The sequence below is a fragment of the Ischnura elegans genome, chromosome 6, assembly GCF_921293095.1.
Source record: "Ischnura elegans chromosome 6, ioIscEleg1.1, whole genome shotgun sequence".
NCBI lineage: Eukaryota > Metazoa > Arthropoda > Insecta > Odonata > Coenagrionidae > Ischnura > Ischnura elegans.
This window is the reverse complement of record NC_060251.1, coordinates 87509662-87653840: the sequence shown is the minus strand read 5'-3', so window position 1 is coordinate 87653840 and position 144179 is coordinate 87509662. Positions and strand designations below refer to the sequence as shown.

Below are 144179 nucleotides of genomic sequence, written 5' to 3'. Positions count from 1 at the left end.
ATTTCAATCAAACTAGTGGTATTGAAAGTGTTTTAGCTAACACGAAGTAAAGAAATTGGATTAAACTGGAACACACAGTAATGAGCGTGAGGCAAATGTGTGGCAAGGAAACTGTTCTAATAACCAGAATCCCAAGACCTGTGACTGGTGAAGGTCTTGGCAATCGACATCGTTTTATAGGTGCGAGTCTACCTTGAAGAGTGTGAAAAGAGTAGGTACGTATAAGGGGTTTTAAGCAGCAGGACTAATTAGGTGAACAAAGGACAAGAGTTACACGAAGAATCTGAGAATTTCATTTTTCTTTGAGAATTAATATTGCTTATAAAACGACAATTTTCATTTCAGTAACATTGCTGAACACTCATCAAACTACTTTTATGTCATTACCAAGTACATAAAAGAACACCTGCCTCGGTGGCGGCGGGGTGAAGTCCTCGCCCGGCAAACCGAAGGCTCGAGTTCAGCGTAGGGAAGCTTCCCCTATTCAAGGAATGGTTGTTTACGATCATTAATTGTTATGCTTTCAAAACCGCGGTCGTAAGACTATGTATGTATGTGATAACGTGCTGTTTTCGGGGAGGTAAAAATAAATTAATAAATACACGAAACTAGATATTTCCATGTCCGATGAATTGAACTCAACTGGAATGAAATATAGTTACGAATTGATGTCTAATAGATATGTCTAATAACATTGTCTATATCACACTGTGGATTTAGGTAGAAGCACTTAGGTATAAGATTTTGATATGGAGAATAAACCACTTTTACTAATCCCGTTTTAGCAATAAACAGATATATATAGCGTTCAAGGTTTTATTGACGGAGTTTAAAGTTTATCTAAAGAATTTTATGATTTTACGATGAGTGAGAATGATCAGCAAATATTGAGACTGTGCAACCCGCGTGCCACCCAAATTGTCTGACTGGGGTGGCGCGCGCTCACTCTCGCTGCGATATCTCGGGAACCAAAGGGCATTAATGAAAGATATTTGAGGAGATGCTCTGAAAATTTCTAATGAGTCGTTGTACAAGACAATAAAGTGATAGAATAATCCGAGAGTGGCATCATCTTCAGTTATGTCGGAAAAACATGGTGTCGCTGTAACATGAACTGCTCGTTGGAGTTCATGTTACACTATGAACAGGGATAACACCCACTCGATGGAGGAGTGTGGTAGTCTGGTGGGTAGAGTACTTTAGGCTGCTGATCGAGGGGTCTCGTGATCAAATCCCTGATGAAGCCTCAGACACCCCAAATTACATTTCTCGAAGTTCGAGGCGGCCGGCCCAACCAATCTTGACGTTGAATCGCTGAGTGAGTGAAAATGAACTCGTAATATCCTTTCGTAGTCGTAAATACTATCCGATGTTGATAGAAAAAGTTTCTGTGTATTCTTCGATTAATAATTAATAAATTAATTAATTCAAAGAATGTGAATTAAATGTATTTTTAATGTTCATTCTGTTCATTTTAATGTTCTGAATCAAAATTCTGGAGAGATTACTTAAAAAATGTGAGCCTATTCAAACTAAAATCAAGTTGCATAAATAGGAAATGTATTTTTTCACAGGGTGGCAGAAAAAAAGTTATTTGTTCCCTCCCTGGGCTAATCGTATGTAATGTAGCGGATGTAACGTAGGCAGTCGCCATAACGGAAAAATTCGGGGCAAGGGGTCTACATCTATATAACACCCCGCAAGCCGCCTAAAGGCGTGTGGCAGGGGGTGTTAGGGCACCAGCCGTACTTACATAAAAAGGAAGTGCTCTAAGGAAATTACGACTCGCATTAATTAAACTCCTTTATGGTTTGAAGGAGAAACGAATTCCCATATCTATCCGTTCGACAAAACATCTCTCTTAATTTTTCGCTTCTGTCGGATATGGAAATAAAGTGCTTCTCTAATATTATGTTCTCCGTGTCGTCCTTAAAGATATCCATCCTCAATTGTTCAAGCAATCTAATCCTTCTGTGCTGAAGCCCTGCTGAAGCCCTGAAGCCTAAGAACACGCGCCTGCCTATATTGTCAACAAGCAATCATATTTGTTGCTCATCATGTAAAAAGGTTTGGAACACGGTGCTTTTCGAGAGAAGACGAGCTTAGGGGGTGTTGATTAATTACGTGAGTCGTGATGAGGGTGAGGGGGTCAAGCCGATTCTCACCCAATCTCCCGTGAGGGAGAGGTAGGGTCTTGGCAAGTATCACGTAATTTTTTTCCGCAAGAAAATGTATATAATTACGATCATAGTAATCTTAAATACTAGTCTTAACTAATCTTAAATAAAAATAATTAAAGAATCAATACTAAATTCAACGTAATGAAGCATAGATTAACGTATTTACAGTGAATATAAGCATCTTGAACACTCTCACATGATATTAGTGGGAGAGGGGCAGTTGTGTAATGGTGCCGGAACACGCCGGAACGCCGTTCCGACACTAGTTAACAAAAGACATAACAATGTCAAATAACACGTTCATCAATTTTGCTGTCTCAAAGCGTATAAGATATAAATTCGTATACAAAACAAAAAATTGCAATAAAATTGTCGACCTCCGTGGCAGCTGGAATAAGTCCTCGCCTACCATACCGAAGGTCGCGGGTTCGAGTCCCGCCTGGGTAGGTTGCCACTTCCAGGATATGATTATGTGACGTTGGTTTGATGATTATTTACGTTCGTCTGTTGTTGGTTGCTAAAACTCCCGATGTAAAGGCCTCATTTTGCTTTTTATGGGGGTAATTGAGAACAATAAAATAAAATTTAATTAATAACTTGTAATAAAAAACACACGTAAAAATATTTCACTTCTAATAAGAGTTAAGGAAAGTGCGTTCCGTCACTGCTAGTTTTGCTTCAGGACACTCCTCTGTTAAAAAATAAATTAAAAATAATTAGCTAGTTATAATAATGGATATGCTGCACAATTGATCCAATAAAATTATCCTAAGTGCTAAAACATTTTGTCATTAACCAAAGAGGACAATAAATTACTGTGATACGGAGTCAAAATAATCACGTCCTCATATTATTCACTCAACAAATGAGCCGCCACAAAATAATCGCCAGACAAATCAGCCACAAACTGAGTGGGCAATCAATGAGTAAAGTTTAGCGGATGACAGTTTTCGTATCAAACTTCCGATTACGGTTAAAAAAATCACCTGGCAAGATCAAGATAAAGAGAAAGAAATTTCATGGAGGCGCGATGGATTCGCAGAAGTTTGCATTCTGAATATTGGCGAAGAAATGATTTTTTGAAAGCTACAAATAATTTATATGGCTCTGGAAAAATATTTCTCCTGGTTGTCTTCAAAGAATCCCTTTGTTTTCCCGCCATGGAATTTCACATTCCTATCAATAAACAACACGCACTAGAACCTGTTTCTCGACTCAATGGGAAAATCAGGTCGCATGTAGAGGAAAATTAATCTTGCCGCTTAAACAAATCCGTCGAAAAAGGGTATCCAAGAAAAAACTCGAACGCTATTACATTACCTTGCATAACTTTAAGAGGCACACAAAATTCCAAGAAACGATATGGAGGCCGAAGCAATTTACGAAGAATTTTTATAACCATTTTTCTCTTCCCCCATTGAAATATAGCTTTGTTCAGCACCGTTCCAATGTATAAATGAATACTCACACGGTTCCATTGGAATAAAAGTCGCATTTATTCTCGGTATTGCCGTGAAACGAAATGCATTGATTCGAATTCAATTTATATTCTATACGCTGATTGATATGTTTATCTGCAAATACTGGGAAGGATCCTCCATTTAAAAGACGTAATAAAAAATCATTAATTGGATTACTATGTCATTGGACATCCTTCTCTATCAAATTCGCCCAATCTGGATGCATCCTCCGCATTTATTTGAAAATATTCACTCCGAATTCATAGTACAATCCGCCAATACAATTCACAGTACAATCTTGATATCAAAATCTATCATTAACCTATTTACAAATCTATTTACATATTAAGGCAGGGTACTAGTCTAGCACACCCACTTAGTCCAAGGATCTTTCTAGCTTCTACGAGAAAATTCTCTCTGGGTCGTATCCATGCCATGCCTTTACGACCGCTTTTACTAATTGTGAGTACATTATACATCTCAGCATCATACCCGTACCTTCTGCATTTATCTAGGCAGCTTGCAACCGCCATTGTCTCCAGTGGTTATTTTAATAGTACATACCTCCTCCAAAACATCATGGCTTTTCCAAACCAAAGGAAATTCTCTCCTTTAAAATCGTCTGCAATATTCCACTGTACCCCGGGTCTCATTGTCAGTCTGCATGATCTATTAACTACATCACAGACACACCTTAAAAATTCCTCTCACACAAAGTAGATGAAGATAAAAATAAATACGGGTAAATTTCATGTGTTTGCAAATGATTTTGGAAATCCAATCGCGTGATTAGGATCATCAATTCAAAACACCATTTCAAACGTAGAATTTGTCATACAAGAAAATCTTAAGATTTTCCCCTACAGCTTTCTACAGATCTAAAAGGAATACCTTAGCTTGATTTGGCGAAGAAAAGAATAAATGTTCCTATGCGGCTTTATCTCAGAAAATTACGGGATCAAAGACGTATTTGATCGATTCTTTCTTCTCTCACTGCCTTAATAAGGCAGTGAAAACGGGAGCAAAGTCCACAGCATGCGTGAGAAAAAAACCCTTCCAGTGGGAAAGCATTTTAGTTTTGTAGTAAGAACGTGGAATATTTTGAAAGAGAGAAAATTGTATAAAGGGAAAGCTAACCGATGCATTCTGTTCTGGATCTTCGAACATGAACTGCAATATCGAGCCTGGTTCAGTAAACGGAGAAGCTATTATAGACATATATCTAATACAGGTTTTAAGGCCACACACTGCATAGAATTAAAAAAAAAGAATTTTTGTAAAAGAAACGAAACTGATGAAGCAGTCTGGCAATTGTTTGGTCGGAAGATTTGAGGGATCGACCCTACTATCAATGCTAAATAAAATTGTTATATGAATTAACAAGGGTCATCCCGGACTGTCTCCCAGTCTTAATTGGCCCTCATAACTCTTACAGTTATCGTCTCTCTCTGTACTGTCTACTTGAACATAACAACAATTATCCCACGAAGTTTAATAACGCAATCGGTTTTGGTTTAGCTGACATCATAGTCAGATTGCTAGGAAATTTCGCCTGATTTAAAAATGAGTTAGACTTCCACCAAATATGCCTGAAAATACTCTACAGAATATAACTAAAGTTCGAACTAGAAACTCCCCTTGGGATGTTAAAAATAGATACTCTGTTTCAGGTTATGAAAATTTGTATTCCAAGACCAAACAAGACCAAAATTCGTATTACTAATTCCAACCAAGAAAGTGAAACGTAGTAAAATCATGAGGTGGTAAAAAATATATGTGCCCTAGGATCACAAACACTGATTGATGAATAAGTCCAAAGCAGGTTTCTGAACCAATATTGACCAGGGATCAAATGCAATCATTGCACTTTCCCAGAACTTATGTTTTTAACCTTACCAGAAGGAACTTCATCTCTAGGAAAACTATTTTTCTTTCTAGAATAGTTCGCATGATATGACATAAGATCTGCCCGACTACCCTTCTCCGAGTTCTAAGCGAACACGAAAATATGTGTACAAAGTTGTGAAAATTTTTCAGTACCTATAAAATAACATGTGAATGAAATGACTACCCATTTTGTCATTTTTAATTAAAAACAAAAGAGAATTTATTTCGAAAGTCATGCAAATAAATTACCATTTTAAAATTAGTGATATCTTATGACCCTAACCTAATTCTTCAACCAAGTCGTTCAATTCCCATTTTATTCGTATTTTTTAAATTCGACATAAAATAACTTTCCTTTGTTATCCTTTAATAAAACCAAAGTGTAGCAACTGAATGCGACTAGCAACTGTCAGATCTCGTTTAATGATGTTGAAATTCGCTTGGTAATGATGATCACAAATTACCTTGACTGACTGCCTTTATCTCTCGATTAATTTCATTGAAATTTTATACATTAATATGGGAAAATTAAATAATTTTAATAGCAGTCACTATTTCTTTTACTGAAAGATCAAAAGGGATGAACTTCACAGGCATTGAAGCGAAGAACTGGCGAGAACCCTTGGGTTCTTATACCAAGAAATGACAGAAAATTTTCTCCGTCGGAGATTTACATTATCCGACCTCTGGTAACGCAGTTGTGTTCGACCATTACGAAGAAGGCACGTTTTCTCCAAAGTCCTTGAATGCACGACGATGTGGGGAGGGGGAAAGATGGATAGAAAGAGAAGGAGGAGAATTGGTACGAGTGTCGCAAATAGGGTAGACACGCTTGGCAGCAGAGGACTAGTTAACAATACCACCGCCCCCACCACTGTTTCCAACGGATCGCCATATTGTTGGCGTGACTTCGGAGCATTCCTACCTTCCCCTGGCAATTTTCTATTCGCCTCCACTTTAACCTCCCCCCGTATGCAGCAATCTGAGATTTTTCCCTCTCATACCCTCTGGGGGGATACAATAGGGTGACTCGCCGCGCAATTCCAATCTCGACAGTGAGCAATCCATCTTCACCGCTCGATGTTGTCAAGTATTAGGAGCAATCCACCATCTTGTTCACTCGAATCTAAATATGGATCACCAGGCTCCAGTTTCCATCCCGGTAACGCATTCGTAACGAATGATATTGACTCATAGATGATCGTGTAGCGGTGGTGGTTGCAATGATGGCTTTCTGTCTCAACGGTCCAGGTTCAAATGCCGGCGACAGGAGGTACATTTTAGAGAAATTTATTCCCCTTCTCACGTTCTGCGTTGGAACTTATAGTAAAAAATCAAGCAAGAATTTTCACGCAGAGATTCATGGACTCGGGGAAGTGGCTGAAACTTTTAGGAGTCCCCGTAAAAATCTATATACAGTTAGTTAAAATATCCATACAATCATAAAGGAATATATTCAATGAGAGTTGCTTTAGCATGTAAAATAGAGAAAAATTAATTACAGTCTAAACCATTACACTCAACACCCCTGTCGGCTATAATAATAATTATGAAGTTGTATAGTGCAGTGGCATAGCGAGGGGGGGGGGGGGGTGTTTGGGGGATAAACCCCCCCGAGAGCTCAGAGAAATTTTTAAGTTTAATCCATTTTACTAAATTGAATTGATATTACTAATAGAATTGTGTAAGGATTAATAAAATATCCCTCAGAAATCCGTGAAACTCACCATTTTGAACAATTTATCTTAAAATTTCGCAATTTATTAATCTCGCACCTACCGCTTATCCTGGTGGGTATTCCAAACCCCCACAAACCCTGGTATTAGATGCACCTAAACCCCCTAGCCTTAATTCCTTGCTGCGCCCCTGACTGTGAATACGGTGAAGATAGCTTCGGCTGCTACCAACGTATAATAAAATACGAAATACAAGGTGTGATCAAAAATGACCAGACTGATTTTATAACTTGTTTATTTCGACGGATACAGCTTAATCGAACTTGTCACCCTCAAAGTACATGCCTTGGCTCACGACAGACCTCTGCCAACGTTTCTTTCACGTCACGAACCCTGTCTGGTAAGCCGCCTTAGGGATCCTTTTCAGGTCAGCCGTACAATGAGTTTTAATGTCCGCAATTGAGTTGAATCCATAGGCGGATCTAGGGGGGGGGGGGGGACGGTGGCACGTGCCCCCCCCCCCCCCCCCCCAGACCCTTAAAAATATGCATGAGTTTTAATACGGTGCCATTATGATTGCATTCATTTTGTATTATGAGGTATCCTTGTGCCCCCCCCCCCAGAAAGAAATCCTGGATCCGCCCCTGGTTAAATCGGTGCCCTTTCGAGGTTGATTTTTAACTATTGAAACAAAAAGAAATCTAATGGAGAGTAAGGTGGCCGCGGGATCATGGAAGTTCTGGTTATGGCGAAAAACTCTGTCACGATCAGCGTGTGAGCCGGCGCGTTATCGTGGTGGAAAAGCAATCATGAGGGACGAATTTGGATGCGATGCGCGTCATGCCCAAAACGCCTGTTAAAACTGCCGGACAGTATCCAAAACTAATGCTCACTTCTTCGGCTACCTCAATTAGATTTAGAAAAACGATTTTTCCGTGCCAAATCATTCACCAATTCGCCATGGTTGAGGTATGTCGATGAGGAAGGGCGCCCCTCGCGCCCCCTATGGTTCGCGAATCTTTATCTGTCAAGGTTCTGTCCAATTTAAAACAACTGTACCTCTCAAAACACTTGCTTTGACTCATAGATTGATTAACTAAGTCTTAATGAATCATTCCAAACGTCTCCGTAACATTTTTGCCAAGTTTGAAACAAAATTTCACGCACACAAGCTGTTCCTTCATTACTGCCGTTGCACGCGACAACGAATAGGCTATGGCACTTACCGCTGCTGCTAAGTAACGACTTGACGTAAACAAACGCAACACCTCTAGTTTTAGTCGTCAGATGTGTCGCAAGATGTCACTTTTTGTTTCGTTTCGATCCGTAGAACGGTTTGTGCAGAATACAGTCAGTCCGGTCTTTTTTTTATCACACCTTGAATATAGCCAAATGTTTGAATATAAAATATGTTAAAGAATACCGATGGGATTTTCTTGATTGCCACTCCTTCACCACATCAAATTTACTAAATTATCGTAATATAAACTCGGAATCAGAACTATTCCCTCAAAAAAAATATTTTGCCTGATTTTCCAATTTTCAGTCAGCTCTCCATTTTCATCTCCTATCCGCTAACCTTTTCATAGCGACGTATTTCTTTTCTTTTAAATCCTTTATAACCTGTCCTATGTAATTCATTCGGGGCCGTCCCTTGCCCTTTTTCCCTTCCATTTATCCTTCAACGATTGTCTCCATCATTCCATCATGCCTCAGAATTTGGCCAACTAAGTTGTCCTTCGGTAGCACCACATTTCGAATGCTTCCACTAACTGCTATAATACCTGCCATAACATACGCCTCTCCCATCTGGTCCGGGCTGGCATTTAAAGGCCCGATCAGACAACTGGACAAAACGGTACGCAGCTCTGCTCATCTCCAGGATACGGTACCACATTAATTTAAATTAAATGTGTACTTTACATTCCTCAAAGAATAAAGTACACGCTAAGCAGCATTACTTTTATATAAAATTAGTTTATGTGAGGGTAAATATAAATATCTAAGCCTAATTAGCTTTTGCGATTTATTCTCCAGAATATGACACGCTTATTTTTTAATTTAAGTGCATTTTGTACTTATTTGTAAAGAGCGTGTATTTTTATATTTTTTACTAGTTTATTTTACAGTTTTTAGCAGTAAATCATATAATAATTGTAGACAAATCTGTAAAAGTAATGTCTGAAAAAACTTTATAACTGACGCCATCTACTGAGAAAATTTTAAACTATTATCCATATGGAAATTAAAAATTTATAAATTGCTCATTAATTAGAGAGAAATTGAATATAATTTCATATATTTTATTCTAAAATATTATACTGTTGTCAAAAGCCAGGAATTTTGTTATCGGAAGCAAGAAATTTTCAACCTGATCCGACACTGGGAAGTCGATTAAAACTCAAATGCAAGATTCCATCGATGAAACAGACAAACGGATGAAGAAAGTGTCGAAAAAGCGTGTAAAAAAAACGTTAAAAGGGGGGTCACGAAAAGTAGAGTTTTACTACGTGATGGCGAGGATTGCCCGTGAGACTTCGGCTGGACTGGTATGAGGATAAACTGAGGAGAATTGAACGAAGAATGGAGCAAAAAACAGCACTAGAACGAGGGTTGGAGAAAGCTCCACGAGTCCCTGACTCTTCACGAGCTCCAGCGTCCAAAGGATGTTTGGATGGACGGTCATAAAATATCTTCGTTCTCTTAATTCGATAATTATTATAACCTGATCTTTAATCCTCTCCTATTTCAAAGGACCCGTCACAGTAAAAATATGCGTCGTAAGTCATTCATAATTTTTGCTCTATGAGTTTGCTGGACCATGCAAAATAAAAAAATCACAGACCAAACCTACAGAGAAAGAAATTATTGCTAAAGTATTCTACCGATTAAGATAGGTTTCCATGGAGTATTTATGAGGTACTCTGACATCTCCCATCCCTTCAAGGACTTCCCTCATCAATTCTCAAAGAGGCTTACTCCCTTTCATTCTACCTCAATATCCTCTTCTCTTCCTTCCTCTCCCTCGTTTACCAAACATTCTACCCACTAACACTGTTTTTAACATCCCCTCTCCTCTTTAAAGCATGTAATTAATCACATTACATCATAGTTTTGCCTATCATTCAACTACAGTCAAGTTCAGCATTTCGTCCGTTGGATCGGAAGTTAAGCCGTTGTTATATGTATAGGTGCCTTGCACTGTGAGAAGGAAAACCCCAACGATCAAAATCAATTTCCATCTATTGTCTCTTTCTATGTTCCTACGCCGCATATGAGCTAAGCTGTCGCTCGCCTCCTCCAAATACCATTCCATAACCATTACTGGGAGACAAATTTTACAAAAGAAGTTACCTCATAAACACAAAATTTTTCTCACAAGCATTAGATGCTTAGTAAAATTCGCACATAGGATTCTATTAGAACGCAAAATGGTCGGTGGAATTAGTTTAAATGATTGTGTACAAATTAGATAAAGAAGGAAGATATGAGAATATTTATAGACAGCATAGATGTGTAAATATTCAGAAATTCACTTCCCCAAAAATTCCTGCAAACGAAATTGTAATCAATTTGTTACAAAATGGCGTAGGTCATCAAACATTCTCAGTTTTTCTGGTAAATACAAATAAGATATCTGACTTGTCTTCATCATTAGTATGTTTTACATGAGTTTTGAAACTCTACGCTTGATAGAATTAACGGTAAAAACGTTTTCTCAAACTTGAGATAGGTGAGTAGTTGCAGAATTGTTAGATGGAGTAATAGTTGAATTGGGTTTTGAAAGACGGATACAGTAGGAGACGTTTAAGCAAAAACTGGCAGATTCACGAAGAATTTTTTATATTCTTACTGATTGAAAATCCTATGTAAAGAAGGAAACATTGGCCGACGATTTTACCGTTAGTAGGACAATTTGGGAACGCGTGAAGAACGAAAGCAGAGAGAAGATAATCGAATAAACTTAAAATGGAGGTTACAAAATGTAATTCGGCAAAATGGGGTGAAATGAGCAGAGATCTTAGTAAAATTTAACGCGTCAATGAAGATGGTAAAAACAAATAAGACAAAAACAGAAGGAAAAATTGTAAGAAAGTTAATAAGTATTAAGTTCTTGCCAGTATTCACAAAGATTCGTAAATGGTGTCGTGGTAAGAGAATGAGCACAGCTTAACCCTGCCACTTTTGATACATAGAAACTGTGCTCATTTCAAATCCGGTGGAATCTATTTTTTCAAGGGAACCTATTATTCAAGAGTGAGGAAAAGTTAGTTAGAATACCATTCACGTACTTGCAACAATGACGCCCACGGTATCGAATTAATCTCTACTTTTACCTTCAGCAACGACTCCATCCCAAGCTTTCTGGAGTCGATCGCAAGTATTCCCAGCAAGAAATCTTACGCAAAGATGACATACTAACCCCCAAAGTTCTACCAAATCTGAATACACGACTACGAGTTTCTTTTCTGGTTCTAAAATTCACATTGAGTACCTTCATTAATCACCTCTACCTGAATATTATTCTAGACTAAAACCAACAACGCTTAAACTTTTAACAATAAGCGCACCCAACGAAGCAGCCACAAAGACGATTTTGATATAGTTACTTCAATGAACACATATGCACATATATGGCCGACAATAATTATCCTCATTACGTTTAAAACTTCCCTAAAAATTCCTACACATGAAATTAAAATCAATTAGTTGCAAAATGGCGTAGGTCATCAAACATTCTCAGTTTTTCTGGTATATACAAATAAGATATCTGACTTGTCTTCATCATTAGTATGTTTACATGAGTTTTGAAACTCAACGGTTGATAGAATTAACGGTAAAAACATTTTCTCAAACTTGAGAAAGGTGAGTAATTGTAGAGCATTGAACGTGAAAGAGCTGACCGTTCATAAAATCCGCTAGTCACTTGTGTATAACGTCATCCACGGGCTGACATCGAGCATGAGAAAATTGAGGACCTTCGTGTCTTCTCCCTCCGCGATGCAACCTTCGAATCTCGAGATTTTACGGCCAACTAGGCGTTGCATAAGGATTTCGTCCTCCTCCATCTCTCATTTGCATAAAAACCTGACCCGTCCCTCCAAACGATCGCTGCCAGTCTTTGACGACCTCCGCGTTTGTTTTTTCCGAGAATGTGGACTCAAGAAGTCCATGCACTCGGAAATACAAAGGAAAGTTTTAGGATGAAGCCAACTATTCTACGGAAGACAACATACCAATCAATTTTCAATTGACTCGCTGGTTTCGAAGTTAGCAGAGGTTTGCGTTGTTTACAACAACTCCGTTAATTTTGGTGGTATAAACGATTTGTTTTCGGCAAACTGCTAATAATAGATGTCTCTTCTTTACATCAAAATTGCAAGTTATAGAAACAAAAACTACGGGAAATCCAAGCGCTCAAAGTTGGGCAATTTGATTTTACGCGCAAAAAACGGGTACTTTTTTGAGAAAAAATTAATTACAGGAAAAACTATTGAGCCAAAGATTTTTTTAACTACATGATACAACGTAGAAATAAATTTTCTTCCGCAGTATTTTGTTGCATCGAAATTGATTGCTTCGTTTAGATGCTAGAGCTCCTCAAACTTGGTTATCTTGCTTTCTTTTACAGACAGTAGGTATGAAAAATCTTCTCAACATATCGGTTAATATCAACCTCATTATAGTGTGAAATACTAATGCCATCTTTACCATATCACCATACTTTAGAATTTTGTAAATCCTACGTCGTGTATTCCCTTGAAACATATTATGCAAAAACTGCCGGCTCATCCTTCTCCGTAATGTTGAAAACTATTTGGAGAGAATTGAAATTCGTTCTCAAGTAGCCAAGGTAGTCACATAAGCTTCACACTCTTTATCTGAATCTGTTCCATAAAAGTCGAGCTCTTTGATGGATCAGCTTAACTGTTTAATATACTGTTATCTTGCGAATCATAAAAATTGAATAATCATTGCATAACCCCTTTAAAAATTACCAGGTCCAATAAATAATTTAACCCAATATAAACGCCTAAAGCTAGTTCCTATGTATCCCCAACTAAGTATTGGTATAAATCATCTTGCATGTATTCATTGCTAATATGCTTTAGAACAGAAACCATTTATAGGCGAAATACGCTGTACAATACGTCGATTAAGAACTCTCCTCTTCATCCGAAGATATCGTAATGACCGCCGCTGGAACGTCTTCCTCATTAGTATCCCTCTCGATCGGTAAAAGACTCGCCTCCGACCCCCAAAACGGTGTTTCAGCCTTGAAAAATAAGAGCTAGTTACGAAGTATCCTATCGCATACGCTATCAAAGTTAGATACAAAAAATTTATCCAGTAAACTTTATCAATCAACCAGATTTGCATTTCACAGGTGCAAAAAATAACTTTTTACCCTCTCCTTTTCAGCATACTGGGAAGATGATATTCATATTCAAACTCTTCAAAAAGAATTACTATTTGAGCTGATGGAAATAATCCTTGAAAAACGAATTTACCAACATCAGGAAAATATATACAATTCATATTTTGTCGGCCAATTAAACTTTCAATATAAGATGGCTTTCCAACAATTTATTCAGACCATAAATATATCTGTTTTTTTACGTTCAGTGCTATTAATACTGCTGTTAAACCACACGGCTCCCTCGAATCTCCCTCGTTTAACCAAAATAACTTTCATCAATATTAGTCAAAGTTTTCCCAAAAAAATGCTTATTTTTAAATTCTTCACAATAATTTTTCAAGTACCCATAAAAAATTATGTTCAACAACCTAGAGATCATGAACGAAAAATCACATGCAGTGGATGCCCATTTGTAAAGTCTACAGTTACAAATCAAAATACTTCTGTAAATGTTGTTTGATAGGTATGTACTCTTTAGATATGTATTTTAAACAACTCTTCTCAGAACGGCAATTTTGAACGTCGAGATTATCTCCAGTAAAAGCTAAGTGGGACACTTTCTCTGAAATATAGCCGATATTTGCTATGAACGCACATTTGAACTAAACGAGCATGCGAGTTAGCCCATGAAAAACCCTATCCCTGAATATGGGCAATACGCACGCCCTTGACGAAGCCAGGGGTTAACTTTGTCGCCACCTGCCCAAACCAATCATTGGATTGAGAAACTGAATGGACGATGATCTAAAAGAATATTCCAAAGGGTATTTCAAGGGGTGCTTAGTAAAATTCCAACATAGGATTCTATTAGAACGCAAAATGGTTGGTGAAATTAGTTTAAATGATTGTGTACAAATTAGATGAAGAAGCAAGATTTGTGAATATTTATAGACAGCATAGATGTGTAAATATTCACAAATTCACTTCCCTAAAAATTCCTGCTCATGAAATTGAAATCAATTAGTTACAAAATGGCGTAGGACATCAAACATTCTCAGTTTTTCTGGTAAATACAAATAAGATATCTGACTTGTCTTCATCATTAGTATGTTTTACATGAGTTTTGAAACTCTACGCTTGATAGAATTAACGGTAAAAACATTTCCTCAAACTTGAGATAGGTGAGTAATTGCAGAATTGTTAGATGGATTGTTAGATGGAGTAATAGTTGAAATGCGTTTTAAAAGACGGATACAGTGGGAGACATTTAAGCAAAAACTGGCAGATTCACGAAGAATTTTTTACATTGTTACTGATTGAAAATCCTATGTAAAGAAGAAAACATTGTTTCCAACCAACCAAAATTGTTTTTGCCACTCGATGGCAATTACTTCAGTGAGGCAGAGCAGTTGAAAGTGACATTGTGAATAACAAGCAGCAAACCCGAATAGAGCAGAGATCGCAGTTTTCAATGAATTCACTACTAAATTCAATTATTTTTTGATTAGCTTGTGATATCCACCAGATATGGCGATTATATTATTCATTGATTTGAGCTAATTTATTTCTAGATGTCATAGTTTTTAATTGAGTGTACACAGAATTACGATGCGCCGTGAAGCATACTCTCGTATACTTTGTCATCCAGAGTCCTCCAGTGATTTCACTCTTCATATTTTCTCCGTACCCACGATTGATATCGCGCTTATTTTATACTCGGAAATCGAAAGAATCAATCCACGGCCCACCCACCTCCCAGTCCACGCCAATGAAAATTCGTTTATGATTTCCACTCCATTTTTTTCATTGGTTCCCACGACCGACAAAGTGTCTTCTTCCGTTCTGTACTGGGATGACCGTTGGACATTGCTATGCACCCCGAACGTCGTCAAGGAAACCCTGAGTCAACGCAGCGGAATTCCCGGGGAAGCCCTACACAGCAGACAAGCCCATATTAACTTCCAAAGAAATACTTCGCGAGCTATGTTCCATTTTAATGAATGCTGAAACATGGTAATAAACTGGTAATACTTCGCACTTAATTCAATATAAACTGACCCGCTCCATTTTATTAAAATAAGAGGACTTTTCCTACACATTTAAGCTATATTCTCGTATCCATAGCCATAAATGAGGTCCACAGATAACAGAATGCAAACATTGAAGCCTGATACACGCGATCATTGCTTCCATCCCTTTAGAGGGACAGACATATTAGCCAGCACACAACTTTCCAATGATGGAGGAAATAAAACGGATGATAATGGCGACTGTAACTGGTGTAACGCCACGCTTGTATTTTAATTGAGAGACATTTGTTAAGCACGGAAAGCGACGCACAGTGGGCTGAAATCGAAAAAAGCTAGCCAAAAATGAAAATCTCGACTTTTTCATTTCGCTCCGGAAGTAGTATATCATAATTTTAGAATGTCCAAGGCATGTAAAACTGTAGTCCATAGTTTTTCAAATTAATTTGTTTAATTTTTATAGCTCGTCAAAATTCAATAAAAACCTACGCGAATCTTAAGTGCGCGATTTTTACGAAAAAGTACAATGTTTGTTCCCCAAGCAATTAAATACTATTAATAATTCGGAATTTTTTAGGATAATCATTGATAGTACAGTAATAATTAATTAAAAGCGAACTTTTGTTAGAGTCAATTGTGTTTATTGACTTAATGATTTTTTTTAAATATCACCGTTTTTCGTTAATTTATTACCTAATGCTAGGATGAAAGTGGTTACCGCCGCTTGCCGCTCCTGAGATATTTACACTAGGAGTTAGACTGAAGTCTATATTATTAGACTTCGGTTCAACTCCTAGTGTAGAGTTTCATTGTATCCTTGAAATACAAAATCAGCAAAAAGTTTCATTAATTCAGTAATATTTAAGCCAACAAAGATTTTTGGCCAGCTTTTTTCGATTTCAGCCCACTGTGCGACGGAATAAGCGATAAAAAAGGTACGGCAGGTATGACCGTGTGATTCAGAAAATGATGATCCGAACGATCACTCTTTTGGTCCCTGAAAACCTATCGCTGGAGCTATCATTCTGAATGACAGAAAAATGACCGTGTGACCCAGCCTTAAGTCCCCAAATACAGCCATGGTAAAATTATCGCAATAAATACCTAGAAAAAGGGTAGATCTTAGTTTTGAAACATAGATAAAGAATGATACCACGAAAATAAGAATAAGTAGCACACCAATTGTCAAGTCCGAATTTGATCAATACTCGGGATAAAACCTCAAGCGACGGCCTTATCTATAAATGCATCTATATACACTCCTTCCCTCTAGAGATTGCAATTCTTTGCTTGCAGTTATTTTAGTTGCCTCATCAAAATTCATTAAAATAAACATAACCTCAATCCTTTTCATGAGGCACTCGAACGCTCTCATTTCAAGCAGTATTTTGTTTGGGCATTGAGACCAAAACCTTGACTTATTTCTCATGTAGTTATCGGTAGTGTGTATGCATCATATCCAATGCTGGGATTCCACTAAAAAGTCAATATTCGCATTGGAAAAAGTCTCCGGTGGATGAAATATCAGGTGGATCACATGATTTTGTTAGCATGTCCAGATATGACTTAAACTGATATGATGGAGAGGAACGTGATATGAAGAAACTCTCTCGTACTTCATTCTATATTAATGGTATTTAATGAATTCTGTTCTGTTGTCCTCTATGCCTTCACATAAATAATTTAATTTAATTTTTTTTGTTATAACTAAAATTGGTTTCTAGAAAAAAAGTGAAATGGCGTGACACCAAATCTGGAGGTAAGAATTTCTTTCACCTAATCAGGAGTTTATTATTACGTGTCATCATGTCCTGCTAATTCGACGAAATTTTGATGTTGACGTGGCCTAAGTTTCCTCATTAAGCATTTTCAGCTTCAACTCCCGAGGAGCCTGAGGTTCAGTAACCATAGAAATGACTCTACTATTTTCATCCAAAATTATGTACAATGGACAAACTTACTCTTTAAATCGCTAATTTCAAACGCAGTTTAAGCATTTTTCAGGAATTATACATACTAAGGTAAGCCTTTATTGAACAATTTTATGGACACTTCAGCCTGTTCCCATCCCCAATAGGAACCTCCCCCTTCTATTCAAAGTAAGACCCATTCTCTACTACTCTCTACAAAAGCCATATTGTTTTCCTCACCATCCCATGCTTACCTAAAACTCTTCCGTCTAATATGGTATTCGATAATCCTCTTTACCATCAAAGGCATGAAATTTAATTGAGATAGGAATAATGATAATTAAAATAAGATACCTAAACTTTCACAACAAATACCTGAACAATTTTGGTTCAATACTAATCCAAAATCACGCGTTCCTGTATGATTATGTAAAAATTCAGTGTATTCTGTAATAAGAGGTAAAAATTAATTTTCATCACTTAGAAGTATTCAGAAAGGTTCTCCCATCAGAGATCATACAAGCTGAAGAGCGCGGAATACAAAGAAAACACCACCTAACCTAATAAAATGTCTAAATGTATGCCTGCTAAAAATATCGTGTAGCAGAAAATTAAGTTTCTCCCGCTGCTGTACAGTATATAATACACCTTGTTTAACCACAAAAGTCTAAAGAGTATGCAGTAAGGAATGGCATGTTCCGAAATATATTGTTAAGTTATTGTTATTGGAATACAAAAGTCTAAGGAGTATGCAGTAAGGAATGGCATGTTCCGAAATATATTGTTAAAGTCTGTGACATTTGGCATAACCGACTTCACCATACTAAACAGTATGGTGCCGTCTAATACGTATCAGTACATTTTTTGGCCGATATTAACATTAAGATCGCCATAACCATGAAAAAACAGCTTCTTTTAGCAGTGAACTTGCAAATCATTCAGTGAGCATTTACGAAAAAAAGTCGCGGTTCCCTCCCTCCAAAACCATGCGTGTCTCATCTGAGGAATTGAAATTGAAAGTTTTTTGAGGCACCAGACGGATGTAAAAAATGGAGAAGGATTCCTTCTCTTGAGTGATGGCATCTGTTATAGTCCATCAGAGTGACTCTGACTCAACTCTGCCACCATATGCGCACGTATGTCTTTTTTTGTCTTGCTCCAGTTATCCTCATTAACTTGAGGAGTCTGTACACACGTCATATCAAGCAGGGAGCGCTTTTCATGGACGATATGTAATTAGAAAATAACGGGAATTTTATTTTTCATAAAAATATTTACTCATTCGTCTGAATCAATGTAGTCGCCTTCAAAACAGTCCCAAATATGTATAATGTAATTGTGCCAGCGCTTCTTCCGATCCCCGAAACACTTTACAAACTCTATCTTAAGGATAGACTTTAGCTCTGTCAGCGATTTCTTTTAATGTCATCTAGGCTCCTAAAACAACGGCCCTATACGGTTCTCATAATTTTTGGGAATAGGAAAAAGTCACAGAGCCTGTCTAGCGAGTATGGAGGCTGGGGCATCGTTACAATACTGTTTCTTGTTGATAATTAACGAACTAGCTGTGAAGAATGAGGCGAAAACCACCGATCTGATGAAAACACCTATTACCTTAGCGGCTACCACAGCCCAAGTAATGGATGAATACAGTTAAAAATTTTGTTTCGCTGCAGGGGCAAAAATATCAATATAATGGAAAAAAAACTCTAACCATTGGCCTCTCCAAACTTGCAAGATATTTATAAATTTATCTGCCGTTATTTTTAGGACACATCTCGTACTTCTGCAGCAATTCGTCGCACATCATTTGTTAACAGTCCTAAGATTGGATTGACGCTTCTCTCAACTCTGTTCTCCTATCAACTGATTTTTCACACCTAACTATTTCTTCTTTTTCACATCCTTCTTTACCAGTTCCTTATATTTTATTCGAGGTCTCGCTGTTCCGTTTTTGTCGTCCACTTGTCCCTCGACGATTCGATACCTACACTGCATAAGCGATCAACAATCGCCCAACGAATCAAATCCGCTCATCTAGATAGCCCTTATAGTGATAGATGAGCGGATTGGATTCGGTGGGCGATTGTTGAGCGTTTATGCAGTGGAGGTATCGGGTTGTCTTCATCACACCATCGTGCATCGAGATATGAAGGATTCTTCGTATTCATATTTTCACGAAGATTATCTTCTCTCCTTCCCTTCTTAGGGCTTCCTCATTACTGATCAGATCGATCCATCTGATAGTTATCATTCTTCTGTAGCGCCACATTTCAAAAGCGTCCACTCTACATTTCTCCGCTGCTGCCATTGCACCTCCGTTGAGAAGTATACTCTCAATTTAAGTTCCAATAAATTGTTAACTTTCCCGCTGAAAATCATAAATTAGAATTATTATTTCAATCCGTCTATGGATTATGATATGGATCCGTCAAATGGAATCATCAAATATGGCATGGATAGGTTCACTGGGTATTTTAGTACATGATATTTCAATACATCTCTGCTTAAAAAATGTATGCAACTTTGTTAAAATTTTTCAAGAGATTCAAGTTTCGGTGGAGAAACATGTGGTATGGCGGCTGCTGCCAATGGAGAGAACTTTGAAAACCACATACGACAACAATTACGATCAGACTCTATGGGTTCTTTTTAAAGAGATCTACGACCGATATGGAAAAATTTTGGCTCTAAAGCAATTTAAATACCGAAAACATCATCATGGCAACGAGGCAGTAGATAATATGAGTAAAATTGAGAAAAAAAACACGCAATTGCGGATACGATGCATTTTACTGTAGCAAAAAAGACTTTTAAAATAGTAGATCACTTACTAAAATGAAACAAGCCGTTACAAAAAAAATCAGCTCCCTATGAGAGGAAACTTTAGTTAGGTATCTCGGCTATTTTATATTATCGTTTCTAAAGTTTAATATGCCTATAAATTTTTATTAGGAATTTTTACCTGACAATAGTTATTACGTCCTCAAACTTTAGATACAGGGAATTATATGTGAAATAACTGGATTTTTATCCATATTTTTATGTTAAATTAAAAAAATATTAAAGGGCAGGCTTCAGGCCGATGAAATGTATGGGATTGGCACGCCCCCTGCTGGCCACCAATAATTTAAGCTGAGTCACATCCGTGATTCCGCCATGAAAGAACCTTAAACGAGTGGGAAGCAAGTAGAATACAATGGAAATTTTCGAAAACGGGCGCAGGAAAGCTGTTTCAAACGAATTTGAAGATTCGAGGTTACAATTATTACATATGACTCAAGCTGGGCAGCTTTATTGGAAGACCCATCAAGCTAATAAAGAAAGACTGACGTAAATTAAGAATAACTGAGAGCGTAATGACTATGTAATCCGGAGAAAATCACTCTAGATCTAGAGCAAGAGTAAATAAATCTAATTGCCAATCCAGAAAAAATATTATTCTATGATGAGTTACAAACTAAGATCTACAAATAGGTGCTATAACATTCATTCGGTGAATAATGAGAAAGTAAAAACGAGACACCCCTAAATGTCTCCCCCACTCTCACGAATGCTGACGCTGTACCCAGCATCACAAAAAATCTGCTTCTGCAGAAGACAATTTGCCATCATAAAGATGATCATGATAGTGAATTTAGAAGAAGCACATTAGTGCCTCAGTATAGAATTCATTCTGTAGAGGGTATCGATCAAGCGCCATTTATGATTTATAAAACGATTTTTCAATACTTTAGAGGAAAACGGATACAATAGTAAGGACGTCAGGAAAATAATTGCGTTAGCAAAGGAGACGCTCATGAACAGGAAGGTGCTTATGAGAATATCATTATGTAAGAGTTTAATGAAAAGGTTAGTGAAGAGTCTGCTCTGGGGTGTAGCGCTTTACGTTGAGGAAATGTGGACACTTAGGAAGGAGGACAAGAGAAGACTGGAGGCGTTCGAGATGTGGGAGTGGCATCTTCTTACGAGATGAATCTCAGACTAGGTTCACCGAATTACCTCAACAACATCAACAACTTCTTCAATTAACCCAGTCTGAGATTTGATTTGAAAGATGATGGCTTGGAGGTGCAACTGGTAAAATACCTGACCAATAATCGGGAGATCCGGGCTCGATTTCCGGCTAAGACAAATGATTTTTTCATCGCTATTTTAATCCTTGGTGTGAAATCCATTCCCATGGACCATGTACATCTTAAATTATAATTAATGGTTTCAGGCATAAACTTATAAAGCCGATTAACTGATTAAATAAAAACTTAAAATTTGCAGGTATCGGATCACGAAGATGAAGCTGTACTCAGTAGCCTAAGGCAACAGAGTAAACTAATTTTGAAAGGAACTAATAGTAAAGCTTCCCAATTAAATATTAATTTAATATTCACTATAAATCCGCAAAATTTAATTAAATTGATGGTTTCACACAGAATTTATTATACCGATTCAATAATAAAATCAAAACTTAAAAATTTCACGTATCGGATCACGAAGATGAAGTAGAAATACGTACCTAAACTGAGGCAGTAACCTGAGTAAATTAATTTTAAGAGGAATTAAAACGCTAAGTTTCCCAAGTAAATATTAATTCAATATTCACTATCAATCGGGAAGGGCTTCAGCAAAATAAGCTCGAGTGTTTTAATTGGAGTAAGTCTGAGTGTGGGAGTCTCTCTGGCTGGCATTTTGGTTCGAATCGTAAACGAATTGCTGTCGGTGACTCAATCGTCCGTGATTAAGAGGTGTGAAGGATATCCGCGGCCATAAAATTGAATTAGTTGTCTTTATTTGCGATGCCGTCACTCGAGATGAAGCGTGGGGCGAGGAGAGAAGAAGATTAGGAGAGGCTCGAGTTTCCGTTACAAATGAGTAACGATGGCCCGAAAACTTGTAAGAACGACCTTCTCTTTTTTTCTTTTCAATTTTGTCCCCAAAAGAGGACTACCGATCGGACAGTCAATAACGATAATAACCCATTAATTGAGACATCAACTTTATATGAAACGTATTTAATGCGACCATATTGGTCATGCACGATTTACCAAAAACACTGAAATAGCCCTTTGCAATAATTTTGAACATTTTTTTAAGAGCCGGCGAAAATGTAAACGGATACAATGATTTTTCTACCGGATTATTTCATTGAATTTATAAACATTATTAAGGTCAAATTTCCCACTAATGAATGAAATAAACTTATTTTAACAACATAAACAGTTTCTTTCCTTTACAGGCACTCACTCACACTGGGAGACATAATGTCGTCAAAAAGAGATCTTCTCCATAGTAGAGAAAAAAAATCGAACAACGTGACCACCACAGTCTCTGAAACCAATTCTAAAGGATTCTCAAGAAGTGTATTAGCGCAGGGTTTTATCATAATTAGAACGTAATCCACCGAATATAAATTATGATGTTGAAGAATCATGCCAGCATTATTTTTCAAGTGCTGTAGCTCTCTACGGTGCGGAAACGTGGACACTGAGGAAAGAAGACGAGAGGAGATTGGAGGCATTCGAGATGTGGGTATGGAGAAGAGTGGAGAGGGTGAAATGGACAGAGAGGAATAGGAACGACGAAGTGCTGGATATGGTTGGCGAGGAGAGGCAGCTTTTAGATGAGATACGGAGGAGACAGGACGTATGGATGGGAGGAGTACTTAGCGGTGAGGGGATGTTGAAAATGGTGTTAAAGGGTAGAATGTTAGGGAAACGAGGGAGGGTAAGGAAGAGAATAGGATTTTTAGATAGATTGAAAGGGAGTAGGCCTTACAGTGAATTAAAGAAGGCAGTGCTGGCAGGAAAGGGAGGCTCCCAGATCACTTCTTGAATACTCCATGGAAACCTACCTTAATCGGTAGAATACTACATTAATAAAACATCCTGCGATTCAATTCATATTGTGTGAAACTACATTATTTGCACAAAGGTACTTTTACGTTAAGGAAAAAATGGTGAACCAAATAGCTGATGTACTTCACGGAATCGCTCAGAAACTTTCTCAAGAAAATAGTCTGGCTTCTTAATATTTTCCAACTCATTCCATGCATGTCATACCCGTGACAGAGGCGAGGGGAAATCTATTTCTCCCAGAGAGCCCACTGGAGAAATGTATCGCTGGAAATATAATCGATAACGATCCTATCCCACGCGTCTCGAATTTTACCGCGAAGGGAAGACCTTCCACGAATCCTTGATTTCCGACGAATGAAACGCAGGAAAGTGGGGAATATGAAAAAAAGGCGAGGAGGAGGAAGTGATAGGAAGAAGAAAAACGGGAGATTAACCATGTGCGTTGATTTGGTGTTCGGCGAGAGTGCCCTGCGCCTGTCGTCTGTTTGGATGATGTTATTTTGAATAAATACTTTCTGTATTTTTCTAAATCTGTACTTTCCCTACGTTTTTCATGCAATTTATTACAAATTTCCAAGTTCTGCGTAGATGAAAGCTAGGATTACGATTAAAATGTTTTAGATTGAGACGGGTCTCGATGACTTACTTGATTATGCGGCCCCAGTAACGTTTTGAGTGGAAATAATTTTTGCATCTCCCCATATAATGGCATGACCGTCATTGAAACTGTGTACCGCCACATGCGACTTCTGAGCCCGAAAGGAATGCCAGAATATCTTAGATGCTCGCACGAAATACTCGAGAAGGGCTGCTGCGACCGCGAATTCTCAACCGTCGACGATTCCACGTAATTCCGGGGGCGCGAGAGAGCAATCGCAATTGAGACGCAAATCGCCTGTCACGATCCTTGGCAAGAATGCAAGAATGGAGGACTGTGTATACTAGTATTTCCCTTGGGCTTTACACCATGTTATTGCTATCGTATTGGACAGCGTTTTGGAAGATGCCTTGTTTTCCATTCTCAAGGCGTGTTAATGTCTCAAAATACGATTTCACACCAGCGGCGCCGACTCCATGGGGCCTGAAGGGGCCCGAGCCCCCTCAATAATTCGTTATGGGTGTGAGAACAAAATGTGTCAGGCTTGTCGATTTTCCCCGGAGTGTCCAGATATAGACATTCGAGTTATCAGGGTTCTAAAGTTGATCATATGACTCTTCTAAAATGCTTAAAAAACTTAAAACTCACTACTTATAAAATTTCCTGGGGCAAGATCCCCGGTTTGGGCCCCCCCAATATTTTTGTAAGTCGGCACCCCTGTTTCACACTGAACTGAATTGACCGCTTGACGAGTATAACAACAAAGCTCAGGTGTCGTCTGATTGGCTGATGTTCTTTTGAAATACTTTCTGTATTATTCGTACGGATTTCATGCAATTGATTAGAGGTGTCCAGGTCCTCCGTAGATAAAAGCCAGGATCACGATTAAATTTATTTAGATTGAGACGGATCTCGATGGTTTCCTTGATTATACGGTCTCACGATAACGTTGTGAGCGGCAGAGAGTTTTTGCATCTGATGGCATGGCCGACATTGAAACTGTGTTCCGCCACATGCGACTTCTGAGCCCGATAGGAATACCAGAATATCTTATATGTGAGGGGCTAATTTCCATCTTGTTTTTTTCGGCAAAAACATGGATAAACAATGATTAAAGCACAAATGGTAATATCGTGCTTTAATCATGGATATAGCATTATTCCACAAAATTAAGCCTGAAACGATTTTATACGTATGGATTAACAAGGTTATAAAAACGCCCAATCGTGTAAACAATTTATGTAATCGTATACACTATGTATTCACCAGGAAAAAATAAAGTCCATTGAGATTATGTACAGTAATGGGCGGTTTTATAATTTTGTTTATACACGTTCTTTCCCGAAAAATCAAGATGGATATTAACCCCGCGCATCTAAGTTGATCCAGTCATCACGCGATTAAAAAAAATTCCTCCATAAGTTCTCCCTCTTTCAAAATAATCAATGAATATGATAGTCCTCTCTCCTAGAAAAATCATCTCTCTTTTTGACTGGTCCTTCTCCAGAAGTGTATTACTGCATGGTTTTACCATAATTAAAGGGTAATTCTGAGATAAGTTATCATGTTGGGAAATCTTGACAGCATCATTTCTTATGTACTAACAAACTTTGATTCAATTAATATTGTATGAAACTGCACTCTTTAAATGAAGCTACCTTTAATTCAAGAAAAAAGGTGAACCTACAGAAAATCTCTCGGCCATATTTTATATGAGTGGCTGAGAAGCCAAGGGATACAAGTGATTTTCTTTCTAAACCGAGCTAACCACAGAAATTGATAAAAGAAATATACAAAAGCTTGGTGACCAAGGGATACGAGTCTCTATGCTGTGCTGATATCGAGTGAAAAATCAAATACATTACAAAATATCCCGTTGATCTCGTTTTTTTTCTTTTTACCAAATTTCTTTCCCTAACTCTGTTTAGAAAAAAAAACACTTGTTCCCCTTTCCTTCTCAACCCTCATAACATAAGGTCTTCCCTTTCTTTATGAATAGTCAATATGGTGGTATCTAGCTTCGCCTCAATCACGGCACGAGATTCTTCCATCCCAAATCCTTGCCATTCCAACGTATCCGATGGGTGTAGTTGTGCTAATCGCGGCAACTCCACTTTCCATTGATAATCTCCAAACGCCAACCTCATCTGAGAGAGAAGGGCAGAAAAATCTCGTACGTTTAGATCTGGCCTCTGAAGAGTATCCCCGTGAGGTCGGAAGATTTCGACCCCTTCGCTCCAACACATGCGCATCCAAGTAAATATTCGATTGATAATATGATATTAATTGACGGAGAGGAACAGGAGCGACGAAGTGCTGGAGATGGTTGGCAAGGCGAGGCAGCTTTTAAGTAGATGAGATACGGAGGAGACAGAAGGTATGGATGGGAGGAGTACTTAGCGGGCAGGGGATGTTGAAAATGGTGTTAGAGGATAGAATGTTAGGCAAACGAGGGAGGGGAAAGAAAAGAATAGGATTTTTAGATAGATTGAAAGGGATTAGGCCTTACAGTGAATTGAAGAAGGTAGTGCTGGAAGGAAAGGGAGGCTCCCATATCAACTCTTTAGTGCTACATGGAAACCTACCTTAATCGGTAGAACACTTCAATAATAATAATAATACGATAGTAAAGAAGAAAAACAATTCATATCTTCCACAATATTTAAAACATCCATGTCCAATCCCTTATCGAAAAGTTGTAGGAAATGAAATAATTATGAAAATCCTGTATAGGCATCGTTAGAATAAAAAATGAATCGCTTTCACGAAGTTACGCCTAAAACCATCAATTCTAACTTTAAAATACTTGTATTGAATAGTCGTTCAATTCTCTTTGTAAAATTTCGATATCCAACACCAAGCCATTCACATGTGAATAGAAAGAAATATACCGTCTAGGATGAATAGCATGCAAGTACTTCGGGTCGGAAACCGAAGTTATAAATTTCGGTATGCATAGTTAAGGCATTAAAACACTTGGACAAGCAAAACAAGTCGAGAGAAAGTATGAGAGAAGAAAGCTCTGAAGTAATTTAGTTATTTTAGAGGAAGGAACGTTTATGCAGGTGATGAAAAGGTAAATACTTTATTTGGAAAGTCATACACAAAGTAAGATAGAATAAATATTTTATGAAACTATAGGCACGATAATTTTCCACAAGTTCCACCCAATTAATCGATAAATTGATGTTCAATTTGAGGTCACATTATCACTTAATGAGATTATGGACACTTCTCAAAGAATAACTAATCCAAAAATTGGATCGAGAAACCAAAGAAGTAGTTGATATTTTGCGTTTATGCTATGGCATTTATCTTTTGAATTTAATGCTCGGCAAATATGCGAACGGATTAATTCTTTATTTGAAGGGAAAAACATCAATTAACTGGTTCAATAACTGGTTATCTTGATACGTGGCTCACGGTTACTGATAAATTGATTATTGACCAAAATTTGTTAATAAATTGGTGAAACGAGTAATTGCTGATGTACAAACTTAATTTTTCCTAAATAGTTTTCAACAAAATTATATAAGAAAAGAAAAATGAAAATAATACATAATTTTCATCATTGCATATTTTTATATTGACGTAAGTTCACAGATTTTAACAAATAAAAATTCATTCGTTCATCCGCAGAGTTCTATATCTTCTAACTTCTTAAGACTTCCAAAAATTTCATTGGCAACAACTACGTTGGATCAATTTGAGGTCAAAATTATAGGCAAAATTAAAAAAGGGTAATTTACATTAAAAATCATTGTTGTTAAGTAATCACAGTAACTAGGGTAATTATTATAATTGTGCTAAAATTCCGCTAGGAATTGTACTACTCGTATAATTAGGCTTTCTATGACTTAAAACTTTTATTAAGTAATCATTCCACAATTTACAATGATCAAATATTAAGTTTGATTATATTAGGAACTGTGTAATAGTCAGTAGTTAGGAGTTGAATCCGTATGAATGATAATCACAAACAAATAAATTAGAGATGGCCAACTCAACCAATCTGGTTAAGTTGGTCCAGTCCTTTATTTAAGTGTACAAATAAGTCTTCGGCATCAATGTAAATCATCATTTTTCCTGTTTGTAGAAAACTGAAATATGGAACAATAACTTCAAGGGCATCAGGCCATTCCATGAGGTAGCTCGCGACTTCTCGTGCACTAACGAAATCAGATATAAACTCACCACCGATGAAAGCAGAAGAAGGACAAACATCGCTAATCTCATGGAAATGGAATAATGTCATTCAGAGTCAATTCATGACACACAGATTCGAATTAAAAATAGTGAAAACGTTATAAGAGTTCTGGCATTGCGCACGCATCGATATCGAATACAGGAATTCATGCTTCAATAATTTCCATACTTGAAATCCACTGAAAGTGTGATTCAATCATTACAAGGAGTTACTTCGTTAAAATACGTTTTCAACGGCATGTTTAGTTAAGAAATAAGCCGGCTAAGATAATACATTCCTTCCGTAATCTCAATTCCAGTTTATAAGAGCAAAAATGAAAACTCACGAATTATGGAGACTCACTGATCATTCGTATATTTCTGGGGCCTCATTACAGATCATTACTCAATGATAATTGACATTGAATTTCTCACGAAATTCCAACGAGATATAAGCAAGAAAGAACTACTTCCACAAATAATTGAAACAGAATCTAAACTGTATAGAAACTGCTGCGTTTGCTTTAATCTCGCGTTGCAATACTCCCGCATATCCAAAGGAGAGAGGTAAATGAATATGAAACGAAAAGATTAACTCACAGGATAATTAAGTAGTGATCTGCACTAAACTAAACTAAGGCAGGCGACTGATGTTGACTCATAGCTAAAGCTTCAACTGATGTTTGACATGGCAATAAAAACTTTGGGCCATATCGCCACCTCAAAGTCAGGTTGATCCTCCCTAGATAACCTCCTAGGCCACGTAATTGCTAGGTTGGCTCCTTAGGTGGGACATCCTATCATTGACGCGGCGACAAGGCCGAAAAAGTTATTTTATCACCATGATGGTGATAATATATAAGGTGTCATCTCGACGAACTATTAAACTATTATCACAATAATATTTTCAAATAGACTGTAAATAATACCCTTTCACACCATGGAGTGAAGACACAGGAAATGGTTAAGTTCATCGAAGGCGCACTTCGGCTAGAGCGTAACACAGATGTTCACAACAGCCACATGGTTTTAATGAACGAGTAAGGACAACGCGCTTTTTCGTCCGAATAGTGAGGATTTGGATTTTTCCCGCCATACTTAAGAAAAATTTGAACAGTCTCTCAAACCAATTTTATAGGCTTCTCGAAAGATTCGACGGTCATTTATCCCACAAATAATTTAAGAAATAAACAGATTTCCGCGAAAAAAACTGTTAATTTCCTTTGAATGCACTCACACTGGAAGAGAGTACATCATCAATGAAAGTATTTCTCCATACTTACGACAAAAATTGAAAAACGTGACCGTCACAGTCTCGAATCAATTCTAAAGGTTCCTCTAAGGGTGAGGATTTGTCGGTCAACTTTTCCCACTAATTTAAGTAAATCGGGACCAGCCACGGTGAAAACTTTAAGGAGTCACCGGCAATGCACAAATTGAACGAAAATTCCACATGGAAAAAAATTATCCCCCTGGGATTCGAACCCGAATCCCGGTCAAGTCGAATGATTTTTTTCTCTATGGAATTTTCGCACAATTCCCAAAATCTAAAAAATAACTTATTTTCGCATATAAAACGGTTTCTTCCCCTTCAATGCACTCACACTGGGAGACAGAATATCTTCAACGAGGGTATTCATCCATACTTTTGGAAAAAATTGAACAATTTAACCATTATAATCTCTTAAACCAATTCTAAAGGCTTCTCAAAGAGTGAGGATTTGCGATGGAGTGAGAGAAAAGTTCGTCTGAAGTACACTTGGCGGAGGGTATAGCACGTATGTTCACAGCAGCGAAGTGGTTTAAGTGAACAAGTAAGGACAACACGATTTTTCCACCGAATAATCAGGATTTCGATTTTCCAGCCGTACTTAATAAAATATCGAACAACTTGACCATCACAGTCTCTTCCACAATTTCTACAGGCTTCTCGAAGAGTGGAAATTTGCGATGAGGTAGGGAGAAAAAAGTTCTTCTGAAGTGCACTAAGCGGATAGCATACAGCGGCGTAAGGTTTAAAGAGAAACAAGAACACGTAGGAGTAGTCTATGTCGCACCTCGCCGTGCGCTACGGTACGAGTGGATGCGCTGACTTCGCCGCGAGTGAACACAGCCGTGATTACACATCTTCTGCCAGCACACTGTTGAATCCCACCCCACCTCGCCTCTTCTTTACGTCTCTTTCCCCCTCCCCTCTTCTCCCCCTCCCCTCTCCTTCCATTCAACCCTTCCCTCTCCCCGCTCCTTTCCTTACGCCCGCCCCGCCCCTTCGATCCGCGGAAGAGAGGGGAGGGATTAACGTGGGAGGCGGGGGTGGAGGGGAGGGAAAAGGTCTCGGACATATATATACTCAGGCGAAGTCGCTTCAGTTCCAAAGAGCGCGCGATAGAGCTTAGGTTAGGGCCAACGGGAGCCTGAGGCGTGGATACATATTCATTCGGTCCACTCCTCTCCAAAACACTCCACAATACTCATGGTATAATACTTTCAAAGCTATTTCACACAAAGGTGCAGCAGGGAAGGAGACTAGAGGAAGACGACTCCAAGTCCCACAGGTGTCCTCGTACGACGCCCAAAAGCGTCAATCCAGTTATATCTCGATACGAATGTAAAAGTGCGCTGTGATTTTAACGTAGGAGAGTGTCATAGGCGGCAGTGATTTTTCAACGGAGATTACTTCGAAGAAAATCAACGGACGTTAATCGGGATTTGTGCGTGAACAGTCCATGTTCGAGTTCCTCGACTCGCGAGATTAGATTCTCGTTTAAAAGTGCGACGGTGAAAGGACTTCTGATAAAGGAATCGGTGGACTTTTATTGAAGGACAATGGTGGAGAGAATGAAGAACCATCAGCTGGGATGGATAAGTCCTCGGCTGTGCTTTGCCGTCGTGTTGGTCGCAGCGACTTTAGTCCAGAGGACAACCACGGCCCCTGTCGTACAGTCCGACACCCAAGCAATGGTAAGTGATTTTATTTTTTGTCTTTAGTTTAAAATTAAATAAACTTAAATGAAGGTGGACATTAAAAAGAAAAGTATTGGCGGCGGTAAGTTGAGATTTGTTAATATCACTGGAGCTAATACAATACTAAAACGAGCAAAGACGTTATTAATGTTGTTAATTTAAACTTTAATGAAGGAGAACTAAAAACGTACATGTTAGAGTCTTATCTTTAGGTAGAGTTTTTTGTGTGTTTTATTATAACCATGCGTGTTGGATTAAAGATAAATTTGTAAAGCTGCATTAGCCCCTGTGATGTCAACAATTTTGGCGCAAAGTTGGCCGATTCCAAATAGTTGAATTTTATAAAATGAAAAATCTCTATCATTGGTTTGACCAGTATTGTAGAATAATCATGAAAAGGATAGTGTTTTCCCTCTATTTACGCAGTGAAAAATAATCTGAGTGAGAAGTATTTTTCTATCCCAGACCAATTGTTCTCCACGGGATCCGAATGGCGGTTGATCCGCGCCCGCAGTTCAATTCAAAATGAACCAGTCGGACGCAATGGCTCCGGGTTGTTAACTTCGCGAAACGTCTTTGTGCGTGGCCACCGACGCGGGAAGCTATGTCCATCCAATCGTGGAGGAGATGCCCCCCGATGATAAAATTGTCCACACGGGATTCGACCCCGGATACCCCAACCTTGGCCGTCAAGCATCGATGACATCCACGATTCGCTGGCTGAAGGGCGTGAACTTGCGAAAGATCACACTTAATTTTTCACGGGGCGATTTCTGTCATTAAGAGACGAAACTTAATGGACACTGTCATTATAAATTATAATGATTGTAACTGTCAGATCTTATTATTACTAATCCCATCGTTTTTAGTCACTCACATTTTAACAAGACTTTGTTATCCAGAAATTTCTTTCAAGAAAAACCTACTGACGTTGTTAGTGAAAATTTGCATGTAATATAATTCCTTTTTTAATTCAAGTCCCGCATATTAATGATATTTAATATTCCATTAGATTGAGTCGCAAACACTTTCAGCTAACCTACTTTCATTTAGGTTGTTTGAACTTAAGAACAGGTAGCAAGCAAAACGTCTAGGAAACGTTCAACAGGACAGTGGGTCTACAAGATAGGGGGCAGGGTGAGTGATGCTGGACGCAGAAACAGTTATTCGAGCGGGAATAAGGTCATCCGAATATTTTTGAGTCCACCGTAATGGGTTACGGAATAAAAGCTACTAAGATTAGTTTGAACCAAAACCTTCGTTGAAACAAAGACATTTTATTGATGACGCACGATTTTACTTGAAGTCAATCTGGAGGGAAAATTGACCACATCATTACTCATGCATGGAAAAATGCTCTTCTGTTTTCCTCAACGGCGTGTATTTCTTCCGATCCTTAGGTAATCAGGTGTTATCCGCTCTTTTCAAAGAATACTTGAATGCGATCGGAATGCATTGAACATAAATTTTCTTTAATTATGAAATATCTGTACTCTAAAATTAGGGAACAAAAAATATTCATCGTGCACGAGTATCAATCACTTTCAACGTGTTTGAAAAACAATTGCAGAAAGTGGAGAGTTCATGGGGGCGATGATAGCAATTTGCGTCTGTGAATGGCAAAATGCCCACTACTACTTTTATATACCGTCTACTTTTTTCCCCGTGAATTCCCATTAGCGTGCTGATATCGTTAAAATACATGTGCGTCATCATTTGAATCTTTCTAAATAGATGCTTCGTAAATACGCTATCAATAAGAGGTTTACCACGATTTAAACCTAAAAAGGTCCATTTAAACTCTCGTAGGCTACTTGAAACAGGTGTTTAAACGAATTTTAAGTTTAAGTTTTACGGATAGTCTCGTTCCCTCAGATTACCACCGTAATGACCAATTCATTCATTATCGTCATTCGTCACTTAGTCATATAGCTAACAGTAATGATTTTAATGGAAGTATTTTGTGTATACAGAATAACTGGTACATTATCCATATTATAGAGGAAAAATCAATTTACATTATTTTTAACAGATAGGTAAATTGCCCCCGTTGAATGAACTACTAAAAACAACCCTAATGAAAGGAAACTTATTTTCTACGAGCGAAAAAAAGTCAGAGCTATTCCATTATGAAGCAATTAGAATAGAGAAGAAAAATATTGGTAGTCGAGAGAGGATAGGGGAATCACCACGCATCTTGCATCATTGATATCTAATCTTATTCACCATTTACAAAAAAATAAGATCTCTTTCCCCATGAAGTATCAATCGTAACTTTTCTCTATAAAAAGGATTTACCTTTTACTTCGTGTGAAATAGGAGGATCTCAATCAACTATCACAACCACTCAAATCAGCTATGACAATCGTCAACAGATGCAAGACAAAATTACCTTAAAGAAACATTATGTCGGAAGCATGGAATTTTTCATCTCGATAGGAATATCAGAGGGTAATGTTTATGATTAAAAGTACGTTGATCATTCATCACAATGACAAGTAGAAACATACAGAAAACATTCCTTTGTTGAACATGATATGTTGATTCCGAGAGTATAAGATATTCCCCCAGAGGTCTTTTCGCGATGAATTATATTTTCATACCCTTCTCCAGCTGATCATTCCTTGGGAAAGGCATCGAAAATGAGTCTATCTACCGAGGAATTGTGGTAAAAAGACGATGAAAAAAGTAGTTTGGCTAGGTTTGCTCTCGGATAGCTCAGCTGTTTCATTTTATTTAGCACGACTTCCTGGAATATCCAGCGATCATGAGATAACGGTTGCGGGAAACCGCGTGTCGGGTTTTTCGTTTGTTGACAAAGAGTCGCAATGAGATGCAATCGCAGGTCTGGACTGGCCCGCCCTCCATCCAGTAAACACCCGACTTCCGTCCTTCCTACTTGGAATAACACTACCCAGCCCTCACGACGACTTCCCGTCAGTCAGGAAAACCCACAAGGCGCCGAAAAACAGAGGATGCGACAGGCCAGTACCTCGACAGCTTCCTAGAGGGGAAGGCACTTTAGGGTTATTCAGTACGCAATACGTTTGTTACAATATCGCATCAGCGTTAACCATTTCTTCACTGAGATAATCAAAGTTTAGGCAAAAGGTTTTTATCTTTCCATTAACACTAGAAATACCGGACTTGATATCCCTCCTAGAACTACCGAATGGAGTCATACTGACTTCTACCTCATCATTGTATGTTTTTGCTGATTATTTCGGCTTTTATTGATACATTACTTAAGGTAATCATTTTTGTTTGATATGCGAAATTCGAAAGTAGGTACATAAGGCGATCGCGTATATCGCGAGGAGTCAAAATGACTCCATCGGTAGTTCTACTGTTGATAAGACAATTATCATGTTCCCACCTTTTCTATGTGTGTATAATATAACATTTTGTGGATTCGTGCTTTACGAGGCCCTGCTTTAAAGAAAGCCAGCCATGAGAGACGTATGGTATCTCTGGAGAAAAGTTTTCCGGGGGATTTAAACAAGTTTGGTGCAACAATAATAAAATAAATGTTAACTATAAAATCTTCTTTTAGTATTTACACAAGATGTTGGTTGGAATGAATAACGCCAAACGGGTTTCGTATCTTCGGTCCAATAAAACGGTAATATTGGTTGACGTCGGTGATGGCGAATTTTTTCCCGATGATCAAAGACGACTTTCGAGGTCTCTCCGCTGACCTCACAGCTTCGAGAGAGACCCACCGTGTGTTTCGGAGAACCCAAGACCTGTTTTCTAGAAGTACGGTGACGACTGCTTTCTCGCTAACTCCGTCCGGGAGACCTTGATTACACGTCACCCAACTCAGCAGCGACCTCCTCGCCGGTGACCAGAGACACTCATGAGAGGGAAACGCCATTCGTGCTGAGCTCTTTCCATAGATTTAGCACAGAGCACGTGAGAATGAAAGGGCTAAACACACATACGTTATCTCCTACTTCCCTGGTCCAAACTGCTCGCACCTTACTCAAGTGATAAGCCTAAACACATTCCAATCGCGGTTCAGATAGTGCGTGAGATATCTCCGGTTTCCATGGAAACTTGATAGACGAGTGAGGAATGCTGAGTAAATTTGTGTTTCAATCTCTTCTAGCTCACATCACATTTAAGCACATACAGTGACATGTGTGACCCAATTTTTCGTTCAAAATTTTCACCAAGTCAGATAAAAACCTCATCTGTTCGGGGCATAAAAGAAACATCGAAAACAAAACATTCTATGCACTACCTTCCATTGAGCAAAGTATTAGGATATGACCCAGCTATGTACATCTGTTGAGTAGCTTTTCTATACGCTCTTACCTGAATAATGATGGACAATTATTCATTAAGGCATGATCATAGATGGCCTGACGATATCAACTCTAAGATTCAGAACAAGGTACGTAAAAGAATACCAATAAACAACGGTGAATAAAAGGTACATGGTAATTATTACGTGAACGGAATAGCCGCAGCAAGAATCGAATGGTATGTCCGCATCAATCAATGCCTCCTTCCCTCCATTTCCGTGTAAAGTAAAGTAAATACGAAAGAAGAATTACATTATTTCTGAAGGTGCCGTTTGAAGATTATTTACATTCTTTTTTTCCATTGGTTGCGATACATCGAATCAGTTAAACGTCGTTAAATGATGCTGGGAAATCATTGAGAATTTGACTCGCTTGAATGAAGTCAATTCCTAGAAGTGAAAATTCCACAATCATGGCTTTCAAGCGTGACGCATCCGTAACTCCCACGGACAAAAAAATGAAAATGTATCTCCGTAGTAACACCAACTGCCCATTCATAAAATTGAAAGCAGGAGAGAAAATGATTTTCATCATTTTCCTCAGAGATTGAGACGAGAATTTTCAGGCCTCTACGGAAACGATAAGAAAAACTTGTATTACATCCAAGAGCTACGTAAATTGATCTGGATACCCTATGGTTGATCATACGCAAGCCACAATTTCTCTGAAAAATCATAATTTATTAACATACAGTCCCGTTCATACATGTTTTAAGCATTCAATTCGTATACAAGGCATGCAACTCTGCGTCATTCCTGTATATGTCTCTATCAATAATTCCTAAATGAATCGATGTGCACATACTGCACATTGCACAAAGGAATAAACGTAATTCCTCGCAGGAATTTAAGATGATTATTAGTGACGGGTTCAAGGTATTTTCCACTAAAATCTTGGAATATAGCACCTTTTACTGTTTCTTCTCATCTTCAATCATTCATTGATAATCGTTTTTAAAAGTTTTTCGCCGGGGATATTTTTCATTTTCGGTGCAACGGCGGAAGATGAACAGGATGGACGTGGTCTGCTGAGATTTTACCGATCGACGCTTTGTAAACACCGCCACTCCGATTCATCATAACTTAAATTAATACATTAATATTATCATCTAATACTTCCATGACAATTGTAAACAGAGAGCCTACATATTTAATGGGTTGACACTGACTAATTTCTACAAAACTTCCGTTTTGATGGAGCCATCGTCGCTAGCGGTAGCTAGTAATCAATGAACTTCCTACGCTGCAGCGTGTCTTTCGCGCCCATGTCACCCTCTGCGGTGGGCGTAAGTGGTGGTGGGGGAGGGACGTGGGAGATTCCGGCGAAGGGGGCGGGTCCACTAGGCCAGGGATTCCTCGCAATTTGAGTCACAGTCGAGAGCGGAAGCGATGTGTCGCCCACATCCGACGGTGGGCGTCTTACCCCGGGCGAGGAGGGAAGGTCAGCGACGGAGGAGTTTAGCGTTGAAGACTTTCACTTGCACAAAATTTTATCCCCGTTCACCAATAAATTACCTGCTCACCACTTCATTCATTTGTTGGGTTGGAAGAAGGGCAAAGGACGTCTCCGAATGAGTTACATAGGGCAGGTTATAAAGGACGTAAAAGGGAAGAAATATGTTTACTTGAAAAGGCTTAGATAGGAGAGCGGAATGGAGAGCTGCGTCAAACCAATCTTAGGATTGATGACTTATGATGATGATGGGTTACTGGTGTGTATACCTATCTGGATTGTAGCGCTTTACGATGCGGAAGTAACAATTAGGAAGGAGAGCGATATAAAACTGGAAGCCTTCAAGATGTGTGTATGGAAAAGAATCGAGGAGATAAAGTGGACAGAGAGGAGGAGGAATGATAAAGTACTGGATATGGTGGGGGAGGAGAGGAATCTGCTAGATAAGATACGAAAGAGACAGAAGGTGTGGATGGAGCAAGTACTTAGTGGGGAGGGTATGTTGAAAATGGTGTTAGAGGGTAGAATGTTAGGGAAACGAGGGAGGGGAAGGAAAAGAATAGGATTTGTTAGACAGATTGAAAGGGAGTAGGCCTTACAGTGAATTGAAGAAGGGCGTCGCGTGCTGGAAGGAAAGGGAGGCTCCCAGATCACTTCTTTAATACTCCATGAAAACCTACCTTAATCGGTAGAATACTATAATAATAATTCGGATTCATTCATCAAGCGGGGATGACATTTTTTAAGCGTATTAGAGGTTAGAATGTTGGGTAAGGGAGGAGGAGGATTTTTAGATAGGATGAAAGAGTAAGCCTAAAAGTTAACTGTAGAGGGAATCCCAGTTTGTTGCGGGAGACGGGCCGGGGTGATTGGCAAAATGCTTCATGTACCGTGACCGGAAGAATACTTTAATATCAATTGGTGGGAATTAAATCGGGAAGGCAAATGGACGGAGAGAAAAAGGTACGAGGAAGTGCTGAAAATGGTGGATGAGGGAAGCGAAAACCATGTTTCAGGGAAGAAATTTGGATTTTCAGGGCAGAGAATAATGATATGGATAAAATGAAGGGCATATTGTGAATTGGAGAGGGCACTTGTAATGTGGAAAGAGGCAGACGCTGAAAAAAGCTCCATGGCAACTCACCTTCACCGTTGTAATACCATTAATAACAATCGCAATTTTCAAAAATTATTATATAAGAGTGTGTTTAAAATTGGACTGATTGCATTATTTTTATATGCCCTCTTTATATTGTGCGCAACTTTACTTCATTGTTACTTTTAAATCACAAATCGTATAGACCCCACTTCCTTTTCTTTATCGTCATTTCTAATGTATTACGTTATATTTTCAAACACCAGTTGATGGTAGAATGCTACCTCGATTCTGATAAAATAAGGAATGTTCGATAATGCCCAATATTGACGGATATTGTAAATGATAAAGTTCTTTTCCCTGCAACTCTGTGTATCCGATATATTTCCCATCCTCTATATCACATATCATCTTGCCTAATTTACTGGGGTCATTTTCCTTCGCTAAGCTTCGAGGGAGGGAAAAAAGGCGTCATCGTGGATAGAGGGCGCTTGCGTGGGTGAGGAGGCGCCGGGTGAGGAGATTTTTTCGCCGGGGGCGGTGGAGCAGGTGATGGCAGAAGTGACTCACTGTTGAGAGAGCGCTCCGCTCAGAATGATACGAGGTTTTCCGCGAACCGCCTCGCATCCAGAAAGAGGCGTCACCTCCCCGTTGCACGCCGTTGGCCGCTTGTAGTTCTGGAGCATTATCCCACTCCTGGAAGATCAGTGTGGGAGTATAGACAGACCTGGGTGATTACCAAAATGTTCCACGTAAATCTACCATACCCAGTAAAACACTGAAAGAAATAAATAAATTCCCTTCTCTGTTCATTGTCCGTCTCAATATGAACGCAAAACGAGTTTGAAACCTTCCTTAAACACAATTTAATGAGAAAATAGCTTATCGATGGCTAAGTTCTAACAACGCGTGTATCAAAATTTGGCCGATTTCAGACAGATATCTTAAACAAAGTGTAATGAAATTTAAAAAATAAAATTCAAGCAAAAAACAACTCTTTGATTGCAAAAGTATGACTGTTTTTCAGTTTTATGAATTTGGGTTTTTAATTTCAGTGTACAATTAAAAATATAAATCGTTTCCTTTGCTCTCCTAAAAAGTTGCTACTTTTGAGATACGTGTTGTTAGAACTTAGCCATCGATATGTATCTACTGATATTTTCTTCACTTTCTTCATTACGTAACTGAATACAATTCTTTTCGCATTAATTTTTCGCTTTCATAGAAAAAAGAGGAGAAATTTTCAAGAATATAACACAAAACTGCGCCGGTGACAGGAATTTATACTGATGTCAATATAGCAGTTATACTGATGCAATAGCAATGCTATACATAATCATGTATCCGTACTATTAAGCAACAAATGCAATTAGTTTAATACATAATCGATTCTGAGAAAATTGGTAATGTTCGAGAAAGTCTAACATCGACGCATATCTGAATTGATTTACTGCTTTTTACTCCAAAATTCCTTAAATCCATCATGTTTTTTTCTAAGAGCTACAGTCAGTTTCTGGTTTTTCCGCGAGTCATTACAAAACTGAAATCAATTTAATGAACGCATAATAAGGCATCAATCTAACGACGGAATGGCAATAACTTTTTAGTGATTGATTACTTCGTGTTCAGATCTGAATTCTCTGAGAATCTTCGCATGAAACGTCAATTGCTCTATCTACCATGTGATCTCGGTACCCTCTATGACGGTCATTGAGTATAGGCCAGGAAAGAATTTTTTAATGGTAAACTGCGCCAGCCGAGCGTTGAAGTCTCTTCTCGGTAACCCCTTTTTTTGCTTCTTGGAATATTGTCCTATTAACATCAGTAAATTACACACAATAATATCCTTTTTCAAGTCATTAATGCGTCAACTTCGATTATATTGAGTCAATTGATAGAATACTACATAAAAAACGACGGCTCTCTTCCCACCAGGCACGAAAATTATTCCATCTCTCGTTAAACAAGGGAAAAGCAAAGCTTTTTCTCACAAATCATCCTTATAAATTATACGGGACATTTTTTTTGTTTATGAAATATTCGAGAGCTTAAGTGATTTCGTGTACTCTTAGTTATTCCCTCTGCATATACTTATTTGGCATCTAATTAGTATTTGTGGCATTTTTATTCCTCTTAAATCACATCGCCTTGGAAGGTGGAATAATTGCGATTCCTTACTAGTCGCATTGAAAAACAATTTTGATCCATTCCCCGTCATGGGCTATCGCTAAAAATAATCAATACGCACTCGGGCAAATTTACATATTCCCATGGCCTTTGAAATATTCATCTTCGTTCGATGCAAAAATAATGGGAGGTACAATGCTGTGTAAGGGAAACGTGAAATCGTTGATTGGGTAGAAAATGGATGCGATTGACCTCGCACGGAATCAAACCGGATCCATTTTTCAATTTTCTGTTTTCAGCGAGACGTAATATATGCATCGGTGCGGCGTAAATTTAGCCCAAGCGCTTAAGCGAGTGCTTTTTTGGCAAATGGTACATCCTCGAAGCGGACGTTTCCTTTTTCAATTCACGGATCAAGATCGGTTTGAATAGAAGCAAGCAGTTTCTCTCGAGCTTATTTTCGTGTGCTCACCCGTGGGGCACTTCCCTCACACGTTCGAACGTTCTAGAAGTTCGTGTAATTGGCGGACCCGTGGCCACGAAGGACGACCAACACCGGAGATCTCAGGCGATCGAATCTCCATGGTAACAGAAAATACCCAATCCAGCTTCTTGCAAAAACTTTTTTTTTTAATCCTACTCTTCCCTAGCTCAAGTTTTGGAAATAAAGGAGCAAAACTTTGTCAGGTTCACTATTATATTGATGTAGGCACGACCCGGGTTTCGTAACGTAGTTACATCTTCAGGTGTAACCTCAGGTGTCGTAAGTAACCTCAGGTAACTACGTTACGAAACCCGGGTCGTGCCCATATCAATATAACAGTGAACCTGTCAAAGTGTTACTCCTTTATTTCAAATATGGAGAGGTTTCACAAAGTCAAGCCTGAATTTCTCAGTTATTTTCAAGTTTTGGAGACTCGATGTTACAATTCAACGACCACGTTCAGAAAAATAAGATGGGTCAGATACAACTGTGTAGAAGCTATTAAAGGGAAATTTGAACGATAGTGATGAGTTGCTTCCTAATGACTCGTGCCAAAATATTTAGTTTCCGTGGTTTCACAGATATTTCTACGCGTCAGAATTTCTGAGAGAATTCGTAAATTGAGCAAAAATTCGAATATTTACTTCAAATAAGAAAAAATGCCGTTAGCAGCCTTCGTTGAAGAAAACGAGAAGGACTAAAATTCGTATCAGTAGATTATACTCACTAGCTACACATGATAGACACTTAATTCACGAAAAGTTTGTCCTCAAGTTCGAAAAAAGCTTTGTTCTTCCTCACGAAGCATATTGGTGCACATGCAGAACGTTCATTGAAGAGGTTGCCAGGACGAGTTCGATATCAGCCCTACCTACCAGGTGATCTAAAATATAATCAGATAATACCAGAATGTCTGCAGACAGGGAAAGCGGCTCGAACATCTCCTCTGAACCGACATTTCATTCTCGCGCTCTCTAGTTTCAGCCCATTAATCATTCTTGTGGTCAGACAGCTTTGGCACCAAATAGCCAACACCTCTCAGAGTTCCATAAAATTTTTCCGCTGCAAATCCAACCATGGGTATATGCAAGAAAACCGTCGCCCTAAGCACCAACTTGAAGAAACCAGGGAACTGAATTATTCCACCGCTCATGAATAGCAAAGGTATGAAATAAGGCCGGAGGAAATTTGCCACAATTTGTGACACGTTAAAGGTCTTTCATTCTTAAAGAACTCGCCGTGCTGTTGGCCCACTTTCCAGTCCTTCTTGGACACGCAAGATATTACCGCAAAATACATAGCTATCGAGTTGCCGTACCGTTTAAATCGCATGTTCCTTAGCAATAAGGCGGAAGAACGCATAAATTTTGTGAATTGCAATACATCCGCAGGATACAGGTACAATATGCTTGGCGTAAGAACAGGTTGCACCCAGCCATTCAACAATTCATGAAATCAAAAAGCATATCGTGATCTGATTTAAATTCATTACCTGTGGTCTGCAAGCTAATCACACGCAATCTTGAATATCTCAAAATGATAAGGTCTTCATTATACATACTGTGCGGCTACATAAAGTCATAGTTACGTGCTGTTACTTAAACTGAGCATCAAATTCTTTACTTCTCTGCAACTAGTTCTTTGAAGCTAAACCACTCTTGTCGTTGACCACCGCATAGTCTCTGTGGAGAAATAACCATTTATAAAACACGACCAAAATAAAAGGAGTCCGAAGCAATAATAATCATACATTTATTTAGTGTGTAGTTCCTTGTAGTTTGAATAACTGTAAGTTTGAAGAGTAAATGTAACTAACAATAAGAATTTCTAAATTACAATGAAAAGGTGGTCTCAGGTACCATAGGGAAAGTGCGATTTCTTTTCTAGCAATCAAAGCCAAGAGTATCCTCTTGCTCATGATTCAAACTTACAACTTACTTCATTTTACTCGTTTTTCCTAGCAACAGTACTGTTTTTAAACAAAATAATTGATAATAAAAATTGTAATGATTTTGGACGACAGCGGGAAAAATAAATGGAATTCGATGAAAGATAAATTATTTCATTTAATGCATTAAAATTAAGCAACATAAAGTCATCGTCGACTTAGCAGGAATTTCTGCTAGCCTAGATGAAGATAGGCCGATACTTTATTGGATCAAGTACACCTTAGAAAAAAACAGGGAAACTAAAAATTTAATGCAGGTTCGTTACAAGGAATCGCTAAGAAATAAAGGTCATCTCGGTCTAAGGTCATCAAATTTTATTTTCCCCCATTCCAACAACGATACTATTCAGAACGAGCTACTATTAAACGAACTCAACAGAGATGTAAGTGAATCCATATCAATGGCATCACATGAACTCTATTGTACTGACAGAATATTTATGACCTTTATTTACTTTCGTGGACTGTCTCTGTGGCCAGATTATTATGAGGAAATGGAACGGGCCAAATGATACATGGTGGAGCGGTCGTGGATTCGGCTCAGTTTCCGGTCAAAAACAAAAGAGGAACGGACACGTGCTTTGAAATCCGCTCCGCAAAGCGTCCATTCCTCATGATATCCTCGCCATTGTTATGTCAGAGAGAGCGAAATGACGAGGAGTCAGAAATCCGTGAAATGATGATGACGGCTTGCTAACTCAAACAAAGGCATTCGGATGGATTCAAGAAAAATGAAAAAGAAGTTGCAATTTTTTTACAATACCATGGTGATATAATTCCAGTCCTCACGCCATTCCTACATCCTGCGAGTCAAGGACGAAACCATTTTTAGCCAATGAACCAAGTTTAATAACCGGAAAGACAAAGAGGAAGCAAATTTCTGGCAGAAATTATACATCGCTCTAGTTTAAAGTAGGTGTCCGCGTAGAATATCAAGTTATCTCCTTAAAAAAAAGACAAATGCCATAGCATGTAGCTCATCAAGCCTCACTTTCATCAATCTGTTGAGCATGGCTTTAATAATTAACTTGGCCAAAATTATAATAATAATTAATAAATATCAGATGAAAGGATTTTTTAAAAGACCACCTCCTTGTTTCGGTAATCACATAAAAAATAGAGCGGATTAGTTGATCTATCGCCACCCTTTTCGAAAACACCTCTCCGAAAGATAAACGGGCCCCGACGGAGATCGCCAGAGCGCATCACCTGCCACCTAGCGGTCTGCATTCATCCCTCGAAAGGGCAATCGGCCATCTGATGTAAATGTCAATTCAGGGAACAAAAAGGTGGGGACCATCGGTAGGGATAAAAAATCGACAGACAAAGGTCACTGCTCACGCCAACTTCACAAAGAGTACCGTCCCAATATAAAAAAAGGCTCTTACCTGCATCGCGGTCTCCATGCCGTATCCCTTAAACTAATCGGGGCAATAAAAAAGTGTTGTATATTTTTTGAAACTTCAGATTTATCATATGGAATTTAGCACGAATAATAAAAATAATAAAAAAATTGGCTTCCAAATGCGCCATCCTTCCACGCTTCCATGATGTTCGTCAACACACCTGAAAAATCATGATTTGGACTTACTATCTACATTGAATGAATGCAAAATAGGAATAACTCATATTCTTTGTCTAACGTTTCACAAATGATTTCACGCATCATTATCGGGGCTTGATGACATTATTAATAACCGAAAACATTCCACATTTTTAAACAAATATAAAGTATAGCGATAGATTGGAACACGAGCGCAGTTTGGTCAGTAAAATTGGAAATAATTCACTAGAGAAAATCGCTCATTGACATCTACTACTTCACTACAGGCGGTGGGTCCCACCAATTCTAATTTCACAGCGAATATCAAAGGAAAAGCCTTAGAAATAAATAACTTTTTTTATTATAATTGCCATTTGGTCAACAAACCGGAGGCCAACTGCCAAAGTATTCATCGATTTTCTGGCATTGGTGGTCTCCAGGTTAGCATGCAGTTTAATGACCAACAACTGTACCTAATTGTACCGTGGCACTTTTAATTAAACACCGATTGACATGGACAGAGATAATATTCTTCTATAGGTCAGGGGAAATCTCACGAGGGAAACTTTTCATTTTTTTACGCCGAAGGTTCGGATTTATCCGTGATCAGGAGGATTGACACAAAGGCTTATTTTATTTTCCCCGATCTTCGCTAATCCAGCCCTCAACGTCGCGTCGCCAAGGACTGCGCGACTGTAGGAAGACACACAGGTCTTCAAACAGGCAATCTTCCCAGTGGCGCAAGGTGTCTAGCGGCCGATAGAAGACGACAGGAGGGGGTGAGGGTGGCAAAGGTAGAGGGCCATGAGTGATTGGGGGTGGGGGTTCTCTCGTTGGAGAATTGCGGAGGGGTTGGGGGAGACTTGTCAGTGCAGCCAATCGCTTTGCGCGACGAGGCCGTCCCGGCCAAGGGCGCGGATGAGCCATAGGAGAAGAGAAGCGCCGCCGTAAAACACGCGTCACATGGGGACATGAAAACATTCACTCCATCTTCATCGTCCACGCTTCCCCACGATATGAAAATGCATCACACCCACTCGATAGGTCTCTTTCCCTAACATCGCGACACCATAAAAACAAACTTTCGACCACTGACTGATTCATACAAATGTTTTAGGTGAACGAGACGAGATACGACGATAAGTCCTAGAATTGTCCCGCTCTAAAGTCGTCGGAAGCCCTAAGAAAAATTGTGAAATCACTATATTTCCTTTCTATTATATTGCCTCCCTCAACTCCCGCTATGCCTCTACTTTTTGGGGGCATTTGGGGACAGGGATGCCGACTTACAAAAAATATTGGGGGGGCCCAAACCGGGGATCTTGCCCCGGGAAATTTTATAAGTAGTGAGTTTTAAGTATTTTAAGCATTTTAGAAGAGTCATATATGATCAACATTAGAACCCTGATAACTCGAATCTCGATATCTGGACACTCCGGGGAAAATCGAAAAGCCTGACACATTTTTTCCTCACACCCATAACGAATTTTTGAGGGGACTCGGGCCCCCTCAGGCCCCATGCAGTCGGTGCCACTGTTTGGGGGTCAAAAAATCGATGGTAATGACGAAATTGATCATCGTGTAGAAGCATGTTAATATCACTCGAGTCATTGTGGCAGCCGTTTGTTGGACCGACCATTAAACTACAAACTTTTGTTTGAAGTTCACGGTAACTACTACTAGTAAGGATATCAGAAATAGTTTACTTTCAAACCCCTCTTGCTATTCTTATGGTCTTAAGTGTGACATTGATCTATAAATTGATAATGCATGGTCATGCAAATGATAATGAGTGAGTCACGACAAGAGAAGTCCTCACAAAGGCAACTGAGGTACGCTTGCATATTAAATAAATATTACATCATCAATATTACGAGTATTACTAAATACGAACCCCTTCAGAATGTTACGAAATCTTTATCCTTATTTAATTTTACCTCCAATTAAGTATTGACATAATTTATTAACTGGGCTCCACACAATAGGACAAAGAAATTTTCTGAATAATATAGCGTAGGGTAGCTAGCTGAGAAGAATCAAGCCTTTGAAACGAGATATCGGCTCCCCGGCGGCCAATTAAAAACAAATTGCCTTCTACGGACAATGGAAAGGAATAATAGCTCAAAAATTTTCCACATTCCTTTGCTAACGTAAGAATTGGATATAGATTTCATGCTTTTAATGATGAGTGATAAAGATATTTTAATGATTTTATGCGTAGGAGGAATTTAAAATCGAAAATTGCGCGTATGCGGCACTATAACGCCATCAGACATTTGGGACTGCAAATATTAATCATCTGCCTTGGCACAATATTTTACAATTTTTTTTACATTTTTATAATCGCTACACTAAAACCAATTTTATTCCTGTTTCATTGGAATACGCGACAATTTCATTCTTTAGTTTACGTCTTTAGAATTAGGTGAACATAGAAACCTATTAGCCTAATTTTCGGAGACTTGAATGATCATTCTATCAAAATATGCAAGTACTTCATTAAATGTTTCCATTGAATTAGAATAACTTCGACAATTGATAGATAAAATAAACAAGGTCCGTATTTTAGGGTAAACACGTATACAGGCATAACGTTGGAGAACCGGAATAAATAAATATACGTTTTGTTTACAGCCCGATATTTTACAGATCTGCATACAGATCTGTACGCAGATCTGTAAAATATCGGGCACTACAGTATCATTTCTTACAAATCTGTAAGAAATGATACTATAGTGACGTTCAATAAATTACACCGAATAATAAAATCCGCAGGATATTATTTAAACAAATTAAAATCTACTTTGTTTCCAATACACCCTATTATAAATGGTGGTTTAGTTCACTCTGAATCTTGGCGGCATGACAGCGTACGGAAGACGAATAGCGACGTATCTAGGCAACCGCCGAATATACTTTAATCACACTTGCCTTTACGAATTTCGTAGCTCAGCTGGCTAAGGTGGGAAAGCGAGCACAGTTCACGCTCTTGCCATTCGTCCTTGCCTCCCTGCGAACCAGAAAGGGAGGAAACCTTCACTTGACGGGTGGAAGAGGAAAAGGCCTCCGCTAATTTCACTAATTATCGCCAGTAAGCGGATTCTCCATTTTTTTATCCAGACAAGAATGAGCTCAAGATCCAGTTAGTGCCAAGAAAGAAATCAATTGTCTTCTATACGTCAAGAAGAGACTCGAGAAAATAGAAACCTACTTCGTAAAGGATTATAATTGACGTAATTGCATATTTTTTCATTGTTGATAAAATTGTCTATTTCTCTATTTGATCTAGATAAAATTATAGTTTAACCGTACGCTTGCAAGTTGTAAATGAATTCAGGCATGCGCAAACAGTAAACTGCCAAGCTAATATTCATGCTAAGCTATTGTAAATAAATGAATGAAGCAAATGTTTTAGATTAATGCACTAAGTATTCCTGCGGTCATCGCGCTTTTCACGATTCTTTCCTCAGCCTGTGAAACTGCTCTCAAGCTATAGTAAATAGGAATGAGCTAATTATTTGATATGTGTATTATTCATACCTTTATTTACCATTCTCTACGAGCCACCAGACTAAATCTGAGTTTCAAAAGTATTGCAGGAATGCTTCAACAATGCTTTAAAATGGCTGCGTGCAAATAAATTTAGCACTAAATACTCAAAATATAGCCAGAGACTAAAAGAATATTGGATAAAAAATAGGTAAATTGTATAGCAAGTGATTCCTTTTTTTCAAAAGAGTAAGGTGAAGATAGTAGTTTTGAAAGGGTAGAGAATTTTAATGGTAAGCAAGTGAAGGAAACATTTTAGAAAAGTAGGGAGGAAAACAGGAATTATATGGACAACTGCCACTTGTCTATATTATATGGACAAGAGGAGACAACGTGTTCGCTGAACTGAAGACATAAATTGAAGTGGATGAAGTTAGTAGTTTTTCAGTATGAACTTCCCCTTCAATGAAAACCTACCTCAGCATTTTGAATTTTTAAGTTGGTCCGATGTCTCTTGAAAAGCACCATCTACTATGGTAGATGAAACCGGTTTTTGCTCCCGCTAAGATCAATGTCAATCAAAATTTATATTATCGCCAGTACTTTAGGACTAGCGCTCATAAATAGTCGCTCTAGTCAAGTTGGTGCAAAAGCATGAATTTAGTTCATTCCATTGCTACAAATAGGCATCCTGGCATTGCTATTGCGAAGCGTTTGCGGATCGATTGATTTGTTAACTCTCAAACTGAACGTGTGAAATTGGGAAGGAAAATATATATTAGTCCCGAATTATAACGAGAACCGAGAAACGGTTTAAAATATATTGGCCTTCTTAGACCTAGTTCCGAGCTGTATCTTTTCTCCCCTTGATGAGATAATGCGATAAGAAAGGCGCAACGTTGTATCCTTCCTGTTGATGTCTTTTAAACCGCAATCCTGCTGCGGCACTGTCGCTATCTCGGGTTTTTCTTCCTTCTTTGTTGAAAGATTTTTAAATTTTCCGAGCACATTCGCGCGTCACGATTTAGACAAAGGTGGTCTAGGTGACAGATATTGTGAAGTGGAAAAGGTTTACATTCCGCGGCAATTTCCATTCAGTCGAAATTCCAAGAAGCCCGTGTCCAGCCTTGTTCTTCGGGAGGGAGCGTTTATTGAATCTTAATAGGTTATTCCAGAGGATGAAATTTTTATAGGCAGCGGATACAATATTTTACTGGCGATTTCATGTTGGCGTATTCACCGGTGACCCTAGGATTTTGCGGGCAGTAAATCTTTGAACAAAAAATTTTACCATAGCTGATTTTTCACAGCAGTCGGATGAAAATCCATCGAGTAAACAAATGTTTCCCAGCGGTATTTGTGGCCAATGCCGTTAATTTTTTTAGCACGAGCAAGAATTGATTTTATCTACCACTATAAATGGATTACTGAGCATGAAATACATAGCACTACAAATAGTGTATCAAAGTTCCTGATGTTCTTAATTTAACATTTGTTATATGCATAAAATAGTATGGAATTTCCTTATTAAATATGTCCTTATTATTCTAAAGTTACATTAATCTTTCCAACCCCAAATTTACAATCAATTGGTACATTCTATTGATTTGGTAACTCTTGCTTACTATAGCAGGAAATAAAAGCCAAAATAATTAGAGTCGGAAGTGGAAATTGACCAAGTATTGCGTCCGATAATCCCGTAGGCTTTGCTCGCATTGTCCTCAAGGGGGATACGGGTCTTCCGGCCTCAGCTTTGGATTGTCCCTCGCAGTGACATCCTCAATCCCGCACGATCAGACACGGGGATACCCATGTGTGTCTGCAAGCGCGTGTAGGAGACGCGAAGAAGCGAGACGACGAAGAGGTCCCATCCCCTTGAAGCACAAATATATTCCCGCGGCAGACGGACTCGGTGGATGCGTATGGGTGACCAAGGGTCCTCCGTCGTTTCCCTACTTCCTGACCCTCTCACCCTCCCCTCCCCTCTTCAACAATTCCTCCCGTGTCGCCAACAATGGTGTCGGAAGGAAGAACTTCGAAGCGCACTGCTGACTAGGATATGAGCCACGAGAGGCAGCGACGAAGCGAAGATTACGACCCAAAAGGGTGCCAAATGTCAGTCCACCCTTAGACGAAAATATGATCGATAATTATTGAGGTTGCCGACACTAAAGTTACTCTTTCCGGATTAACTGCATTATTGTTTTCATTTATTACTTTTTATTTTATATATTTTATATTATTTTACGGAATTGTTATATTCTCCGCTGTCGGTACGATTGCCGCATTTGGTGAAGATTGCGGGTATTAATTATCTTCATTCGATATTTAATTATCGATGGACAATCTCTGGTCTTCGGCCGCTCAATTCCTTTGGTGCATATTCAATTTAATATATATGGTCATTGAATTGTCAATTGTCTATTGCTTACCGGTAGTAATTTGAAAATAAATGGCCGTTTTATCGTTGGCCGATTTCCAATTTCTGGGTAATTAGCGCATACAAATCAGATAATAGCATAACCGTGAAGGAAATAAAAATTTAAAAATAACGATAATTATCAACGATCATTCTTTCAGTCTTCGATATTTTATGACTATCATATACTGCTGAGTCAATCCATCCATTTGAGTCTTCAAAATTGATTTACAAGTACCGCCAAAAGAGCATCCTACTCCTTCATCGAGATCGAATCTCCATACTTCACTTTTTTCATCGTTGTATAATTAATCCGACTCCTTTAGCTCCCGAGAGGATTCCCTCAAAAGCGCCAGTGGAAAGTTCTGGTGACATTGAAAACAAAAGGCAGAGTGAATGCTGTTAAGTGGCATTTCCGCTGATTCAAACGATAGGCTTCTTGTTCCAGACGTTTCGGAACAGGAATTTCATGGGGTCTTTTTTTTCAATGGAGACCAACGGAACTAAATAGTTGCTTAGCTTTCAAGCGCAGTAATAGGCAATCAATAAACACAGCCAATTTACCTATGATCAATCTCAAATAGAAAAACGCTCAGCGAATATAGTCTGGATGTCGATGTAATTGGCCACAATGCTCAATGATATTGAACTAAAATTTTCAAACATTGAATCTCTATTAGTGAACCGGGTTGATTACTGAGTAATACTTTCCCCAATAATTACAATTACGTTAACAAGAACTGCAACGTTACTAGTTATCTCTAGACGATAACTACTCAGGAGTTTGTCAGATGAATCAGGAACAGCATTTCAATGTCAGCAAAATGAGGTAATTTCCACCTTACTCAACATCTGGCAACGGTAACATGAATATTCATATTCGGCACAACCTTTTCAAGACGAATAATTCAAATTACGACATCGATTCCGGCTTCACGTAAAATTCTGTGCACGTTTCAACATGAATAAATAAGCTCGGAGTCTCCATAGCATAGTAGTTGGTGCTTTAGACGTGAGTAATGGATCAAGGCGAAAGCTTCCTTGAGCGGTTGGATAAGGAAGCTATAAAAATGAACGAAAAAAAAATAAACGTAAATCATGACTTTGGCAGACGCAATTTGCGGATTTCTTTTGATCCTCAGTAGTTCCATCTGGGGGATATGTCGTCACTATTCGGATTCATAGCACTAAGCAAGTCATTCCTTCCTCTTCGAATATGACGTAAATATTTTCATTCGGAGTCATATCACTATAGTTTATGCACCATTTAAGCAAAGTAATTTTCCAGAGTGAACCTCTAAAATCTAACCTTCTTCACCTTTAAGTCTACCTCCTCTTGCCTCATCTTCTAATTGCACTCATCGGAACTAAAATAGCATTCTCGAGTCACCGATTAATCTTGGTGAAAATACCTCTTGCGCCAGGTTAAATGAAATAGTACACCACATCGAATTTGTACATACGAGACTTTTGTCTATTTTGAGAAGTTATAAAAATAAAATGTAAAAAACTCACAGTACCGTTTCATTCTCGTTACGAATGTTGTAAATCCGAAGTATTAACATAAAAAATACGAAAATAAGGGGAAAATAGTGTTTAATAAAAATACTGTTCGCGAATAAAATCATATAATTACATTCTAGTAGCCTTAATGACGACAGTAAAATAGTTATAATAGAAAAAAATAACATCTCTGGAAATTTAGATCTGAGTATTTCAAAATGCTCCTCGAAGTCTCTCAATCTTAAAATTTGAAAATGGTAAAGATGAACTAGGATGGTATCTTTCCAAGCCGGGGCTCCTTTTTTAAACTTGATACATATTATTAATATCATCAAAGATACACAGAATAATAGCAGAAGAAAGGACACTATGAATCACTGAACGCGGTGGATTGGCAACGGACTGAGAAACAGTAGTCACGTGGGAAAGATAATGAAAGGAAAAATTGATGGAAACAATTAAGGAAAGCCTAGAAGGATAGCGCGCAGCTTGGAATCAAGGCTAGGGGGGTTTTAGGAGCAACTGATGCGGGGGGGGGGGGGGGTATGGAATACGGGAGGTGCGGGTGTCCTCCCCCAGAACATTTTAAAGATAAATGGTTCAAAATGGGTGAGTTTCACGACTTTCTGATGGGTATTTTATTAATCCTTACACTATTCTATAGTAATATTTATCCAATTAAGGAAAATGAATTAACTTTTAAAAATTTTCTGAGTTCTGGGGGGGTTTATCGCCCAAAACCCCCCCTCGCTACGCCAGGGACCGGGAAGAAGAGCGTAAGGGACTTAAAAGAACTAGCTAGGGAATGGGGAAAAAAGGGGAGCAGTATACCAGTATTAAGATTCTATACTTTGAATGTTTTAGCAACATTAAGATGGCGTACGTTTTCTTCAACATAAGAAATAATATGCCAATAATATACAGCAAGGATGAAGTTCGTCATGAAAAATATATGGCTTAACCGGGTTTCGTGACTGCGTACAAAGTCACCTTTTTCATGCAGTGCTTTGATATGCCAATAATTCCAAGCTCTGGAAATGAAACCGCGTTAAATTCTTCGCAATCAGGTCAACTTGTTTCGAATGTCTCGCGTGATAGTTTGCACTTGAGAAAAGTCTTCTCTGCGCCTCCGAATCCTTATTCATGCAACTTCCCCGGCAATCGATCATGAGGAACGAGAAAGCTTTCCGACAGATACTTTGGAATTGACCACATCCGCGATTTCGTCCGTGGATTATTCTCTGCCCGTGACCTCGTCAGCGCGGTATGGCCTCCACGGATTACGTACCGCGAGCGAGGAAGAGTGAGGAAAAAAAAGCGACGATCGATGCGTTAATCGCCCGATTTCAGTCTTCATCATCATCGTACGTGGAAACCTAATGAACTTGCGCGAATTCGACGAACGCCTTGCGTGTGAGTCTGATCGAAGAGGCAAGCACGGGGAATCGACCTTTCCATGTAGGATCCCTTCGAGAATCCGCGTACAGCCGCAGCCTTGAAACATAACAATACTTTTCCTCCTTTCAATCTCATTCTCTTAAGGCGCACTCGGCATATTCATGAACAAGCAAATGAAGGCTCGATTATTCCTCATCTCCAAACCCGAATTTTTCCTTATTCCTCTCCCTTCACCTCGAATGACGCAAATATCTTCCATTGTGGGCAGTTCTTCGTTCCCAGATCGTAATCACATACTCGTCAATGCTTTAGAGGTTTAGACGACCCTCTCATGAATAATTTCCGATGCGAATATTTTGTTTGACATTCTCAATCATAAATTCTTGCTTAAACAATACGTTTGTCGCGTGGGTGGATGCGAGAGCGATTGGGAGAACGCTTACTTGCACGTAATTCGCACCGCATCTAAGATGTAAACGTGTTTTCACGAATCCGCGTGAGTTGATATTATAAACATAACTTTGCAAGTGATCTAGTTTTTTAAAAATGCTTTCACGGTAGCATACATGGTGAAAATATGACTAAACACTAATTTCATACAACTATCGCTTGTAATCATATTTCCTCGCGTTAAAACTGCGATGTAAATTCTGTCGTTTGATTTCCCTTATAAATTCGTTTAACTACGCTCGCGTTTCGCTAAATACTTTGCACATCGACATAACGCATCGACGATACCTCTTTTACCCATGCTCTCCTGGCAGTTTGGCTTATTTCTCACACTTTTAATACTAGTACATCATTAAACACAAGTTCCGACGGCAACACTTCTGTATCCTTTCGAACTAATATGATTAGTTAACGTAATACCCCAGGCAACTATAAAAATGATGCATAAAATTTTTCAATCCCTCATTTTTTCAATTCACAAGGCTGAACGTCGTGGAAGACTCGTACTCAGCGCCTGCGATGAAGTCCTCTCCTTGAGAACCGGAAGTCTTAAATTCACGGATGGAAATCATAGCACTTCATTCCCTCGCGACATGGGAGTGCAGTAAAGAAATAACTGGATCGACTTATTTTTTATTGCTCCCAAGATTTTTATGCAGGATCAGGTTAATCGGATAAAATGCCTCCAAGAACCAGTTTTATGACGTCTGGTCAGCATTAACCATAGGACGATACAGACTTTTACAGACAGGTAGAGGCTCACTTCACTTCAGATTCACGTTTATCTAACGGCGGCTGGACGTTCTGGTTAGCTGGAAGTCTGATCTTAAACAGAAGGGTTATTATTTAAGCATCCTAACGAATAAGGTAGGTTTCCATGGAATTCCTACTTAAGAAGCATTCTGGGAGCCTACCCTTCCTTCAAGCACTTCCCTCTTCAAGTCTCTATAAGGCCTACTCTCACTCATTCTAACAGGAAAATTTCAACCACCTCTAGGTAAAGTGAAATGCTGTAAAATCTTATGGTTTGGGTTGACCAGACGTTATAAAACCGACCCTAATAGTTTTTAAGCCGCACAATTTTATGACGCTCTTCGAAATTTTATTTAAAACATTAATCGGGATAAAAGAAGCATAAAAGTTGACGGGAAAGAAATAAATTTCACCTTATTCTGGAGACACGTTCCTACCACACACAAGGAGCACGGATATCCTAGCAAACACAAGGAACAAGGAGTTCCTTACGTTCTTCTTCCCTGTCAGTGGCTCAGCAAGGGGGGGTTGTTCTTGGGGATAAAAGCCCCCCAGAACTCAGAGAAATTTTGAAATTTAATCGATTTTACTTAATTGGATAAATATTACTTATAGAATAGTGTAAGGATTAACAAAATATCCATCAGAGAGCCAGAAAACTCACCATTTTGAACAATGTATCTTCAAATATTTCTGGGGAGGGAACCCGCAACCCTCCAGCAGAGGGGTATTCCAGACCCTCCAGCATTAGTTGCTCGTAAAAACCCCCTAGCCTTAATTCCAAGCACAGGTGCCAGGTAGTCCGGACAACAAGCAACGCCCTTTCCTTGGACGAAAGCATAGGTGCATACCTTTCCCCTCATCCCACAACTTCCGATGATCTCCGCAGACCATTTCCTCTCCCTTTCCTCCACCGCTCCTTATCCGAGCGTTATGAAGGCTGGCCGAAGCGCGACGCACTTTGAATCCGAAATCATCTCCGCCCGTCTCAAGGACCACCACAAACCTTCAGGGCGGGAGCATTCATTGTATGTGTGTACCTACCGACGCACCAACAACGCCTTGTTTTATTTCCTCCCCTGAAATTCTTTCTCTCACTCTCCAGCGAAATAATTCACTAGGGGCCCACAGTCATGGAAAATATAATTGCAAGCAGAGATGGGAAGAAGAGAAAACTTTGCGATGGGTAAAAATGATTTTCGATGTATTTTACATTTTGATTGGCACCGTAATTAATATTCTGGAAGTATTCTGACCTTAAATTAATAAAAAAGGCATACATTGATACGTAATTGTTAGAAAATAGGATACTCAATGTAGTCGGCAGAAATAATAATAAAATACTTCAATTTTTCTGCAACAAATCAATTTGCCAGTCAAATTTTCAATTAATATCGAACCACATTAAAATGTTTTAGAAAATGACCCTGGGACAGCAGCCACGAACGAACAAATCGAATTAAACACTAACTTTAGCCTATCAATGTAAAATAATAGCATTATAATGGACTTCAATTGCGAAGTAAAAATAACTTTTAATTTCGACTTATGTTGAACACATATAACTGATAATCCAAATGCCACTCTTCGTAGTTTTATTCCAAACATGAATAGGGATAGAGCTTTCTTAATTTTGCAAGTATTTTCACAGAAAAATATATTCCATATTTCGGCAAAAATAAACCAAGGATCAAGTTTAATTTACATGTTTTTATCGATTAAATTTACATTTTCAATTCACAATTTCGCCGAAATGAATAGCTATTATAAATATTATTATATCCCTTCATGAAGAATCACAATGTTCTGATTGTAATACATGTAATTCCGAAGCTAAGACGAAGTTCGGGGAATTTCGGTCTCATGCATTACCTGACCGCACACATATTAAATTACTCCTGATAAAATCGCTGAGTATATCCATTGAATGCATGGCGGCAGCATATATTGTTCAGTGTCCGGCTGGAGAATCCTTTACGGAAATATTCCAGAGTTTACCTCTAAAATGTATTTTTGCCAACTCCGATTACAGCACGTGCTTCAGAAATCCGACCGCCCGCCACCAACTCTTCTCCTCCAAGCGCGGGTGCTTTATCTCCGCTTTCTAGAGTGGCTGGCCACCGTCCGGCTATGGAGCACGCGCCCTCGAAATTCGAAGGACTCGTGAAAAGCAGCGGCCGAAAAGCTATTCACCCCCGAATTTATGATCGAGGCCCTTGCAGCATTATAATTATTGCTCCCTACCTGGAAAACTACACGGCCGAAAGCAGTTTTCGGAGCCAAATTGGAACACGACCAAATCATGATGTTTTCGAGACATAAAATTTCACTTTCGCGAGGAATAATATTTGTGCTCAAGCTTGGGCCAAAAATCGTAGAGGAAGTTGGAATACCAGCCAATAACCTTATTACACACTTACGGTACGCTCACGGTAACCTCTATATCAGTTATAATGTAGACACATGGGCGTACCTAGCGGGGGAAGGAGGGCCCCCCCCTAGAAGTAATTGTAAATTTACTTCAAAACGAAATTTTTCAGAAAATTTTCTCTAAATTCTATAAAAGTGATAGTAGTATTAAACGTGTTACTAAAATAAAAATATTTTTTCCGAGCAAAAATTTTGAAAAACCAATACAGCGCGGTTATAATTTTTTTTATTTTGGTTTTATAACTTTTGTGTGTTACAACTTGAACGAGCACGGCTTGCCCCCCTCTAGTTTTGATCCTGGGTACGCCCTTGTGTTGACAAGCTAATAATGTAAAACTCTGAATTCGATCATCAAGTTGAATATCACAGCAGAAAATAATTCGCCTCCTATGAGGGTGTGCAGCTTAAATGATTGCCCTTATTTTAACTCAAGCTCCAACATTAAATCCAGATCTATGTCACCGAAAAGCAAAATAGTTGATCCAAATTATTAGGAAAAATATCCTCAAATCATGGTTCAAGATCGCAGTCTTTCCGAAAAACGCGACATAGTTGAATCGTGAAGATACATCATCACTAAGAACTTTGTAACGATAACTACCGGCGACACAGAAAATTAATCAGAAAAAGGTGGCAATAAAAATTCTTCCCTCATAAAAGGAAGAAAAGACAAGGACTAAGAGGCCCTAAATAGTTCCATATCCTCTTCGCTAAGAGGAGAAGAACTCGAAACGATTAAGAGAAATTTTCTTCCTTTTTTCATGCATATTTTACGGCGAGCAGTAAAGTCGAGCTAAGAAGCGCATCTACACCTCTCTTAAAGTCTTAATTTGTCTTTTTTGAAATCCTCGTTTCTAATTATACAAAATATAAAAATGTTACGTATAAAAAACGCAGAGAATTTTTTATTTTCAAATTTGAAAACCAGTAAATGTGGACAAGGCAAGACTCTATGCATCCTGAAAATTTCAAGATTATAGCGTAAGGTTTGTACAAGCATAGTGAGAGTAATTCGTCGCGAAAATAAACTGGTCGAGCCAGATTGATGCGACCCCTGAAGGTCGATGGTTGTCTAGTGCAGAGTGAGCTGTGTACTACGAAAGAGGTCGGCTCGTGGAAACTAGTCTTACTCGTCTTCTTGTTAATGGAAGAGTACACGGCTCACGTTGCGCGCTAGGTGATTTTTTTGCCGTCGGCAAAACAGCGACTGTATTACTCATTCAGCGCAAGCATGAGCAATAGTGATGCGCGGAGTGGTGTAGAATCACACGGTGACCCTTGATGACCACGAAGCGGTCGACATTGCGACATCAGCGGCTCCCTCCCAGTCAAGCCCAGAAGGCGTGGGGCGTCGCTGACACGGAGGATGAAAAAAACTGGCAGATAGCGCCCCGCGAATCATCATAGCCATCCATCAACAACGCCCACGGAGATTCATAACTGAGTCCGGGCCAGCGGTTTAGTGAGGGAACCACTTAACTCAGAGCTCTCTAGCCGTCATTGAGGGGAAAGCCCACGGGACATTTACATTCCATCCATTTCGGCGCAATTGCGACAAAATCCCCTTTCGTTAAAACGATATCGTGCACGTAATTCATACCCAATGGACATTTTCGTGCGTAATTTTAAACCGTTGCGAGTTAGATCGATCTTTTACGTAGCAGGAGGAATAAATTTAGAACTATCAGCCACCAATATATTGCAGTAAAAGGTTGTGGTGCTTATCCACAATTATAGTCGTGGAAAATTCCAGCGACCTTTTATTTCAATAAATTGAATTTCCTCTATATCGCGCCTAAATCGGTTGATTTCACCAGTTGATATAATTGTACAGCATGAGGTTAGGTTAGACGGAGAGTGCAGATCACGATACTAAGAAAGAAGAGAAAATTTCACTTCCACCACTCATTTTCATAGTTTTATCTTCAAAAGTGGTTAGCGGAGAGGTAACAATTTACTATCAAAGTTAATCCTCCTCATAAACGGCATTGAAATGAAATGTAGCACAACGATCACATTATTTATCCTTAACGGCTACTATCTTGGATTATGTCCCCTTCTTTCGCTCGATATACATCCAATATTTACACACCTCACACCTATAAACAGGGGCGGATCCAGGATTTCTTTTTGGGAGGTCACAAGCAAGGCCGTATCCAAAATTTGTTTTTAGGGGGGCACGAGGATAGCTCGTAATACAAAACGAACACAATGATAATGGGACCGTATTAATAATATTACATATTTTTAAGGGTCTGGGGGGGGGGGGGCACGAAGAATAGGGGGCGGGCACGGGGCAAGTTCCCTCGTGCTCCCCCGCCCCCCCTAGATCTGCCTATGCCTATAAAGGTGTTCCTCCTATAAAGGCATCTTCCACTCCTCTCTCGCTAGGTTAAGAGAACATCCGTTTTCACAAAACTGAAGTCAACGTTAGTTTTCCAAGAGGTGACTAAGGCACCAATTATTGGCTGATGTCCATCATAAACCTGAGAATCCGGTAGGATCGTTCGTTTTTTTTCGCTTGGCAAAATTGATATTTCCCTTTCCCCGGAAGGGATGGGCCATCTGCGTTCTGGGACCATTTGATTGCTCCTCCAATGGACCGACTCCTGCGGTTGGAGGTTTGAGGAAAAAAAAGACGCGACAGACTGTAGTGACGTGTACGATGAGTGTGTGGGAGCATGGAAAACGAGAGCGGGAGTCGCAAGAATGAACGGATGAGGCAAAAGCGCGCGCTCCCGCGGTGACTCATGGGAAGGGGGCAGCCCGCCCCGCCCACCCCCGCTCTCTGAATCACCTCCTGCCATGCGCCTCCACACAGCCTCCGCCCTCGACCCCCGACTGCCGATAACCTCTCAACTCCTCCACACGGTCGGATGATGCAGACGCTGCGGAGACGCGAGGCTCCAGTGACTCAACCAACATCGAAATCTCTCGAGTTCGCTCCAGATAAATGAAAGTGCGTGTCTGTAAATCTTCATACACTGTCCAGGCAGCTCTACAATTCCGCATGAGTATGTCTACGAAGTATCCCAGAACGCCAACAGCTTCACAGGGCCGTAGTTGCGCTTAATATTGTACTCAGTTACCGGAAAGATTAGTCCAGGCATTTACACACAGGCGTAAGGAATATTAAATGAACGCATATTCCAAATTGAAGAGGGAAATCCATGAAGGGAGAAAAGATTACCAGAATACTTTTCAAGTACTCCCTAATTACCTATCTTAATCTGTAGAATACTTTAATAATAATATCTTTAAAAATAGGTCGGGAAGCGATCTGAAATAAATCCGAAATTAGCGAAAACAATATTAATAAAAAAGAGGAGTGTTTGATGGATATGAAGAATTATTCTACCACGCCCATCTCAAAATACTAACAAAGAGACTTTCTGCATAATTAAATTAAATTTGAATTAAGAAACGGTATAATTAGGCATTACATCCATGGAAGAATCTCAGCAAAATTATTTTAATCACTGAAACATAAAACACAATTTCGTGAATAAAACAAATCCATGCAATGCCGTTCTTTTATCAATCCTGAATCAGAAATACACTTGCACCAACTGTATGGAAGCAAGAAAAAATAACTCTTTTCGTTTCAAATTAAAATTAATATCATTATGAACACCGTGTTTCTCATTAAAACCGACCAAGGTAGGCTTTTATTTGAATAAATACATTCAAACTTTAGCAAATGATTTTTAATCTTTTCAAGACGTAGAAATACTTTAATAGTGAACTGTCTAAGCAAAATAACTAACTTTTTCGCTGAAAATACTTTTTCAGTGATTCACAAATTAAAAAGAAATCAAACTCATAAATTAATAACCCAAAAGGTAAGCGTTTGGAAAATCAAGGAATAAGCTGACGGCTAGAGCCTTAGTAAGTAATTTTTCAATCGATTCTTTGACAGTCGTATTCCAAGTAAGAGTACACTCGTCCACGCAACCATGGAAACACTGTAAATACGCCATTGTGATTCATAGAAAAACAAATAGCGCTCGAGGAATTACTCAACGCCTCGAGGAGAAGGGTGTCCTAGAATGACTGTGTTGCACTTCCTAGAAACTAGACCGCTTCACCCGATTGATTATATATCCCTGGCACTTCACACACACACACTAACACAAAGCGGTGTCGGGTTTTGAGCGTTCGTGTCTCAGCGTAACAAATTCTCACTCCTCCCAAGCAGTTAGTTAAGACTCATTTTTTTCTATCTCTTATCGGCTTTCTGCTCTGGGTGAGTCACGGTTTTTAGAGCGCCAATGCTTCTCCTCCTCGCTATGTTTTTTGTTCGCGAGAAAAAAAAACACAATCGCTTAAAAGAAAAAAAAAAAAGAGTTAGCAGCGCGCTTGACATTGGCCTTGGGTGCGGCGGGAGCCCAGGTCAGCGAGGACAAGTGAAGACGTATTCTTCACCCACTCCCCCTCCCCTTTGCGTTCCCACTCCACGCACGCCTACCCCACCCTCCACCCCCTCCCCCTACTCCCATCCAAACGACTTCTCCGCAAGGCCTCGTGGTTCGTTTCTTTAAGGCTTTGCGGCTATCGGCGGACGTCATACTATGTATCGACAAATTTTTTATACAGCACCTCTTCTCCATCCCAGCCATCCAGCGAGGAAATAAGCGGTGAAGGACAGTAGCGTCCATAATCAATATTAAGACGGCCTGTCGATAAGGAGGTTGACGAGCATACAACGCGAATTACAAGTGTAGTACTCGTGTAATTGATAAAAACGTCGTGGCGTGATAAAACTCAACGCGTTAAGGGATGGAACAGTCCCAGAATGAAGGCTTAGGGAAATGAGGCAGCAGTGTGAAGGAGAAATATTGTATTTGCGGACGAGTTTCAACTACACGTCCGCAGTACTTTTTGAGCCCATAACAGTGTATTGAGCAAACGCAATTGATCTGATAGCAGCGTCATTTTGGTGGAATCATAGTAGATCTTTGTTTTTGATCAATAAATAATTAAATTAAAACGTTTTACGCGTAGAATGCGTCACTAATATTTAATTTCGTTCTGATGGTTATTTTCGAAATAATGACCCAGTGACCACGCAATTTGAATTAATAATAGCCTACAGCGCCTGTAAAGTAAACTTTTTACTAGGAACTCCAAATCTGAGATGAATGGATTCTTGAATTTATTATTGCCCTATGATATTCTATTTATAATCAATAAAACACTGGAACACAGACATTCACGGTCAATAGACTAAATGATGAGCTATTGGCGTTTTACTCCCTCGCTCAAACTGACGCTTAAATTTTCAAGTTCAAGCGTTTTAAAAAATGAGGGAGATGAGAAAAATTATTATTTTCATAGTCAAATCACACGGTTTATTTAATTTAGCTTAATTATGAAAAAGGATTTAATATCAAGCTGATAATGTATGAAACTAGTTAGTGGGAGGCTGTTGTCATTCTTTCCACTTAGCGGTAATAAGACGCTCCCTTAAAATTAATTTAACTCCAATCAATTAACCTTGCTCGTGACCAGTGAGTCATTGATGACTCTTGACTCAAACCATTCCATATGTTTTTTTTCTTTTCGCTCGAGTCCCTTTCTCATGAGCTCTCTGAATTAACCCGAAGCGTAATTTTTTTTCCAACTTCCCTCCGGATCCCAGAGCGTATATCAAACTCTATACTCGCCCCCTCACAAACCCGTGAGCCGGATGAATGAGCTGGCGGCCTATTCCTTATTGGGGATGAGCTCGCAATAAAACTCACGTCCCAAGAATGCCGGAATCCGTTCCGTGAAGGTGAGCGACTCTCAACCGAAGAAAGTCTTTCTGAGTGCTTTACTAAGAAGCCTTGTCATTTCCGAGTGCAGCTGGACTGAAGGCTGGTCGCAGACAAGCTGATCAAAGCTATGACGTGGTGAGAAGCTAAATTTAACGTGCAAAACTTTAAGCAACCGCGTGAAACCAGCGCAATATCTTGTCATCACATAACCTATGCATAATAGTGTTTTAAAATCAATATGAAATCATTTAATTACTCACAGCTTACGCTTCTGGAATCGTATAGCGAGAAAATCAATTGAAAATTAGACAATTAATTTCAACCTCTGCTTATCACCTAAGTAACACATCACCGGGGAAGCCTCAAGAGTTTACACGAGTTCTGTTCAAAAGTTACGTTTACTATGAATTGTGCCGACCCAGTTAGTTCCTGGTGTCGACTTAATAGTAAACATCAGCTCATCACGAGACGGTTTTTATAGAGATTTGTTTATATTTGTTGATTTTGCATTACGTTATAATTTTCAGTGCATTGAAAATTAGTTCTCATTTGCATTTATGTATTTAGGTGTTGTCTCAGCGACCACCTGGCGTGGATTAAATTGACCGATTCATTCGTCATACCGAGTATCAGTCGTCGCTGACAGAAACACTCGATTCCTGGTTCTTCCCATTTGTAGCGCTTGACAACCAGATATAATTTCTTTCGTTGAGAATCAAAAAAGTGGTCTCAAGATGGAGCCGCCAAGAGTGGAACAGGTTTGCAGGGATACATTTTTTTTATACAGCTGTCAAACGCGAAATTGAGTACTTAATTCAATATTTTGTCTTTCGTCATTTAGCCCACTGTTCTCAGATAATTACTACATTAAAATGAAGGGACATGGAGGGGTTGGAAAAAATTCTTAACATTACAATGTTGAAATAAAAACTAGATCTAATGAAACGCAGGGGTATAGAATCGCTAGGGAGCAAAAGGTTTAAGTTGACCATATATCATGGTGATGCAAGGGAAGAGAAATTTTGGCTTAACTTTTAACTACTCTCTCATAAGCATGTGGAAGGATCTGCACCTTGGACGAAACCAACATTGACATTGAACCATTTGTTTTATAACGAATCGAATTCCGATATTAATTGTTTATATGTAATAGTAAAACTCTTCGTAAGTCGTTAATCGAAAGATCAGCCCTCTTTATCTCACTAAGCAAGCATTTATTTTTGCTGTCATAGCGAGGATGTATACACTATATCTCATGCCGAGATATTTTACTACTCTTTATTACTGCAATTTCATCAGAAAAACAATTATACACCGTATATGTGATTTGCAATAGGGTGAACTTGATTTACATTCGCGTACACACGGTTAACGTTGTAATCAATAGAGCGTAAACATAAAATCTCATCTTCTTTCATGACCACTATTGCAATAAACATAAATAATTCGAAAGGTATTGTTATAAAATGGTCATATCTCAATTAGGGGGATCATATATCAGAAATTACTCCTATTAATACACAAAAACACCATATAATTGAATCTGTTGGATTTTTTAATGATTATCTCCCGCCGAGGAATGAAACTTTATATTTTTAGATTAGCTCATCACTTAGTTGCACGTGCTAATGGATTACAGTGGTAAATAAACCTAGATTAGGAAATCCCAAACACTGATTAATTTTCAGGACGATTAATTCGTACATTAAATCAATGGTATTCCCCATCATGCACCTCAACTTCCTCCGATTCTTCGGAACACCTGTATTCCGTCCCGGACGCCGTCTCGAGCTCGTCTTCAGCGAGAACAATCGACCTCATACAGAATTTGCATAGGACCTTGCCGAGTGCGTGGCTATAAGGGCGCCCGGAATAAAGAGATCAACCCTTTTCCAACGAGGGAGAAAATTACACCTGTGTCTTGCCTTAAATACGGATTTCCTCGACCAAATCAAGATGCGAATCGCTTTTCGTAAATCGCTTATTGCTCTTCCCCAACCGTGTTCATGCAAATGGGTGGTCTTCTGACGATGGATAAGAAATCGCATATGATTCATAACTGGAAGAGGCATTAATTTAAGGAATAATATGAACACTATATATTGAAATTTTAAAAAATCAGATATCAGATAATGAGACTATCTTGATATGGGAAGTAATATGCTAACGTTGAGCATAATGAGACATATTTGGCCACGGTTGTATAGAAGGAGCTTACGTATAACCGAAATTTTAGCCATATTTACGGTCATGAACACGCACTGGACAATCTCTTATGATTTAGTCTCATATCCCTTACCCAGTGAGACACTCGAAACTATAATTTCTGCCATTCCGGATACACCATTGATTGAGTGAACACGGATGCCTTGATATTTCAAATACTGATAATGGCAACAATAACACTGGACGATTATCTTTTTTCCTACCGTGCTAACGGGAACCATGGTGTGATACCAAATTGTCAAAGAAATGCTCGTTCACTTATTAACTCATTCACTTTGCTCAAATTTAGCATATTACTTCCAATATCAATTGATAATAACAGCGGACTCACCGCAATACGCAGTGGTGGGTTCAATTGCAGTAATATCTTCTCCATAAGTATTTGTCTCGAAAATCAGCCTGAATTCTCACAAAATATTAAAATTTAGGGCTCGGGCGGCGGTATAGGATGCGATTTTGAAAAGATTTCGTTTCTGAGACTCTGACGTAAGAAGACAACTTTGCAGCACATGGCAAATTTGATCCAGACAAAAGTCATTTTTCGGTCTATTCCAAGACCACAGCGCTAAGACCGATGAAAATCACTGTAACATTCAATTACATAGCAAGTACCAGGTAGCTGTCGATGGATTCCAGCGCATCACTCACAGCACAACATCAATCAGCACTCCATCGTCACGGATACCAAGTACGCATTCCGCTTTCTTTAGCATGGGACGGGCCGGCAAGACCATTTTTCAATCGAAAATGAAAAGGAGACTTCGTTGATATCCACTGATTTATTTCGTCCGTGCGACATGTTTCGAACCATAGAGGTCATTATCAAGTACCTCTATGATTCGAAACATATCGTACGGACGAAATAAATCAGTGAAAATCAACGAAGTCTCCTTTTCATTTTCGAGTATTAACTTCCACACAGTTGAGCCTAATGCAATTGAACGAACCATTTTTTAACTTGCCGCACGTCACATGTACGAATTTCAGCGACCGAAAAGGAAAGGCTTCTTGTCTGCGATGGTCGAGTTATCGCATGGAATCTGCAGGGACAAGGTGCGGCCTGTTGCCCAGATTGTTCGTGGGTCGACAACGTCGAATTTAAAGCTAGAGTAAGGATTGGGAGGTGATATGGGGAGGAGAAGAAGAAAGGTATGTACAGCTACCCTGCAATGTTGATGACAGTCCAGATGAAATATAACTTCAAAGATTTGCTAATAACGGTCATTGCAGAGATGATACCGAAAAATTCAAGAGATAATGCTGGGCTTCTTCGATCGAATTTGTATTCGGGTGGGCACAGCCGAATTAAAAGGGGGAGTGGCAGATTGGAGGGGAGGTAGGGAGGGATGAGGGAAGGTGGAAGGGGGAGGTGCACCTTCCCCTCCGAAGGTGTCTGTCGCCTGCCCTGAGGGAGCATTGCCCCTTTCCCACCCTCCAACTCCTCCCTCCTCCACACCATTAGCATTACTAATCGTATCCTTTATGGCAAAACAACCACTCCCTCCTGCGATGAGTGTCCTGGGCAACTTCCCCAGAGCACATGACCCCACGTCCTTCGACCAATTCCGATATCCACGCGCCACAGAATAGGAGCTTTTGATCCTCAAGTGAGGATATAAGAAATTTCTCCGACGACTGGAAAATCCTTATAGCTAATCCAGGTCCAGAACTAGGGCGGGGCAGAGGGGGCACGCGCCCCGGGCTGTATATTTCAGGGGGCGGCAAAATTTGAAAAGTTCATTTTTAAAAAGTCATTTAATTTTTCTAATTTTAATTATTTAACAATGATTTTTAACTTGTAAATTATTAAACGATAATATATTAAAACTTCTTAATAGCAAACATACAGTGCGTAATTTCAACTACTGCATCTAAAAAAATAGCTTACGGATGTATTATATTTCAGTGGTGGGGGTGGGGAGGATAGTGAGCGAGAGGGGATTAAGGTAAGGGGGGCGGCAAACTGATCTTTGCCACCCCTGAAAAAATTCCTTGTTCCGGCCCTGAGCTAAGTGAGAGGAGATATAACTAGAGATATATCTAGAGACAATAATGCTATCAAAAAGATCTGGTGCTTTCCCGACATACTTGCGTTTCCTGCCAGGAAAGAGAAACCACCGTATCCATATGATAAATTTAGGATATCCATCGTATCGAGGATGCTAAGGATTCTCTCTAGAATTCCTTGAGGACTTTACCTATCATTGCCCTCAGCTTGACGATCATATACAGGGCGCAGTGTTCTTAAAGACAAGGTGAAATTTGAATATTTTTGCGTAAAAAATAAGTGCTAACTTAAGAGTATTGGTTTAGTTCATATAAAATTCCGTTTAAATGTAATTTCAAATAAATATTTAGTTTTACAACATCAGAGCCTTAATGCTTATCCCAAAATATTTTACTTACAATGTACTTATCCATTTTTTCTCTCTTTTCAGGTAAGTCATCTCCATGAATAATTTGTTCACACTACTCTACCATGTCTGATTGAAGACTCCTGTGACGGTAATTTTTTATACATAGTTATATCTTCCCAAGCATGATTGACGTCATTTATGTCCAATTTTTGCTCTCAGTCATAAATATGTGGGTAATTTCCTTAATTACCATCGACTGAATCAATTAGCGAAATATAGAAATCTCGAATATACATCCGATCAATACCCTTCAATAGGAACAGCGATATTTCGTCAAATTGCCATAAGAATCAAGGAACTGGATAGCGTGATGGTCTCCTCAGTGACCCGAAAAGCCTAAGGTCCGAGGTTCGATAATAAGACCAGGGCATTTTTTCCAATGTCAAATATTATTAAAGAGATAACATTAGATAACGGTAGGTTCGTTCATTTTGAAGAGAATAGCATAAGTCTCTTATTATACTTGGTCAATAATGAAGGTATGGAAATGATCTGGGACAAATTAGTGGATATGAGGTTGACTGACCAGTAAATTAAGCACACGCTTGCTTGGCAAATCGCATGCGATGGTGATTGATTGAACCCGTGAATCACATGTATCGAGCTAGTGGGAAAGAACGCGAAATCCGATACGACGAGGTTTGACTCAACCCGTGGACGAAAACCGGTACCTGTGATGCCACGCGAATCCCGAATGAGGCCTCTTGAGTTAGCTATCGGAGACAAAAGACTGTCTGATCGCCGCTGCAATATTGATGGAGGTATCGGCGGAAGACGAGGCCGCTCTATGGGGTGCTTAACAAGTGGCGTATGGGAGACAGCTTCTTCACAATCAAGCGCTATTCCCTAAATGGAAATGGCAGCGAAAACGTTTGAAAGGGAAAGCAATGGTTGTCGACTGTTTAATGAGCGACTGGAAGTCCCTGAATCAACGGGAAAACTTGTTTTTAGCGCTCAAGTAACAATGGGCTGGAAAATCCTAGGAATCAGGACGGAAAACACTCATCCAGCACACTGCTTGTAAACATTTCAATTCCAAATCTCATTGAAAGTGATGTTGATAAATACAAAGTGAACAGATGATCATACATCTCCCTTTCCTTCCCTAACGCCTGGACTACGCTGTGCGAATGAATCAATTGTTTTACGATAGATAAACTTATGATTCATTGGTGAATGGAAACTTCAATGAAAGTCCCAAGACCTTATTGGTGACTTATAAAGGTAATCAGTCGGAGGTCTCATCGTTTAAAATCTCATTCACTTGAAAACGCTTCATCACAGTATGGATGGTGGGTATCTGAAGTTGCATTTACTCCTTGCGTGCAAATCTACAACGCTTAACCCCAATGAAATATGCTATTAGTAATTTAAAAAATAAGAAATTCTTATAACAGAGTACCACATATTTTAATACTTCCAAGTTCCAAAAATTTAGCAGTAAGATAACTGGTAGCTAACCAGTTCGATTTTGGTTTCGTCAAAATTATGACGAAATTTTTTACGCTAAATTCGCACGGCTACGCTTAAATAAAATGTAAAATAGCGAAAACAATTCTAAGGACATTGTTTTATTTTCACTAAACGACCTCTAGATAAATCTGAATTTTAATATCGCCACATTTTAAATTTCTACTCACAGCATAAATCTCGCCTTTTCCTACACACAGTCGTGGCCATTCCAATTTTTAGCAAACTCGTGGGCGGCTAATTTCACCACAATAGGCATCCGAAGCCAGCAGAAGCGTCCTTGTGAGAAGTGTTGTTCAAACAGACGACGAGAGTCCCTCCTAGAGTACCTCAAGAAGAGACTCGAATACCTAAGAGGCCCCAGAAGGCCGCAGCGCTATGCTTGAGGCCGGTGTCCAGCGAAACTATGTCGAAACGAGACGATTGTCATTTCTGTTCGATATGCGCAGCATTTTGATATTCAAGCGGAGGTTCCGGCGCCTCTGAATATTTTCCTTCAAGTATTATTCTCCACAAACAAATCTCCCGAAGGATTCATTCAAAGGCCTCCAGTAGGTTCCCTGGATAAAGAATCGAACACTCACTTCTGTGAAAAAGGCTAGGTTAAATATAGAATTTCCGGCTCCGTTGTGTGTCCATATCCTGCCCTTGCCTATGATTTATACGCTTCCAACACAACTGAACAATGCTTTTTCATCATGTATTAACCCAACCCGAACGCGAATTAGATAAATTAAAAAGGATAATTCAGAAAAATTCCAAGTTTCAACTTTTAACTTGCAGCTTAGGCGGGGGTTCTGGAAGTTAATCCCCCTCTTTCGATCCAAATGGGTTCCTGAAAGTCGTTACAAATATTTAAATTTAAAAAAATATTTAATGGGCTGCTCTAAAAATGTCAAATTTTATTTATTATTTTAATAGACACACTTTGGAAAGACCGCGATCGTTACGTGCACGTTATCTCTCTAAATCTTTATTAAATGGCTGAAAACATTTGCCTCCTAATTTCTCCACCAGCCCACGCACAAAGACAAAAATTAGCAGGACTGGGATAAATCAATGATTTAGTACGTTGTAAGTAAGTGGGGAGGCATCGGCAACGTTTGAATAATTTTTCCTTTTCAAAGGCAGTATCGACTCCTTAAATATCCCACCGCCGACAAGGGAGTCCGGAGATAAATGAAAGGCTCCTTCGTCATCTCGTAGAGTCGTCAATTTTGCAGTAGATGGCGTTGCGCAATACTCCCCCGCGACACACGAGCGGCGAAGGATGGCATTATTCACGAGCTATGCACACGCGACGCCATCGTCTGATTGTCGAGGAGACTCTTCCAAATGCTACTTGTCACCTCCGAAAGGAATAAACGAGATGCACTTGACATCGTTACCCACAAAGCGCCCGCTGTGCCCCTCCCAAGCGTTACTCATGCCAGCAAATATACTACTCCGACATATCCTCTAGATGCGATAATCCCCAAGCAAGGATACGGCTATCAATATTTGGATTATTCGGGATCGAAACGGGACCGGTATGATTCGATCCGACATGCGAGTAATTGCGAATGTTTCCATTCCGAGATATTTTCCTGAATTCTAAATAGTCGATTGCGGAGGATTTAATCGCTAATTCAATTGCATCTATGACGCATTAGTAAATATTACGCTCCGCCTTAGTGGTCCTCGGGCAAGACTGGTGGGCAAGTGTCACTGGAACCTAAGTGAGCCAGCGGCTTGTCATAATTCTCTGAAGAAAGAACCAAGGAAACTCATTCGTTCAGAAGAATGTATGATTAAGCGAGTTGTGCTCCACGAACATACAGTAGATAGTTTTTTGAAGATATGTGTTAGAAAAACATAAATTAGTACAAGCTATTGGATTAGATGCAACCAGTTTTAAGGCATATTTATTCCATAAATTCGATTGTCTCGCTCTTCCTCAATGAGGCGAGGTCAAGTCTCATCGGCACTCAAAAAGTATAATCTCCTGGGAAAAAAATTTTAAATTGAATTTATTTTGAGCCATGTGATTAGAAAATACAGATTTGATTTTACATCAAACAGAAGTAAAAATGGTACCTTACGATATATATTATGAAAATATTTACCTGGTATTTACTTATATCAACGACCTAATTGACCACCATTACGAGTTGCAGCGTGCTTACTGCAACCCTTCCTGTCACACCACATGACCAAAATGTGGGAGGCCTCCCGTCTAAATTATATCAATGCATAAATGTTGACCGAACTTGGCATAAAAAATTGGAAGATTTTCATTAATAGGTAAAATTTTAAGTAATCAGCCACTGGACGAAACCATTTATTTTAGGATAGTATAACGACGATGCCTTAAAACTGTTGACTGATGATACATCAGCTTTTACTATACGTAAATACCGATTTATATCCTTAAAAAAACGATCAGCTGCATTTTCTTAGAATATAACTTGTTTCAATGTTGGCGGTACTTTAGCCAGAGCGATTGTAGAATGCAGATTCCCGCCACATGCTAACGGTACTGCTTCAAACGGATATTTTAGTCACGGATTAATTTTTTACGGAATTAACGTGCTCAGAGGCTAATTCACGCCATGGGGATATAAAATTTGATCCACATCTAGGGCAGATGCCAATTGTTCCTTCCCTGCCCCAAAACTTGAGCGGTGACCGGAAAGTGGTATCGATACCGTGCAGCGAAACGACAAAAGACCTGTGGCAGAGCCCGGGTCACCGGAACGAGCCGAGCAGGGTGAAGAAAAAAAAACATTTCCGGCCCACCGAGGGCAACTGGCTGTGGTCAGGTAAAGAACACGCATCCGGCAAAAACGCACCACGGGCCCAAAATTAAATACTTGCTCTGGAAGATTAGGTTAAAACATAGAGTAAGTATATATATAGTAGTAACCATAGAGTAAGTATATATATACTTACTCTATGGTTAAAACGATAATTGACTCACATGGGCGAAACGTCGCGACGGGACTTCGATCCCGCCTCGAATTAGGTTTAATGAACTGGAAGGTAACAATATTTTCATTGAAGTGTTCTACCAAATAAGGTGAGTTTCAATGGAGTACTTAAGAAGCATTAAGGTGGCTTCCTTCTTTTCTTTCCTCTCTCTCGTTTACCTACCATTCTACCTTGTAACACTGTTTTCAGCATCCCCTCTCCGCTAAGTACTCGTTCCATCCAAGAACCCAGTTCATTGGTAACATTTTTATTGGTCTCTCGAGCCACTGCCGAGGTTCTTGCGAACCACTACTTCTGGATTGCCGCCTTAAATAAAAGGGATGAGGACATGAGGTAACGACACGATAGCCAGGTGTTGATGAAGGATAAAAAGAAAAATCGTTACAGAGGGATTAATCTATAAAATTGGTTGAGTTTCAGTAAAGTTTATTTTGAATCCATAATTGAGGTGCAAAACTCAATACAAATCAAGCCAAGATACTCATACTGAATGGCTCTCACTATCTATCCTATCCCGCAGCATTCAAGTTATATATCCAAGGGAATAAGGTTAAAATTAATTGAGCCAGGCGAGGATTTTCTTGGCGCCAGTGTGTCCCAGCCTCTCGATGAGTATAAGCTGATTAAAGGAAGCAAATAAAGCTCGTGACTAGCCGTCATACGACTGCGACTCATTGTCAGATTAAGGACACACATGCTGAAACTGGACACACGACACTGTTTACACACCAGTTTCAGAGCTGAATTAAACACGCATGGCTGAACTCTAGATGGATCACTTGAAGAAGTTGTCCCATTAATTAAATCCGAAGTCTCGACGGGCTTAGTTGAAGGAGCGGAGCCAAAGTCGTGGGCCTCATTTCACCCAAGATATCCCTCTTTAGACGTAAATTTTGCAGCAGAAATACGATGATTCTCTGACCTTCTATCGACAAGGACTTCTCGATAGGATACTTTTATGGCGTTCTTGGAAGTTACTCGAGTACTGAACCGGATCAAATACTTCATCTCCGCTGATTTTTCGACTAATGAGTCCTTCAGATTGATAAGTTTTGAGGTAGATGGCCGACTCGTAAATCGAAACGTCGGCATGCATAAAAATTTTAACGCGATCGAAACTTCAAAAGACTTTCCCCACGTTTTACTCAGAGTATTTTTACAAATCAGGAGGCAAAGACTTCCCCCACTACTAATTTTCGGGGAATTTCAGTTCGGGTTTTCAGGCCTGTTTACAATGTAAAATAACACGTGACTGTCTAAATGCACAAGCGTGTGAAAGAACGCCAAAATCCACCGTATAACCACTCAACTTGCGCGAATGCATGAACAGAAAATAAAACCTGTTCTCATTTGGTCCATGCTCTCGTACATGTTCCGTTCCGGTCCACCAAAATCGTGTGTGCGTATAGAATATAGACATTAACTTGTGAGGGTTAAAGGTATTGTGCTGCCAGGCCTTCAAAGATCGATTTTCTTCCGTTGAATCTTCGAATTTCTGGTACACTGGGGAGAATGGCGTGTGGGTCGTGGTCTCATTAGTCCACGGTGGTTTCTAAATTGAGTCAAGGTGTCCCATCCTCTTCAAGGAGGCCGATGCTCGTGTCCCGGTGGGATCTCGGATCGAAGTTCCCGCGCAGCGACTGCCCCACGACGACCTGGATGACACTGCTGGGGGCCTCCTCCACATCACCCTCACCCCAGAGCTGCAGAAGGTGAGCAGGGATCGCCTGCATAATACACTTACGTACCTTCGAATCGAGTGCGCAGTTACAGACTTCGCGAAAACCCTACTGTCAAGAACTCGGTCGCCTGCAATGGTACCTTGTGGAACATCCCAATTTGAGTAATATGAATCACTTTATGAAACTTTGAACTTTATTATCACCCCCCACTATTTTCAACGTATTCATAACATTATTATAGTTTATTGCAACAGAAGAAGGTAGAGAACTGTTAAAAAAAGTGAGGAAAATGATTAAGCGTTTTTCTCGTTGTCTTCTATATCGTTCTTGATTAGTTGATCTCTCTATCTTCGGAGTATTCGCCGCGTTGTTTGTCATAGGTTTTCCTGAAAGACGCCTAGTGGAATCCCAGGGAAACTGTCGTCAACCCAAAACGCGACGAAAACCCGGAATATGGAGGGATCAACGAAAAAATGATTACGCAATTAATTTATTTTACCCATAATGTAATGAAACAAATCGCTCCATACAGTATGCTTTATTAGCAAAAAAAACTCCGATCCACGTAATAATTAAAGAAAAACAAGACTAGCAAATTTTCAGTTAGTTTATTCTCTACCATTCGTGTTTCAAGGTAAGGCGAAATTAAATAGGTTCCTTTGTTTTATTTCAGTTGATATTCGAATCACCTCGAAATGGCCCTATTCATCCGTAGATGTGATTACAAAAAGATCATACTTTCAAGGGACCAGCAGCCATGGCTTCCTAAACGGAAATCGCGACAATGAGTATTGATTAAACTCATTTATTTTTCTCAATCGGGGTACCTAAAGCTTCCTTGGTCTAGTGACCTATATTGCAGAAACAAAGAGATATTATCACTCTAAGTTTCAATTGTTGTGCCTTGTTTCGAAACGATTGTTTGTTGTGTTCATAAACAGTCATGTTCATCACGCTCTAAAGTTGCGACTCCGGTGAGTAAGCGCAGATAATTCCTTGATGTAAACATGTCGTTTGATCAGTAAGATGTTCACTAACAGGTCAGATAGTGTTCTCCTGGTTTCTTTTGGCCTCCTTACTGCTGAGTTCCTTCAACGCGAGAACACTCTACATTACCTTCGAAAAATTTACAGTCATCAAAGAAAAAGTGTTCGAGCATTCTTAGATACCCAGTAAGAAATTCACTTCTGGGGAATCTCTATCTATCTATCTATGGACTATCAGTGGACTAGGTATAGCCTAATCAGTGCCATGGACTGGCTACAGCAATCTTATCCCACTAGCAACATAAACCACGTAATCGTAATACTTTATAAAATTTGAAATCATATTGACTATTATATATATTTTACCCTTTTTAAATTACATTAAAATTAATTATTTTAATTTTTAAATTGAAAGGCTGTGCCTGGAAGGTGACAAATGTCGTCATAATTATGCAGGAGCAGTATGGTGAGGCCGACATTAAACCAAACTTCAATATTTCCCACCAACAGGTAATAGAAAAAATGGAAATTGAAATATTTATAAATAGATTTTATCAAAATCCTGATTTTTCTCTCTTCTTCGCGAGAGTTGAATTAAATTTAAATTATATTCCCAGAGGATTTTTTTTAAACATGAAACGCTTCCATCGTAGTCAGCCGAACCATATCCTGGGATTTCGGTTTTACCATTTCGATCTAAGTCCCATGCGCACTAGCCGATTATTCTTCCATTTCACATCTATTCTTGAGGCGGTATAACCATGACCCCATCCGCAGAAAACGGTCCACTGGCTGGCGACAACGGTCTGCGATTGGTATGAGTTATATCGGTCGTTTCCAGAAAAGGAGTTAGCATAGCGAAAGGCGTCGACCCTGCTTTGCGAAAGTGTTAACGCTCAGGAAGGAGCAAAAAAAATGGACACACGGTGAATGTCACTGAGGAGGTACGGAGCAATTTATTGCAACTCGTATTCTTCGCGAATTAAGAGCCTGGGAAATGAGATCAGGGAGGTTATCGTGGATCGAGGTCCATTCACCGGTTTTATTTGGTAGAATTTGAGTCTTCCCGGCGTATGATCTGCAGGAATAACACCGCAGGTATTGTTTTGATTACAATAGTCCCGCTTTTCAACCGCTTAGTCTGAATCGCCTTCGGGGATATAATATGGAGCCAAGCTTTTGTCGGTGCATATGTATCTATATTGTGGTTAAATGAGGAATTAGAAACCAATGGGTGCAATGTGCCACGTTTATTATTTCGGAGATAAGTGCTGATAATTTGTGGGGGACACAATATTGTTGCGGCAAACGGCTACTTTTGAATCACTACCCATTATCTGTACTTCTCTCCAAAAGTATAAAAATTGGACTTGTACCTCTTGGCTTCTAGGGTCCTTATACTATTAATAAATCATTAAAATCCTTAACAGGCGTACCTATACAGAATTCATTCAATAGACACTGCAGAAACTGTACAACTTGACTTGGCAATGGGCTACTTACGATGGCAAAAGCACTTGTGTCTCTATGAGGTCGCTAGTAGAGCCTGATTTGACTAAAGAATTGAAAGGATCAATTGTCTCTCTTAAGGGATGCGTTGCGATATTCATCAGTATCCTCTACGGAGCAATGCGATGGCGAGACGAAACAAATAATAAAATGTGTTGCCACGTCACATTATTTTACGCGTCCGTTGTCCCGATAAACCAAAGTTTACCACAACAGGCCAATTTGTAATAAAATAATTTTTGCGCATATTTTTGTGTTGTGGGTGTAGTGTTATGTCTGTGTTTTCAGAAAATTATAACTAAATGATATCTTTTGATAAACTACAGTAATAAATTGGAAAGGAAACTATTTGCAATCTGTCCATTATTTTAATTCATTTCAGTAAATTAATATTTTTAGTTGCAATAAGCAATTTTCTTAATATAATTTTTCATTTTTTTCGATTTCTTTTCTCATTTTTTAAATATATTTTTATTTCTTTTCATGGACATTTTACAAACAAAATAATAAAAATTGAGATTTCTTAAAACTAAAAGAAGAATGGATATAGGACAGTCTCAGAGAAGACTTACTTGATGAGTCATTATATTATCATTTATCATCGGATTTAAGGGGGAGAGGAGGTAAATACTCCCCCCCCTTCTTCCCACACGCTCAAAAAAAATAGACGAGATTTTTAATACAAGTATCAATAAATTTTACGTTTTAGCATAAAAGTTAATATAAATATGTACATATAAATAACTTTGATATTAAAATTAAGAGTATTCTTCGCATTGTAATTGTTTCATGTAGTTTTTAATTCCAAATGTTTGAAGACCATTTTCCTGTGATGCCCTGGTGCCCCCCTGAAAAAATCCTGGATCCGCCCTCGGGCATATATGAAGGGTTGAGAAGCCAAAGAGTGCAAGTGATTTTTTCTCAACAGAGTTAGGTAGAGTTAATTGTTAGAATAAATACACATAAACTTGGTTGCCGTGGGATACGAGTGAGTCTCTGTTCTGCGCTGACATCGAGTGGAAAATCGAGTACACTACTAAACATCTAGTTGATCTCGTCTGTTTTCTATACCTAATTTATGTACCTAACTCTGTAGAAAAAAGAAATCACCTTTCAAAAGAAATCAGTTTGAAATCCCTTGGCTTCTCACCCACTCATATGTTGTTTGAACCGTTGGACCATAATTCAAAATGTCCATTAATAGTGCATTATTTGTTGCCCCGAGCCTGGAATTCATCCTTTCCTCGAAGCCTTTCATCGCCAGCTTCACGATGCTCCATTTCCCGCTCAACAAGTCTTTTTTTTTGATTGGCGGATCCTCAGCTGGGAACGAGATGCGAAACGTACATAAACACAAGCACTCTCAGTGATGCAGCGTCGCACTGCTAAGCAATTTCTGCGGCGCACGTGCAAGTGGAAAGACACTTGTTGTGAGCACCGAAAGAACACGACTCCCGCTGTAAATGAGCGAAGTAATTTGAGCGGAGGCACAAACGATCATTGACGGAAGGAATCAATGAAACCCCGTCGGGTAAACTTTGACTCCTCAGAGCACGCTTCGTTAGCCGTCATCGGCGCGGGGGAGACTTATACGAGGCTATTAGTTATCTCTGCACTCTTTATCCTCCCGACGTTAAGGAGTTTCCACCACGAAGCTAAGTAAATATTACCTACTGCAATGACTCTGCATGAAATTTTTCACGGAATCGTATTGAAGTCCACCGATTGCACCGATAGCTTAGCCACCTTGCGGTATCTTCGTGCATATTACTTGTAAAAAATTAGAATGCATATTAAAATGAAACCAAAATCAAAACTTAATTCCTCACACATCCTTCATTACTAAGCGAATATAATTCACGGTTAACTGTTAAATTAGATTAATTAAATAATTATAAATTTTGTTTAAATTGTGTATCTATTTTCAAAATTTATTATCATTAAATTAAAGAAACTATGCATAATTTGGTCAAGTCTAAATTACCACTTTCATAAAAACTTCAAATTACGCTGCCATCATTGTACTGCATCAGCAGTCTATATGGGATTTTCGTATCATTGATTTTGAAAATCGCTTTAACTAATCCATTCTTCATATAGGCTGTAAGGGCAATGCTTACATAATATAAATGTAGTTCTAACAAAAAAAACAGGGTTGAGGTATTAGAGATGACAAAATGAAGCATACACACCTAGCCGTACTTTCGGAGTTATCATAAAATAAAAGCTAAAGATTCTGTCAAAATATGTAATTAGAATAAAAAATAGTGCCAACTTTCCAACAATAAGCTTTGAAGTTAGTAAGTTCGTCTTGCTTAGATGCCATCTATGAAAGAAAAATCATTTTTTAACATTATCGACGAAAATTATATGTATTGAATTGATAAGTCACGGCGGAACTTCTTCCAACAACCGAGTGTTCCTCCTCTTTCCTTTCTGTCGTTTATTCCGTAAAAAATAACGCCGGTAATGTATCTTAGCCTCAGGGGTCACGTGTGAGATAAATCACGTTGTTTCCAGCAGGTTCGGCGAAGGGAAAAAAACAACATGAGGAAGCTGACGTGTACCGACAAATGTACTCCCCCGAAGAGAAGTCCTCGAACACGTCAGGGAGAAAAATTAATTGCGAAATTGCGCGAGTAATGTCTGGTCGTGAGGAAAGGGCTCATTAAGTGAAAATGTTTCACTGCGCTTTTAATTACATAAGTGTGAGTCATGACAACCTCTTTGGTTCTAGTTTTTTTTTTTTAATCAAAAATTCACTGACTGCTCTTCGCTTTTCGCCGAGTGCTGAATCGATGGCATTTAAGTCCCATCAGAGACATAAGCTGAAATAGTGAAAACTGATTCAGCTAATTGTACTACTATCGAGATTTTCCGTTACCTCCGACCCCTTTACTTATATTTTTTTATTTTTTCCAACAAAAAAGGTCCTATCGTAGTTGGAGACCATTCATCTGCGAAACTTCGCTTTCTCCATTATGTCTTTGTCTCGATTTTCAATTTATTCTTCCTCTTTTCACGTACCATATATAGTTAAACGCAACCTCTGTCATTCTTTCAATGATCATCCCAGCAAATGACTAATTAAAAATGAGTCACCATCGGTCGCTCAAGGTTTCAGTTCGCCGCTCTCCAATCTTTTTGTAGACATGCAATCTCAGTTTCAACGATTTAATGGATTGCAGATCTCTTTAGGCGAATATTATTTCTAAAACATTGTTTTACTTTAAAAGAATATATTATTTTTTGTGAAAAATCCAAAACATTCTTCATTTAAGCATCGTGATCAACCTTTTCAGCAGGAAATTACAGAATCGCTTTTGAGGTTAGCGTCTCATGGCGATTCCTTAATCAATTTTCTCACGTTCCGACTGATCATGGATGGGAGTGTTTTTTAAGGATTTTATTTATTGCCTGGCCGAGGGCGTGCAGTATGAGTGAGTGGTACACAGTAGGTCTGGCTTTCCATAAGTGTTCAACAACGACACTCGTTGAGTGAGTAAAATCATACGTGAATGGAGATCTCTGTGAAAGAGACCAGCTGCACTCCATGATACTGTCCACAAACATGTACGCAAATCAAAGAAGACGCCGCGAAACGCATGGCTGGCGTCGTACAGAAGAAATATTAACTCTCAAAAACTCTTCGGTCAAAGATGTCAATTACTATCGGAGATCAACGACTACTGATTTATCTTCAGAACAATTCTTTCAATCATCAAGTTGAGCATGCAAGTAGAAATTATCCAGCTAAATCCATAAAAAAACCTTAAACCTTTGGAAAACTCTACTAACTCTACACTCTAAGTATAAATTTTGATACTGGCCAAAGTTTCGATATAAGAATACTATTCAATCATCGGATCCAAATTAGGTTGCATATTTTAGAAAATTCACCAATTTTTTAAATCATGTTGAAATCCCACCTCATCAAGACCTCTCCATGTTCTCTTCACTGTAGTAAGGGAGAGCGCTATCTGAATCAAATTAAATAAAAACATCCGAACACATACACACACTCGCAAGAAGCAGAAGCAGTTGTCCAGTAGTATTTAGCACATCGAGCATTTTGGATCGAAACTTGAATTAGTACCTCCACTGGAGGTTATTGCATTAACCTGAGAGCAAGTGGACGTATACCGGAGGAAATAATTCCAATAACTAGAAGAGAAGGGACAGTCGTTATCGCATGGTGCTCAAGAATTTATAATTCATATTTGATATTATGTACCTGAAAATTCTCGAAATTAAGGTGAAATGTATTTTCACACATATTGCGGAAAAAACCTATTGAAGCTGCAAGTATATGTGTACACTCTTCTTTTCGCAACGCAGTGATATATTCCGCATTTAATCGAATCTAATCGACTTTGTTTGCTTGAAACACATTCTAATCGTCCGCTGACAAATTTTAAGGCGTAGACGCCTGAATAAAGGGAGATAAAAATCATCGCTGACGGGATAATCGGCGGAACAAATAAAAACTGAAGACAGCGATAACCTAGAGGATGATTCAGGAGCTAGCTGATTGTGGTCCACGAGTGATAAGGTCTACTGGGAACGTGTCGCGAAGACAAACGGCCGTGACCGCGCGTGAGCTCAACATAGACAGAAAAAAAGTCACCGATGGTCATGGTATCTCTAGTACAAGATAGGTCGTTCCCGTGACCAAAATGAATCCGTTCTGTGCATGACGTCACTGTGGTGCAAATCCTGCAAATGCGAACGAAAATGTAGATAAGTAGACAAAGACGACATGGACGACTCGTGAATTGGGACAGACATTATGGTTGAGCTGCTAGAATTAATTTTCAATATAATATTATTAACGTATTAATTTCCCGATTTATATCTTCTTTTTATATTAGTTTCTCAATAAGAGGCTATTTAGAGAAAATATCATTTGTTCATTCTTTTCATTCGGTATCGATTCGAGGGTATTCATTAAAATTTTTATGCAATACTAATATGATTATTTTCTTCGCACATCCTTCGGTTGCATTCAAAGTACCTTTGAATGTTATTAGTTCAGAGTCTAAAATAATGAATTCTCGACTTCGTCCGTCCCGTCAATTGAGAAAATTGATCTGAGGGAAATATACATAAACTCTCTTTTTCCATCGGAAAGTAAACAACTTTCTAAGCTACCAAGCGTTATAACGCACGTAGTGATACGATAGATACAAAATTGCTGTCCCCCCCCCTCCCGTTCGTAGGCGGCGTGCTTTTCCACTCTGGGTCACCCCGGAGTCCTCTCCTGTGTCATCCCAGGCTTCGACTACGTCGTTGGACACTCGACCCCGCTCGTCATCGAGACTCAACACTAATGCCTTAAAATTGAACTTCGCCGACATTCTAGCAGCAATTACGCTGTCGTCATCCGAACGGAGAATGCGTGAGGCTTCTTCCTTGAAGAACGGCGAAACGAAGTGACCGAAACGGCACGAGTATTCGCTTTGTTCGCGTGCGATTGAAACTAATTACTATGAGCAATTAGCCGTAGATCTTAGTCTTACGTAGAAGCTAAATAACCAATCTTAACCTTCACAAGAGAAGACCTCCGATGCACAGCGAGTATTTTCATTGCTTATTCTTAGCCGCCTCTTTCAACCTCAAAATTCTACTTATTTTATTATTTTCCTAAACCAAAAAATTAATTCTATCATTTACATATTAGTACCAAAGTAGGATTGCTCAATTTTTTTAAAATCGATAATAGCGTAGTAAAATATACTTTGGGATATCAACCTTATTAAACAAACATTGGCGATAGATTAGGAGCCACTGGCTTCGGAACCCCAAGATATATGACTACATATTCGGTACCTAATGATATCTAATCAGAGATCAATATGATCGTTTCTCTATCTGCTTAAGTTTTACTAGCTACTTATTACACTGTTTGATTGATAAATTCGCATTATATCGATATCAATTTTTCACTTGCGAAAATAGTGAAGCCAATGACGCATTTTCACTACGACAATACTCATCAAACTTTTTTTCTCATTTTATACTAGAACCATAAAAGATCTATATTTTTCTCACATCAACTGATGGCATGCCCAGTGCAATCTTCCAATCAGGAAGTGAAATGCTTTTACAAACAGACACACACTTGAGAGGCAGCTGCATTTTACGCCGTACCACACCCCTTCCCAGACATTTGCGCGTTTATGATTGAGCGGGATAATTCCTTTACACGCGTGGAAACCGTACAGGACTAAGGATAGCATCTTTAAAGGAGAGAGCCTTCGACGCACGTATCCCGCTATCTTCATGGACTCATGCAATGCTAATCGGCTATCGCTCCTGCTAGTAGAAGTTGCGCAACGCGTCCCTTCACTGGAAACAAAGAAACCTTAACACGCTTTGATCGATCGGTGACTAGTTATTTCTCCCGGTCGAAACCTCGAGTCGGCTAGAGAAGGCATTGCGTACGACGGGAGCGTGCAAGGCTCTCATAAGGTTTCAACGTGGGTACGCACGAAGTTACTCACTAATGGGGACGAGAGCGTATTCCAATACTGAGTTACTCCAGCGAGCGAGGGAACAGGAATGTTATTCACTGTATTCCATAATAACTCAAATTCTTACTGCAGGTGTAAAAAAAAATAGATTGGCAAATTTATGCGGCGAAATAAATCAACTCCAAATGTGTCAAAGTCAGGTCAATGACACGTTTTCATTAAGACAATAAGCATCAAACTTTTTCTCATTTTATACTAAAACCATAAAAGATCTATATTTTCTCACATCAACTGAAGGTATGCTCAGTGCAATCCATAGGGCTGATATCAATCAGTTTTTTCCTAAGGAGGTGTATCGCGGGCAGCCGTCACTAAGGGGAAAATAATGAGCTAACTCATTTTTAACTGTGCGGTATTTCATTTTAAGGTTTCGTGATTGGATAACTATTACAGCACTTCTTTAAGTAAAGTGACCCGAATTCCGAAGAAACGACTCGGGTTTTCACCGGGAGTAAATTATCTATTTAATAATAGTAGATAATTTTAAAATATAATTTACGCCTAATGACGATGGTTATTCATCTAAATCGCGTCGCTTTCTTTAAAAAAAGGCGTGGTATAATTAATAATTATCCGACCAAGAAACCTTACTGAAATCGAACCTTGAAGCTTGGACGTGGTGGACGGGCTCCATATAATCAATAAAAGACATTTTGTTACTTCTACAAAATATATATAAAATATTTTTTGGAAGTACATAACAAAGTGTTCGTTATTGATAATAAGAAACCTTACATAGAGAAACCATTTCGGGGCGTACGTGCCTGGACTTCGGAGGAAATAATACGAATTTAATCCGACCTCTGACTTAAATCACTTTGGGTGAACGAAATTCCTTGCGCTTTGTTCCGAGATTCCCGAAAGAACCAGCGGCCGGGACGTTCACAAGAGCAGGTTGAGGGGGGATACACCCCGAGGCAATGATCGTTGCGCGAGACTGCATAATCGGAGACAACCAGAACGGAAAAAGTTACACGACCCGCGTGAGAAACTGCGACTCTTCAAGGTCGAGAGCGAACGTCGACGACCGCAACGCCGAAAACGAGAGTGTTTTGGGTACATTAGGAACCATAAGACGACCGAGGAGAACCAATTCGAGAATTCACAAAGCACCTTACTTCTTCCAGCGCTTCGAGCCATGAGAATTTCTCAGGTGATCTTTCCACGAGATTAGGACGACCACGAATCTCTGGCCTTGCCCTCTAAGCGTTAACCTTTGAATTCTCTCGCGGACGAAGTTCCCTTAGAGCTCTGAATCATCTTAAGTTAGAGAAGACTTAGCGGACTAATATGCCACCGGTAGCCGATTAAAGAATTTCAAACCCGAAAATATACTTTTGTGATAATTTCAGTCTCTCCATGTTAATCATAAAAACATATTTTGCATTCCATCAAGAGGCCGTAAGTTCCTTAGTATGGATCTTTTCCATTTATTGTTCAAGGTATAAGTTTTACATCATTCTTATTACGATATAACCTTTGCCAGGTGTGAATTTTACGGTTTCTACGATGACACAATAAAAGTTTACGTGCATATGAGTATTTACTCTATCGTCTGAAAATATTTATCGGTGGTATTAATTAAAAGGTTTAAAAAAATAAGAAGCTTAAGATTAACCTTAGTGCCTTGAACCGCCCATTCAAAAATTCATGGAATAGTTTTGACTTTATTTCCTCTTCCTTTGCTGAATGATTTATCTTTGCCTACCATTTGCGGCTCACTTTCCATAATTTCGCCATTTCATTGCTGGCTATGAATATTTCTCCCGTAAATTCCAAAATATTTCAGGATCTAGCTTGTGGCGAACAAACTGCTCCAAAGATGCCTAAAAAAATTATACCCATCACGCTTTGCATTCGAGGAATTTTGATTTAAAAGTTAAATGATGAGTGCAATTCAGAGAGAATAATTAATCCTTACAATGCAACTATGCTATGAAACCCGGGTCGTGCTTTTTTCAAATACATTAGTTACACTAATAAAGTTTATTCTTTCATTTTCCACCGTGGAAAGGCAATTAAGTTTCATGCAATTAAGCCCGAAGTCATCAGTTATATATATTGAGATAAATAAATTTACCGAAAAAAAGTAAAGATAAAAATAAGAAATTTTGCTGCTACACATCGGAAAAATTCAGCTTAATTTTTTTCGTAACCTCGTTAGCATCAAGTAACCTTTTACGTATGCTAGGTTTATTTTTTACAACTTAATTTTACTATTTAATATATGTTTGAACCATGATTAATTTGCTCATGATGAAAATAATTTTGTATCAATATCGACAAATACGAAGTAGGTAGATAATAATATTCGGTATCTCTTTTCACTCCGCTGCTTTGAAATTTTTCAATGTTTTACGTACTAGGCACATGAGTAATATTCCAAGCAAGGAATAGCAAGAGAAGTCCACTAGGCGAGCCGCAACACGCCTTCATACGTTCTACCTTATATCTCATGCTCCTTAGAAACATATGTCAGCCCGTAAACTACACTTCTTCTCTCCCATAAGCGCTTTAAGAACAAGCCACGCGAGTGTACATACGATTCAGGCCTTAATGCAGACCCTCAAATGCTGGGAATTGATGTTGGCCGTATATTTCTTGGACAAGAGGGAAGATGGAGTGGTAAGATGCAGGGTCAATGAAAATGCTCATGTGGAAGAGGTGCCAAGGCGAATGGATACGAAAATAACATGTCGAAAAATATACAAGCCTTGACAACGTGGAGATGCACACCAATAAATCGGTACGTCGTCGCATACTGCATTGCCTATCGTGGTGTACGACATTGAGTGTACCTAGAATATACAATGGCTTTCCACCTTCACGTAGAGGTCATGTTATTTCTTTCCTATTATGAATAAATAATTGAAGCTCTCCGCAGCTGAGGCAGCTTAAGTCCAAAATCGTGCTTAATTTCTGGTACACCGAAGGATGAGATTCGCAAACCAATCACAATTCAACCTCAGAAAGATTCTAACCCAGATATCATAGACCTTCGTTGGGCAACTGATAATGCGCCTCATTGGGTTTCGCTTTCTCACCCTTCCGCGTTTACCCAGCACTTTTCCCAGTAACACGGTTATCGTCTACCTATCGCTCCTTAGGACATGACTGATACCTACATTCTATCTCCTCTCAGTCTTATCAGATGCATTAAATTGAGTAATTACATCGAATGGGTCCCTATACATTTTTTCGAAGCCGTATTATACGCCTCCAATTCAATAGTTTTGTTTTTCCGCATTGATGGAAAAATGAAGATTTGAGGTTAGACGTTCACGCTAGAATTACCACAATAACGCCGTCGTGCCCAATTCCGGGGTTTCTTGCTTCTAAATAATCGCAATAAATTTAAATGAATCGGACTATTCCTCGAGATGATGCTTTTCTCAACCAAAACCCCTCTAAGAGACACCAGCATCTTGTACCCAGAGCATTTAGATAATACTTTGATACTCGTACTCGGCATACTAGTGAAAAATACAACTTCAACAACTTGTTTACGACAAATACTAGCCCAATGCTCTAAGGAAGGCTGTGATTGGCGTTAAACATATGGATGGAACTCTCGTAGAGCTAACAAACTGATCCACACGACAAGAAATGCGGAAGAAAAGAGAAAATTAGAAAAAAGCGTGTCGGAGAGTGGACGCGAGGTTCGAATACGAGCTTTGGTATGTTTACTCGTTTAAAACGGAGTGAAATACGTAAATATAGGGAAAGGAGGTAAACAAACAAAAGAAAGAGTTCGCTAAGGCGCCAGATCTTTCTCTCTCACGGAAGCGAACTCTATCCCAGTCTCAAGAAAGTCACGAATATACCAGTACAAATGTGTAGAATACCCAAGGAATGCTATTTTTCGTAGAGATCGCTGGCGATTAGTCGAAGCCAATGCAAAGAGTAGTATTTGGCGTCTTTCATTTATTTGCAGTGAAATGAGTTGGTATATAACGGCGTTAAGCGTTTTTAGCTCCATATTTACGTCAGGATCCGGAAACATAATCCGGAAAAGTAAACACGGAAAACAAACGAAAAATCAGTTGCTATTCCTCATTGACTTTCGCAAGGGTGTTGGGAGTTAACTGGGGCAACCAAATATTTCCCTCTTCCCGGAAGGAATGCGGTTTACAACAGGAACAAAGAAAGGTTGATAGAATATTATTTTGTAGGAGTGAAACGTGCTTTTTTTCAATAGATAATAAACATTCAAAATTACTCACAAAAGTTAATCCTCAGTACCTTAATCGTATTACTCCCTGATGTTATCACCATAAAAATGAATCAAGGACCCATTCAAATATTAATGAAAGCAATCAAAGAAACTATTACGTCGTATTCATTCTCGGATCACTAAGTAAAACAGTCAATGCAAATAGCATTCTGCTTTTTTTAAATAACCTATCAATTTATCATGAAATTTTTATCAAATTGGCAGAAAAGAATTTTCCCTCCAACGGATAGCGATTGCCATTTGGATTATTCCTTTGTATTCACTGCCTAATTGGATAATTCCATACGAGAAAGTGGTCTTCAATTTGGTTCCTACCAATGATGAACGATGGCAGGAAGGCGTTGCTTGTAGCATGCCTACTATTTCAACCCTACTTCCACATTGCTCAATTTTTGGGCACACGGACCCTCCCATATATTGATGCCCACGAGAGGAATTCCAGCCTCCACCTCTCCGAAACCGCTTCATTCCGGCGACTTTCTATCGCATCCACGAGGATCCAAAATTGCTCTCGGAATCTCAAGGTCGCAAATCCTCTCTTCTCAGACAAGCAAAAATAAAGGGCAAGGAAGCGTTGCCTTTAATCATTCGAGAATCAAGTCTCGCCAGGAACAGCATTAAAATTCGATTACGGCCTCGCCATCCATGAAATGCAATTGATGAAGCCTTGGCTCCAAAAAAGGATTCTCAAAGGCAACAACAAGCGGACGTCATTAAGGTGGATTTTTATGGTAACATGAAGCCCTCTTAGTTTTCAATGTTTTATTTTGAGATACCAAAGGTTACTCGCGATTAATCCAATTCCTCGCAGGAAAATAGAGATGAAAAGAAAGGCAATAACTATATAAAAGGGGTTTCTAACATACAAAAATATTTCTTTATCATGCACCGCGGCCTTGATGAATTTTCGGGATAGGTTAGGTTAGGGAGGAAGAATCTCTCGCCGACATTAACAACTAAACCACCAAGACCGAAACCTCGAAGTTACCGAACCCTATGCGTAAGGATAGGAAGAGATTTTTCTATAGATGAGCTATATATAGAGTCAAAAAGGTGTGACAAACCAGTGACTAAGCTACACAATTGTTGGCCCTAGTGGTGGCGGGGTAAGGTCCTAGCCTGCCAAACAGAAGGTCACGGGTTCTTGCCCCGCCTGGATAAGCAGCCTCTACCCAGGGCATGTATATTCGTGTACGTATAATTGTAAAATGTCGTCATAGCCCCGATGTAAATGTCAAATAGGTTTTCGGTGGAGTGGAAATAAATAAATATTTTGTTCAGAGTATTTGACGGGAATGATAAGGATCCTGGTTTGAGTCTCGATCAAGGCGAATTATTCAATTATCGTCGATTTTTATGAGGTCATTTATGATAACTTAGTTAGTAACTCTTAGTTTGTATGCTTTATTTATTTTTATTTTGGAATTTTCTACCCTTGTATCTCGTTGACTTCTACAAGGAAGAGGGATGTCGGAGCCATCGCTTCATTGTTGTCTTGGTCTTGAAGACACAATCCGTTCGCGGAAGAGGTTATGGGGTATGGATGAGGTGGTGCCTCCCTTCTTCATGAACTGAACGCGCTAACACGCGACATTACACATTCAGAGGGACGCACGCGAACTTATGAGTCAAGAAAAGAGTTCGTTCGCCTTTAGGAGCCACCTTTTCTCATTCTTCTTCCCCGTGCGAAATAGCATGCTTGCGGGGAGTGGGGTGGGGCTGTTGTCCGTCTCGCCACTGCGAATACTCACGTACTCGGGGAGGTTGGTTGACGAACCTCCCGCGACTGTCACTTGTCACCGGATGGCGGCGATGACGATCTAGCTTCCTACGCGACGATATTTCAATCGCAGCGAGAGAGAAAGAGAGAGACGAAAGAATATGGGAGAGATGAGGTTGTCCATGAGCGAAATATGTGAGCATCATGTACGGCCGCAATTAAAAGCTCTAATCTTTATGCTTTCCCACTAGACCGAAATCGTGAACAAATGAACACAGCGAGTCGAATAGAAGAGTCTTCGCTTGTGGGACAGATTTGTGACTGCGAATTAGAGGAAAACATAAGGAAGAAGGAAAGTTTAATACTGTGGTTGAAATGATTACAATATTACCTACATATGGAACTATTTTACTCGATTTCAAGAGAGAAATTCAGCAGACTTGGTAGGTCAATGTTAAACGCATATCGTCATTAGGCATGACTTTTTCGGCTTTTGATTAGAATGTGTTTACCAATGGATCACCAATTTAGGATAAACATACTGATTTGGTGAATAAAAATACGCTTTCTGGGGAACATAAAAACGTCCGAGTGTAATTTGCGCGATCTGATGCTTTGAACCCTCGCAATAGGGAATGTAAACCCATAAGAGACCCAAAATGTAGGGTGGTTATCTACACATGAAGACGCAAATAATTTAAATAAGCAACTCTGCACATTCACATTTTCTGGTTTCTTTTGAAATACTTAATATACCTATGTAGCTAGTATATACAGGTATACGTAAATATATCAAAGGCTGGGAAATATTGGCTATAAAACAATTGAAATTAGCATTGATTGATTCCTTCACGCCATCTTCCAACTGTTATCCGGATGCTACACGAATTACACTTGTGTGATTTATACACGTGACTAGCGAAATTTTAGATTCATAACCTGATCCCAGTCATGTAAAATAAATGTTTATTGGCAGCTTTTACCCCTTAATGCAGCACGTATCCTTGCGTCTTTGTAGTAAGGGCATAACGGCGCTGCGGCCAGAAGAAGGACCTAATGATGAGACTTAGGTGCTATTTTAGAAGAGCGACGACAGATAACTTATCTACTCTCTCACGCCCTCACTATCTCTCTCGTTCACGTCACCTGATGTTCCATTTCCATTTAAATCTCCCAATGCACCTGCTCGACAACAGTTAAGACATGATGAGGATTTCAAGAAATACCGAAAAAAAATACTTAAGGAAAGTTTGTAGGATATGAGATAGTTTAAGTAAATTGCAGGAGGATAAGGAGAGGCGAAGCAAATTGCAAGGCATGCCTTACAAAAATGAGATGAGTATTAATTCTGAATTCATCGATCGTTCTCAGTAGATTAACTACTGTATCACGGCGAGTAAGAAGTTCTTCTTCCTAGAACCCTAAAACTGTTCATAATCACTAGGATAAGCAGTGTTAATATCTTATCAGTGATGCATTGTTAAACGTGTGTTTTAAGCCTTAGTGGCTCATTTAGGGTTGCCAGATGATAGTGATCATTTTAAAGATGGGTGTCTATAACTCTACTTGGAAATAAGCGCTTGAAGATTGTATTGATGTTTTTTGTGTGTTTCTACGTTTCGGGCATAGATTCATTTATATCGGAGTGGTTAATCACGAAAACAAACTCTCAAAAAGACAAAAATAATACCATACCTCGGTATATTCATGAATTATTAAGAGATGCTGGCCTCATGTACTCAACTGCTCTCCTGAGAATCTGAGAAAAAAGTTCCCACGCGCGCGGGTCGGCCAGCACGATTCATAATTCATCTTGTTCCAACAGCTCAGCACGGAGTCATTCGCACGTATTGATGGTATGAGCAATGAAAATCTCACAACGGAAGAGTGGTCCAGAAGAAGATGCTGCTATAAAGAAGGAAAAATTCCCACGATGAATCTTATCGACAGTTAGACACGCGTTTCGCATGCTTGGTGCGATAAACGGAGTAGTTGTAATTTTAATGATAATTTCAAAATATGACATTTCAGCTGTACTTCATCGACTAATGGCCACAAAAATTACGCTTTCCATGAAATTATTGTCGGGAAATTGCATTGGAAAACCTTCATTTTTTTAACAGGTTCCCATGGCAGTACTTTTTCTAAGAAATGACAACCAGTTGAGTAATACTAGAATATACATACCTCAATACGGAAAAAGCTGAAAATGCTCGTAACACATTAATAAGCATAATGCAAAAAAAAATTTGGCACATCACCGGACAAAATTTTGAGTTAAAAGCTCATTAATGTTGCGATTGAAGTCAAATCACGCTAGTTGCAAGAAAATGGCAATGCGTTCGGCTCAGATAGCTAGAAAAAACGAACTTAAAAATATATATGGATTGAATAATCCAGATTCTGTGTACTCCAATGTTGTTTTTAACCTCAAAGTACGTTATCTATGACGGCAACACTAGTTTTTAATATCATTCGCGAAATGTATCTATTTTGGGTCATTACGCGGTCGCAACCCTATATTCTTTTCAAGTTTCCTTCCGGTCCAAAATTTCACATTCTACCTTGCGACACATTTCATTGAAATATGTCGCACGTTTCCTGCTGATTACGCCTAACCGGTATGTTAGCATAGCTGAGCACCTCTTTTTTTCCTCTTGCCCTTGGAATGCGTTATCTTGGCACAGTAATAGTCCTCGCGTTCCTTCCCACGCAGGATTTCTGGCTAAGCTGTAGTAAAGCCTTTTTGTAAACAGAGCAGCATTGCGAGAGGATTTAGAAACGCCATATACGAATATGAAGTGCCATTACGCATTCAGGCGTTACCAAAATGAATGCCGAGAGAGCATTCAACTACAAACAGCACCGTGGAGATTCCATCTGCGACTTGAGTCTACACTAAAAGCAATAAAATCCTTTGAAGCACGAGCAGGAAATGTGCTCAGCCTTGGCGAAGAGTGCTAGCCACAAGAATTAATTCCAAATCCGTGCAATCACCATGAGAAAACGGAGATTCAAAAAGAAACCATTTGAATAACAGATGGCGACAATAAAATGTTTCTAAATTCAGCACGAATGACTGGGAAGTGGAACGAAGTTGGCAATAGAACATTATTCGATCGTTTTGTCTGCGATTCAAGCCTCGGCTCACGAAAAAATACGTTCAAAACATAGGAATTGCTAGATAACAATGGAGTCTGTAAGCACAATGTCATTCGGTTGTGTCTACACCTCTCTGATGAGAATAATGAGGTTCTTACCGTGTGATGTTCAACAGATGAATGTCTTTGCGGGTGAAGTCTTAATCTCACAATTTTCCCTTATCACGAGGCTTTTTACCCTTTATTACTTTATCCTTTATCTATTTGCCTTATTTTCCATTCCGTTTTCCCCTTATTCATCTTGGCGTTTAAGATTCACCTATTTCGCTTTAACACCTACACTTTGACGTGGTGGAATCGATTTATTAAGTATCCGCATTTTTTCAAGCAAATTGAATATTCTGCTTCGCGAATAAGCCTGATGGATTCACATTCCTTCAACGAAAGCTAAGTGATGGGTGCACGGCCTCTTTCGTAATTCCAAAATCTAAATATAATTATATAGGGACATAAATTTAGGCATCATTAATTATCGCTTACGCTTCTCATGAAAATTAACTGTAAAACATTTTAAGTAATCGTGAAATGAAATCAACTGAGAGAGGACCTCCTAAATTACGATTCATAAAAAAGCAACATTAATAACGCGGGGTGAAAAATTAAATGGGGTAATATTCTCATGCATATGGCCACGCGCAAAAAATTTCAATTCGAGTACGCAACAAGTGTTCGTCGGCTGAGGAAAGACGCAGGAATTAATTTTTGAGGACGTGCATATTTTTTCACCACAATCAGATGTGGCGGAGATTTTCTTCTCTCATCTCCATTAAACCCCTCACCAAATCAAATGGCACCCGAATCAAGAATCCCTTTGACGGAAATTTCCCGACAGCCGCCCTTTTTGCACTCCCAGTTGGACCAAAAAAATGATGCCTTCGTGCAGAAATTCATCCGCTCAAGAGTTTCAGTTTAATGATCCGCGCACGTCTGCGGCCGACTGCGGGCCAAACAGCACGCCCTTATCTTGCACGCCACCAATGTGCTTCGCAGTGCAATTGAAAAAAAAAGCCTCCAGCTACAGCAGTGGCATCAGTCAGAAACACCCACGGTTCCAAATTGGATTCTGCGACGCCGCGCTGGACCGTGGGAGAGAGGAGTGCGACTATTGTACAACAAATGTTTTGCATCGAATGAAAATAATATCACGCCGCAAGTGCTGAATTATTTTTCTTCCCTTGGCACAGTGTCAAAGATATTCTTCGTCCACCGCAAACGATATGCCCGCGCCTATCGTCACTACAATAGAGATGATAAACTCCGGGAGCTTCGCTTACGTAGCGAGAGTTACATCTCGAATACTGACTGCACTCCTTGAAGGTGATTCGCTGAACTCAACAATTGATTCCAGCCACTGGACTATAAACAATGGAATTCTCATATCTCCTCCCCAGGCCAAGAAAGTGCGCATCTTGCCATCTTGAGAAGGGCCTCTGGAGTAGCACTTCATTTCAATACGAGGGTTGATCGTGAAATATAATTTTTTTCTCAGCTCATACGAGGTGCAGAAGACCAATACTATGCGGTTTTCTGAAGCATCATGAACAAGGAACGTGAGACACAAGACACAATTAGGTGGGGAAAATTTGAGCGGGTAGAGCAATTCAACTATTCGGACAGCCCATTAGAGGAAAACGGATACAGCAGTAACGACATCAAGAAGAGAATTGCGTTAGAAAAGGAGGCATTCATGAACAGGAAGGAGCTTATGAGAGTATAGATCCAAATTATGGAATGCTCTAAAGATACAAATGGGTGAGTTCCAAGGATCAATGATGTTTCCAGCAAGAAGATTCGGTGCGGTCACTGAGAGCTTAGTTTGCTCATGGGCGTGGCCAAGGTATCCATTGAGCCTTCTTACCTCGGGGCTCTGGTCCTGTTCAGTATATTCGGAATGAAATATATCAGCAATATACATTTTGTGGGGTAGAGGTACCTGTCCCCTGAAATGGGCTCCAGATAACATATTAGTGATAAATGTTGCGTGGATGAAGCAACAAGCAAAAAAAACTCGAAACAAGAATCTGGAGAATGAGTGGTGGAAGAGAAGGTTCAATTCAGACAGGCCTCAATTATTTTTGGTTACCGAAGCGTGCAATTCCGGTATGCTGATTTAGAGAACTAATGATGATTCCTACTATCGCAAAAATCATTACGAGATGAAAGATTAAGTGACGAACATCCAATGACGTCATCACGTTTCATATCGTGTTCATCAAGCATTAGAGATTTTTTTTCGGAAAACAAGTTTCGTTTCAAAGAGTTTCTTTTATGCGCTCCATTGGAACGCGAATAAAAAGGCGTGTTTCTGTTTCACAGCACCCAAAATTTTGTTTAGCAGCTTCAGTGAATACCCAACTCAAACCGTTATCTCGTTATCTCAACCGAATGTATTTCACGGAAGAAAACTGGATTGGGATCCGAGCAGAAGCAACAACACTCCTAAATTAATCCTAACAACTACATCACAAATAACATGTGTTAATTGAAGCTTACAATGCATCCTCTGTCGTATTCTGAAAAAAGCTGCTGGCTTAATCCTTATCATAGTAAATAATTAAAAGAGATGTACGAGTAAAGATAATTTTGGTTGAATCAAGATTTTTCACAACATCCACTAGTAGTTATTCCGATCTAATATGATACCTCTTTTCCCAAAAAAACTATTACTCGAATGCAATATTTCTAAAACGACGTAATCATTGAAAAATTCTGGCAGTTTTAGAAATTCAAGGAAACAGCGTTACCCTTGCCTTGAATCCCGAGTGGGCAAAGTAGGTGGGCAAAAAAATCGAGCAGGTAAAGAATGCTAGAAGAATATGCTAAATAATTCCAAGATAAAAATTTACTACGTTATTAATAATATACCACAAAATTATTAGCTAATAATGGGCTAATAATTCTTTTTAAAAACTACATAATTCCAAATCGCCAGCAAAGCAAGCTTTGTAATTATGCAACCTTTGCTAGTGTTTTGGAATAATGTAGTTTGGCAAAGTGCTATCACACTTTTCCGCCAGACTCTCCTATTATTCAGCCTTAATCTCACTTGGCGCCCATTCCAACTCCTTACCTTCCGATTTCAACAAGAGATTTACTGGACAAGGTGAGAAGTCTTTTGAGAAGAGTGCGGCCCGCCGATTGTGTTTTTCGTCCGCGCACGGCTGAAAGATTGTCTCGATCGCGGAGGGCGTCGTGGGTCTCGGACCGCGGCGTTTCAATAAACGCCGCGTGAATGCTCGCGCGAGGATTTGGCGCTATCGCACGAGCGGCATCTCCGACGGAACCACTCCACATTCCCGGAATCATTCTCCCCTCCTTCCCGGGAATACTAGCGCCGGGTGTGCGGTGCGTCTCACAGACTTGCGTTCGGCATTTTGGTTTTTTAAATCACTTTCTTGAGCCTGCGCGAATTTTTACTTCTCGGGTTTTCAACCGCGTCAGGTGGCTCGTGACCAACGGCTCGAAGTTACCAGATCCGAATCTATCCTCGCGAAAAGTCTATACGCTTAGGCCAAAGGCTTACTTTCTAGAATTTTACGTACCGGACTCATACCTTCATCTTCAATCCACGCAAGAATATAAGCCGACTACCCTCAAAAACTTCCGATTTTTTTAACTTGGGGCAAATACTAAAGGATTAAATTAAGGGTAAATATTAAAGGATTAAATTATCTAGATACATGAAAAATTTACCCATGTAACATGGTCGGAGTTCTACCTCATAACGTCGGCTATCATGAACCAATTGAACCAGATGAAATGCCGAGGAAATACATGCGTTAATTCACCCTGGAAAGTAACCTACGACATCTTACTTCACTTCAGGCACCTTAACATAAGACTATTCTATTTTACCATAAACTGAGCATATTCTACAATTTGGTCTTAATTATTTCCATTTATATTCTACAAGTATAAATTCTACTTTAAATATGCAAGCTCAAAAAAGATTACCATAACTGAAACGAAAGCATTAGGAGCACAGGGAGATTTTCCGAGGACTCTCACTTCGAACCACCATTTTGCATTGATAATTCATTATATTCTAGGAAAACCCAGATTATATAGCCTGCCAAAAAAATAATCCGGACACGGCATTTAAAGCCACTAAATCCGCGTAAATAATCGAGTTGAATTATCTCCGAAATTCACCAAGCGTGTTAATTAGCAGATGCGTTCCGTCTTTCACCGTCTAAATACCCAACTCATTCCTTCTCAATTCTACTTGCCCCAAGTTTGAGTAAATTCGATGACTTCGAATACTAACGTGCCTTATGACGACGATCTTCTTCGATCCTTAGGTCGTTTTCTTTCAATAAATCTACGTGGGAAAACGTTAAAAAATATTTTTACTATTTTAAAATAACAAATGCGCATACGGTTGAGACTGGTCCACTGCATTTCGAAAGATTGAGCATATGATAATTTTAATCATCTACATGGATTGTTGATGCATCTAAGTCAGCTTGTAGGGTGATAATAATGCCGCCATTATTTTACAGAATGTTAAGTAAACGAGGGAGAGGAAGGGAAAGAATAGGCTTTTTAAGAGAATGAAAGGGAGTAGGTCTTATAATAATTAATTTAAGAGGGAGGGGAGGGAGGGAAGTCTTGAAGGAAGGGGAGGCTCGCAGAATATTTCTGAAAGTATTCCATAGAAACCTACCTTAATCGGTAGAATACTATAATAATAATTATTATTATTAATAATTTTATAAATTTCCAAAACCCAACCGCGGGAAATTTTTTGAATGACCTAATCCTCATTTATAACTGTTATAATTCACGGAGAAAGGATTTATGATGCGAGAATTTTCCCGAGAAATTATATCATCGCCAAAAGTGCACGACCATGAACAAAGGGAAGAGGTGCTCGGAGATCAAGAGTTCCTTTTCCCTGTTCGGTTGGGTTTTCCCATCATCCCATTACTTTGGGCGTCGTGCGCACCACGTTAATTGATGACGTGCATGAAAAGTGAACCGCATTTTTCCAAGCTAAAAGGTTTTCGTTTTTCAAAAGTAACCCTACGCGATACGCCGTGAGTGAGTCCACTTGTTCTCCTTTCGAGGTCACCCTCGACGTATAGGAGTAGCAGGCGAGAAGAATTTGATGCATCCATCGCCATCTTGATCAACCCATTTACCTATCATCAAGAAGCTTGCTGTTCCTCGCATAATGGAAGGTGATTGTTGAGATGGATGGAATATGGAGTTTGATCGTGGATTCTGCCGCCTCCGGTATTAAGGAATTAAAAAATTTCCCTTTTCAACTCAATGATCTTTCATCGCGAAGCGCTATTTATGATGAAGACTTATTTCCAAATGTTCATATATATTGCTAAATAAACACTGAATTCACGGTAATTATCCTACCATTTAAAAAATCCAATTTTGCCTACTTTTAGGGAGAAGATCATACAATTAATATATATTTAAAATACTACTTCACCCAGCCTATTGTGCCGACTGCACCATTATCACTTACCTATATAAAGTAATTTTAATTCCAATTCAACACTAATGTTCAAAATACAAATCGTTCAAAATTAACGAGGTTAGGTAGGATCCCACGTTTTATTTTTATGATTTGACCTCTCAAGATACCTCATATTTGGCTTTGTTCGTAAAAATGACAAATTCAATTCAAATCCAAACGATATTTTTTTTTCATATCATTCTGCACTAATTAAGAATTTTACTCGTAGTCAACTATTGCCAAGAGTTAAAATAATTTCTGATTTCTCGGACGCTATTGAAAAAAAATCTTAACATGATGAGTCTATTTTTTTTCCGAAAGAATCTCCTCAGAGACTTTCCGATCTAAAAAAATCAAATGAGAGAAGCCAATCTTTTGAAAGAAAAAAGAAAACGTTCTAAAATGATTTTCCTTTTTACCGCCCCTAAGATTTTTTTTAGGCGATCCACGATGAATAAACTTCAAGTGGGTTCGAAAAAAGGCTGGTTCCCCTCCTCTTCCAAACGGGAGGAGGGAAGGTCAGTGGGTCAGCGTCGGAAGGCTTTCATTTCGTGTCCTTCGGTAACACCCCTTCCCTCGGCGCTTGTAGTACCCTGGCCCTCCCCGCTTCCCCCGTTCACCTACAACTCCGTAAAGCACGCAAAACAATGGACAAACCCCTCGCCACTCCACGCCCTTCTCTACCTCCCTTTTCATCGTCATCACGCAAGCTGGCCGCGTGGCTGAATAACAATTAGATCGATATTCGCCATAACACTCCTAACCCCGACAATCTGCCAAAGTTTCCCCAGGGAGTTTTTATGATGTATTCTCGTGAATTGAGTGCTGCGTCTGACCAATATTAGGATTTTTGACCAGATATGTTTATTATGAAATAAATTTTAGCACGATTCAAGGTGTAAATTACATCTCACTCAATTTTTCAACCCAAAGGTTTATATAACGAGGTGATAGTGTAGCTCAAGCTAGACGAAGACACTGTCGCTGAATTATATTCAGGGTAGGGTGACCCTACGCAATTTGGGTTTTACTCATCCCTTTGTATGTTGGTTTGGGTATCCCGTGGCTTCACTCCATAACTGACTTCTGAACTCTTCTGCCTGAAGGCAAGCGCGCCTTCCATTAGTCTGTCACGATCCCCCGTAATTGTACAAGCAGTCTTCATGGGACAGAAGACCGAGAAATTGGTCAAATGATTCATTTAACGTCTGAATGGCTAAAAAGAAGAAATAACGTAAGCTCTAATACTGTTAGTTCGTCGTCACATGCAAAAGAATTTTAATGGACAAGAAAGAGTCAGCAACTTCAATACAACACCAATGATGCGTTGTAGTATTTAAAAATACTATGAGGGTATCCAGTGCGGAATGAAATTATTTATGCTGCGCTCTATTCAAATTGTAACAAAGGATGAAGTGACGCGAAACAATCATTATGCATCTACCTACATGGTTATTCCCTTACACAAAGCATTTCCCCGTCTACTTCCATTTTCCATACGCATCCTTTAAATTCAATAATTGCGGCTCGCGTGAGGGGTACTCCCAGATAGAGAATACTTAGCGCAGATGCGAATGCAAAGTGCTCCGAGACATTACTTCCCGCCAAAAATGCCCTAAATGGAATGGAATATAGGTCTCTTGAAGCGACACCGTTCGGAGTGACCCACATCTGACCTTTTGTTTTTTTGAATAAAGGAGGAGAGGCAGTTTGGGTTTTCCGACCGATGATTATTCAAGTTGCGTGCCGGGACGGTTTCCTCCCCGTTTCGAGGATACCAACCGGTAAGCCTTTCACTTTGATCGCCCAAATGCCTTTTCAGGAAAGGTATTCCTGTTTTAAACGAGCCTTTAAAGTTTTAATTGAGAGAAAAGGTCGATTGCTGGTTAATTGAGCTTGGGAAGGTCGCCGACAGGTCTAACAGGAACTGAAAAAAAAACACGAATCCAAATTTGGACCTCGTGAACACAAGTCGGGGTCGTAGATAGCTTGTCGTCGTCAATTACGCCACCGTTTAAATTCACGGTATGCTCAAATAAATTCTAAAGATAATTCAACTAACAGTGAAATAAGTCCAAAATGCAGTTACATGCTTAGTGCAATTTTTTACCACTGAACAGAGGATAACTGAAAATTTTGTTTTAACCGGGCGCATTTTTTTCAAATTCCTGTTTTGACAACTAGAAGTAAGTTTTCTGTGCAGAATTTTCTAAAGAACACCGTATAGCTAGTTTCACTCCATAATCCCTCATATTTTCAATAGTTGAAAGGGAATATATTCGCGTCTAAAAGCAAATTGGATAATACATGTTAAAAACAGCTTAATGTATTCACTATTACGAAGGTAATGCCTAATATACGTGTAATACTGGATAGTTTTCCAATATCTTATATTTTTTATCGCTCATGAAAAAAGCTATCAAAAATAGCTTCCATACCGAATATTAATTTCGTAGACTTGACGCGATCTAAAGTTACGCTAATTTGGCTGGTAATCATAGATTCTTATTGCAAGAAATATTTTCAGAGAAAAATGATACTTTCCCTAAAATTATAAACCTCTTCGATAGACGAGGTTTCCTACGCGTATTAATTCTAAGAAGAAGCCAGAGATAGAGACGAGACTTAAAGCCAGGAATCAACTTAGCCCTTTCTACGATGGAACGAAACAGCATCCGCTACACATAATTTTTTTCCCTTTCTTGCCACATTCGTTCGTTGTTACCACAAAGAAGAAATAAAAGCGTTCTATATTTGTATCTCTAATTAAGGCTTTCTTCAGTTCTCGATTTCATGCCATTTCATCGCCCCAAAGAGCACAGATAAATCAAGAACATTCGTCATGCTAGGACATTTCTTAGTCGCTAATAAATGTTGAGCACCCCACCAATCGGAAAGCCTTTAGCAAAGAATGCAACACAAAAGTATCTTTGATATTTGGTTGCCATTCCCTTGATTTTTTAAAACAAGCCTTCTGTTGTGTCTTTTTCTCACTTCCTGTTGTGTCTTTTTTGTCGCTTAAAAATTGTGAGTCCATGCCAAACAAAACCTATTTACCCACGTCTATTTTTAGCATTATTGTCATTTTATCGCTAAATGAATGAATTCTAAATCTTTCGTCTGAGTTAAAGTCAATAAAACCTGAAAAATTAGATCGTCTTACTTAAAGTAATCTTATAAGTGCGTCCTGGCTTAGTTCCATCTTACTGACACTTTGGCCCTCGTCTCGGCAGCTCAGTTTGATGAGTCAAGGACGTCGAGAAGGGGAAGTTGAAAAATGCGAGGGAGAGGGAAAGGGGGGCGGGGGAGGGGCGTGGTTTAGAGCATTGTTCTCGTGCCGCTGCTGGAAAGCCTTCTGGCGCGCATCTCCTGCGGATTGGAACTATCGCATCTCTGCACGTCTGGATGAGCCAGAGCATAGCGAAGGGAGAGGGGGGAGACGAAGAGGGTGGACGGGCGAAGGGGTGGGGGCACCCCCCCGCCACGAAACTAACCCGTGTTACCGAGCATCGTCGTACATTAGTAACCATGTTCAGTGCTGTCCAGCGACAGGTGGCTGAGAAGCGGAGAACATGGCTGATCAGAGAGTTTAAATACCATTGCGAATTGGGGATTTTCATCAATTCAATCAGAATCAAATTCAACTGAATATCCTTTTGAAAATTTGTAATCGGAACGAAAAGAAACTTACAATTTTGAAAGATGACAAAATGAAGCTGAATAGTTTCGCATCGCAAAGAAAAAATAATGAATGCATGCGCAGGAAAAATTTCTTAGCAACAGCCAAAGGATCGCTCATCAGCAAGGTCAATTTTTGCATAAATGTATTCGACTACCTATGAACGAGTAAGAGAAAATTCCTGAGTTTGTGATTAGAACACAAATTCCCCGGACTTAAGGACTCAGAATCTTTGAAGGCACTCCGATGGTGAGTCGAAGGCAAACTGAATCAAATTACTCCTCATTCAAGTCGATATGATCCTATTTAGAAACACCTACACACGTCTAACCTCTTATCACTATTATTTTATCATTACTGTCAAGTGATAACACGATACACACTCCGATGAGATGTACTTCAAGGAAGGCTAATGGATCTTATACTCTTCAGAGGCAGGAGAGGAGAATATCATAAATATAGCATTTAAAAATATTAGCAATAATAACGTTCTCATTAATAATAGATTTTCGGACGAGACAAAAAAATTCATTAATCTAAAAATGACGTAGTTCGTATAGTAATTAACTCGTGCCTTCAAATAGAATAATGCAACAAAGAAAGCAACGATTGCGTGGAATGGCGATCACGAATGATCATACCTGTTCACAATCGATCGTATAAGTGGAATTCAACTGTGTGTTTCGCCTTAGGCATTCCACGTCTCCATCAACTAACCCCTTGATTGATACCCCGCTACAGCTAATCGCCTCCCTTCGAGCGCGATGCCGTCAAACGTTCCTTCGATTATCTCATTCGCTCATCAAGTCACGAGTGATGAAATTAGAGGGGGGGGAGATTTTTTCGGTAGGCAGAGAGACAGAGGAAATTAATGATTCGTACCTAATAAAACGATTACGTCTTATCCCTGGTATTTAGTCCCGCAAGAAAAAAAAAACTGTCTAAGGTTTTGTGTTCTCCCGTCGAAGAGAACGGTTGAATTCTTCAAGGAATGACAACTTGCCGAGAATGCTGAAAGTCACGTTTCGATGGCTTATTCTGCCATTGTTATCAAGAATATGATGCTCGCAGCTGTAGTGTGAATCGCTGAAGATAATTTCCAGCGAGAAAAACTCTATTCAAGGACAAAACTGCTACTTTCGAGATTTTAGGCGCTTTAAGCAACGCCGTGATCCCTCTTTTAAGGGATACATTTTTTTCTCGCTCGGAATAAACTAGAGCGGTTCCAACAAAAACCCTAACAACGTTTAGTTAATTCATTCAGTGTGTAAAAGCCTGGCGCGTAGTTTTTTGGCGCTAAGTGAATTTCATTAAAATAAAATATGAAATCGTGGCATCATACCCAACAAAACTAATGGCAAAAGTTGCCTATATGTTAGAATTATATCCCGGAAATCATTAATCAGTCAAAAAATATGCTCTCCATTCGCAAAAAAAGAGAGAGAACCTTTTCATCACTGAAATATTTAATTCAAAAGTGACTTATGCGCTCACTTATATTTATCTGTGAAAGCTATCAATTTTGCGCTACACCGCGTCATGATTCCGAAATTGATTACCTTAGTTACAAAGTTATACCAGAGCAACTTTGCACTTTATTTCGAAAACTAAAAAAATATATCCGAAAGTGAAAGAAATTACCCTTTAATTTTTACGATTTTACTGCGGATGAAAGTTTGTGATAAATAATATAGTCAGCATCTCTCTAATTAAGTGCACTTGGAAATAATCATCTAATGCGCATTTAAAATCTCTTTTTTCCGCTTAGATACGATGCGGGGGGGATCCAGCGGATTCTGAGCCGTTTCCGAAAGGGAGTGGCCTTCCCTTGGATATAAAGTGGACATTCTTGAGAGAAAAAATAATACGGTCACTTGAAAAGCAACCAGCCGACGACTACCTCCCCAGAAGTCGGGCTTCTGTTAATTCTTCGCCATGACGCAATCACGAGGCTCTGGAAGAATAGGGATCGTCAGATTCGCTTAAAGTGGTGCTAATATGGCATTAAATTCCTTCCTGAGTGATCCAGAAACCCCGCCGCAATTGAAGTAGAGGCTTACAGAGAGCAGAAAAATAAGTTATCACGCACTTCAGTACGAACCAGACGTGCGTTCTTCCGAGCAAGCATTTCAGCCACGAATCGCATTTATCATGATGCGCAATTATTTTCAGCTGACGTAAGGGGAACAGACAAAACTCCCAGTCAATTCAGTATGCTTACGTCTAAGAAATGTGCAAAGGAATACTCGCGAATTACGAAAGCAGATATAACGCCTTCCGACAGTCATTATTTTTCCTTCTATTCTGCTCTCACACGCCTACTTATTGGGGGACAGATAGTGGGGTAGTATTGGACGTTCTCGTTTCCATATCTATATAAATCTGCTTCCGCATCTTTCACTTAATTTTCCCTCTCATAAGTTAACAAATCAATGATTTCTTGGCTTACTCTACTGGCACTTATATCACGATCGTCACATATGCCAAGAGGAATATAACCTACGCCTAATACGGTAGAACCCACGATCTTGAAAGCAACAAGTGAAAAAGGTCCTTTGGATCACGAGTGATGGCCACCTTCTACGGCTAAGAAAACAATAGGCATTCCATTTGATGATTCTATTCCGCTACCGATTGAATCAGATAACTTTAGCCACCCACGCCGAGTAGGAGAGCGGAGTATATCTCGAATCAGATTGGATTACTGTGCCAAGATTTTATCGCTCAGAAATGACGTTTATTTGTGACACAACTCCGCGACGATAGAGAACGTACCTCTCCAAAGGTACAAAAAGAGACATGAGGGTCAACTTTGGCAGTTACAACTGCTGCTATCCATCAGACGTTGTTAAAAATAACGGAAATATATTTGCAAACACATTTTGGAAAACTTTTCGTGATAAACCCTCGGCCTGGCGTTCATCAACTGAAAGAAAGCATCATAATCATCTTATGTTAGTTATCTTCATTATGCGAATCGCAGAGGCTAAATATATATAGCATGACGTGCTAATACTCTAAATCAAAATGGTCTATAAGTAGCAAAATATACTAATTAAGGAGATCAAAATCATTCTTAAATTCCACGTCTACAGGGACACCCTTGTTTTTCAGAAATTCATTTGGGAGCAATCTACCGGTGAGGGTAGGTTTCCGTGAAGGTGGTTCAATTCTACTTAGGAATGAATACGAAGTATGATCTAGCAAGAACTCACTCTTGATTTCACGTACGTCCGCGACTTCAGATTATTCTATCAATAAACCCAATATCCATAGTTTCTTTCCTCGCCTCCCCCGCATTCTACCATAAAAAAGCAACGTTCGCTTAGGCTCAGAATCTTTTCCAGACACTTACTCTATCTTTTTCTTATTTCGGGCAAGTGTTTGGATGGGCAATGACGGATGAATTACCCTCAGCTTATTTCCTTATTAAGTCTTATCGTTCAAGCACGGTTTCTTATCTTCAACTAACTTTCAAAAGACGCATGCATGCTTCTCAAGTAATCTACGCATGAGGCAATTATGTGACATGACTAAACGCCGACAACATATCCTCTGACACCTTTGTGGCGTCAGAAAAAAATAAATAGCAATCGCCAGAAGACGTTTACCCTATCCTCTCACACAAGTTCTCTTTATTTCATGAAATTTAGAGGCAAATGGTAGATAGGTAGATAAATGGCTCAATAACAGTATCGCGCGGTAAAATTCCTTTTTTTAAATCCTAATTTTAACAGGTCGTCCACCACTAAACGCTTAAAACGATTCAAATATTAAATTAAAAAGCTGTCGATCTCTACCCCACTTATTGGAGCTACCTAACGTTAACGAACAAAGCACGAAAGATAAGATAACGAACGCCATCAATGGTTGATATTATCTTGTGTATGACCCAGCTATATTCTAAGATACAAGGGAAATATTTAGCATTCCATGAAGATATCATATCTTCCACAATTATGATGATGACTTTAATAGCTCGAAACAGTAAGTGAAAGCAATAAAAAAGTGGAATGCGACAATGTTTTTTTTCATTAGTAGACAACCTTAATATATCCCAAAAGGTCTCACGCAAAAAACTTTTCTCGCCTTTCCCCTTGTTCGATAAGAGCTGCACTTGATCACGGACGCCTTTGAGTTATGGAGATATAGTGGAAATGCTATTTTAGAGGGGGCATTTGGGTCTCGTTTCGAGAAATGCTCGCGACGGGTTAGCCGGAAAAATATTTTGGCAACTATCCTCCAACATCCTGATCAATCTTCCACTGATTGGACTCCTCGCATTTCTCCCCCCTAATGAAATTCCCTTCGGTTCCACGAAGAGACCAAATATTTAGGAATCGAGAATTTCGCGCTGCCGATTTGGCGAATTTTCAGAAACCCAGTCTTTGCTCTTGCCGCTGGAAATCGACCAATATACGCAGTTAAAATAATTACGCACGCTACGCTTCGCTGGTCCCGGAAACCAGTATGCGGTCATCTTCAATTGCTGCTTAGCATCGAATGTGTATGAACATATCGAATATGTATGAATATAAGATGTATCGTCCTCGACGCATCCTAAGTACTCCCGTACAAACTTCGCGTCAGTCATGTCAAAATTTCGTGGTTTGCGATATCGTATGCAGAGTGGGTGGATTAGAGCTAAGGCGATAAGTATAGCTACCACCGTGGGCAAAATGGGAGGTACGAAATGGTAGAGAGAAACCCAAAGTCTGCATTATTCTGCTCTCAACGGAAGGTAACGGAGGGATCATAGCTTAACGTCTCATCTGACGGACGGAGTGCTGTACACGAAGTCCTATCCATACAGAACACAAACAGAGACCGGGACCTTTGACAGGCTTTGAACCCGAACCCTCGGGGTGGGTCTTAAACCCTGAAGCCACTATACCTATCTTGTCTCACCACATTTCTTAGCAGATAGACAGGTAACCGAAGAACTTGGGAAAAAGTAAATCTGAGATACAGTCAAGTTAGTAATTACCTCTCATAAATAATCCCGACTGCAATTTATACATTTGAATAAACGAAAAGTACAATTAATTAGCGGGAATGATGATGTATTTGATATATATCTCACCCTGAACACCGCACTCTTTCCTTGCTCCTGAAACTAATGGGATATAAACAATGGTAGAAAGAAACCCGGAGTATTGAAGAAAAACTGATGTGACTTAGGCTATCATTGATGTATACTTTCGAAAAAATATATTCTTTCGAACGCATTTCTTCGCTTCTGTCTCCGCCAGCTTTTTTAGAATTGTGCACCAGATTTACGTACGGACGAGAGTTCACTGAACCTCTACTCAGGTGTGAAAATGAGACGATTCCTGGACACGAGATCAAAAGATTGCCGCGGTTGCACACGGAAGTACAAGGGAGATTACTAATCCCAAGGGATGCATCCAATGTTTCAGTTTCAACCAGCCGTCGCTCATGCGATGTAGGCAATCCATTCTCCGGGGACAGTTAGCCCCTGGCGCGCTTTGGAAATGTTCGCACCTTCAGGGAGAATGAGAAATCGTTCCGTCACCAGCACCTCGAACGCGCGGGTGATGAAGTCATAGCTCTGAAAGCGTTGTTTGAATCTGAGATCCTTCGATTACAAGGCGAGATATCACATAATTGATGGGGGCAGAGTGGAGTATTCAAATCACAAACTGACCTCTCATTCATTTTCGGTTTTAGGCTTGAGTGCCAAACTCCTCACGATGTTGACACTATCCTTCAAAAAAATATCGAAATTCTATTTTTTCCGTATTGAGCTGCCAAGAGGAATTGTTCCTTCAAATTAAGCTCAAACTTTATTATGGAGCGTACGGTCTCCTTAAACTAGTTACCTATATTTCAATGATTGAGACATTGAACTTGGTTGGGATTGAAAGACCCATTTGATGTTGCGAATGTGATTGGAATTGATGCCGTGAAGGTAACCGATTTCGGAAAATTTATCTTCCATGGCAATTAACTCCCAGAACAGTTGACTATTTTTTACAGAAACTCCTCATGAGCATACAGATAGTGTTTACGTAACAATATAATTTAAAAAACCAATAACTTCAGTTAGATATGCTTTGAGATACTCTCCGCATCAATTTAGAACCGAACTAATTTTGGGCAACTACTTCCGTCCCATCGCTTCATCTCATCTATTTTATATTCAATGACGATTTCCCTCACATATGCAACAATAGTGGGTTTTGTGTGTAATAATTTATACTGTTTTGCTTTCATGATACTGATAACTTTCTTCATTAACAGATTACTGCTAAAAAAAAACATTTTGTAAAAATATTTTTTTTGTAAACTTGCATAGGTTTGAACTGAATTACTACCGCCGATGCAGCACAAGGGCCAATCAAACATGATACGTCTTACTTACACACCCACACAAGGCTGCAGTCCAAATGAATTTTCACAACATTTTGAAATTCGACGACGGCACGTAAGATGACCAGTGGCTCGGGAATTTTTCGGAAGTGGTAGTGAGAGCATTTTATAGACTCGAAACGAAGACTGTACTACCCAGTAGTGCAACAATAGGGGGAATAAGTGGATGTATCCCTCCCTAAAGCCTCAGGGAAATCAAAAAATTATTTAAAATCTTTATTATATTCCGCACCCCCAGAACCTCTTGTAGTCCTCCCCCTGCATAGTGCTGGCGCCCTCTGGCTATAGCAGTCCACCGCCCTAAGAAGTGGTCCCAGCACGAGCCTAGGGGTAGCCCCAACTAACCCCCCCCCCCCCCCTCATTCCCACCAATGCATATTCCTTGTTACGCCACTGGCACTATCTCATTCTTGAATTGACTGCCAAATTCCATTTTTTTAAGTGAGCCATCACAAATATCACCGTCGCTCGCCGCGTGCGTAGACAGCCGGATCGCTTTGGAGGTCAGCCCATATCTCTACCACACCATTCTCGCCGAGTTTCCGAACCGACCCCCTGAGCATACGAATGGAAATGATGATGAGCCGAGGGAATGACACGAAGCGGTCGAGCGTCCATATCAATTAGCAGACCAGGAAGTGCTCCGCGACGGAGACTCAAAACACCGGGGACCGAGGATGGGGGAAGGAAGCGAATGAAAAAAAATATGAGCGAAGCCTATGGTTAGAACTCGTCGTTGTGTGTACGTCCTTGAGGGATTTATGGCGTTCATTGCCACGCACCTGTTGAGTCCCGAACATCAGCTGCCGGCCCTCCGAAGACAGGTTCCCCACGTTGAAAATCCTTAGCGAATAGAGTCGGGCAATCGACCACGCTTCTCGGTGACGCAGATAGGAAAAAAATAGAATGAGTTTTTGGGCGCAATTTGATATATCACGAGCTCTTACGTTACAGCACCAGCATGCATTTCCGTCAACTGAAAATTTTTATCAGGAGCCACTTAAGGGAAATATTTGAAAAGGTTCACTACCGGGTTCTCGCGGAAGCAATGAATGGGGCAGATGCACGCGAGGGCTGATGGCTCGATTATACTATCGTAATATTACTTATCAATATAATCCTTATTATTACAACATTATTAACATTAATATACATAAATAATTAGTTTTAGCCTTCAAGAAGGCTGCTAAGGAGCCAGAAATAGTTAGGGCGTACGTGTCTCATACGAGTATGTCAACAAAACATGCCAATATTGATCTAAAGGTGAGTTAAAGTAAGTTTTGGAGAAGATTTCTCATGAAAAAACAATGAGGCTCTTATTACTAAATAATTGACTGGGGAGTAAACACGTTTTCTTTCAAGCGGCACTACAAAATTTGTACTTCACCCATCTACATGTACTAGAGAAACATCCTCATTTAATTCAAAATTCTCGTATCTAATATTAGTGCTTTCCTCCATAATGATCCGTCAAATAAAATTCAAATTGTCACTATATCCTTCCAGATATTAATGCATTTAACTATGAAAATGCGTGTTTATTCAGTGCCAATCTTCTTTAAAAAGCTTTTGTAACCTATTAGGTCATATTTTAAATAACTACGAATCAATAAAGACGTTCTTCGAAGGACATTTGGATGGGAAGAGCTCCAAATAAGATCTCGGTTCAGGTTCTAGGAGAAAATAAAACAAGAGAGAAAAGATATACTCAATTATGGATATTAAAGGGAATTATACAATGTTTAACACCATTAAATAGATTTTTAGACCTACTAAATATATTATGCAGAGTAAACTATTACTTTTGACAAAACGTAATATTACTGGTTTGATATTTGAATTTTCTACTGGATAGGTGTAATTATAAATGGGAATGTCACTCATAAGTACATTAATATAATTATAGATACTTCGAAATGTTCCTCGACGAGGTAAATAACAAAAATATCCCAGGTTGGGCAGAAACACAGGACACAAAAAGATAAAAACAACACTCACTGAACTAAATTTTCGGTGGTATACATCCACCTTCCTCTGAGTTAGGTAGGAGACTAGTCACCCCCTGAGTCTGCATTTAGTTATATACATTAACATAATAATATTTGAGCTTAATATATCATTTCCAGTGCTCCTTTTGAATGGAATGGCACTCATGAACGGCTGCGGGCAATAGTTGGAGAGAATTGTTATTGACATGCGTTGAGCAAGAGAAAAGGGAGAGAGACAGATTTTTTCTTCCAAACAAATTAGTGCTTGTGCTCATTTACTCACAAGGCTGTAGCCCTCTTTCGATGCATAAACCCACTGGGACGCGAGTGCAATTAATGCACTCACGCGCGTATTCCCGTATTTTTTTTACCCAGTACATTGCCTTCAACTTGGGAAACCTTCGACGAGAACGGATGAAATTACCTGCGAACTCCCTCAAACATTACTTAACCACATTATAGTCCAAAAACCTTGGGTTGAAAAAAAATTACCCGGCACGTTTGACTATTGTGTGTGTTGAGGATGAAAATTACACGAGAAACCTTTTTTTCCACACTTACATGTAATGTCGGTTTCGTGATGAAATCCTGAATGCGACTTCTTCCTGAACGATTCCAACTACGTCCTCCATTGCAAAATTTACACTCTTTGATTACCATCAACCATAGGCTGTTCAAGACAGCTACTTCGCCTCACTTCCTGGGATTAACCCGAGAAAAGAAATGAATGAAGGCATGGATATCCATCGGCCTCGGAATAGAATGCCATGGAATCGGAAAATTAAAACGCGGGAGAGCAAATAATAGAACTTTGAAAGGAATGTGAATCCCTAGGGGAAACATTTTTATAGCACAAAATTGCTATCTACCAATTAACTACGCATTCAAAGTGTAGGGTTTGAAGAAGCAAATTTTCACACCTCCCTCAAGGTGAAATTTCACAAGGGAATCATAAACCTGTGTTGCATTTCTGTGACTTACGATAGGTACTGCGGTATTCAAACAACGTATTTCCCTCAATGACCAACAAAATCAATGGGATTCACGTAATTCACAAATTTGAAAATTCAACTCCGAGAACATTTGTGCAAACGACTAGCAGGTTTTCATCTTCCTAAATTATCCTGAGGGCCAGTCACTCATCGTCTTTTTTCTTTCTCTTCCAAACAGTTCTACCTGTCGCAGTTTGGTTACCTGGATGGTTCGTTCAAGAACCCTAGTTCGGGGGCGCTCATCTCAGAGGACGCGATGAAAACCGCCATCTCGGAGTTCCAAGCCTTCGCCGGTCTCAACGTCACCGGTAAGTAAATCTACTTGATATCAGTGGCGTAACTATGGGGAGGGGATGAGGGGGATAGATCCCACCCATAGCCTCAGAGAAATAAATATAATATTCAAAACTATTGTCTAGTTTTGACACATAGTAAATTTTAACGTAACCTTTTAATGAAATCCAGATTTTAAGTGCTAAAATTATGTAAAATGTATTTGCAGGAATGTCATTTTACCAAAATTTTCCTAAAAGGGTGGGTGGGAGGTTGCCCTTCCCCATCCCCTCTCATCCCCCCCAAAACACTAGTTCCTCCTAGTTACGCCAATGCTTGATATAGTATATATTTCGAGGTTATGTTCGGCTTGTAGCACACACCGATTTCAGATAGTATACAGAAAACACTTTACGGCTAAATTATACGGCCTATTCACATTTACATTCGTATGTCTGCCTTCTAGTCTGCTCACTAAACCTTTAACCAAATGTCCTCCATAAAATCCGAAGATTCTCGCGTGATGGAGTAGATTTTTTATATTATGAAATAAGCATTTGCAATTTTCCACGATTATGTATGATCGGGGCAAATTGAAAATGTATATTTCAATACAAATGCCCCCACCCTGAGTTCCCTAATCCTGCTTCGCTTCCTGCTCCAACGTTTGCCTCGTCGACGTTTAAATAAGTTTCCTCTTATCGCTACCTATACGCCAGACACGGCCTCGTTCCTTTTCTTCCCCGTTAATTGCAGCATTCTCATACCTCCTCTATTTCTATATAGACTAAAATCTGATTTCATTCCTTCCCTCAATCGATTTACTTTCACACCAATTACTGGACCAATCATGCCCGAGGGAATAAAAACGGATGAATCGTAGTTGGAAAGAAAAATTAATGTTCCACAAATTTTTAAGTGCAGTTTTTATAATTTTTCCGAATCGCTCGGAAAAATTACTGCATTGGCCATAGAATCAAAATCATTGTATTTGGAGGCCTCAGAGTTGAAGTGAATAGTATAAAATTTATGAAACGGTAGAGGCGCTCATTACTGCATCGCGCAAAAGACCGTGCCCGACTCACGTAGACGCGCCTAATTATGGCCTTTTCATGCTCAGCTTGACAATTCGGAAAAGTGAAAGCTGGAAGGAGCATAAAAATGAGGTTGTGAGTAAGCATTGTATTCCGCCAGCATCTCAATGGAGGTCGCTGTGGTCCTCAAGCATTACTTAGTATGATCGATTACGCCCGGCAACAATGCCTGTGCATTAGGGGATACTTGCACTCTGGAACAAATGTCTGTTTGAATTAAGTCAGATTTATTAAAGTATTCTGCCGATTAAGGTAGTTTTCCATGGAGTACTTAAGAAGCATTCTGGGAAAATCTCTCTTCTTCAAGCACTTCCCTCTTCAATTCACAAGAAAGAATATTCCCTTTTATTCTATCTAAAAATCCTTTTCCTACCTCTCGCTTTTTTTACCTAACATTCTACTCTCTAACCCTATTTTCAACATTCCCTCCCCGCTAAGTACTCGCTCTATTCACACCTTATGTCTCATCTGTATCTCATCTAGAAGTTGACTCTCCTCACCCACCATGTCCAGCACTTCGTCGTTCCTCCTCCTCTCCGTCCACTTCACCTTCTCCATTCTTCTCCACACCCACATCTCGAACTCCAAATAAATGAAAATATCAAATGTATTGTAACTATTTACTACCATGCGGAAACGTGGAAGTGAAGGAAGGAGGACGAGAGAAGACTGAAGGTGTTGGACATGTGGATATGGATGGGAATGAAATGGTCGGAGAGGAGACTTCTAGAGTAGATACGGAGGATGCATACGAGTTGGATAGAGCAATCCCTTAAGTAAGCCGGGAGGGGATGCTGAAAACTGACAAATAGGGGAGGCAGAGGAAGATATTACATTTATAAATGCAATAAATAGTCTCCACTACGAATTTAAATATTGGGAACAAAAGGGAAGTTCAATATCAGGATTGGGGACATGCCGGGGAAATAATCGAATTGGACCATGTATGCCTTCCTACTTACGGTGTAATACTTTTAATCAATAATTTCAGGCATTCAAGAGTCAGCTTCAAAACAAATTTCAGGTTACGATATCCCAGTTTTTACACGAACTAATGCGATAATTTTCAAGTCTTACGAAGAAAATTAATTTTCTTGCATAGTACCATAAATCATCTATAATTTAAGATATAAAAGATGATTTTAATGAGCCAGATTGTCATCTTTTAATTAAATGGTGGAAATATGGACTTTACTATTTTTATGCACAAATAAGTTTATTTTAATACGTTATTTACATTGTTATTACACAGTGAAAGTTGGCGTGAATGGGAAAGATATGATTCAACAGCAAAGACCTTCAGGTTGATGCACTGGTCGAGCGACCATTCATAATTTAGCTTAATGAAAGTACGTCTAATATTAAAACATGAAATAAAAAGTTCAAGTCTGAGGTATCCGTCAAAAATAACAGTAGATAGACAATCTCGACACGCAAAATACCTCAAACCGTCGTAGCACAACAGAAATACGAACCGAGCGTCGGAGACGATCGCAAGCCGTATAACGGAGGTTAACACCCGCGCGAAAAAAAAATGAAATTCGTAAATTCATTCTTTCCCGTCTTCGCTGCTTCACAACTCGTCTCGAGTAGTGGGAGCCGTAGTAACCGTGGCGACTGTCCAGCAAGCAAGGAAGCCGCACCTTGGCAATCGGCGTAAGAAACACGCCGGCGAGTTTGCAAGCAGGAAAACTCCATCGAGTACGGCGCCACGCCGTGAGACTTTCTCTAAAGCCAAGTCCAAAGAATGTAACAAAAAGAGAATCACGAATTCTTTCGCTTACGCCAAGGGATTGGCATCCGGCCCCGCGAAGAGAAAAGAGAGGCTGGCGAGAAAAAAAATAACAAAAGACAACGTCATATTTGCGTCGGCGACATTGCTGCCACCTCTCGTCGGCTTTCGAAAACCTTACGGAGTGGCGTTCATAACCGTAGTAGACGACAAACACGGCTACCTGCATGAGAATCCGTTTCGTTCGAAAGAATACGGATGACGCAATTTTAAATTCCCCGGATGGCGATCGCGGGAAGAAGTGTCATCAGCGCCCGTGGATATCGAAAATAATCGATGACTTCCGAAAGGTTGTCGGTAAAACACATATATTTCCTCGCAATTTTCTTGCTTCTCTTCTTTATTCCTTTTCCCACGATGCGGTCACGGCCAACCTTTCTTGCATGACATATGATTGCTATTTTTATAAGGGATCCACTTCCACGCTTCACGAGTCCTTTCGCTTTTCACCTTCAAAACAACCTCGGCTCTCGGCAAAGCGTGAAAATAAAATTATTGCCCTTTTGTAGAGTGAAAAAACAATTGCATACTCACTGCACGACCTCACTGCTGTACCTTTGTAGAGTCTGGGTATTTTTGAGTACTACAAAGTGTTGAATTCATAGAGCCCTACTGCCAGTTCCCATCCTAATTACTTACCGAAGAATCCCAAGGTATAATTTCCTATGCAGAAAGTTTTATAATTTTACTAACTATTTAATAATAGAGTTACAAAAATGCCCACTGGTTAATAAGCTGGTCATAAAGGGGCATAATAAACGCCAAATCATGGCATAAGAAATTTGAGGCCAATTATAGTTGCAATAAACATCATCACTAAAATATGAACAACATATTACCTCTAATATTAAAGAAACAATTCTCTCCCGAATATATCTCAAAACATTATGTAAAAATATTGATATGCATGCATCTGATTGGTGTTGGCAGATTAATGATAATAATGGGGAAGCTTTTTTTATTTTGAGTGCAACTGAAGTTGAAGTAACGGAAGCTCAACGTTAACTTCTGGGATTAAGGATATATCTATCGCTTTAACAATTTAAAAACAGTCGTAGGTGATTAAGAGAAGAAAAATAACAGGTTTTCGCACTAATAACTTTGAATGTCTGGAGTAAATTGAGTGAAACCAATTATTTTCATTTTTTTCCCAGGTGATCTTGATGATGAAACGAGGGAGCTGATGAGCACCCCGCGTTGCGGCGTGAAAGACAAAGTGGGAATCGGTCACAACGCCCGGAGGAAGCGCTACGCTCTGCAAGGTGAGACATCCAATTATTCAAGGATATGCATAGGCATTCTACTGCTTACCATCCAAAATTCTAACATAATCATCATACCGAATTACTTCATTTGTAAAATCCAGAGGACGCTTCAAATAAGCCAATGGTTTTAATGTGATATATCTAATTTAACCCATAGGCTACATCCACACTTACAGCCACCCTATGGATTTTTCTCATGCAATGTCATTAACATTATCGTAATACTTCTTTTTTTTAATCTTGGTTTTAATAGAACGATAAATTTTACGTGTAAGATCGAACGTGAACTTCGTCTTCTATGATAACTTTAATGTAAGTTTTAAAGTAATTATTTCAAAATAAAAAAGTACAATAAACTCTAAAATAAATAGAAATACGCCATCTATATTCGCCCATAGGAAAAGATTTTTTCAAGAACATTGCCTAAACGTACTTTGTAAACAACACTGGCGTTTCCTCAAACGAGGGTCTCCTTTGAGTTTGAATATTTTTCTAAATCATTATCGTTTATTTTTTATTAAAATTGTATATTACAATTCTCTTTTCCCATAAAAATTGTCCGAGGGGATAAAAAAAACTTAATACTGCAAGATAGTAGGTAACTGTCAAACGTCAGTCCCCTTAGCGTGCTAGGAAACAAATGGATTTCTTAGCAAAAACCGAATGGAAGCAATTAAGTTCCAAGAAAGGATTTAGCACTAATCCAAATGGCATTGAAAATTCGCCTGACGCGAACAGGATTAGTTCGGCCAACCCTGGAGAAAAAAAGGCGTCTTCCTCAAGTGGTCAATACTCGAGGCATTTCTACGGATTGCACTTAGGTAGGGACTTACACGAACCTGCGGGGTTTCTATTGCTCCAGAGACGCTCTGCGGGGATTCCGTGTTTAATCTCTTGTACTTTTTTAAAGAATACTAATCTGTTTTACTCTTGACGACTGAGTTATATCGTCCTGTTATGTATTTCAACTTGAATTTTAATTACGGTGTGCACATACATGTCCTTTGCAGATATTAACTCTTTTCCGCACGCCGATAATTGACTCAGCAACCAAACAAGCTTGATTTTGAAATTAGTTAAAGATATTTCATCAAGGACTTAAAAGTGGATCATTTACAAATCGAAGAGCTCCCTTTTCACGAAGTAGTTTATAGTTTAGGAACAGGTTTCCGCAATTAAAATATAATTTCATTCAAATAATTTACAATATGTGAATATTGATCTAACAATATGCAAAGGAAAACTAAATTGAAAAATATGTTTAAACCACCAGCTATATGAAAATAGGCGGCGAAATCACGGTGACTATAAATAGTTATAAAGCTTATAATTGTCTAAAGTCAACAATTGAATATTTGGATTACGTCAGCCAACCGATATTGTAATTTGACCCTCTTTTGATATCAAAATCTTCCTAATCCCTCCTAAGCTTCTTCAAGGTTTCACTAATTTATTTACGTTCAAATATTTAAATCTGGGAACATAAAATGGATCTTATTAGATATTTACAAAACATGCATTTCCATGCACGCATTCCACGATTTTAAGGTAAATTTTAAATGACGTTCCGATAGCGATTCCTGTCGATTGCTTAGTGCCCATGACACCATGAAGTCTATCACTACAGTAGGGAGCATTGAATTTCCTGAATCTTGTCGCCAGAATTTGTTTTGACAGCTGTCGAGTGGCATGCGCTCGCGAGGGATTGTGTCTCGTGTGGGTGGCTGAATAATTCCCAATAGGAAGCAATTTGGGGGATGGGCAGAAGGCGTGTTTTGGACTCTCACAGGACAGACCCACTTGACCAATCTAGCGAGAAATTAACTCGATGGCAAGGGCAAACTTCGACAATCCCATGACGCAACAACACCTCTCATGGAAACCACTATGACAACAAACCATTCACCTGCAACAGGTTCACCACGATAGGAGGTCGTCGGCAAATAGTGGTAACAATGCGTGAATACGAAAAGTGGTAGGAACTCAATGTGCCCAAGATATTGGTCAGTGGCAGTACAAAGATCTTCGGAGACACAATTCAGCCACATTAAATTTGTGCTTCAGTAGAGATTTTATGCTAGTCCTACGTGACCATGACATTTCCACAATTTCGCAAATCAAAGTTCCTGTAATAGAGCGTTGTAGAGTACTGAGGTATCTCAAAATACAATGCTTTTAAGATTTTAGAAGATTTATTTTAACGAAAACACTTTCTCCTCCCCGATGTTGGTAGCCTTTGCAACAAAACAGTTTTCGAAGTCTTTATTTCCTATTTGATTGGCTTTTGAACATGCACTTGTAAATTTCATTTCAGCCAAAAAGCAGCGCAATCCAATTTTATAACTTTACATTCTGCTAACCGCGAAATAACATTTTTTAAAGAGAAACTCACAACTTCACATAAATTAATGCCTGCAAATAATTCTCATTTATTCGACGAAACCATGTAATTATTCTCATTCTGAAGTGTCATCGCCGACGGAATATCTGAGAAACTAAGGAGCCCTTTCAAGTAAGGAGATCCAAAAGGCCACCCGCAACGAAGATAAAATGGTAATGCTTTCGAGGTATTCGTATGAGTCCCATCCCAGTAGCACAATTATTTCTCTTAAGGGAATTGCTCGAATATGGAAAATTCTTTCAATGTCACAGCCGGATCAATGTATTCAAAAATCCAATCCTGAAGAAGGATGTATATATATGGAATGGTTTTATTTCACAATCGCCAATTCATATTGCATCGGATATGTCGCGGAGGATTTTACGTTGCTAGGAGGAGGGGCAACATCCAGGGAACTGTTACACGTAATTGTTGCTCGTTGGTGACGCACAATTCGCGATAATTGTTTCAAACGGCGATGGGAGCGCCGTTGAATGTCCGTCCTACTCGGACACCGAGAGAACTAAGCGTGACGGGATCGACAGCTCCCTCGAGAGCATTAAAAAAAAAAAACTTGTTACCCAAGGCCGACGGGCCTTTCATTGGACGCCAATTCCAACGCATACGTGTGTTACCTAACACAAACGCTTCGAGCTAATTGCCGCGGGCACATCACAAACGAGGAGGTCGCGACAGTGCTGCCTTCATTGAGAAATGCACGCAGAAACTCGCAATTCAATGCGAAAGAAAACCACCAATTCAGTTCCACGCATACAGCGCCCCTTGCAGAGATCTTTTGGCGAAGTCCGTTGCAAAGGATGGGTCTGTCTTGAAATAACAGGGACCCTCATTCACCACTGTGTCTTATGGAAAATGAACAAAACGACATAGCCAAGCTGATGGAAAGAGATTAGTCTCGTGGTGAGCAGACTTTTAAAGATCAAAAGATAACTAGCTCACTTGCCACGTTTATTGCAGTCAGATGGTGATAAAAAAATTGTCCACGAGAAAATAGCTAGTATTGGGTATGCGTATGCATTTTATTTACATGAACTTTTAATGTATAGGCATTCTAGGCGGAAAGCTGAGATTTAATATTTGAAAATTAAGACTCATTTTTCAAGTTTTTGCATTAAAGCACATATAAACCAAGCCAAATAAATGAAGAAACCCGATCTCCAGATATACCCAAATCAAGCCATACATGTTAAACCAAGTTATACCATGAGATTTGTCATTTTCGGCATTCCGAAAATCAAGACTAACCACCCGTTTTCTCATACTAGGGATCCTAGCTTGTGCCATTGGAATTTAAGATAACTACAAAAACCGACACTCAGATAAGGTAAAAATTGTACAGCAATGGGTACCGAGGTCAGACAGTGCAGTGGAATCATATTCTAATTATGCAGCATACGTTATCCAAATAACTTACAATCGCTCCGGTAGTAATATAATAATAAGACACAATCACAGGTCAACCGCTGCTCCACCTAAATGAAGGTATCCATCCGCCAGATAGACCCATATCACGCGTCAAGAATCCTCTGAGAAAAATGCCGACTGACTCGGGCAGGTACGGGTCGATAAACGATTCTTTAAGCATGAGCCAGGACCCTGAGTGACAAGCTGACAGTTTTAGGTCAAAAATTTCGGCCCGCGATATCAATCCAAACCCTGACTACACAGGCACGATGTTTGAGTTTCACCTCTCCCAGTTCTTCCTTCTTGATCTGTTAGTGGCTGAAGGTAAACTTTGATACACACGGAACTCATTGAAGCCTAGATTTTAAAAGTAAGTAGATTTTTTTTTAATTTTGCCGGGGAAATACTTATTTACAGTTCACAGACAGAAAAGATGAAAATAAAGTAAATAAGGAGACGTGGGCAGTTACTGGCAGAACACATTCAGAACCATTAGATCATTGATATATGAATAAGTAAAAATTACTATTTTCTGCTAGTAGCCTGCGATAGAAATTATTCGTTTTCCTCAGCCAATATTTCATACGGGTGGTGTAATTAAAAGAAACATGTCTTCCCTTGGTAAAATGTATCAGAATATAAAACGAAATGCATGAAAAAGCATTAATCAAACCTCTATTCGCAATGATGATAACGTTTTCAAAAAGAGGAAGTCAAGAAATGAAGCGCCTGATCACTATCAAGCACGTACTCTCGACAGAGATCACATCGCGCGTCTATTTTGAGCGATGTATTCGTAGAATTCACGCTCCATTGATTTTTAAACGTGCACATCGGAAGGTAAAGGTTTTATCATTGTTTTCCGAGTCAACTGAAGAGGCATCGAAAAAACAGAATCATACGTGGCGCCTTTCCATCTAACTTAACTCAAGGAGACTGAGAAAAATACAAAACATTTCAAAAGAGATAACTACATAACGTCAAATTGACAGCAGTATTCACTAAACCAAGGTAAACTGTCAATCAGTAAAATGCCCTCAATCTATAATATATCTTCAGTATTGAAGAAGGTCATTGGCGCCAATATTTTATTTTTAGGATAGCAAATTAACCCTTGAAATTTAAGATTTTTAATCTTCTTAAGATAAGAAATTTAATCTTCTTCAACTAAGCAGATCATGAGGGTTCAACGGGACGATAAAGGCGAAGCACGCTGGCTAAATATTGTCTGTCTTACTTGAACTAACATCTCTTCCGTAGCACACGACGAGGAGAAAATGGCAATCTCCCAACTGAAGGGTGTTGAGTAATATTCATTGCATCACAAGCCTACAGACATTTTTGGAAACTTTTTTAAAATGATTTCCTGAATACGACGGCGAAATCCCATTTTTTTCGATCTGGATGACATATTAAGCAATTTTCACGAATGACATATACCTTGCATTATAATGGAATCTCAGTTCACCGAGTCTATGAGTATCCAGCGGTCATCTCGTCAGCGACCACGGCCGACGCTTCGGAGAACTCGCGGAGGTCGCGACTTGACGGGCGAAATGGGTTGATGGAATGGGGAAGAGGGGTATCCCGCCGCGGTGGTGTAGTCGGATGAGCTGAAGAGGAGGATGGGACGAGGTCGCCACTCATCCGGAAGAACTCGCGGCCGATCCTCACCCCTGCAATTCGACAGAGGGCGTCAGTTCGCCTGGTCTCCCGGAGGGGGGGAGCAAGTGGAGGGGGATTTGTAAGGTTGGATCGCGAAACACGGCGTGGGGGTCGGGCGACCCGTCGGACATACAAGGGACTCTGACGCCCGAACACACAAACACACGCCCGAAGACCGGAAGTTGACCTCTCCCCCAAGCACCCACGGAGTTCTCGCAGTCACGGGATTGAAAATCAAATGAAAAAAGGGAGTGGACGCCATTTTTTCCGCCTCCCATCCCACCGCGGTGTCCACTCGTTCAGAAAAATATAGGGATGCGGTAGCAGAGACACAATGTCAAGAGCCACTTCGCTACAACATAAGCCTGTGACGCAATACACCTGATAGGATAGGTATCTCTAATGAAAGTAACGCAATGAAGCCCGTATTTTTCCACTGTTAAAATGTTCAAATATTATCTATACGTAAGTAGTAATGGCTGTTGGGATAACCCTCGTCAAGACTTAAAAATGGCCAACGTTTCTTCTCCTATGACAGAGACCTCGTTAGAGCAAATGACCGTGTCGCCTTTATTGAGCATCAATTTTTCGGTGGTGAGAGCTGGAAGAGAATTATCTGGGTGTCTTTCTTCCTAGAAATGACTGCATGCCATGTTTTGCTAATCTTCTGTCCGCTGTCTCTATTGAAGTTGTATATGTGCTTTTCCAAAGTTTTTGTCGCCAAATTTCCAAGGCATGAAAATTTTTCGGAGGATTTTTGTTTAGAAATGTTTTTTTCTCTGGCGAGAATTTTCGGGTTGTTTTTAGATAGTGCGGCCATGTGGCGCGTCTTCGATAACCCCTGATTTGTCGTCGTAGCCCAGTCGAATCTCTTTTCTGTATATCCTGGTCCTTTGTCCTGCAAATGCTACTAAGCTCACTCACCTTCTAAGTTATTTCAAAGTAGACACTCCTCTACAATACATTACCATTTCCACATTTGATTACCTGACGATCGTAATAAACCTCCCATTTAGTCAATTGTCTATGTTTCACTCTTCATCATGTTGCTCTAATTGAGGCCGACATCGGTCACTTTCGTTCTCTAATTAGATGACAATAAATATAGAATATGGCTCTTTAACTTGCCGGAACCTCATTCTTACTCCTGCTCATTCTGATGCAAACCAGAAATTTCCTTCACACATATTTGTTTTATTTGGTGGAAGTCGACGAACTTAGCGAAATGCAAAAGATGCTAATTGATTCGGTCTAATGGGTATGAAGGCATCGTCCTCTCTCCAAAATAGTCTCCATAGATTAATTCGAGCAGCAATAAAAGACTTCCGCCCGCCGTTTACGTCATCACCAGCTGGGAAGAGGCTTGAGGAATGAACTGGAGATGAGATATCATTGCGATAAAATCATTTGTTATCAATCATGTTTTTCGATCATTCTAAATTTTCCCCGGGCCACTCGGTCAATCTATCCCAAATGATTTCGCAACTGAAAGCCCGTCCGGAAATCCAACGATGAAAATCAAATTTGGCAATAATAGAAAAATTACTGACCAAAAATTTACATCAAGTTTTACCCATACCCCTAGGAAAACTTTAAAGATAGATTCTCAATGAGTAATAAACAGCATCACAAATATTTGGTCGGCTCTATTTAGCGTGAAGACAGTATTAATGATAATGCTGAGCTTTGCACACGTATAAGAGCAAAATAAAAATAAGATTATTATTTAGAACTTATTATTTATTTATTTATATATTAGATTATTATTTATAAGTAATTAAAATTAAGCATTAGCATGCAGTAGCGACATACTCGGAGGCATGGTTCCATGTGCCATTCCTCCGAATACTAGTACTTCATTCTCCTATGTGGGAATCAATGGTACCATTCTTGGAGGTCCTTCCTATTATTTCAACAAGTGTCATTTTTGCTTTGCTATCATACAATGTTTTACAGCTCTACCATTTTATGAATTCGATTAATGATTCCTGATTTATATTGCATTGTTTGCCATACCTGAAGCACCACTTTTGAATACGAATTTGTCATTGTAATATTAATCCAGCGTCCACGCTCTGTAACTGATTTCGATGTCACTTGTTTATTCATCTATCAGGGAGCCGTTGGCGCGTCAGGGAGCTTACTTACAAGATCTCTAAGTACCCGAGGGGTTTGAGCCAGGAGGAGGTGGACAGGGAGGTCGCCAAATCGTTCCAAGTGTGGTCCGAGCACACGAAGCTCAACTTCATCCGCAAGAAGAGCGGACAAGTGCACATCGAGATCCGCTTCGAGCGGGGCGAACACGGAGACGGAGACCCATTTGACGGGCCAGGAGGTACCCTCGCCCACGCTTACTTCCCAGTCTACGGCGGCGACGCGCACTTCGACGACTCCGAGTCATGGACCGTAAGGAGCCGCAGAGGTGAGTGCGATATCAATGGTGTGCCAAAAGCAATGATTTGAAGGTGAGAGCAATATACAGGGTGGAGAAAAATGTTGCCACAAAATTGTAACCCTGAATAGCTGATGCCTTAAGAAACCAATTACGGATGTTTTGGTCGAACAAGCATTATTTTTAAACTTCAGGAACTTTGATCCAAACGCTCCCATTGGCTGCGAGTTTGCCCTATTGCCGGATGTCCTGAATACATCTCGATCTCCAGCAGGCAAAGCATTCGAAGTGCAGTTCGAGTTGTCCCGAGCATCTGGCAACAAGGCAAACTCTCGGCCAATCGGAGCGCATGGCTCGAGTTTCTGTGGTTTAAAATTTGTGCTTTTCGACATAAACATCATTAGTAATCTTGATTTACAGCTACCCAGGGTCAAAATTTTGAGACACAATTTTTATCCACCCTGTATATATGTTCTACATAGTAAAGGGATATGGATGATAAGGAAGATACCGAAGAAATTATTAGTATGTAATAAGGTGGAAAAATGAAATGCGTTCCCGAATGCGTGCGAAGATTCGGAGAATACGTACGTAGAAATAGATTGAGGTGGAAAGGCTAACTGATGAGAGGGTTGCATTATCGACAAGTCTGTAAAAGAAAATACAGATAATGATAGCCTATCTACGGGCTTGTCATCAATAAATACTCATGATTATTGAGATCACATATGTGGGATCACATAATAATCATGTAGTTGCCGTGGTAAATGTCTGATTAATCATTGCCGACATAATTTTCATTCTAAAATTCATGTGTTCAATCGAGTTCACTAGGTTACCCAAGTATTCATCAGAGCCGTAGATAGGCTATCAATATCTGTACTGTCTTCCACAGACTTACCTAATATGCAACGCTCCCATAAACTAGCCTTTCCAACTCAATATATGTCTACGCATTCTCCGAATGTTAGCATCCACTTTCTTTGCTCCGCCTCATTCCTAATAATTTCTTCCGTATCTCCCTTATCTTTTATATCCCCTTACTGCCTATTACATATTTTGCTCTCCTCTTCAAATCCGTCATTAATGCTTATCATCTCTCTACATAGGTCAAGTTTCTGAACGGTTCTTGAATGTTTACTGATTTTTAACAAATAAAGCCGCCATGGCCATGCGAAAAAGTGAATCGCCGAAGCATTAAGTAATTTCCAATATTTTTTTTCGCAGGCACAAATCTCTTCCAAGTGGCAGCTCACGAATTCGGACACTCCCTGGGTCTTTCCCACTCGGACGTCAAGTCGGCTCTCATGGCACCCTTCTACAGAGGCTACAACCCCACCTTTACACTCGACAACGACGACATTATCGCCATCCAGGTAAGAGGTTACTCAAGCACAAACATCCCCTACCAGCGATGCTTTCTTTTTTAAATTTCCAAACCTGGCACTAGACTAGCAAGAGAAAAACGGTAAAAATTAAAAGCACGTGAAATAAAATTTTCAACGTAATTATAGCCTCTCTATGTCATCGCTGATCGGGTTAAATTATTGGGCGGAAACCTATTCCTGGACCAAACCTGCTGTACTGTATATTTTACTCATCAAACTCGCTTTGAACTAAAATACGAAGGATTCTCGTTAATTCTTTTGACATAAGCATTAATGAATAAGAGCTCTATCAGTTTATCATTTAAACGATGCCAACATAACAGTCTTTATTCAATTTGTAGAAGAGTTTAAAAAATAATAATTTAAGCCATAGTTAATAAATTAAAAGAAATCATAAGTATGTGAAAACATCATTACTTTTACATTATTCGTTCACTCATATGACTACTATGAAGTAATTGGAAGTATTTGATTCTAAGGGAGCATATGTTAAATATAATGTCTAATCTAACTATATAGGTAGTCTAATTATACAGTAACAATAATCCTAACGAAAATCTCTTATTTACTACAATGCAACTTCAATTTAGTTTGCAAAAAAAGAGAGTGGGTCAAATTCTTTTCCATGTTTAAGTGGAGGCCAAATTTTTCTGAAGCTATTCCAAATGCCAAGACGGTGAAATTAACTTCTTCAGTGCCGAAATTGCTCGAAAAGGCTTCGCATATAACATCATTTCCTGCGTGAATATCACAAGATGTATTCAACTCATTATTTTCCGTCTCTAACAGGAGTTATACGGCAAGAAGGACCCGAGTGGAACCAAGGGCGGTGGAACTCCCGGATCTGGCGGTGGCGGTAAGAAACCGGAACCGGAAGAGCCTCCGACCGGGGAAGACGTCGAGCTGTGCACGGACGCCACGATCGACACCATGTTCAACTCAGCTGAGGGCGCCACTTACGCATTCAAAGGTAATACAGCAACGGCGATATGCACTCTGGCGAGAAGTGCAGAATATACAATTGAAATATCATTGCCACTCGTGTCTCTAATTATAAAACAGCCTAGACGCCATCTCAGTCTTATAGTATTGAGGTCAGCGGATAGAAGGTAGAGTAATAGGCGTGACTGAGGGAGGAATTTCAATATAGGAAGGAGGACAGCCCTAGATGATTCATTTCATGAAACCAATTAAGGCAATCGTCTATCTGAGCAATCTGGTACATTCGGCAATGAAATGCTGTTGCATTTGAATTCCCATCTGGGTCTTTTAGAGTTAACTTACCCCTGGGAATCATCTGGTTTCGCTTCCTAGTATCTATTGCCATTCAGTAATTCTACGGTTTGCTATTAGATTACTCAAAATAGCGCAATTTTAAATACCCCATATTGTATTATAGTTTTCTATTGCACTATCAGAAAATTCTCAATTCACGGAAATCTGTGATATTTTACGCACGCTGGTTAATGTTACATAAGTTTTAGATTGAACCATGCATATTTCTTTTTTTGTACAATGGTAACATTTCACTTTAGTAATTAAAATGTTTTTTTCATCTCTTGAAAACTCTCTCTTTGATCGTAAAGTAATTCAATGTCTGTGATCCATTTTCAGGCGATCACTACTGGAAACTCAGCGAGCAAGGAATCCATCGCGGATACCCAAGACCGATTTCGGCTAGCTGGCCGGGTCTTCCTGGAAATATTGACGCTGCTTTCACCTACAAAAATGGAAAAACATACTTCTTCAAGGTAAATATTTCAAATTATGAATGAATAAACGCTCCAATTATTGCTGTATTTCCATAATGTAACGTGGATTGTAAGGATGAAAATCCATAAGTGTACACCAACTAAAAAAATAGGTAAATCGCTCCACAACAAAAATTTATCTTTTTAACTTTTATAGTTTGTTTCATTGGAAAATATACGTATAATTTACATAATTCAATAGTGCATTAAAATAAATTAATAGATAATCCAGCACATAGTAGTTCCTTAGAAGAGTGACAGGGAAGTACTAACATTTACTTCATCATTCCTCTTCTACGCTTCAGGGATCCAAATACTGGAGATACACCGGCAAGCGCATGGATGAGAACTACCCAATGGACATCTCCGAAGGATTCACTGGCATTCCTGATAATGTTGATGCCGCTATGGTGTGGGGAGGAAACGGAAAGATCTACTTCTTTAAGGGTAAGAAAATTTTCCTTTAGTTAACAAGCCTCAACGATGAGAACTAAAAAGTTTTAAATAGAAATAAATTGACATGAATGCGGCTCCAATTAAAGCACATTTTTATTGGAAATGCATAGAAAGAAATCAAATGTAAGGCGATCTTAATTTTGAATGGAGCTGCTGTGTAAAAAAAATACTCCAGCGAAAATGTGGGTTCATCCCTATAGTTATTCTGTATTTCTGTAATTTAAATTGAAATAATGCTTACTTAACAAACTCATTTTAAAGTGTGTAGTATTCCATTACAAGGTTTCTTAGTTAGTTAAATATTACTTATAACATTTATTTTTTTAAATAAAGCGACCCTGGTTTATATAATTAATCATTACCAAAAGGCGTAAATTATGATATATTTGTCTTATTATTGTAACCTAGTTACATAAAGGTGTAAGAGATGGATTTTCAACGGAAGCCCGAATAGGGGAAATATTTGGGTAAATATATTAGTTAATGAGAGTGTTGTCCATGTTATTAAATAAAATTCAAAATTTTTAACTGCTCTTTAGAATCTAATTGAGCAATTGGCATATGAGATCCACCAAGGTGTGAGGGCCAGATCCTTTTCTGGAATCTTAGGTTGAAGAGTCCGAGGGCTATTTCCGAGATTTTAACCTTAGAACCTTGGCCATCTCCATCACCTACGGTACTATAGCCCAACTAGGACTCATGCCTTCTTCACAACTACCTTCTATCCTTATTGGTCCTCTAATACTTTTCTCCATCTCTCGAATCGCTGATGCCTCAAATCCTCTTCTACATCCTCCACGCATCTATTCCTGGGTCTTTCTATATTTTTTTTCTTTCTTAACCTGCCCCCATCTATAAGCGATCACCTTAGCAGACTGTTCCCATCGTCTATTGACGATTTGAACTATTCCTCTACTCTCCCAGTATATGCTTAGAAGCTCTTCCTTTGACAAGTAAATGTCATGCGGACATCTTTTAGGCCTCTTTTCTTTTTTATTGCCCTAAATATTTTTGAAACATTTTTTCCTTAAGTAAAAAGTTATAATTAATAAAATAATTCAAAAATAAAAAATATTATTATCATTTTTTTGCGCCTCTGGGGAGCTCTATTTCAGCTTATTTGCGCAGTTAAAGGGTTAAAATATTTTTTTTACAAAATCTTCCCTCGCCCATTCTTTGCACATACCCCTGCGGAGCTATTTATCGATCCCTTAACCTCAGTTAGCAAGTTGACCGCCACTCCGGTCATAGTGATTGCCAATGATAGTTCCCACCATGCCATGCCGGCCATAGTGACCGGCCACGAATAGACTGCTAACAAATCAATATTAATTTATAATAGCAAATATGTATTTAGGATAGTAAGGTGGATTTCTGGCGCCGCAGAAGACAAGGAGCGATTTTTAGGCATGAATGGTGACTGCTCTATCATTATGACTGCAGTACCCCTTAACGGGGTAAAGTTATTGGTGGAACGATTTCCAAAACCGTGTCATAAGCCAATAAAAAGCAGCTAAAAAAACACCACTGGCGTCTCAGTATATATAGAACAACAACACAATGGCGGTGTCCGTGTTCTTATGCCATCTTTCCCATCAAGTAGCAGTAACTCTTTATTCCCTTCAATCCTACATTGTCCTTCTGTATGAAATGGTACTAAGATCTTCAGAAGAATGTTTCTCTCTGCAACAGATTTCCCTCCGATTCACCACTGTGATTCTTATTAACCCTTGGTCTATACCCTTATACTCTATCCACTAGGTAACAATACCACCCAACAAATACCTACTATCATATGGAATGTGTAAAACTTTATTATGATTTATTTACAGGCTCAAAGTTCTGGAGGTTCGACCCATCGCAGCGTCCTCCCGTCAAGTCAACGTATCCAAAGCCAATTGGCAACTGGGAAGGCGTTCCGGACAACCTCGACGCTGCTCTTCAGTACACGAATGGCTACACTTACTTCTTCAAGGACGGTCTCTACTATCGCTTTAGCGACAGCATGTTCATGGTAATTGAAACACAACTCCACCAAATCATGTTATGGTGAACCACGCCCCACTAGAATGAATTGAATCAAACATGTTGACATAAAATCCCACACATTACAGTTAATAGTACTAAAGGAATTTCCTATTCAATATAACGTCCACCGTCAAGTGTTTACGATATTTCCGATGTTGCGTACAATTTCAATAGGTTTCATAAAAAATTAGCGATGTTGGTTTCAATGTATTTATGATCTGATTATGCAGGACATTTTCATACGTACATAACTAATGCAAGTTTGCGTTATTCGCAGAAAAGTTTTACTTGAAAGACAATTTGAACTGAATTGCGACAAATAATAATTTATAATAATTAATTATTTATGTATATCTCTCGCATCAGCATAATAGAAACTTCCAATGTCTTTGAACGAATTCATTCGATAACCTTCAGATAAGAAGTGATCCGTAATAGACATTGCATCGTTTTTTTTATGAATACAATGAAACTTGGTGGAATTTGATTAACTTTTTGGATGAATAACAGAGTATCGCCGGAAAACACCAACTTTACTGCATCGATTGAATTATTGTGTTGCATTTCGTATCATGACACTTTTGAGAGGTTTATTTAACGTTTGATCTTTTTTTCAAACATAATAAAAACTCTTCATGTACCTCATTTTTAACATCTACAGTTTTTTATCTCTACTGATTAGCATAAAACCTTTTCTTAGGCAATGAATGGAAACCTAACTCTTCCATTTCATATACCACCCAAGACTCTCTACAACATGTTGGTTGAAAGCTAATCGGCCCTGGTGATAAACCCCCTTAATTGCTTTAACACTAATTCTACATTTTACGGGAAGTTTAACGTAAGTCGAAACGAATCATTCCGTGATTATATATTTCTTCTTTAGTTGGTCTCAGGGCTGCCGACTTATAAACAATATTGGGGGGGCCCATACTGGGGTCTTGCCCCGGGAAAGTTTGTAAATAGTGAGTTTTAAAGTTTTTTTAAGCATTTTAGAAGAGTCATATGATCAACATGAGAACCATGAAAACTCGACTCTCGATTCCTCGTCAATCCGGGGAAAATTGACAAACCTGACACTCCTTTTCCCCCTCAGGCCCCATGGTGTCGGCAACACTGGTTGGTCTAGATTATTCGCTCATGATAGGATTCACCTCATAAAAATTGGTGCGATCCTCTTCAGTGATTTCAACTCTCGGGGCTCTAACAATAAACCAGATGGAAAGAACAAAACAGCACTAGCACATACACAGTAGGCCAACCGTCTGGATGCGATTCTGATACTTTGGTATCCTCTAAATCTATTTTCTGACCGTTTTCCTTCGTCTATTATTACAGGTGGACCCCGCAGATCCTCCGTTCCCCCGTCCTGCCGGCTACTGGTGGTTTGGCTGTCGATCCGCCTCCAAGGGACAGTTCGGTAATGATCCTATTCTTCGTAAGAATGGTGACGACGACATGACTAAAGGAGTGGGTAATTCCGCTGAGAACAATGGTACACTGATAGTAGAACACTCCAAACCGACTCTGAATTCACAGAGAAATTCGGATGTGGACGACACCATACTGGACGCAGGTGAGGCGGTGATTGGAAATGTGATGAAAAAAATCGCTGCTTTTCTCGACTAAAAAATTCCTTGCTTCCAATGCTTAAAAATATATTGGGGAAGGAGTGCAATGCTAAAAAAAACTCGTTACGTTAACATTTTGGAGCCAAAATACGCTTCCTTTAGTTGTATTCGTCCTTACCTGCATGAAAATCATTGGTTAAGTTATCTGCAGTGAAGAATGTTTCGACTTGTTCCCATTCATGTGAAGGAAATATTGAAGCGCTTGTTGCTAACGCCCGTAGAAAATTGTTTAAACCCCTCCTGTACCAAATGCCTACTGGGTTTCCATGTACATATCAATTCTTCCTCTAGTGTTAGTTTTTGTCATAAATGCTTTATTGTTGTGATTGTAGACCTTATGGAGCTACACATTGATGTTAGCCGGAATTTCTTTTCTTTTGTACTCGACTAATTTGGTAATGCTATCCATAATCTGTGTACATATGTATTATATGACAAGAGTGCGTATGTACACAAAGTGTAAAAGTACTTTGAACGTTAAGTAACTTCGACGGGGAAGAACCAAGAGTAACAAAGATGTACAAATTAGATTTAATTATTTATTTCAATGGTGTAGGGTGATACTAACACTTTATGATAAGATGTTTCTGGATTTATGTGACTAAATGATATTTTAAATGCGTACCTAAAAAGTAGGCAAATAGCCAAAAGTGAATCTTTAAATAAAATTAACATAACGGAATTCGCTTGTTTGAATTCCTATTTTCAATTCGTAATTAGTGTTATTAAGCAATGTCGTACATGTTCCGTGGATCACTCGTATTTCGTATTCTTTTTGATGGAAAGTCCACAGCGGTAGGAGTGGGATATTATCATTATTAGCTAAGGGTAACCTAATTGTCGATTTTAAGCTAATGATAGATTATTTCTCGAGATGGAACGTTTAATTTCCAAATCTTATCACTTTGAGGCACCCCAAGGACATTAATCGACGATGCCATTTGAATCTCATCCTGACAATTACGCAGTAATTGATTAATTCCTAGCGGAGTAGGTTTTGATTCTATAATTTTGCTACTAATCATATGAATTCACAGCAAAATAATCATAATTTGTCGCTTAAAACCAATATAACGAGTCGTAAACCTCAAGTAAACATTCAAAAAGCTGGGCATGATCATTATGGAAGCGAATTGATGAAGACTTCCACGATGGATAGAACAAAATCTTAGTTTTCCGTGTTTTCTCAACGTAACTGGGTACTTTATCACTACGGTTTCACTAGAAATCTTCCCATTATCCTCACATCACAAATGACCTGAAGATTCTGAGAAAAAAAATTTTTTAAGGATACTTTTAGAATATCAATGGAGCAGACAACTTTAAACAAAAAGCATAATTGGAACAGCCAAGAAACACGAAAAAAATTATACAATTTCTTCATTATTTTATTCATTCGTACATTTATATGAATTTAAATATTTACAAACGTTACGCTTCCAATCTATGCTCCGAAGGGAAAAACTTTCTGAAAATAAACTCCTTTAAGTCTGCATATAATGCCTTTCATCTCAGTGCAGTATTTATAGTTTTGTTTTTTATGGGTGAAAACAATGAGTAATTTTAGCAGTAACAAAAATAACATTTACCATTTATTTAGTTCTTATACTTAAATTTAGTCCTCAAAATGTTGATGTAACGAGCATTATCATTGAAATCCATCCCCGAGCATGACTTTTAAGTGCAAATGCTAACAAAATCTCTAACAAATGCAGCCTCCAAAGCGCGTGATTTTCTATCACCGCCACCACGACGACATAAAATATTTTGACTAATGACTTAATCAAACTCGACTGACGCTTTAATAATAATATAATAATACTTTAACCATGAATATTTGTTAAAAAAATAAGTGACTCGTGCAACAAGAAGCTCTACCATAGGTGTGCATTTTCTGATCATTCGGAAACGTCTGCTAACCTTATGTCAGATAAAGATTATCAATGTCAAATTATGTTCTACTCAAATTTAAGAATTTCAATAACTAGCTTGAGCAAGCAGAGAATAATGTATGCCTAAATAGCTTTTGAATCAGCACAAATTACTAACAGTGTTGATCGTGGTCAGGGGCGGATACAGAAAAAACTCAAGGGGGGGGCGCAACATATCTTGAGTTGTCTTTACTTTTATCGTAATAAAAGATCACAGTCAAGTCACAGCCAAAGTATAAGAAAATTTTATTTAAAATGATTGTAAACATGTAAAAGATAATGCCACCTTATGATATGAAAAAGTTGCAATTGTGGTTTTGCAATGTTCGGCAATACGGGCGGACCCGCAAGGGGGGGGGCGCGCGCCCCCTGCGCCCCCCATCTGTATCCGCCACTGATCGTGGTTAATTTCTCGAATAAATAATCCGCAGCATATTCTTAGCACAAATGAGAATGCAACTCCGTTATATGTGGCACTTTTAAATCATAACATAGCAAAAGGAATTTGTTGGTTTAACAAGCATGACCTTAAAAAAAAGTATCTTCCCTGAGAATTCTAAACAAATTTTAATATTATCTGTAAAGTTTCAGACTGTTTTACTACTGATTACTGCAAAAAAACTACGCGAAACTTGATGATTATACTACATATTAAGGAATTAAAAGGACAAATTCTAACACTTTTACTCTAACATTGATCCAATTGAGACAATATGTAATTAAAAACATTAAAGAAACCACTTCCAATCCCAAACAAATCAAATACGCGCTTGATTTTCTGCTTTGCCTATTAGTACTAGTGCTTGTAACTCCAAATGGTGGAAGTGTTATGTTCAATGCTTTATCCTCCCGCTATACGGAAATGGGGATGCCATCGGCTTAGTTGCGATGATCATGATTACCGTTTGAGTGCTAACCCATGTGACTATTAACAAGGCTCACTATACCTTTTTCATCAAATCTTGTCAAGTCTTTTCTCTGGTTTAAAATGTGTATATTTCATGTGTGTTTAACAAAATCGTTTCCTTTCCGGTAAATAACGCTTAATCTGAACCAAAATGTGGCACATTAAACTATATTACTAGAGGGGAATTTCATATTTCCAAAGTCTCGAGAATGATATCAATTGCTTAACATACTAACTAATTCACTAAAAAACGGTGCATGAATAATGCGCTGCATGACGCATTGCAAAAAATGGCAATAATGATTACGGGAAATATATAAAACTGGATGCATTATTTCCCTGCCTAATGTTCAAATAGAAGGTAAATCTATTCTCTGTGTTTTCTATTCAGGAATCTGTCGATCTAAAGCAATCAATTCTTACTAAAGCCTACATATTTCAGACTTCAAAAAATATAAAAATCACTTTCTCTTTCAATATCGTATCACTGATTTTTCAAAGTCAAAATTAATGTTTACTTGCCTAAAAACACATTCTTTATGTTGGTCCGTGGGACTGAATCTTTGAAAAAAAAAACTTTTTTTACTTGCACAAATCCTTTGCTTCCACATTCAATTCGTGAATGAGACTTTACTTTTCGAGCAAACCTATGGTAAGAGTATTCATCTTGAAGCATGATCTTTATGCACTGTCTGTGTTTTTTCATTGAATGGAAACATCTTCTCACTTGCTCTCTGTCTCTTAATGTAGGAATCACTGGTGAAGGAGTAGGAAAACGCGATTCGCGAGATCGCGTCGGAAGTAACGGAGCGGCACACGTCACCAACTTTTACCACACCACTCTCAACATGCTTGCAGCACTTGCCGCGCTCCGATTTATTCTTCCGAGGCCTTAACATTTTCCATTCCTCTTTCATGACAGCGGCTCTTAACCTAACTCGTTCGCGACCCGATAACCCCTCGGCCACCCAATCCGACCTGGTGGCACGGATTGCCCCGCCACCTGGTGGTTGGCGATCGCCGATGCCCTCTCTCCCAAAGCGTCGCAGCCATTTCAGAAACAGACGCCGGTGGCCCTCCGACAACCAAAGCGATAAGGCAAGGAGACGCTACTACTACGGGTCGCGACAGAGAGGTTAAAGAGTACCACTGACAAAGAGTTTGTTATTGCGCCGCGACGTAAGAGGGACAAATTGCTGCTGCCGTTCCCTTGACGACGACCGAATGTGAAAAACAATTTCGAGTGGACAGGCGAAACCGAACTTTCGGAAGTGACGACAAACTTTCACTGATTCCTGATCAGCGGTCCAGACCACCGCTCCTTAGTGCGCCTGTACACTCAGGAGAGGTCACCATGCACTGTAGGAAGGTGTGTTCCGATAGACGTGAGTGAAGAGACCCATTGATGAGCTATTGCCCGTGATCTTGTGATCATGTTGCAGCATCAGCTTGGCAATTGACGCCATTTCAGTGTGCATCGCACATCACAAACGGCTTTTTTTTAAGAAAAAAGATGCATATGTATAAAGAGGTGCACACCGAACTGCTCCCTTGATTCACTCTTCGTTTTAGTTCTAGTTAATTGAGGAACAGTTCCGGAAAAGAACTGTTCTGAACTGTGATATAGTGCCTGATGAGTAGTCTCTATTCATCAAGACTTGAGGCACCATTTTGGTGCCGAAAAATGATCCCTCCAGTCAATAAATTCCCCAACGGATGCACCCAGCCATCTTAAGCAATTACCATCGGATCTCACTGTGCACAGATATTCACAGCATTCGAAGAGCCTTCAAAATGACAGCCGAGCTGCTTCCGGAAATTTACCGGGGAAAATTGACAAAAAATGAACAGTATATTTTTAAATAACTCAATTATGCCTTTTGTATTTTATGGAGTTGATTCTTGTATTTTTGAATGAAATTGCTTCGCCATTTTTTGCCAAAAATAACTCAAAACTTCTCCTAGATGCAGCATTCCTTAGGACATGATGTTTCCAAACATTTCCATTTTAAAGCATCATTTTTGGCGAACAGAATACTATGACATTCAAAGTGGTGTATGCAGTGATAAAGCTAGGACTATTACGTTGCATAGAAAAGGTGCTCAACGCAGCCTAACTTCAGCAACACCCTCCTTAACAATACCTTATAAATACATCCCAATTAACCAATCTCCATATCAAGAAAAGAAAACTTTATATTTCAATAAAAATGATACCTATATCCCGTATTTATGAATCCATCCACTAACATCGCGGTCGTGCACAAAGGAGAAAATTCTTGTCGTCTAAGCAATGAAATCAAAGAATAATACTCCAAAATACTTGTTCGTTGTAATCTACCTTAGTCCAAGAATTGTGCACATTCGAAGTTAGCGGTGTGGCAGTTAATTTAAATGAATTTAATTCAAAAAAGTGTATAGTTGTGTGTTTTTGTATATGAGTGAATGGTGTGATTTTTATATGATGTAAAAGAATGATAATTAAATATTTTGACAAATAATAAACATTTATTTATTCTATTGGTGATATCATGTCCAGGGGAGTTACACTAGATGACTTACAAAACTAAAATTATAGGCTCTTCGTACCCACGGATTCCTGACATGAGTTGGTGCTGAAGAATGTCCCACCCTTTATTCCGCATAATAAAAAGTTGCTATTTACCATCAAAACGAGCAAGCCACACTACTATTCTGCGTGTATCTCGGAGAAAATACTCTGCACTGAATTGAGAATAGGCAATTATTGATCAGCGAACACATATGACACCGGGATGCACGCAGATATTGTAGAATAAATATAGAATCATTTGAATGGGTTAAATAGGATGAGATGATGGGATTAGGGGCGCAGCTAGGAATTAAGGCTAGGGGGGGGGGGGGGGTTTAGGCGCAACCAGATCTGGGGTGTGTGGTATACCCGCCAGGATAAGCGGGAGGTGCCGGGGGCCTCCCACAGGAATTTTTTAAGATAAATGGTTCAAAATTGTTAGTTTTGCGGCTTTTTGAGGGATATTTTATTAATCCTTACACTCTTCTATAAGTATATTAATAAAATGAAGTAAAAAGGATTAAACTTAAAAGTTTCTCTGAGCTCTGGGGGGGGGGGTTATCCCCCAAATCCCCCCCCCCCTCGCTGCGCCACTGGATAGGGTATTATGTGAAGAAATGGGTGAAGAAACCAAAACATGAAAAAGCGGAGATAAAAAAAATCGAGAACATAATAGGATTCATTTGACTGAGGAGGATTATTTAATTTGTGGATCTCAGGGGAATAAGTCGGGAAAATAGAGAAGAATAAGAAGCGAAAAAATGACAGGGAGGTAGAGTAGAAGGACTTGCAGGGGGTAAAACTTCGGCGAAAAACCAAGAGGGTAACGTGATTCGGTACATGAAGGCGTGAGACGAAATAAAAATTACCAAGAGTGATGGGTATGCTCAAAATTTACATTCATTGGGATGAAAAGGGCAAATATATGACAAATATTAACCAATGGTAGGCCAGCCGACGTTGATCGGGAAGGATGGAGAAGTACCGAGAGAAGTGGGAATCTTGGAAGTTGGAATTCATAGTCACATGGCAGGATTTTTAGGTGAAGGAACTAATAGATTTGATGATAGGCGTACGCATAGGTTAGGTATACGCATGTAAGATAACAGCAAACAATGGAAAAAAACTGTTTCCGTATACCGCGCACGGGATCAGCTTATACCCCACTCCACAACATTGATCATTTTTTGTGTCCATACGTGCGAAGACCAAAAACGTTGAGTGACGCACTCCCCAGTAAAAATATTTGCACTGAGAAGATTAATAGTGAAGTGCAGATTCCTAAGAATTATGATTCCCCTTTGATCGTGTCAAGAGGTTTGCTTACCCGGCAGGATGACCAGGGATGCCGACTTACAACGACCCCCCCCCCCCAGAGTTCAAAGAATTTTTTAAGTTTAATCCATTTTACTGAATTGGATTTATATTACTAATAGAATACTGTAAGGATTAATGAAATATCCCTCAGAAAGCCGTAAAAACACACCATTTTGAACCATATATCTTAAAATTCTGCAATTTATTAATCTTGCACCTACCGCTCATCCTGGTGGGTATTCTATGCCCCCACACCCCGGTATTAGTTGCAACCCCCCCCCCCCCCCTTCAGCCTTAATTCCTAGCTGCGCCCCTGACCGCGGAAGTAGTCTTATGTTTTAAGCAAACTTCAATAACAAAGCACTGCATGAAACAAGCGACTTTTTACGCAGTTATGCGCAGTCTGAGATTCGCCTTTGAAGATGGCACCTTGGTGATGTCACTGGTGGCATACCTGCCAGGCAGTCGGAAGATCCGGGTTCAAAATCCGGCAAAGCCAAATTTTTTTTCATGAAGAATTCCATCCTTAATATAAAGGTGAATAAAACCTTAAACAAATATTTTACAAAGCGTTTGCTATAGGTAATGAATTTGCTTACCATAAAAGGCATTAGTACTTTATATAAAATGAAATTTGACGTTAAAATAGTTCTTGGAGTGTAGTTCAATGTATGTTATGCAAAAAAGGTTTTAGCCAACGTTTCTATTTATTTAAACCATCCTCAGGGCTTAACTTTGTACGTATTTATTGATATTCATATTATTATTTATATTTATCAAAAAATCAATAAATATGTACAAAGTTAAGCCCTGAGGATGGTTTAAAATAAACAGAAACGTTAGCTAAAACTTTTTTGCATCACATACATTGACCTACACTCCAAGAACTATTTTAACATGAATTAAACGTTGTCAAGATAAGGAAAAAACTGAAATTTGACTTAATTATAAATGAATTAGAAAACGATAATGAGACAACGGACGAAATTAGCTATTGATCAGATAATGAATCTTCATGAGTATCGCTCTTTTATAAGCGCTTCAACCCGAAGTCTGTTAAGAATAAGCGAAGCAGCATTAAAAAATTACTCAGAAATAAAACTTTGGCTCCTCAATATACTACAAAATTCGTTATTTTTTTCTCATTTTCAGTGTCGTTGATTTCACATACTCCTCATTCAGAACACTTAATTCACGCATTTCAAAAAAGTTTTCATTCCCGTCATTGGTTGTCACACAAATATTTCCCTGACATAGCGTATGAAATTTTCGAAAGAGCGCAAGCTTTTCCCAAACTTTCAGAAATTTATAACGGCACGCCTTTCGCAGACATCGGAAACATTCCGCACACTTTTCACAAATTTTTCCTCAAAATTAGGATTTAACAAGCATTTCACGAATTTATCCCACTATACACCTCATCGATTACTTTAGTTATTAAAGGAACTCCAAAAAAATAATACCTTTGGATTACGTATTTTTAAATTCCTCCATAATTTTCCTGATTGTCTAGTTGAATTTATTTTAGTGCAATAATGTAAGTCGATATTATTTAGGGTCCCTTCCATTACCACCGATTTTGGACGGCTGGCCGTGCATCGTATCAGCCGTGCACATTCCAATCGTGAACAGTGAGAGGGTATGGGAGCTTGCACACTGACCGACCATGCGCCGGCACCGATGAAAAGCCTGCCGGGCATTGCCACTGTGGATACCGGCGCCGGCACAACAACCAAGCAAGTCATCTTTTGACCGGTTCAAAACCGACGTGTGTGCAAGTAGCGCTCTAATGGTAAAAAAAATTAGCGTTCTTTACCGGCCGTCAACAATCGGTATGCGCGCGAGGGGTATTTGCAGCTTTATGCAGCAATTTTGCTTGAAAGACTTACGAAATAAAAGGTATTGTTGGAATCCCATTGAAATCCCGTTCAATAACTATGTTCGCGTGACCGTTATATACTTGATATCTATAAACGACTGAAACATGTGTACAGGCCCGAGTAGTGCGATAAAGCTTAGGGGTAGAAAGAAAAACCGATTAAAAACAAATATAATGTAATAACAATCCTCCTTGAGACCTGCTTAAGAAAGGTAACCAGACTCGGGACCAGAGATAAGGGGACGTTCATTAATAGGGTCGTTTCCTATTATTTTTCTATTGCCTAAATCGAAAGTTTATTACACCTGGAGTGCGCATTTCACGCTCTTAGATTTTCGAATGACAATATCTATTTTCCGCGATTAAACGAAAAGTGAAAAATTTCAAGCGCGCGAAAACGCGACGGCTAAGTAGGAATGATGGGAAAAGTCCGTGTGACGTATTTCTGGTTCCAGCTGTCGGCGTGTGAGGTGACCTTGGGGCTAGGCTTGAGCGCTGATACGACGCAGGCTGTTAGCAGGTAGCTCAGTACCCTACTAGCAGGTGGCGCTTGGCTTAAATAAGGATTATTATTCCCCTATCAAACGAAGGAAACTTTCCGAACTTGGGTATTTTTAATGTGTGATTATTAAGAGACGTTTCCATGAGCTCTGTACCTCATGCATGCATTAGTAATCTCAGAAAATGTAAAACTCCTATCTACTCGTATAGAAACTAGGTCCCTGTGACGTCACGTGGAGTGGCATCGCACGGGCGCCAATCTGGCCCTTTTCAAATGAGGATAAAAATGGACCATTGCCATTCGTCTAAACCGGCATTTCTAAAACGAAAGAATTTGTATATTATGAATACACTAATGGTGGGTAACGAATCGCAATCAATGCATTTCGTTTTCTTTGATGAAGGAAACTACCCTATTACCTTAGGTGATTTTGGCGATTTTTGGACCCACCCCCTCAGTGAGATATCGTGAGATTTGGCTCGACCCCTTCCCTATAATCTCACGTGAGATTGATCAAAATGGATTCTCATCGTACATACGTTCTGCTCAATTCAACCCAGTTTTCTCGCAATTTTACGCTGCTTCTTAGGAAAAAAAAATTACGTGATACTTGCCAGGAACCTCTCTTTCACCCACGTGAGATTGGGTGAGAATCGGCTTGACCCCCTCCCACCCTAAACGCTTGACGTAATTAATGGATGTCTAAGGGAACATGGGCGTACCCAGTGGGGGGGCAGCTGCTTGCCCCCCTCGAAGCGAAAGTTTTGAACAAAGTTTCTTTTGAAGACAAATGATATTATTAAAATATATGGAACTAAAATAAAAATAATTATTTTTTCAAGCGAATAATTTTAAAAACTAGTGAATCGCTGTCATAATTTTCTTAAAAAATTGATTTCATTAAACTTTTCTATGCTAAAATGTTACAACTTGAACGACCATGGCTTGCCCCCCCCCCCCCTCCTAATTTTGATCCTGGGTAAGCACCTGTAAGGGAAGGTTGGAATTTTGGGTACGTCATTACCTTGGCTGCGGAGGTAGCGGTGGTCTTCAAGAAGGTGCCGTGGATCCGTCTCCCGAGCACTCGACGAGAGCCTCACCGAAACAAGAATACCCAGTGCTCGCGGGACAACGCCGCTTTTTATATATTGGGCCCATTTTCCCTCAGATATCTTAGGCCCCATTTTGACTGGTGTCTTGCCCGGTATTAAGGCGGAGGATTGCATATTACACCAACCGCCAAGCTGCTCTAACGACAAACATTGGAGTGAGGGACGGCTCATGACTATGGAACTTATGTGGGGCTAACTAGTCACCACGAGGAAAAATGGGGCAGTCGGCAGTGAACCGAGGTCACAATAGCAATCTCAGATGATAATGCATTCATGATGCCTTCATAGATGCTGGACACATCGGTATTCTGTTGGCATGCCCGTTTTTCTTTGCCAAAACGCATTACAATCGTTGATTACGCCAGGTTATGTTTTAATCCATTCCTTGTCGCCGTTCATCCAGTGAAGAAAATTTTAAGCCAAGTTTGCTATGATTTTTATATCTCTTCTCAAAATAATTTCTTCGTGACGTTGTGATGAAACTGCTCGAGAATCATAAAAAAATTCTAGAATGCTGTCAGTCTTGCCTTTCTGCCGAAGCGTATTCGCCAGTGCCGAATTTACCTAAAGTTACGCTATGGGCACCTCTCCATTGAGCCCCTCACTTAAGCCCCCCCGACTCCCATCCCCGATTTTTTTGATAAGGCATAGCCACTGGCATGAGGTAAGGTTCGGAAAAAAGGAATAAACAGATATATGGCTGACAGCATAAGTTTATGCTTGAATTTTTACGCAGGGAAAACATAGGCAATTCTATATAAAAAAACAGCTCGGAATAAAACTATATGAAACACTTCAACTTTTTTTCTTTTATGCAATTGAAACACTTTATGAACACCCTTTCCAAAAATAATGTCTAGCTGCAATTCATACAGCAAAAAAGAAGAGTAACTTCAAAAATAAAAACATTGCGTACTGCTGTAACTTAATGAACTGCGGTAGCACGAAATATAGTACAAATTAACTAATTTTAAACCGCATGGAGAGCAGTGGTACCAACTACATTTTCATTAGAACAAAGCCCCAAAAATACAAATGCGGCCAACTGCATATCTTCCTGCAATATCCTCTAGAAAAATTAAAGTGTAGATTAAAAAACATGAATGAAGACATAACGGGGCCTGCCTCTAGCACAACGAGAACTACTTCAAACGTTTCCTTCCTGTCTTTTTTTCGAAAAATTCATTAATTATGGCATCACAGTTCAAGTTCTGTTATAATCCTAACATAGCACATTTAAAGGCCTAGCAAAGTGGACACTTGCAGGCAGACGAAACCCACATGATAAGCCTGCTGACGGCGGTGCACTTCGAGGCGCCTCCAATCACCTCCAGTACAGATCATTGCCGGTTGCCTAACAGAAGGCGCCCCTTGGACTGCGACGCCCAGTCCTCTAGGTTGCTCTCTCAACACTAATCACGTACATGTAGTTAGTAGTCTTTATATGGAGGACTCTGTGCGACGCCCCTAGGCACGTGCCTATTTTGCCTTACGGTAAATCCGGCCCTGTTATCCGTCATCACAAGTACATATTAAATTTATTGGCGATTGACGTGAAATCCTGTACAGCTAAGAAATTCTTCCACATGGATACGATATTCATCGAGATAAGGGCACTCCGTAAACACAATGAGGATAATATCCTCAAACAATCGAGCACATACGTATTTGGACGAGCTCGAGTAAACGAACCATTTGCAGGTTAACAGACTCCATCCTTCAAGGATACGACGGTACTTGAAATATTAGATTACTCCAGATTTTCCTGCTAGGTGGGGACGGAACAGACACAAATTGGTGCTCTTTGGTAGAACACCTACCGATAAAATATAGAATATTTCAACCTCATTAGTCTTACGTTAACAATACTAAACGAAATCGGATTCTAAAAGGTAATGTGAAACCATTTCAGAGAAAAACATGGAGCTCGTCCCTTTCCAGGGGTTCCGGAAATATAACCCCATACGGAAAAGTAATGCGATATGTTTTTCGAAGAGAAAATTTAGCCATATACAATCCATCAAAGCCTTTGTGAATGTAAACCAATACAAAAAGTAATCTGATACGATTTACAAATGAAAAATTGAGCTCCATCCTAAACTCCTGCGCCTTCGCAAACGTAACCCAATACAGAAAGGTAATCTGATCAAATTATCAAGTGAAAATGTCAGCGGAATGGGGATTTTCTATGCCGACTGGGTTCTTTCGTCACCAGGCATTTTCCAAGTGTATCTTCTTCTCATGTGATATTAAAAGAATGTGTTGGCCACCGTTAACTTGTCTTCCGTTCCGAATTCCAGGAGGCTTTCTCCTATTTCATTTTGATTTCCTAAACCTATATTTTTCCAATTATTTTTCCATCTTGACCTCCCCCGACGAAATTGTTCCAATCATCGAAAGTAATAAGATTTGTTCGTTTTGTATTAAGAGGTATCGGTGTGCCCCCCCAGAACAAAATCCTGGATATGGTCTTGCTCGTGCCCCCCCCAAAAGAAATCCTGGATCTGTCCCTGGTGTTGATTAAAATCTGTACTCAATTCTGTCGTTACAATGAGGGAGATGTGTGTATGTACAACAGATACTTCAAAGGGGCCAGACGTCTCCTAATGCATGTTGACCCGTACGAGATAACAGTATAGTGTACATAGCCAGGATTTTGAAATGGTGGGGGGGGGGTGTTTATTGGAGATTTTGGGGCCTTTCCGGTGTGTATGGAAAACACCCCACGGAAAAATGGGCCAGGAGATTTTTGGGATTTTTCATGTTGAAAACATGATTTTTAGGACTCAAAAACAGTAATTTTGTATGAGTAATTATTGAAATAAAGTATTTTTCATTCCTTGAGGCCATCTTACTCCTTTTTGATGCCTCTTTTAAAGGCTCAAGAGGTGGGTTTAAACCCGAAAGTTGCTTGCCACTGTGAGATGATGTCTTAATGTATGACTCTGAATGCATGAACTAACATGAAAATTCACCGTGTTACGACGCAACTTGATGCATAAGCAGAAAATAGAACCAGTTCTCATTTGGTTCATGCATTTGTACATGTTCCTTTACGGTCCACCAAAATCGTTCATGCATTCACGCAGACCCAGGACTAGGGCAGGGCTGAGGAGGCTCGTGCCGCGGGCAGCAGATTTTGGGAGGCGGCAAAATTTGAAAAATTCTATTTAAAAAAGTTCTTTAATTTTCATAATTAAATTATACTACAATAAATAATAAAGTGAAAGTTATTGAACAAAAATATTAGTAAGTCTTCTTAATAGTGAACATACAGTGTGTAATTTCAACTATCGCATCTCAAAGAAATAGCTTACAGATGTATTATGTTTTAGTGGTGAGGGAGAGGGGGAGAAGGAGAGTGAGTGGGGGTAATCTGGGAAGGGAGGAGAGGCAAACTAATCTTTGCCCCCCCTGACAAAACTCCTAGTCCTGGCCCTGCATTCAAATATAACCTTCCAGCAGTAGTGGGGGTTCAGGAGGTTACAACATTTTTTAGTATTTCGAGCAGTGGCATAGCCAGCGGGCGGGGGGAGGGGGGTTCGGACCCACCCCCCCACCCCAAAATATAAAAGCACAATTATTTTCCTTAATAAAAGAAAACAAATTATTGAAAAACCATGCATTTACAAAGTATTCTTTCAACAAATGAAGTTTTTTTGATTGTGAAAAGTGTTAAAATTAGTTTAACACCCATTACTTAGTACTCTATTTTTCAAAAATTTTCCCCCCTGGTTTTGGTCCCCCCGAACAAAATTACTGGCTATGCCACTGATTTCGAGGCTTGTAATAACACTTTAAGGTTGTCTCATTACTAATTTTCCAAAAGAATTAAGCTTTTAAAGCAAACATTAATGTACATTGTTGGTAATTTTACCTCATGGTAAGTTTCTATAATGCATTACAAATAGTGAATGACCTTGGACAGGTGCTCAGTAGTGGCATAATCACATCAGTGCCACGGCTCACTGAGGTATCTCTGAACTTTTGGGTTTTCAGGGCTCTTCTCTCCTTAATATATTCAACAACTGAAAAATATTACCATTATATCTAGTGTAAATTGGATATCCAAAAGGGGGACTATAGCTCTCCCCAGCCCCTCTCTGGATATGCTACTGCTCCCTACTGCACCTCTGTCTTGTGCATTGGCTTCACGTTGTTCATAGTTGCTTACCTTCTGATTTCTTACCTTAATGAGTACCTCTCCCAAGGTAAATTATCAAACTTGAACTATGATAATGTCACCAACTCATGAAAAATAGGCTGCAACTTGTCTTTTTTCTCCTCTTAACTTATGAGGGAATGGCTAAAGAAGCAACATATTTTTTTGTAATTTTCCTTACCCTTACATCTTCTAAATTGTACCTATATCAAAAATTGAGATTCTAGGCAGTGGCGGATACATATGGGGGGCACGCACATACCCCCCCACCCCCATTACGGGGCTGCCCGCATTGCCAAACATTGCAGATCCACAATTGTAACTTAATTATATCGTAAGATAGCATTGTCTTGTATACGCATATAATCAGTTTAAATAAAATTATCTTAAATTTTGTAAACGTGGGCACTAAGGAAGGAGGATGAGAGAAGATTGGAGGCGTTCGAGATGTGGGTATGGAGAAGAATGGAGAAGGTGAACTGGACGGAGAGGAGGAGGAACATGGTGGTTGAGGAGAGGCAGCTTTTAGATGAGATACGGGGAGACAGAAGGTATGGACGGAGTACTTAGTGGGGAGGGAA

General features: G+C 39.3%; 1 protein-coding gene across 2 annotated transcripts; it reads left to right on the top strand.

Moving 5' to 3' along the window:
- The first annotated feature begins 30515 nt into the window (after positions 1-30515).
- On the top strand, positions 30516-134580 carry LOC124161113 (matrix metalloproteinase-14). Of its 2 annotated transcripts, none has more exons than XM_046537324.1 (11): positions 30516-31097; positions 109876-110005; positions 114011-114118; positions 121708-122013; positions 123211-123359; positions 124161-124341; positions 124986-125122; positions 125428-125569; positions 127411-127592; positions 128945-129026; positions 132826-134580. In XM_046537324.1, exons 1-11 carry the CDS (start codon positions 30963-30965, stop codon positions 132969-132971), a joined length of 1698 nt encoding a protein of 565 aa, XP_046393280.1. In that variant the 5' UTR covers positions 30516-30962; the 3' UTR covers positions 132972-134580. The 2 variants fall into 2 exon arrangements, with proteins under 2 accessions (XP_046393280.1, XP_046393279.1); XM_046537323.1 differs by having other exon boundaries at positions 128945-129182.
- Positions 134581-144179: the final 9599 nt, after the last annotated feature.

What these genes read in the sequence shown, in the direction of transcription:
- LOC124161113 (XM_046537323.1), top strand. Translation starts at nt 30,963, where the DNA reads ATGGTGGAGAGAATGAAGAACCATCAGCTGGGATGGATAAGTCCTCGG. An exon ending in GAAGCGCTACGCTCTGCAAG is followed by an intron (nt 114,119 to 121,707) that starts GTGAGACATCCA and finishes TTCATCTATCAG; the next exon opens with GGAGCCGTTGGCGCGTCAGG. An exon ending in AAAGATCTACTTCTTTAAGG is followed by an intron (nt 125,570 to 127,410) that starts GTAAGAAAATTT and finishes ATTTATTTACAG; the next exon opens with GCTCAAAGTTCTGGAGGTTC.